The sequence below is a fragment of the Podarcis erhardii genome (assembly GCF_964252035.2).
Source record: "Podarcis erhardii genome assembly, chromosome: 15".
Lineage (NCBI taxonomy): Eukaryota > Metazoa > Chordata > Lepidosauria > Squamata > Lacertidae > Podarcis > Podarcis erhardii.
The window spans coordinates 5,415,723-5,522,810 of record NC_138505.1 but is presented as its reverse complement, the minus strand read 5'-3'; the positions used below and the strand labels follow the sequence as shown (position 1 = coordinate 5,522,810).

Genomic DNA, 107,088 nt, shown 5'->3' with positions numbered 1-107,088 from the left:
GCGACCAAGAGGGTCAAGCCTTATGAGGAACGGTTGAAGGAACTGGGTACCCTTAGCCTGGAAAAGAGGAGGCTGAGAGGATATATGATGGCCATCTTTAAATATCTTAAGGGCTGTTCTGTGGAACAGGGAGCCAGCTTGTTTTCTCCTGCTCTGGAAGGTAGGACTCAAACCAATGCCTTCAAGTTACAAGAAAGGGGATTCTGACTAAACAGAAGGAAGAACTTTCTGACAGTAAGAGCTGTTTGCCAGTGGAATGGACTCTGATGGAAGGTGGCAGATTCTCCTTCCTTGGAGGTTTTTAAGCAGAGGTTGGATGGTCATCTCTCATGGGTGCTTTAGCTGAGATTCCTGCATTGCAGGGGGTTGGACTGTATTCTGCTCTGCTCAGACCTCACCTGGAGTACTGTGTCCAGTTCTGGGCACCACACTTCAAGAAGGACACTGACAAACTGGAACGTGTCCAGAGGAGGGCAACCCAAATGGTCAACGGCCTGGAAACGATGCCTTATGAGGAACGGCTAAGGGAGCTGGGCATGTTTAGCCTGGAGAAGAGGAGGTTAAGGGGTGATATGATAGCCATGTTCAAATATATAAAAGGATGTCACATAGAGGAGGGAGAAAGGTTGTTTTCTGCTGCTCCAGAGAAGCGGACACGGAGCAATGGCTCCAAACTACAAGAAAGAAGATTCCACCTAAACATTAGGAGGAACTTCCTGACAGTAAGAGCTGTTCGACAGTGGAATTTGCTGCCCAGGAGTGTGGTGGAGTCTCCTTCTTTGGAGGTCTTTAAGCAGAGGCTTGACCACCATATGTCAGGAGTGCTCTGATGGTGTTTCCTGCTTGGCAGGGGGTTGGACTCGATGGCCCTTGAGGTCTCTTCCAACTCTATGATTCTATGATTCTAAGAACTAGATGATCCTCCGGATCCCTTCCAACTCTACATTTCTATGATTCTACAAACCCATTGTTCCATACAAGGGATGGTTAAGAGAATGGGGTACGTTCTGCCTGATGGCTGTTTGTTCCACCCTGTGTCTGTCCAAAGTAGCACTGTTTCCCTTTCACTGCAGCTCACCTTCTGCGAAAACATCCTATGCGTTTTCCTGTTCGCTGTGGCAAAACCGCGTGACTTAATTTCCCCTGTGGGGAAAGGCTGCAGCATTTGTGTCTTCTTAATTTAGAGGAAAGTCGAGGAAGAGGTGACGTGATTGGAGGTTATAAATAGGTGCCCGGCATGCAGAAATAATAATAATAAATTTTATTTATACCCCACCCTCCCCGGCCAGAGCCAGGCTCAGGGAGGCTAACACCAATAAAATCACAGTAAAAAGCATAATGGGGGAAAACCAATTTAAAATACAGGTTAAAATGCAATTTAAAATGCAGCCTAATTTTAAAAGTAGCCGATAAATCAAGACCATAAGAAAGTGGATAAACATTTTTTTCCTCCCTCTCTCATTACACTAGAACACTTGGGCATCCAATGAATGTTGGAAGATTCAAGACAGATAAAAGAAACCCCTTATTCACACGGTGAGTAGTGGAACTCACTGCTGCAGGAGACAGTGACGGCCACTAATCTAGATGGCTTTAAAAGAGGACTGGATAAATTCATGGAGGAGGAAAGGGCTTTTTGTTGTTGTTGTTTAGTCGTTTAGTCGTGTCCAACTCTTCATGGCCCCCTGGACCAGAGCACACCAGGCACTCCTGTCTTCCACTGCCTCCCGCAGTTTGGTCAAACTCATGCTGGTAGCTTCGAGAACACTGTCCAACCATCTCCTCCTCTGTCGTCCCCTTCTCCTTGTGCCCTCCATCTTTCCCAACATCAGGCTCTTTTCCAGGGAGTCTTCTCTTCTCATGAGGTGGCCAAAGTATTGGAGCCTCAGCTTCAGGATCTGTCCTTCCAGTGAGCACTCAGGGCTGATTTCCTTCAGAATGGAGAGGTTTGATCTTCTTGCAGTCCATGGGACTCTCAAGAGTCTCCTCCAGCACCAGAATTCAAAAGCATCCATTCTTCGGCAATCAGCCTTCTTTATGGTCCAGCTCTCACTTCCATACAGGGCTATTGGTGGCTATTAGCCAGAAAGGCAATGTTCTGCACCCCACAGCTGAAGGCTAGAAACCACAGAATGGGAGAGTGGTCTTTTGCTAAGGTCCTGTTTACGGGTTTCCAGTTGAGGCCCCTGGTTGGCTAGTGTGAGAACAGGTGGTTGGATGAGATAGACTGTTCCAGCAGCCTCTTCTTTTATTCTTAAAATAAAAGAAACTCTTCACCCCTGTTCTCATTTTGGCATTTACACCTAACCACGAAATTTGGAAGATCCCATCACCACCAGAGGTTTAAGGTTTCTCCCTTTAATTTTATTTTTTAATCCTCGTATTCCGTCTGCCTCTCAACATGCAAACATCCATTTCTGAAAACAGCAGGGTCTTAGCAACATCCTTCTGCCTGGCTGTGAAATTAACGTGCGAGGCAAACGGATGTAAATTGCAGCCCTTCGTTGTACTGTCAGCAACAGCTCATTTCGTGGAGGGTGTTTTTTTTTTCCCCTTTCTTCTTGCGTTACTCAGAGTTCTCAGAACAGAGAACACCACGCAACGCACTCAGATGCTGGAGATGTGTGTGTGTGTGTGTGTGGAGAGGCTAGCTTTTTCAATGGCACCGCAGTCGCTGGAGCAGAGCAGAGGGAAAGCAGATCTGAAAATTGCAGGCTAAGGAAACAGATACAATGGGGAACTTACAAGGCAGTGCTCACGGTGGGATGGAGAACGGCTGGCTAGGGGGAAGAGAGACCCTATCAGCTCAGGTATACAACCAAAGGTCTGAATGACCAATCCCTGGTGTGTGGTCAGAATGCAATCAAGGATGGGCGGAGTGTAGCTCAGTGGCAGTGCCTGTTTTTTGGGGAAGGGGTTTCCCAAAAAAAATATTGGTTTTCCAAATTTATAGCAAACATAAAAGTAAAACATTACAATATAAAAGAAAACAAACAAACAAACATTTACCCTAACTATTATAATCCCACTTTTGATTTCATTGTTAGACGACTTCCTCAAATCCCCCAGCTGAATTTCCATATAACTCATCGTAGCAGTTTTCCAATACTATTTTCAAATAAGATTAACTTAGTCAATTAACATCTTTCTTTCTTTTCACTTTCACTTCTATCCATAGTGTTATGCAATTTAACATATTTAACTCCTAAGCCAATTTGGTACTTACAAATCGTTCTACTTCATTATCTTAGAGTATTTAACTAAACACTGCTTACATTTCTTCCATTCTTCTTGGTACTCCTCTTTCTCTTCGCAGATTCTTCCGGTCAGGTCGACCAGCTCCAAAAAGTCCATCATCTTCATCTGCCATTCCTCCACTGTTGGTATTTCTTGTGATTTTCAATTTTTGGCTAACAAAATTCTTGCTGCAGTTGTGGCATACAAAAACAATCTAACATCTTTCCTGGGCACTTTCAAACCTGTTATTCCAAGTAGAAAGGCTTCTGGGGTTTTTTTTTAATAAAAGTCTATTTCAACATCTTTTTCAATTCATTGTAAATCTTTTCCCAGAAGTCTTTAACATTGGGACATGTCCACTACATATGAAAAAAGGTACCCTCCTTTTCTTTACACTTCCAACATAAATTATCACCCGTGTGGTAGATCTTAGTGGCAGTGCCTGTTTGAATGCAGAAGGCGATGGAACCTCCAGGCCCAGTGGCAGTCTATCTAGATTTCAAGGTTCTTAGGGGCATTTGGACTCTGTGAGAACAGGATAATGGACTGTGATGGCCCAGTATCCAGCCGGGCTCTTCAGATGTGGAAATTGCCAGCTGGCAGGCTGTTGTGATGAATGAAAGACAACACCTGCTGTATGCACTCGTTCAATAGGGCTTGAGTGACTCCCTTATCAAAGGACAGCAGCGATCGCCTCGCTGTGTGTTGAACCTGGCGGAGCCCTGCCAATACACCTCCATACCGTTGGACCGGCCAGTTGTCGTCCAAGGACTGAAGGAAATAAGGATAACCTGCAAGACCTGGCCATCCTATCCCCGAGTCCAGCATCCTATTCTCACAGGGGCCAACTGCCCTAAGAACATAGGAATCTGTGTCTGGACCTGGAGATTCTAGAGGTGAAACTCAAAAAATTAGAATATTGTGGGAAAGTTCATTTATTTCAGTAATTCAACTTAAAAGGTGAAACTAATATAGGAGATAGACTGCCCACACTGCCAAAAGTACCAAAAGCTGGTTCAATGCCCATGGGATTACTGTGCTTAATTGGCCACCAAACTCGCCTGACCTGAACCCCATAGAGAATCTATGGGGCACTGCCAAGAGAAAGATGAGAGACATGAGACCGAGCAATGCAGAAGAGCTGAAGCATCCTGGTCTTCCATAACACTTCAGCAGTGCCACAGGCTGATAGCTTCCATGCCACACTGCATTGAGGCAGTAATTGATGCAAAAGGGGCCCAAACCAAGTACTGAGTACATATGCATGCTTCTACTTCTCAGAGGTCCAATGTTGCTCTATTTGCAATCCTTGTTTTGATGATTTCATTTAATATTCTAATTTTATGAGATTGTTAATTTGGGGTTTTCATTAGCTGTACGCCATGATCATCACAATTATAACAAATAAAGCCTTGACATATCTTTGCATGCCATGAATCTATCTCATATATTAGTTTCACCTTTTAAGTTTAATTATTGAAATAAATGAACTTCTCCACGATATTCTAATTTCTCGAGTTTCACTTGTATAAGGACATCAGGAGAGCCTGGCTGCAGGATGAGGCCAGAGGGCTCACTCAGTCCAGCGTCCTGATTGGCCCAAAGAGAAGGAACCGCATAGCAACCTCGTAGCAAAGTGCAGGAACCTCATAGCAAGCAAGGGCACTCTCTGCTCCTGCAATTTCCTGTAACTAATATTCAGAATCAGCTGTCGAGGCTGAGCATAGCTCTCTCCTAATCCATGGATCTGCCCAATCCTTTTTAAAAAGGAATCTAAATTGTTGGCCATCACCAACTGCTGCGGAAGTGAGTTCCACAGTTTAACGACGGACCACGTGAAAAAGTCCTTCTGTCCCGATTCCTCCATCATTCGGCTTCCTGTGGTGCTGCTCCAAGCAAGCTGGAGTTCTTTCAGATGAGCTGCCTATATCAGGCTTCCTCAACCTCGGCCCTCCAGATGTTTTGAGACTACAACTCCCATCATCCCTGACCACTGGTCCTGCTAGCTAGGGATCATGGGAGCTGTAGGCCAAAAACATCTGGAGGGCCGAGGTTGAGGAAGCCTGGCTTATATAGACTGCTCCTCCTGCATCTGTTTGCAGGGAGGCTAGATGACACCAGCTAATTACTTAGCTAATTTCACACCGCTTTAATTGCAAGGCTAGATTATATGTTGCAGCAAGGCAACATACATACCCACACACACCCGCTGTGCAACTCCCCATCACTTTTCTTATCGCAAAAGCTCAGGTCTTTGGATGGGGGAAATGGGTTTGTTGTGCAAGACTCTGCAACAACTGCACCACCGGCGCATGACTGACTCCCACCCCAGAATAGCGTCAGTCAGGAAACGTCCCCTGGGAATGCACGTGAAAGGAATCCAGAAGAGTTCTCAAAAGTTTGGTTCTTTGAGCTGCGACCTCTAGTGGAAGGAAGCTGCGGCGCAGTCCTTCGTGTTTAGGGGTGTATATCATCGCAATTTGGTTCACAGGTGACCCATTTGGGATAAGGCAAAGGTAAAGGGACCCCTGACCATTAGGTCCAGTTGTGACTGACTCTGGGGTTGCGGCGCTCATCTCACTTTACTGGCCGAGGGAGCCGGTGTACAGCTTCCGGGTCATGTGGCCAGCATGACTAAGCCGCTTCTGGCGAACCAGAGCACGGAAACGCCGTTTAGAATCATAGAATCATAGAGTTGGAAGAGACCACAAGGGCCATCGAGTCCAACCCCCTGCCAAGCAGGAAACACCATCAGAGCACTCCTGACATATGGTTGTCAAGCCTCTGCTTAAAGACCTCCAAAGAAGGAGACTCCACCACACTCCTTTACCTTCCCGCCGGAGCGGGAAGTATTTATCTACTTGCACTTTGACGTGCTTTCAAACTGCTAGGTGGGCAGGAGCAGGGACCGAGCAGAGGGAGCTCACCTCGTCGTGGGGATTCGAACCGCCGACCTTCTGATCAGCAAGTCCTAGGCTCTGTGGTTTAACCCACAGCACAGGTGACCCATTTGGGATAGTTGAGGCCCAATCTTCCTGCTTCCAGCTTTAAAAACGTAAGAGGAGCCAGTTGAATCAGGCCAGTGGCCCATCTAGTCTAGCATCTTAGAATCATAGAATCATAGAATCCTAGAGTTGGAAGAGACCACAAGGGCCATTGGGTCCAACCCCCTGCCAAGCAGGAAACACCATCAGAGCACTCCTGACATATGGTTGTCAAGCCTCTGCTTAAAGACCTCCAAAGAAGGAGACTCCACCACACTCCTTGGCAGCAAATGCCACTGTCGAACAGCTCTCACTGTCAGGAAGTTTCTCCTAATGTTTAAGTAGAATCTTTTTTCTTGTAGTTTGGAACCATTGCTCCGTGTCCGCTTCTCTGGAGCAGCAGAAAACAACCTTTCTCCCTCCTCTATGTGACATCCTTTTATATATTTGAACATGGCTATCATACCACCCCTTAACCTCCTCTTCTCCAGGCTAAACATGCCCAGCTCCCTTAGCCGTTCCTCATAAGGCATCGTTTACAGGCCTTTGACCATTTTGGTTGCCCTCCTCTGGACACGTTCCAGTTTGTCAGTGTCCTTCTTGAACTGTGGTGCCCAGAACTGGACACAGTACTCCAGGTGAGGTCTGACCAGAGCAGAATACAGTGGCACTATTACTTCCCTTGATCTAGATGCTATACTCCTATTGATGCAGCCCAGAATTGCATTGGCTTTTTTAGCTGCCGCGTCACACTGTTGGCTCATGTCAAGTTTGTGGTCAACCAAGACTCCTAGATCCTTTTCACATGTACTGCTCTCAAGCCAGGTGTCACCCATCTTGTATTTGTGCCTCTCATTTTTTTTGCCCAAGTGCAATACTTTACATTTCTCCCTGTTAAAATTCATTTTGTTTGTTTTGACCCAGTTCTCTAATCTGTCAAGGTCGTTTTGAAGTGTGATCCTGTCCTCTGGGGTGTTAGCCACCCCTCCCAGTTTGGTGTCATCTGCAAATTTGATCAGGATGCCCTTGAGTCCATCATCCAAGTCGTTGATAAAGATGTTGAATAAGACCGGGCCCAAGACAGAACCCTGTGGCACCCCACTAGTCACTCTTCTCTAGGATGAAGAGGAACCATTGATGAGCACCCTTTGGGTTCGGTCAGTCAGCCAGTTACAAATCCACTGAGTGGTAGCATAGTCAAGTCCGCATTTTACCAGATTCTTTACAAGAATATCATGGGGCACCTTGTCAAATGCCATGCTGAAATCAAGGTAGACTACATCCACTGCGTTCCCTTCATCTACCAGGCTTGTAATTCTGTCAAAAAACGAGATCAGGTTAGTCTGACATGACTTATTTTTCAGAAATCCATGCTGACTATTGGTGATCACAGCATTCCTTTCTAGGTGCTCACAGACTGTATGCTTAATGATCTGCTCCAGAATCTTCCCTGGTATTGATGTCAGACTGACTGGGCGGTAATTATTTGGGTACTCTCTTTTCCCCTTTTTGAAAATAGGGACAACATTTGCCCTCCTCCAGTCTGCCGGGACTTCGCCTGTTCTCCAGGAATTCTCAAAGATGAGTGCCAGTGGTTCTGAGATCACATCTGCCAGTTCTTTTAATACTCTTGGATGCAGTTCATCTGGCCCTGGAGACTTGAATACATCTAAACTAGCCAAGTATTCTTGTACTATCTCCTTAGTTATTCTGGGCTGTGTTTCCTCTGCTGAATCATTTGCTCCAAATTCTTCAGGTCGGTCATTGTTTTCTTTATCGGAGAAGACTGAGGCAAAGAAGGCATTGAGGAGTTCGGCCCTTTCTGTATCCCCTGTTTGCATTTCACCATCTTCTCCTCTGAGTGACCCCACTGTTTCTTTGTTCTTCCTTTTGCTACGAACATACCCATAAAAGCCTTTTTTGTTGCTTTTAACCTCTCTAGCAAGCCTGAGTTCATTCTGTGCTTTAGCTTTTCTGACTTTGTGTCTACACGTGTTGGCTATTTGTTTGAATTCCTCTTTGGTGGTTTCCCCCCTTTTCCATTTTTTGTACACATCCTTTTTTAATCTTAACTCAGTTAAAAGTTCTTTAGATAGCCACCCTGGCTTCTTTAGGCACCTTCCATGTTTCCGTCTCATTGGTATTGCCTGAAGTTGTGCTTTTACTATTTCCCTCTTAACAAACTCCCAGCCATCATGAACTCCCTTTCCTTTTAGTATTACTGTCCATGGGATCTCACCCAGCACTTCCCTAAGTTTTATGAAGTCGGCTTTCTTAAAGTCAAGAAATTGTGTCCTAGTATGCTTGGCTGCTCCTTTCTGCTGTATAGTAAACTTCAGAAGAGCATGATCACTCGCGCCTAATGATCCTTCCACTTCTACCCCACTAACCAGGTCATCAACATTGGTTAGGACCAAATCTAAAATGGCTGTTCCTCTTGTTGCTTCTCCCACTTTCTGGACAATGAAATTGTCTGCAAGGCCAGTGAGGAATCTGTTTGATTCCTTATGCTCTTGGCTGAGTTTGACATCCAGCAAATATCCGGGTAATTGAAGTCCACCATTACTACTATCTCCCTTCCTTTTGCATGCTTGGCCATCTGTTCCAGGAAGGCATCATCTATGTCCTCCGTTTGGCTTGGGGATCTATAGTAAACTCCCACAATGAGGTCCCTGTTATTCTTCTCTCCCTTAATTTTGACCCAAATGCTCTCACTTTGGCTTTGAGGTTCTAAATGTTGGATCTCTTCACAGGTATACACATCCCTGACATATAACGCCACTCCTCCTCCTTTCTTGTCTGGTCTGTTTCTCTGAAATAGATTGTATTCCTCCATTATTACATTCCAGTCGTGGGACTTATCCCACCAGGTTTCAGTGATGCCTATTATGTCATATTTAGTTTGCTGTACCAAGAGCTCAAGCTCATCTTGTTTATTACCCATGCTTTGCGCATTAGTGTACAGACATTGAAGTCCATTAATCTTGTTCTCACAGCGGCCACCCAGATGTCCGAGGGAAACCCACAGGCTGGGCCCAAGCACAAGAGCAAATCTCCCTTCCTTTTCTTTCCCACAACTGGCATTGAGAAGCATTGCTGTCTCCAGCTGTGGACAGTCATGGACAGTAGTCTTTGATAGCCCTCTCCTCCATTAATTTGTCCAGTCCTACAGGGCTATCACTGTCCCATGGGAGCTAGTTTCATAGTTTAACCACGTGCTGCATTAAGGACTTTCTCACCCCTTAAATGTCAGGCAACCTGGTAGCCACAAGAAATTTTGTGCAATTCCCCCAAGCGAGGACTGGTGGGAGTTCCGGTCCAAAACAGCTGGGGAACTCCTGGGGTGCGTGAAAATGATCTGTTTTAAGGCAACAACTTCTGAAATCGAAACTTCGGTGGCAGAGACCCTTTGCATGATGTTAAATTTGAACCCTCTCAGGCTGCCAAGGAAGGTGTCAAGTTCTCCATGCACTGATTCTTCTTCTTTTAATTAAATTGCTGGCTTAATTATCAGTTTCCCTCCCTGTGATCGCACCGAGTGAGTTGTTCCGGAAACTTGTCAATCACGTTCTGCTCCGCACATTAACTAGCATAGTGTTTCCACCCTACTTTTCTCGCACAAACTTCAAAAGAGGGGAGCGTTACCCTTCAAAACTGACCCTGGGAAGGCAGAGAGCAATTTCCTCCCAAGACCTGGCATGGCTGGCATGTTCTCATCCTTGTTAGGTTGCAACATCTGCACCAAACGGCTTAAGAGCAAAAGTCAAGTGGCCTATCCTGCAAGTTCCCCATGCGAACTGATTGCATTTTAAGCCATAGCTCAGTGGCAGAGAATCTGCCCTGCCCCAGGTTCAATCCCTCAATGGCATCTCTGAGTAGCGCTGGGCAACAACTCTGCCTGAAACCCCTGGGAAGCAGCTGCCAGTTAGTGCAGACAATCCTTAGGTACATGGACCAATGATCGGACTCTGTGTAAGGCAGCTTCCCACGCCAGCTAGTCTGTGAGCCTTTTTTGGCAGGGTGAGTAATAATAATAATAATAATAATAATAATAATAATAATAATAATAATATATTTATACCCCACCCATCTGGCTGAGTTTCCCCAGCCACTCTGGGCGGCCCCCATCGAGTGTTAAAAACAATACAGCATTAAATATTAAAAACTTCCATCAACAGGGCTGCCTTCAGATGTCTTTTAAAAATAAGATAGCTGCTTATTTCCTTGACATCTGATGGGAGGGCATTCCACAGGGTGGGCGCCACTACCGAGAAGGCCCTCTGTCTGGTTCCCTGTAACCTCACTTCTTGCAATGAGGGAACCGCCAGAAGGCTCTCGGCGATGGATCTCTGTGTCTGGGCTGAACGATGGGGGTGGAGATGCTCCTTCAGGTACACTGGGCTGAGGCCGTTTAGGGCCTCATTGAATTGTGCTTGGAAACGTACTGGGAGCCAATGCAGATCTTTCAGGACCGGTGTTATGTGGTCTTGGTGGCCGCTCCCAGTCACCAGTCTAGCTGCCGCATTCTGGATTAACTGCAGTTTCCAGGTCACCTTCAAAGGTAGCCCCACGTAGAGCGCATTGCAGTAGTCCAAGCGGGAGATAAATAGAGCATGCACCACTCTGGCGAGACATTCCACGGGCAGGGAGGGTCTCAGCCTGCATACCAGATGGAGCTGGTAGACAGCCACCCCAGACACAGCATTAACCTGCGCCCAATGGACAGCTGTGAGACCAAAATTACTCCCAGGCTGTGCATCTGGTCCTTCAGGGGCACAGTTGCTCCATTCAGGACCAGGGAATCCTCCACACCCGCCTGCCTCCTGTCCCCCCAAAACAGTACTTCTGTCTTGTCAGGATTCAACCTCAATCTGTTAGCAGCTATCCATCCTCCAACCGCCTCCAGGCACTCACACAGGACATTCACCGTCTCCACTGGTTCTGATTTAAAAGAGAGGTAGGATGAATAAACGTCCCACCCACCCCCCCAAAAAATACTCACACCCCTAAGCTGCAGGTTTTGGAGGTGAAGCAATTTTTCACTGAACACACCCAGAATAAAATCAGCATTAAGGATTAGGGTGCCAAAATGCTGAACTCCACAGCCAACCACCTATGACAGACTGCACATAGCCCCAAAGGCATTCATAGACAGTGCCTGGCACCCTGTTGGACCTTTGTAGGTGTGGTGGGAATTATAGTATATCTTTCATAAGACAGCCTACATGTGAAGAGATGGGGGGGAGAGTATGAAAGGGTATTGGTAAGAGAATCTGCTTACTCAGACTGTCTTTAAAGTGTGTCACGCAAATTTGCACAGGAAAAAGAGCCTTTGAGAGCAGACATCCTGTTTGTCTTGCTGAATCAGGCACCCAAATCAGACAATACCCGCTTTTCCTCTGAGAATGTGACTTAATTTCTATACATGTGTAAATGTAAGGTGGCGGAATGCCTCTCTGTAAGCCTGTGTGATGCATAGGCCTCTAGACTCCACTTCTGTGGCTTCCCCAAGCAGCTGTTGTTGTTTTTTACCAGGTAAAGCTTAGAGATCACAACTGGTGTGGTTAATTAAGAAAAAATCCACCACAGAAGCTTAAAAATAACCAGCCGGAGCCCTAAGGATGGGTGGGTGCTGGTAAAAGGAACTCTTGTTATTTTTTTTCTTTTTTTAAAAAAATAATAATATTAGGAGCATCTTCCCAGACTTTTATTTGCAAATCACATGGCTAAGTTGGGTGTCACAAAGAGGAATTGTAACAACGGTAATAAAAAAATAATGTTAAAACCCTGTTCCGTCTTCCAGGAGGCGATGCAGCTAAAAAAAAAATATTAATAACATGAAGGATAAGCAAAGACCCGCAACACTGCCAAGTTGGTGTTGGGCAGCCTCTTTTCACGCAGGGAAAGCAAAAACACGAAACGCTGGAATGTTTGTCCGGAGAGAAAAGAAAGAAAGTGATAAATCTGAGGAATCCGTGGAAGGAAGGAAGGAAGCTCCTTTTCTTACGCTGGCCTGCGGTCCGGCTGTCTTGCCTAGGGGGGCATGGGCCCCCGCATGGGCCCCCGGGGCGGCACCATGGGTCTCTGGGTGGGCCGAGGGGGGAGAGGGATGCGCTGGTAGCCGTAGGGCGGAGGCCGAGGGGGGCCGTTGTATCCGTGGGGAGGCATCAAGGGAGGCGGCCCACGCATCCCGTGTGGGGGCATGGGGCCGGGATGACCTGGTGGAGGAAGAAGAGGAGGTATCTGGATTAGACGACAGCCCGGGAGAAACAATGGACAGCACAGAATGAGCAAGTGCCCCCGCCAAAAGCAGCAGCACGTGGGGAAAGGTTTAACACACACACACACACACACACACACACACACACGTCTGGATTTGAGATCTGTAGTTCCACTTCATGCAAATGAAAGAACAGGGCATAAGGAAGAAACCAGCTGAAAAGATTCACCTCCCAAAGGAGTTTCTGTACTAAACAAAAAGAGAAACTTGGAAGGATGCTAACCGCCCCAAGGCTTGTTGGCACTTACCCATCGGCGATCCAAAGTGAGGGCCCCGGGGCGGCATGCCCATGGGCGGGGGTCCAGGGTGGGGCATGCCTGGGGGAGGGCGGGGGGGCGGCTGGCCTCCTGCCCCCGGCGGTCCTGGGTGATGAGGGCCCATCCCGGGCATCCCGTGATGTACCTGCATCTGTGGCATTCCTGCAAACGCAGGTGCGGAAGTTAGTAGGAGTATTCGCAGCAGCATTATTGGTTATCTGCCCTCCGCCTGAAGATGCCAGGGCAGGTGCAACATCAAAACACAGCGTTAAGTTTGAAACTACAGTGGACGCTCGGATTGCGAACGTGATCTGTGCAGGAGGCATGTTCGCAACCCACAGTGCTGCGTCTGCGCATGCGCGGGTCGCAATTCGGCACTTCTGCGCACGCGCGAAAGTGTGATTTAGCGCTTATGTGCTTGCACCAAAACCTGGAAGTAACCCGTGCCGGTACTTCCGGGTTCAGCGCGGTGCGCAACCCGAAAACACATAACCTGAAGCGTCTGTAACCCGAGGTATGACTGTACTTGCAATTGTAAAAATAAGATGGGTCCTGAAAACTCAAGCGGCAAGAACCAGGGTGAAGAGGTAAGTCTTCAGCATTCGCGAGAAGGTGTGCAGTGAAGGTTCCAGACACACCTCTGCGCATCTTACAAGACCCTTAACTATTTAGCTCCAGGGTGCCTCAGGGACTGCCCAATCCCTCATATCCCTGCTCAATCGCTAAGGTTTTCGGGGAAGTCGCTATTAGTGGTTCCCCATGACCCAGGTGCTGTGCTGCAGTCAATATCAAGGGCCCAGTTCCACAAAATAAAAAGGAAATAAAATAAGGAAATAAAAAGCCCCTGCTGGGCACCAGAAGTTCAGCAGGTAAAGGGCCTGTTCGAACTCAGCTAGAAGTGAGTTCCATAGGTCAAACAAGCCTGCGCCCTCCTGACATTCCAGTGCCCAGTGAAGATTTTACTCCAGCAAGCAATTTTAACTGAAGTCTGGTTCTATGATTTTAATCAGATTGTATTCTGTATACAGTCGTACAGTGGTACCTCTGGTTACATATTTAATTCATTCCGGAGGTCCATTCTTAACCTGAAACTGTTCTTAACCTGAAGCACCACTTTAGCTAATGGGGCCTCCTGCTGTCGCTGCGCCATCGGAGCACGATTTCTGTTCTCATCCGGAAGCAAAATTCTTAACCCGAAGTACTATTTCTGGGATAGTGGAGTCTGTAACCTGAAGCTTATGTAACCCGAGGTACCACTGTACCTTGGAAGTCGAATGGAATCCGTTACAGAAGTCCGTTCGACTTCCAAAACGTTCAAAAACCAAACTGCAGCTTCTGATTGGCTGCAGGAAGTTCCTGCAGCCAATCAGAAGCCCCGCCAGACATTCGGCTTCCAAAAATAGTTCACAAACCAGAACAGTCACTTCCGGTTTTGCAACATTCGGGAGCCAAAACGTTCGGGAACTAAGCTGTTCGAAAACCAAGGTACAGCTGTATTGTACATTGTTAAATTGCATAGAGACTACAGTAAGGAGCATAAAAATTGTTTAGTTAAAATGAAAACAGTAAGTGCCCTAAGAGGAAGGCAGAGGTCCACTGCAACTAAGGGTGTTGTGGTTATTTTGCAGAGAGAGGGAGGAAGAGTTGCCCCCAAAGGCAAAACGTACCTGGATGCATCCCACCTGGGGGGAAAGGATGCGGGTGGGGAGGGTGTGCCCCTCCAGGAGCACCTCCGGAAGGAGGTCCTGGGGCACCGGCGCCAGGCGGCATGGGTGGGGGTGGCATGGCTGGCGGCATCCCCGGGGGCATGGCTCCTGGTGGCGGCACTGGCGGAGGGAACGATCCAGGTGGTGGGATGCCTGTGGAGGGCGGAAAGGAGAACTGTAAGAGACACTGAAGGAAGAGAAACCCTGAAATTCTGTACAACAAAGATGTGTTAAAAGGAAAGGCATGTTCATAAGCAAAGTTGGCTGGATCAGGCCAATGGCCCATCTAGTCCAGCACCCTGTTTTCACAGCATAGGAGCCAACTCCTAGGCCCCTACAATAAAATATTTGTGGGGCTGGGCCCCCACAAAGTTGATGGACATTCGCATTCAGATGGGTGTGTGATCGATTATACAGCAGTATTTTACCTAGGCCCAGCAGTATTTTATTTAAGTTCTCACCCCTGTTTCACAGTCACCAAGCAGATGCCCATTTTGAGAAACCCAGAAGGACCTGAGCAGAAGACAACTCTCTTCTCTCCTGTGGTCTCCAGTGACTGGCGTTCAGAAGCTGGAAACCACAGGAGCAGGGGAGACAGAGCAGAGTCCTCGTGCTAGAAGCCATTGATAGCCTTCTCCTGCTCCATGAATTTGTGCGATCCTCTTTTAAAGCCATTCGTGTTGGTGGCCATCACTGCCTCCTGTGGACACGAGTTCCACAGTTTAATCCTGTGCTGTGTGAAGAAGTCCTTCCTTCCATCTGCCCAGCATCTTCCAGGCGCACAGCTACAACAGCAAACCACCAGAACAACAGAAAACTGGTGTGCCCTTGAGCCTCGGCCTTGCCAGTTAAAACGAAGCCTACCACCCAACCGATCAACTGAAGCTTGACCTCAAGGGAGAGGGACATCAACTTCCATTACCTTGCATCTAGACAATACGACCAATAGCTGAGATTATGTGAGTTGGCTTCCAGGTGTCTCCCACTCCCACAAATCCCTGTTTTAACAGATTACTCTACCGATCAAACCTTGTAGCCGTTTAAGGTAAACCATGTCAGAGAAGTAGGAGCATTCATCTTTCGTGCAGTAACACGGTTTTGGGGTAACTATAAGAACATCGTAAGATGACCTGCTGGATCAGGCCTGGGGGGGGGGGGGCTCTTGTCCACCAGCATCCCGTTCTCGCAGTGGCCTATTGCCCCCTAAGAACCTAGAAATCTCAACAGGCTGCTCTGCTCCTAGATTCCATAATCATATTATTATTTATACCCTGCCCATCTGGCTGGGTTGCTAGATCAGGTCAAGGGCCCATCTAGCCTAACATCCAGTTCCCACAGTGGCCAAACAGATGCCCCCAAAGGGAAACTCATGCAACACGCTGGCGATTAATATACACAGAATTATTATTATACATTCTTTATCAACCTTCTGAGAAAAATACAAAACATTAAACAAAGCCACAGAGACTTGTGAACTACCCAACCCAAGATGAACTTATAATGTGTGGTTTCAATAGATTTTTCAAATGCTTAACTCAGTCTTTTAGATAAGTTCATGAAGATACCAACAAAAGGTAAGTTCGGTGATATTCTCAATACCCCCGATGAGATGTTCAACTCCCAAGATAATACTGTATCCCTTGGGGGGGTGCTACCTGCAAGCCCCAGTAAAAACTTGGACTGCCAGGGTGAAACAGGTACAAAACGCCGACACCCTTCATCTACAACTTCATTAACATCTATCTACAATTCCACTAGCATCTCTCGGTATTGAGAATAACACTGAACTTAACCTTTTGTTGGTATCTTCATGAGCTTATTTAAAAGACTGAGTTAAGCATTTGAAAAATCTATTGAAACCACACATTATAAGTTCATTATAAGAGAGCCAGTGTGGTGTAGTGGTTAAGAGCAGTGGACTCATAATCTGGGGAACCGGGTTCGCGTCTCCGCTCCTCCACATGCAGCTGCTGGGTGACCTTGGGCCAGTCACACTTCTCTGAAGTCTCTCAGCCCCACTCACCTCACAGAGTGTTTGTTGTGGGGGAGGAAGGAAAAGGAGAACGTTAGCCGCTTTGAGACTCCTTCGGGTAGTGATAAAGCGGGATATCAAATCCAAACTCTTCTTCTTCATCTTAGGCTGGGTAGTTTGCAAGTCTCTGTGGCTTTGTTTAATGTTTTGTATTTTTCTCAGAAGGTTGATAAAGAATGTATAATTATTATTCTGTGTATATTTATCACCAATGTGTTGTGTGAGTCGCACTACTTCTATCAGGAGCACAGGTTGCATTTTTCTAGCCCAAAGGGAAACAGGCAAGCAGGACTGAATCACAACAGCACTCTTCCCTCTTCCAGTTTCCAGCAACCAGCCACTGATAGCATTACCCTCCGTGACTTTACCCTCCGTGACTTTCTTTAATTCGGTAAGTACAGCCTGGCTGCTGGATCAGGTGAGTAGTCCATTTAGTTCAGCCTCCTGTTCTCCCAGGGTCCAAATACCCCTAAGGAGTCTAGACTGCCTGTGGGTCTGGAGGCTCCATAAGAACATCAAAAGAGCCTGGTTGCTGGAGCAGGCCTGCATCCCATTCTGGCAGTGGACGACCACAATGGGAAGCCCACAAGCAGGAACTGAGCTGAAGAGCGTTCTCCCCCTGTGGTTTCCAGCTCTTCTGAAGCACTACTGCCTGTAGAGGCAGAGCACTGCCATTGTGGCTACCAGCCAACTCTCAACATTCTCAAAACCCATGAGACAGAGACACAGGGAGAGGGACTGGGGAGAGAGAGACCTAAATTGAAAAACACCAGCCAGTTTAGAAATATCGAAAGGAAAATAAGGGCTGCATACCTGGCGGGGTGACGCCTGGCCCCAAGGTGGTGACAACCGGGGTGGGCACTGAGGGCGGAGGAGGGGCGTCGGCGAAGAGCTGGTGGGGCCGGTCGGCCTGCGAGAGGGGGTTCTGGGCGGCCAGGAGGCGCTCGGCCGCCGAGCCGTGCCTCTCGCCCTTGGAGTCCTTCTTGAAGGCGTAGGAGACGGTAATGGGGCGGTTGCACAGGTACTGTCCGTTCATGGCCTCGATGGCGGCGTCGGAGGCATCGAAGCTGGCAAAGTTGATGAAGGCGTACCCCTTGGAGTTGCCCGTGTCCGGGTCGCGCATGATCTTGGGGGTCTGGAGGATGACCCCGAAGGCGCTGAACGTGTCGTAGAGGAGCTTCTCGTCAATCTCCGGGTCCAGGTTGCCGATGAAGATGTTGGCGCCCACGTCCAGGTTCTTGTTGTGGGCCGAGGCCTTGTTCACCCGGATCGGCTTCCCGTACAGCTTGATCATGTTCATGATCTTGATGGCGTAGTCGGCATCCTCCTCGCTAAGGAACTCCACAAACCCATAGCCTGGAAGGAGACAGGATGAGAAAGACACTTAAAATAGGGTTGCCATGAAATCAAGTCTAAGCATCTGCTCAGTCATTTTATCGGAACCAAGTGAAGATGGCAGCTGGCAGCAGCGAAAAGTCCTTTGGATTGATTCGGCAGAAACACCAGTGTGTGAGGAGATGCTGTGAGTTTATAGAGGGGAATCATAGACATAAAATCCACACAGAAACACATTATTGTTTGTTTGTTTGTTTTAACTCGGGAGGTGCTAGAGGTATAAATCATTTAAGAAGCTGGTACTACTGGATCAAGTTCATCAGTTTTGCTGAATTATTATTATTATTACTACTGAATCAAGTTCATCAGTTTTGCTGAATAATAATAATAATAATAATAATAATAATAATAATTATTGCTGATGATGATGATGATGTTATATTTATACTCGTGTCTTTTTTCCTGATGGGAATCAAGGTGGTTTACAGATAAAAAACCAAGGATTGCTAAAAGCATTGGGGAAATGGGACCACATTTAAAAAACAGTTAAGCATTGATAGAATTCAAACTATATACATATATAAAATTTGTTTAAAACATACAAATAATTACAATAAAAGCAGCCCAGCACCAGCCCTTTCATTAAAAGAAGTCAATTCCCCAAAGCCTGTTGGAACGGGTTCTTCATCTCTCTCAGAAAGGACAAGGAGAAAGGGAGGCCCAAAGTCTGGGAGCGGCCACCACCAAGAAGGCCCTTTTGCATGTCCCCACCTGTCAGGGTGGCAGTATTCAGAGAAGGGTCTCCCCCAAAGACCTCAAAACCCAGGCAGGTTCACATGAGGAATTATGGTCTTTCAGAGACCTAGGACATGCAGGGCTTTATAGGTCATACGCAGCACTTTGAATTGTGTCCAGAAACAGGCCAGTGGATCTGTTCTAGCAAGAGAGTCGTATGTTCCTTATAACCAGTCCCGGTCAGTTTTAACTGGGTTTTCAGTAAGTGTGCAATTAATCGTAAATGCTCTGATTTTATTGTGTTATTATCTTCATCGGTGTGACATGCAAACCGCTATTCTGAATAATGCTTTTTATAAGGTAGGGGGCACCCGGGATAAGTTTACGGAACCGGGGGGGGGGGGGGTCCCAAAAGATTCAGGAGACACTGCTTTGCTGGGTGGGGGAGAGGGGTTATTTGCTTGTTTCAGTTTGCACTGTAAGCGACCTGGGATAAATATCATGGAAGGAAGGCATGTGAATGCTTTAAATATAGAAATTGTCCCCGTCTGCATTTGTACTGCAACCATTTTTACATTGTAATTGTTTTTAAACGTGCATATTGTTTTTGTATATTTAGAATTATTTTTGTCCTTTTCTTGTTTTGAGGTTGCAACTGTTTCATTTGTTTTATAATTAATTATTTTGTTGCTGCAGCCCGCAGGGGCCTTTTTAAAGGGTGTGTTAAGAAAAGCTAATTAAATACGCAAACCTACAGGGTAGGCACTCTGCCATAGCCTAGTGGAGGAGCACCTGCTCTGCATGCAGAACGTCCCGGGTTCAACTCCCAGTGGCATCTCATGGTAGGGTTGGGAGAGAACCTCTGCCTGAAATGCTGGAGAGCTACTGCCAGTCAGTGTAGACAACACTGAACTAGATGGGCAAATGGGTCTGACTCAGGAAAAGGTGCACCTTATATGCACGGAAATTACTGACTATTCACCCCCCAAGGAGACAATTCTTATGCACGTGAGTGAACTGGATTTTACTGCAAGATAGGTGGGACCGTCGCTCGCTCATGAGCAAAGCCTAAGGAAGATTTATGGCTCAGGTAGGCCATCCTGGCTGACAACAGATGGGAGCTGGAGTCCAACAACATGGAGGGTGCCATGTTACATCTGCTGACAAACATGCTCCCTCCAAAACAACATGCTCTTGGCATCGCTTACCTTGATGCTGGCCAGTGACTCTGTCTTTGGGCATGTGGGTATTGACGACCGGACCTGCCTGGAGGAACAGCTCCCAAAGGAGAGGTTCGCTGACCTTTTCGTCCAGGCCTCCAACATACACAGTGGCATCTGGAGCAGAGAGGAAAGGAGACACACACATCAGTTGCATGGACAGAGAGAGCAGGCTCTTCAGAGATCTCTCCACCAACTCATCCAAACGAATGCACTACGGGCGGGTTGGACTAGATGACCGTTGGATCCCTTCCAACTGGCCTATGCAATTAATGGACATATAAGCTAGAGACATATACATTGATTTTCACTTCAAGTATGCCTGAAGTTAGTTGCAACTTAATAACATTTCAGTAGACACCTGCACTCGCAAAAGCCGAATTATTAACAATAAATTAGCATCCATTACTGCAAATAAAAATAGCAGCTTAAACTTAATAATATAAACAAAAGTAGCTTTTATATAATAATAATAATAATAATGGTGCCTTTAATGTCGCCCACGCCGTACAAAAAGGGGAAGCGACCCCAATGTAGACTGGCCTGACAGTAAGGGTGATGATAAATATAGCCACACGCACTTGTGAAATCTTTATTATTAATTGTAATTAGCCTCTGTTGCTATTAACAAGATCAGCTTCAACTTCACCCACCCACTTCCAAAACGGGAAGCTCCCCCTATATAGAGACTGTTCTGTTGGAAATAATAATTAGCAGCTGCTACCACTACTGATTATTATTATTATTATTACTATTATTATTATTACTAATACTACTACAGCATTAATCCCTCCCTATGCAAAGCCAATGGTCCTGCCACGCCAAGAGGGGAGGGGAGGGGTTTTTTGGGGGGGCTACAACCCATAATATTACTCCACTTCAACGGCCTCCGCCCTGAAGAAGGGGGAGCTGCCCCCCAGCCCCAGCCCTCACCTTGGTTCCTCTCGGAGATGGGCCCAGCCGCCATCTTGGCGCCACTTTCCAACCACCTCGCGACCCCAACGCCTCAAGCACGACGGCCTCCCAGGAGCCACTGCCGACACCGCCCCGCCCACCGGAAGCGGCGCGTACTACCGGCGACCCAGAGGCGCTGTCGGCCATCTTAGGAGCGGGCAGTTAAAGAGGGCGGGAAACCGGACGTGACGTTGTGAAAAAAAAGCAGTTCGGCCCTCGTCAGGTTTAAACGGAGGAGGTGAAATGCCCGGTCCGGCCGTGTTCATTTGAAAGCGGCGGCGCCATTTTGAAAGAGGGCGGGCGGAAGTTGCGGTACGTAAGAAGGTTCTAACGGAATAAACACACTATGAGGTAATTCTAATATCGTGTCGTAATAAGATGTATATTTTATACACATATATTTTATATAATATACACACACACACACATATATATATATATTTGTGTGTGTGAATGTCATTTGTTTTTTCACCTCAGGGTTTTCTCCTCAGAAATTGTTAGTTTTGCGACTGTGACTATATTCCATATACAGTACTGTATTTGGAGTATAGTACGCAGTATCGTACGTTAATTGTACGCAACAGGAAGCGATAAGGTCGAAATGGCGGTTGGTTGGGGACGTCACTTCCGGTACCATCCCGAGCGTGGCGTGTCCATTCCCTCCCAATACAAAACACACGGCGAGGGAGAGAAAGCGGCGCTCCCGGCGCGCAAGAGAAAATAGGCCCAAAACGCGGGCAAATCAGCGTCGGCGTAGCTCCACCTCGTCCCTCCCCTCCCTCCTGATTGGGTGACTTGCTCTCCAGCATTTGAAAAAGACAGGACTCTGTTTCCCCCAGATTTAGCAGGAGGGTGAATTTGGGATACAGTATATGCACAGATACCTTTTAATGAGGGTGAAAGAGGAGAGCGCAAAATATGGTCTGAAGCTCAACATCAAAAAAGCTAAGATCATGGCGACTGGGCCCATCACCTCCTGGCAGATAGAAAGGGAAGAAATGGAGGCAGTCAGAGATTTTACTTTCTTGGGCTCCATGATCACTGCAGATGGTGACAGCAGCCACGAAATTAAAAGACGCCTGCTTCTTGGGAGAAAAGCAATGACAAACCTAGACAGCATCTTAAAAAGCAGAGACATCACCTTGCCGACAAAGGTCCGTATAGTCAAAGCCGTGGTTTTCCCAGTAGTGATGTATGGAAGTGAGAGCTGGACCATAAAGAAGGCTGATCACCAAAGAATGGATGCTTTTGAATTCTGGTGCTGGAGGAGACCCTTGAGAGTCCCATGGTCTGCAAGAAGATCAAACCGATCCATTCTGAAGGAAATCAGCCCTGAGTGCTCAGTGGAAGGACAGATCCTGAAGCTAAGGCTCCAATACTTTGGCCACCTCACGAGAAGAGAAGACTCCCTGGAAAAGACCCTGATGTTGGGAAAGATGGAGGGCACAAGGAGAAGGGGACGACGGAGGACGAGATGATGGGACAGTGTTCTTGAAGCTACCAGCATGAGTTTGACCAAACTGCGGGAGGCAGTGGAAGACACTGGCGTGCTCTGGTCCATAGGGTCATGAAGAGTCGGACACGACTAAACAACAATATGCACATATGCAGTGGCTCAAACAATTGGGCTGCTCGCACACCATACATTTAAAGCATGTATTTCCCTCCACCCCAAACCTTGGGAAGTTGAGTTTACCCCTTGCAGAGCTACAATTCCCAGCACCCTTTACAAACTACAGTTCCCAAGATACCTTTTGGGGAGCTATGCATAGCTGTCAACATTTCCCTTTTTTAAAGGGAAATTCCCTTATTCCAAATAGGATTCCTCGCAAGAAAAGGGAAAAGTTGACAGCTATGGGACGCGGGTGGCGCTGTGGGTTAAACCACTGAGCCTAGGACTTGCTGATCATAAGGTTAGCGGTTCGAATCCCCGCAACGGGGTGAGCTCCCGTTGCTTTGTCCCTGCTCCTGCCAACCTAGCAGTTCGAAAGCACGTCAAAGTGCAAGTAGATAAATAGGAACCGCTCCGGCAGGAAGGTAAACGGCATTTCCGTGCGCTGCTCTGGTTCACCAGAAGTGGCTTAGTCAAGCTGGCCACATGACCCGGAAGCTGTCTGCAGACAAACGCCGGCTCCCTCGGCCCATAGAGCGAGATGAGCGCCGCGACCCCAGAGTAGGTCACGACTGGACCTAATGGTCAGGGGTACCTTTACCTTTACCTTTATGGAGCTATGGGCTTTAAAATGTTTGCCATGTTGCAGTCCCATTGAAAAACAGCAAGATTCTAGTCCTCATGGTGAGTTTTACCTTTTGTGCAGAAGGCTAGTCTCAAAACACACTCCCACATCCATTTTCTTCTTCGCGTTTTTACCCCACCTTTTTCTCCAAGGAGCTCATGGTGAAGTGCCCAGTTCTCCCTATCTTCTCCTTTCATCCCCAAACCAGAGAGACATCACCCAGATTACACAGCTAACGATCAATATATTTCCCCACTTGGCTTGGGTGAGCAGCATAACATGAAGAGAGAACATAAAATGGGCAGCATCGGCATAGCAGTAGTTCCCCAAAGCCCATTGTAAGTTGGGCTTCCACAAATGGGACACATTTGGGCCTGAGGCAGAGATGTCCAAACTTTTTTCAAAGAGGGCCGGATGTGATCAAGTGAAGGGCCGTGAGGGCCGACTAAATTTGTTGACCTTTTTTTTACGATTGAAATTGTTGAGCTTTCTTTATGATTTTACCCCAATGTTATTGAGCTTTTTAGGATTGAAGTCGTTGAGGTTTTTTTAGGATTTTATCCCAGGAAATAAACTGCCACAGATTGAACCGACCGGCGGGCCAGATTAGGCCCCCAAAACGGACTTTGGACATGCCTGGCCTAAGGTGAGTCACACCTGTAGCACCATTTTCCTTTGCATGGCAGGGGGGGGGGGCGTGTTCCTGATTCTAGGGACATACGACAGATGGAAAAATAGGAGTGAGGATCTTCCATATGACATATTTACTAAGAATTCATCCTGGCTTCTTTGCAGGGAGATTAGACATTGGCTATTTATAGAAGATTCATTCCAATGTTTTTGCAGGGAGGTTAGATGATGTGTTGAAGCAGATGTCATCCCACAATTTTGCAGTGTATTTCCCATCTCTTTCATTTCCCTCAAAAGTTCGCTCTTTTAGGGAGGCAAGCTTGTTACTTCAGAGCTCATCATCATCCCCTAACTGTGCAATCTGGATTTGAAAATATGTGATTGATTCCCGCCAACAAACAGTCTGGAAGCACCCAGACACACACATTTTATCCGCCATATCGGAATGATCCTTCCAGTTTACCTTTCTGGGCGGTAGTAGCAATTACAGAACTGAATTACATGAAGCTGAAGACGAATTTAAGAGCAGCCATGAGGCTGTCTCAGAGCGGTCGGGAGCAGAAGGCTCGTCCCATCAGCTTAGCAGAAAGACGAGCTCCACTAGGCACCTGTGAACTGTTTATTTGCCAGTTGGCCTGATTTTCGTTTTTCCTCTTCCCTCCGTGGCCTTTTACCCTTGTATGTCGTAGCTATGTTTTGTTTTTTGTTTTAAAAAGATTATGAGCCTGTGGGCACCAGGGACTCTTGTTTCAATTGATAGTGCATAAACCACTCTTGGGAGACTTTGGGGCTGAAAATCCCAGTGGCAAATGCTGTAAATAAATAACTGATTCAACAAACAAATATGTTTTCCCCAGCAGCAGAAAACCAGGTGCTTCTGGGAAGTCCACAAACGGGGCTTGTGAATGCAACAGTCCAGTGTTGTTTTTTCCTCAGCATCTGGGATATATAAAGGGGGTTCTTTTCTTTCTTTTAATCTCGTGTCTGTTTAAGGAGAGAAGGTTGCAGTGTCACAAGCCCTGACCGTATATTATCCCCTTAAACAGCTGTAGGACAGTTTGTAGCCAGCCAAAGGATGGGGAGGGAGACCCTTTTCCTCCAACTTACAAATGTCCCTGGGAGCAAATTCATTTACAATTACCTGCAGAATTGTATTCACAAGGTATTTATTTATTTATTTATTTATTTATTTGAAATTGTTCTTTAGCTTAAAACTGCTTGTTTCCCCATTAGCTCTAAAAGGCTTCTGGACCAAAGCTTATAAAATGGAAATGGAAACATTTAACAGCAAATATGTAACAGCAGCATTTTAACCCCCTTTGCTTGGGTGCAAAAGGAAAAACAAACAAACACATATCTTAAATGGAAATACTTTCCCACTATGGATTTTCTCCTGTTAGCGAGGGGGGAAAAACACGACAACAAGACAGTGCAAACATAATATACAGAAATGGATGGAGACGTATTAAGTTCCTAAGTACCAGCATCGCATTTCGGCGTTCCCAGGCAACGGCGTACCGAAGGACTCCGCTTTGATGTTTTATAGATACCAGACATATGAAGCAACATTGAATGATGCCTGACGAACACTGTTAATGAATTTCCAGGTAACCTGTTATAGGGTGGGGGGCCTCCTGTTTTTTAACAAGCCTTGAGGAAACCTATTCTTGAGTATAGAGAGGCAGCAGCAGCAGCTGTTCTACAGTGGAACAGACTCCCTCAGAAGGTGGCAAACTCTCCTTCCTTGGAGGTTTTTAAGCAGAGGTTGGGTGGCCACCTGTCATAGATGCTTTAGTTGAGATTCCTGCAATGCAGAGAATTGGACTAGAATGGTCCTTGGAGTCTTTTCCTACTCTCTGATTCTGTGATTCTAGGATAAAGTCCTCTAGAGGACTCTCCAACACATGCACACAGCTGTACCGTGTTCTTTCATTTCTGAACAGTACACACAGCAGAAAATTCCACCACTTCTGCCTAGGGGCCAATAATTTGTTGGAGCAGACCAGCTCTTTTTTAATTCATTGTCCTGTTTGCAACCAGGGTGGTCCCTTTATTTAACCACAGGGCAGTATCTCAGGCCAGTAAGCAGGCTAGAGGCAGGGGATGGGATTTCTCTCACATACTTAACATGCCATTTCTCAATAAGTGCTATATTTTTTAAAAAAAACTGCTCTGAACATCTGTTTTGGCACCTCTTATCTTCCACACCAAACTTTTCTTTTTTAAAAAAGTGACTGCGGAAATGACCACTGAAAGTGCTAAAGAAGAACAGGGGTGTGTACGTACCCCAGAACTGGCCAGAATATCTGGTTTACCGATTGCGAAAGCATGATTTCCCAGTTTAATAATAATAATAATAAAGCTTCCCGTCAGTTCTGTCCAGAGCTTTGAGGCCGTTGGATTTATTGCTCAGCTTGGCAGGAAAGAAAAATCTGCTGTCGGGAGAATCCTTGGAGAATCCTCCTGAACATTTCATTTTCCAAAGTTTGTTCAAACTTATTTGCAAGCCCCTGTTGCAGCCTTATGGATGCAGATCTAATGAGGTTGGGGCCCGCTCAGCACTGGATCCCAAAGCATCAAAATATTGATTACTCAGCAACAGTTGAAAAGGAAAAGTCACCCCAACATCTCTGATAGAGGAGGGACAACAGGGAAGTCATTTCGCTTCTATTCCCCTACAAAAAAGAGCAAGATTCTAATACTCCAGGGTTGATGTTTGGTTTTTTACAGACTGCAAAGGAAAGCTCATGCCTAACACTGCAGTCTAGGGACTGAAGGAGGTGCCGGTCCACTAGCCAATTTCTTGTGGACTGCCTGACGCTTGCAAATATGCCTGGACGAAGGAGATATTCTGTGCAAGAAGAGTCTTCTGGATGAGGCCAAGGGGACTCAACTAGTTCAGAATCCTGTTCTCATAACCAGATGCCTCCAATGAACCCGCAAGCCCGATTTAAGCACAATAGCACTGCGCCCTCCTGCGGTCTCCAAGCAGCTGGGGTTCAGAGGCATTTCTTCCTCCAACTACAGAGGCAGAGCATAGCCATCCTGGCTAGTAAAGGAAAAGGTAAAGGGATCCCTGACCATTAGGTCCAGTTGTGGCCGACTCGGGGGTTGCGGCGCTCATCTCGCTTTATTGGCTGAGGGAGCCAGCGTACAGCATGTGGCCAGCATGACTAAGCCACTTCTGGCGAACCAGAGCAGTGCACAGAAACGCTGTTTACCTTCCTGCCAGAGTGGTACCTAATTATCTACTTGCACTTTGACATGCTTTCAAACTGCTAGGTTGGCAGGAGCTGGAACCGAGCAACGGGAGCTCATCCAGTCGCAGGGATTCGAACCGCCAACCTTCTGATCGGCAATTTCTAGGCTCTGTGGTTTAACCCACAGTGCCACCCGTGTCCCTATATCCTGGCTAGTAGCCCTCGATAACTCTCTCCTCCATGAGCGTGTCTAATCCTCTTTTAAAGTTATCTGGGCTGGGGGCCATCGCTGCCTCCTGTGGTGCTCTCAAGATAATAATAATAATAATCAGTGGTTAGGCACGACAGCGTGAGCCAAAGCCCTCCAACATCTGGAGGGAACTGTATTGGCTACCCCACATTTTAAGTGTTACGAGAAATGGACATTTTGGGAACATATAGGTTAATACCCCTTAGTGGGTTCTAGGAGTCAGAGAGAGTGAAGCAGACTACACAGAGCTGGTCAGCCCACTCTGGGCTACCAGGCGCTTCCAGGCACTTCCAGGCAGGTGTTTATTATGGGATGGTTGCTGCTCGAGCATTCAGGCCTTTTGGGGAGGGCATCGGTGACAGCAACATCAGAATGCCAGCAGCCCATGTTATTCCCCGCTGCCCCCCACCCACCAAATTTAATCTGGATCAATGACATGTCACACATTTAAGGCACATGACTTCTCCCAAAGAATCCTGGGAACCGTAGTTGGTGATCTTTAGCGCACCTGACAAACTACATTTCCCAAGATTCTTTGGGGGGAGCCACATAAATGTATGCGGCTTTAATAAGTTTTTTAATTTTTTAAAAAAAGACAAAGCAAACACCTGATGGCAGGCACCCAATATCGCAGCGATATTAAGCCCCACGTCGCTTTGCAATCAAAACAGAACATTTGGGGCGGATATAAATTCAGGACAGAACTGCAGGTGGGTCAATAAGATCTGTTTGCTGAGCCAGGCAACTTCAGAACAGACACGTCCGATGATTCGGGGCACGGTTGTCCAGCCACAAACATCAATCCCATAGCCTGAGTGCATCAGTTTTCTCCCAACACGGTAAGATTTCCAAATGGAGCTCTGTGAAAATTGCAGGGGGTTGGACTGGATGACCCTCGGAGTCCCTTCCAACTCGACGATTCTAGGAATCTCTGAAATGTGCATATTGCAGCATATTGCAACTGTTGTCTCTTCTTGGAAAGCGGGATGCACCAGGTCTGCGTTGGATACGCCGAGGACCCGCTCCTGTTCTTGATGGGGTGGCAGGAGGGAGCTCCAGGCAGTCTGCGTGGGCTCTGCGTGGAACGCTTCGGCCTTCTCGAGCATCGTGCCGCTAGCTTCCTCTGGCTTGCCAGTAGTTCAGCCGCTCTTGGAGCAGGTCCAGTTCCTCAGTGAGGCCCACAATGCTGGGAGCAAAGAGACCAGCCTGAAAAGAAAGGCAAGACTGCTGTTTCTACAAAAGCAATGCCTAAACCACATTGTAACAGCAGCAGACATGACTTCCTAACTGTGGAATTAAGAATAAGAATAGTAATAAATTTTATTTTTCCCCTCCCCTCCCCTCCCCAGCCAAGACCGGGCTCAGGGCGGCTAACACTAGGTAAAAACAAACGATTAAAATACAACTTAAAAGCAAGATTGAGTACAACGTTAAAATGCAGCCTCCTTTCAGTAGAAACTATCCAAACTGGCCCTACGTGGGCCAGAAAAAAGCCAGGGAAGTCCCCAAATAAGAGTTTCATCACAGAAGGAGAAAGGAAAAAAGAAGAGGGGGAGGGAATCAAATTGATTCCAAGCCAAAGGCCAGGCAGAACAACTCTGTCTTACAGGTCCTGCGGAAAGAAATCAGATCCTGCAGGGCCCTGGTCTCACGAGACAGAGCGTTCCACCAGGCCGGAGGCAGTGTTGAAAAGGCCCTGTCTTTGGTTGAGGCTAATCTGACTTCCTTAGGGCCAGGGACCTCTAGGGTGTTGCTGTTTATGGACCTTAAGGTCCTCCGCAGGGCACACCAGGAGAGGCGGTCCCTCCCTACAGGACGGGACTGGACGAGATGACCCTTGCAGGTACATTCCAGGGCCGTCTTAAGCATCTCTGGTGCTGTGGTGCAAAGATTCCTCCGCCCACCTACCCCCCACCCTGTTTCGCAGAGTTGCTGATCTTTTTTAGGGAGGACGGCGCTGCCGGCGATGCACCCAGCTTTGCAGGGCTGGAGGAGGCGGGCAACAGCTGGAGGGCAGCTCCTCTGGCAGGGAAGAGGCGGAGGCTGAACGCAGCAGCTCCTGGCTCAGCTGGCCACTTCATGCCATGGTAGCCATGGCATGGCAGAGGCGGGCGAGGGCAGCGATGTTGGGACGCACCACGTCCAGCCTCTGCCTCTTTCCTGGCACCCTCCAGAACTTGGCGCCCTGGCACCACGCGCCACTAGCCTCTATGGGCAAGACGCCCCTGGTCCCTCCCCACTCTACAATTCTCTGAAACAGCAATGTTTACATCTGTAACCCCGCCCATTTTTTGCCTACCACAGACACGTGACCTTTGCAAGTCACAGAATCATAGGGTTGAATGTGATCCTAAGGATCATCTGGTCCAATCCCCCGCAATGCAGGAACATGCAGCTGTTCCTTACGGGGATCAAACCTGCAACCTCATCAGCACCACACTCTAACCAACCGAGCTATCCCACCTTGAAGACTGGCAAGAAGAGGAGGCAGCCCCTCGAGCTGAGAGAAAGGTTCTCCATCTCTGCGCTAAGTGGAAAGAGACTTGACGTCACCAGCAAGGACCACCGCTGGCTTTGGGGGAGAGGCTTTTCATACCCTCCTTTTAAATTGGCTCACTTGTATAGGAATAGATCAGAGCCCTGCTTGGATCAAGCCAAAGGAGGCCTATCTAGTTCAGCCTGCTGTTCTCACAGTGGCCAACCAGGTGTCCTGTTCGGAAGACCACAAGCAGGACCTGAAGGCAACATCAGCAAACTCCCTTCCTGCAGTTTCCAGCAACTAAGATTCAGAGGCATATATTGCCTCTGATCATGGCTGGTAGCCACTGATAGCCTTTTCCTCCATGAATTAGTCCAGTCCTCTTCCAAAGCTATCCCTGCCTCCTGGGGGAGCGAGTTCCATAGCTGGACTCTGCACTATGTGAAGAAGTCCTCTTTTTAATCTTTCCTGAATCTTCCAACATTCAACTTCAAGTCCTGACGTTAGGAGAGACGCAGAAAGACTTTTCTGCATCAACTTTCTCAATGCCAGGCCTAATTTTCTAAGCGTCTAGCATCCCTTGTTCCTATTTCCACCCACAGGACTTTTGCTTCAGAACTCGTTTCCAAATCCCTGTTCTTTATTTCCTCTTTTAATGAACTGGCGCAGGATACAGTGGCTGCCTAATAGACGTGGCGCACGCTGGCCTCCGGAGACCTAGCTGTGAAGAATCTGTTTCTAATCATGAGCTGCTAAAGGCAGCTATCAACATCAGGAAGTCATCCTCACTTCATCTTTTGGTTTCCTCCTCACTGCTTCCACAACTGACGGTAGATGTGAGGATCACTGTTTGCAAAACGGTGGGTCTAGCTGCTGCCGAGTCCTTAACTCAGAAGCAAGGTCTGCAACTTCAGCACAGCTGAAGATCAGCTGATTGAAACTGTGCAAATTACATCCAAGCAAAAAGCTCTTATTTGCATAGGCGCCGACTCCATGGGGCCTGAGGGGGCCCGAGCCCCCTCAAAAATTCGTTTGGGGGGGCTCTGCCCCCCCAATAATTTAAGAAAATTATTAGTTATATTATGCTTTGTAAAATCACAAAATTATGTTGGTATTTTTTATTTTCCTTGTTTGACGATAGTTACCTTTTAAAATACATTCAGTAATGAGTTAAAACAAAGCCACTCCCGATCTAGAGAGGGGGTGGGGTTGCGGGCTCTCCACCCATCAACAATCTCGCGGGGCTGGCGTCAGCCCCGCGAGAAGCGGGGATTCCCCCTAGCTCATTAATATTCACCGTCCACGGCGGCAGCCAATCGGCTGCCGCAAAGGGCGGGCCCTCACAGGTTCACTTAAGGTCGGGGCAGCCCGGGGCTCGCCCCTTTCGTTCCCCCAGCAGCAGCGGTTTGGAGGTCTTGGCCCCCCCCCAATATTTTTTATAAGTCGGTATGGGCCCCCGCCCCCCCAATATTTTTTATAAGTCGGTATGGGCCCCCGCCCCCCCAATATTTTTTATAAGTCGGCGCCCCTGCTTATTTGTCCATGTCTCCTGGGGTTTCCTGGCGCGGAAAGAGCTTTTAAGCTCTCTGCTTTGCTTGCTGGGCAAGACCCTTCAGCACGTGAGCTCTGGAAGTGCTGGGGGTTCTCTCCCGCAGCGCCAAGGGTTTTGGTATACGAGATTTTCATGTAAATATGGAAACCCATGCAACCGAAATCCCCCCTTCCCACATAATATGTGCTTATAATGAGGGGGGAAACCCTTTTATAAAAGAATCCAAAAGTAGTTTGGACGCTAGATGGCACCACACAGCTACAAACCTCTCCCTCTTGGGATTCCTACCCGTTAGCCCCTCTGTATACATTCTCCTCCCCACACCATGAAATTATCTTTAATTTTTATTATTTTCATCACCACCACCATTGGTTTATTAATCGCCTTCTAAACTTCAACCTCGAGGCGTTTTGTGCATAAGGTAAATGAAACCAAAAACACATTTAACGAATTGGGTTGTCGTTCAACATATCCTCCTGCCTCATTTCTGTCCGTGTTCTCAGAAGTTGGAGTTCTTTATGACATTTTATTTAGTTAGTTAGTTTTTTAGATTTGAACTGCTGCTAGGAGGCCAGTTGTGGTGGGATTACAAACTGTAAAAGTTTTAGAACGAACATACCATACTTTTCCGTGTATAAGACAAGGTTTTTTCCTGAGAAAATCATGTCAAAAATGGGAGGTTGTCTTATACATGGATAGTGCAGAGTGGGGACAAAAATCCACCCCCCCAAAATCGCAACAACTCTGGGCAATCTCCCCCCTTTTTCTTAATTTTGAGTCCCCCAAAATAGGGGGCATCTTATACACAGGGGCGTGTTATACACAGAAAAATACGGTATAAATAAATCACATCCCTCTGCTTGTGGAACAGCTTCTATTAATGGCGGGACTTTTTGAACCCAAGAAAGATGAGGAAGTGGTTTTTTGCAGAACGCAGGTTGGGTTCTCTAATGACTACCTCCCAACCTGCCCGCGATTCTGTTATTTTGTGCTACGCCTCTGCTGTTTCGTACCTGGGTTTCCGGGCTCCCGCGAAGGTAGCACCTTCTCCACAAGCGGATGGAGGGCCCTGCATATGATGGCAGAAGGAGCAGCCCGTCGTGATGGAGGAGGAAGCTTCGCGTTTTGCACCTCCGCGACCTGTCCTGCTCCCTGGGGGCCTCCGACCCCTGAGACCGGCGGGAACCTTTCTTGGCGAGGGAACCGTTTTTCCAGGGGAAGAAGTGGGCTTGCAGAGAGAGGGAGCCCTTGGAGAACAAGTACAGGGTCCTTTTCCCAGGAGGAGCGTTTTCCATCTGGAGGAAGGAAGGGGGAAAGCTCAGAACATCGGAAGAGCGAAGGAACCAGGTCTTGGATCTGATCCTGGCAGCTCAAACAGTAATTGCAACTCCCTGGAAAACAGTCCCAAATCTTACACAGGGCGCTCGGTGTGCCGCTCACTCTGGAATATAGCTTTAAGGGAGAAAATTGCACATAATTTGAGATTTTGACGAGGGCTAGAACCTCCAGACACTTTTTATATGATTTGGCATTCCCTTAGTACATACTGTACGTATGCGGCGGAGCAGTCTCAAGACAACTCTGATCTCAAGCCTGGAAAATATGGAATTAGACTTGATAACAAGATGGCGCTGATATTCTTTTTTGTTTGTTTCTTTTGCCTATTTAATGCAGAAACAAAACACACACACATATTCTTTTATTGGACCTGGTTATATTAAACCATGTGCAACTGTGTGCATTCTATGTGCCTGTTTTATAGTTTTGTTTTTCATCATCTAATTTCTATCTGTTGTTATTATAGAATCATAGAACTGTAAGGGTAGAAGGGACCCACAAGGGCCATCTAGTCCAGCCCCCTGCTGCGTAGGAATCTTCTGCCCAGCACATGCGTTTCAAATGCATGGGTCAGACTAGAAACAGGGATGATGAAAGTCGAAGCTCATATTAGTCTAACATCAATAGGTAGGTGGCTAACTCTGAAACTGCTCCCCCGAGGAATAGCCCCATTGATTCTGAGCAACCAGTTTCAGTCTGGCTGGCAGACAGCTATCTTAAACACTCTTCAGAAACTGGGCCTTGCCCCCCAAACCCTCATAACTATGGGCCTGGGCCAAGCTAGATCCGTGGTTAGGCAAAGAATCGTGAACATAGAGAGACAACAGGACTGTACAAGGGTCCCCGATTATAAAATCATAGAAAACAGGAGATACGCAGCCGCTCCAGCAACATATCTATTTCCTCACATCCAGAAATGCAATAAGGGCTTTCACTCTTGCTAGAAGCTCAGCCTTGCCCTTAGCGGTTCTGGAAGGCTCCTATAGAAGGGTCCCATACGCACAGAGACTTTGCGCCTGCCCATTAGGGGAAATAGGAAGCCTCGAACATATATATATTTTAGATGTCCTTTTTATGTTGCTATCCATTGAGACACCATTGATCCTTTGCTGAAGAGGCTCGCTGATCTTTCAGACAAGTCTAAACTTAATTCTCTCCTCTTAAGCAAAGATCACAAGACGACCTGGCTGGTAGCCGGATTCTGCACCCAGATTTGTAGGCACAGATCATCCTCTAGAATGAAATAGCTTACTAGGGAAATGCTTAAGTCACCCTTTGGGGCACCTCAGGGTCAATTTTTTATGGTAGCCCAAATCTCAGTTGTACGGGTGTATGTATATATCTCAATTTTAACTCATGAGCTATTGCTGCAATCTGCTCTGATTGTATATTTTATCTTTATGAATGCCGCTTTTATTGTGTTGTGCGAGCTGGCCTTTGACCGTAATAAATTATCTAGATTATCTATCTATTTGCCAAGCACAGGGCTTGGAGCCATGACCCTAAGATTAAGAGGCCCACGCTCTACCCTCTGAGCTAGCCCAGGTTGGCATCCTGAGCTAGGATCCTGTTCTCACAGTGGCCAAATTCTCCTAAGAACCTAGAAGTCCAGATAGACTGTCTCTAGACATGGAGGTTCTATAAGAGCAGTATAGTTTCAAATTGGATGGGAGACCGCGTGCTGAGATTCCTGCATTGCAGGGGGTTGGACTAGATGACCCTCGGGACCCCTTCCAATTCTGTGATTCCTTCATAAGAGCCCTGCTGGATCACACCAATGGCCCATCAGCTCCAGCATCATCTTCCCACAGTGGCCACCCAGATGCCTGTTGAAAACCCACAGGCGGGATCTCAACACGAGAGCAAACTCTTAAAAACAAGATTCCAGATTCAAACAGGGGGAAACCGAGTGGTGCTGGCAAAAAGGCTTCTTATCTGAGAACCTGGAGAGCCACTGCCAGACAATAGTGAGCTAGACGGGCCCCCAATCGCTTGATCAGCATAAGATATAAGCTTCCTGCTTTCTTAAGTCAACCCTTTTTTTTTGGAACCATGAGGACTGGAACCTTGTAAAGGCAGCTTCCTGCATTCCTGTGGGTCGCACAGTTAGATCCAAACAGGGAAAGGTGCTGCTGGAGCCTGGTGCCCTACCAAACTGGGTGATGCCAAAGATTTCTACACGTCCTCTGGCTCTGAATCCACCAGCCCAAGTTGTGGAAACGACCTCCATGCCTTCCCAAACAAGCACAAACCTTGCCAATGTTTTGGGGAAGGAAGTTCCCGTTCAGAGCCCCGCCGTTGCTGCCGCCATTCCCGCTGCGCCTGTAGCAGGGGTTCCGGAAGCGCGCCATGTGCCGGGGGCTGTATCTCAAGGACCAGTCCCAGATGGTGGGAAAGGAGGCCCCCGTGGCTTCCTTAACCGGGTAGCCGTCTTTCTCCAGAATCTCCAGGCAGAGGGGTTCTCGCCAGCCATTGATGGGAGTGTAGAGCTGGGTGAGGAAACGGTTCTGTGGGGAGAGAGAGGGGTGGCAGTGGATAAACTGACCCTTCCCAAAAATGCATTTCGTTTCCATTTGTATGGATTTTATTGGCCAAAGAAATGTTGCAACAATAGTGGCCTGCTCTCTACAGCAGGGGCCAGCAAACTTTTTCAGCAGGAGGCCAGTCCACCGTCCCTCAGACCTTGTGGGGGGCCGGACTATATTTTGGGGAAAAAATAATGACCAAATTCCTATGCCCCACGAGTAACTCAGAGATGCATTTTAAATAAAAGGACACATTCTCCACCTCCATCGTTCTGCCCAGACACTGAGGTCCAGCGCCAAGGGCCTTCTGGTGGTTCCCTCGCTGTGAGAAGCCAAGTTACAGGGTACCAGGCAGAGGGCCTTCTTGGTGGTGGCACCCACCCTGTGGAACGCCCTCCCACCAGATGTCAAAGAGAAAAATAGCTAGCAAACTTTTAGGAGGCATCTGAAGGCAGCCCTGTTTAGGGAAGCTTTTAATGTTTAATAGGTTATTGTAGTTTAGTGTTTTGTTGGAAGCCGCCCAGAGTGGCTGGGGAAACACAGCCAGATGGGCGGGGTATAAATAATAAATGATTTTTATTATTTATTATTATTCTACTCGTGTAAAAACACACTGATTCCTGGACCGTCCGCGGGCTGGATTTAAAAGGCAATTGGGCTGTATCCAGCCCCTGGGCCTTAGTTTGCCTACCCATGATCTACAGGGCTATTGTGAGGATTTCCCCCATCCTTCAAGAGGAGGAGCTGATTCCTAGAGAGGAGAGGCAGGCGACAGAGAAGAGAATGGATTCAGCAGCCTTCCCCAACCTAGCGCCTTCCAGAGGTTGCAGGACACCACCTTCCAATGGGTCATCACAGCCCATGTCCCGGGGATGGTGGGAGTTGTAGTCCCAAACAGCTGGAGGGCCACAGGACCGCCATCTTTAAAGAGGAGGAGTTGGTTCCTAGAGTGGAGAGGCAGGCCACAGAGGAGAGAACGGCTAGAGCAGCCATCCCCTCCAGATTCTGTTGGGCTCCAGCGACTGGCACAGTGTCAACACTTGGGGATGATGGTGATGGGAAATGGCAACATCCTGAGAGTACCATTTTGGCTATCCCTGGTCGATCAGCTCAAGTCGTCTTGCCTCTCCTTCCCACCCAGCATCGGAACAGAGCTCAAGAGACCCAGCAAATTTGGCCCCACCCTTGTCCCTTTTCAAAGCCAAGCAGTGCTTTTCCTCGTTTTCCCTTTTTTATTGTTATCGATTCATAAGCAAAAGAAAAGAAGTGCAGACATAACGAAGAGGAAGAAGGCGAATAATCAAATATTGAAGTCCCGAGCCATCACAGCCTTGAGGACCAGCAATCTGAATTATTAAGATTAAAGGTTTTCCAGGGTTTGGCAATACAGCCCCTAGGCTGCTTTCAAGAGGTGAGAGAGGAGTGCTTTACTTTCCAAAAATCCCATTCTGTTTCTGTGCAATGGCACAGAAATACAATAAGGTAAAGGTAAAGGTACCCCTGCCCATATGGGCCAGTCGTGACCGACTCTGGGGTTGCGCGCCCATCTCGCTTAAGAGGCCGGGGGCCAGCGCTGTCCAGAGACACTTCCGGGTCACGTGGCCAGTGTGACGAAGCTGCTCTAGCGAGCCTGCACCAGCACAGCACACGGAAACGCCGTTTACCTTCCCGCTATAAAGCGGTACCTATTTATCTAGTTGCACTTAAGAGTGCTTTCGAACTGCTAGGTGGGCAGGAGCTGGGACCGAACGACGGGAGCTCACCCCGCCGCAGGGATTCGAACCACCGACCATACGATTGGCAAGTCCTAGGCGCTGAGGTTTTACCCACAGTGCCACCCGCGTCCCTCAGAAATACAATAGGTAAAGGTACCCCTGCCCGTACGGGCCAGTCTTGACAGACTCTAGGGTTGTGCGCTCATCTCACTCTAGAGGCCAGGAGCCAGCGCTGTCCACAGACACTTCCAGGTAGGTCACGTGGCCAGCGTGACGAAGCTGCTCTGGCGAACCGGCACCAGACCAGCACACGGAAACGCCAGAAATACAATAAATCAGCTCAAATACACAGGTTCGCAAGTGCCAGAACAGGCTGGGTGTCCGTCCCCCGTCCCCCAAGCGCAACTCACCTGGTTCCTCCGCCCTCTCTCCCACTGGCAGTTGAAGAGGAAGGTGCTGGAGAATGGGACATAGCTGCTTTCGTGCAGAGCCACCAGGTAGGCCTCGGTGAACTGGAAGGACCCAGGAAACTGCTGCAGTAGCTGCCAGGTGCAGTCCAGGAACAGCAGGAAGACCGGCGACTGCAAAAAAGGGGCGAGTGGGGGAAAGAGATGCTCCCATTTCTTTTCCCTGAGCACATTCTCTCTCCTCCTCCTCTACAGAGAAAGGTTTCAGGTCAGGGATGAAGCATCTGATGCTTTCTGTGTTCTTCTTTCCATGGGAACCTTACTCAGAACAATGAGGACCAGAACCTTACTTTGATTTTAGGGCAAAGTCTGCAGCACAGCACTAAAGCATCACTCAGCCACTTTGATTGGTGGGACACCCTTACAGGGGCCACATAATACCCGTTCCGCATTTTGTAAGAATTTGATCTTTCAAATTCAGTATCCGTGAAGGAGTGTCTCCATTCCCATCATCCAGCCCAGATGCTGAGGTCCAGCTCCAAGGGCCTTCTGATGGCTCCCTCACTGTGAGAAATGAGGTTACAGGGAACCAGGCAGAGGGCCTCCTCGGTGGTGGCGCCCGCCCTGTGGAACGCCCTCCCACAGTATGTCAAGGAAATAAACCAACTACCTGACTTTTAGAAGACATCTGAAGGCAGCCCTGTTCAGGGAAGTTTTTAATGCTTGATGTTTTATCGTGTTTTTAACTCTGGGAAACCCAGCCAGATGGGTGGTGAAGGAAGGAAGGAAGGAAGGAAGGAAGGAAGGAAGGAGAGAGAGAGAGAGAGAGAGAGAGAAAGTGTGGCAGCACCTACACTTTGGAACTCCCTGCCTATGGACACCATGCTCTTGTTTAGACAAGCCTACCCAGCTGTTTAGAAAGTGTCGATCTGTTTTTAGGCTATTGTTATTCTAACTATGAAAGTTTCAGATCATTGTTGCTGGACCAGGTGAGGGTAGCGGATGGGACTCAAACCCTCGGGTGAGTTGACTTGCCCTTGCACGCAAAGGGATTGAGTGGATGAGACCAGAAGTGGGTCCAACGGTCAAGACGGCGGTTTCTGCATGTTCTGTGGAGGGAAGTGAGGGGCAGATGGGGGTCGTCCAAATGGGAAGGTGGCCCATCCAGGAGAAGCAAAACTCTCATCCTAAACCTCAGCAAGCCCGAGAGGGGGGTCTTGTTATCTGGGCATCGCCAGGCACATTGCCCATGTTTATACATGGTCACTGGTGCTGCTAACACAGCAGTCACTGGTGCTGCTAACACAGCAGTTTGACTTCATCCATGGAGATGCACTCCATCGTCTCACCGGACAAACAGATGCCAACAACATATCTTACTGATAATTTTATTGTTTTATGTTTTTGGTGCTGGAGGAAACTCTTGAGAGTCCCATGGACTGCAAGAAGATCAAATCTCTCCATTCTGAAGGAAATCAGCCCTGAGTGCTCACTGGAAGGACAGATCCTGAAGCTGAGGCTCCAGTACTTTGGCCACCTCATGAGAAGAGAAAACTCCCTGGAAAAGACCCTGATGCTGGGAAAGATGGAGGGCGCAAGGAGAAGGGGACGACAGAGGACGAGATGGTGGGACAGTGTTCTGGAAGCTACCAGCATGAGTTTGACCAAAGTGCGGGAGGCAGTGGAAGACAGGAGTGCCTGGCGTGCTTTGGTCCAGGGGGCCACGAAGAGGCGGACACGACTAAACGACAACAACAATGTTTTTGGTAAGCTGCTTTTAGGTTTGTTGAGGTTCAATCCCCAATGGTATCTCCAGGTAGGACTGGAGAGAGACTCCCTGGTCTGAAATCCTGGAGATTCGATGGCCCTCAGTGTAGACAATACTGAACTAGATGGACCCGGTGCTCTGACTCAGTACGAAATAGCTTCTGATATCCCTCAGCGATAAATTGTAGGGTAGGAAGGAACCCCCAGGGTCAGCAATTCCACACACACACACCCTTGCAATGCCAGAATCACCGTTAAATGCAGGGGTCATCCCATTTTAAGGGGTCCAACTCACCTCATCCCGGTCGTTTTTCTGGAGGAGGTTCAAGCGCTGCAGGAACGGGTGCCCGGCTGCCACCCACTCTTTCTGGACCAGGCTCTGGAAGCCGGAGATGGTTCTGGCGTGTGGGTCTGAAATGACTTGCACCAAGGAGGCCAACAAGCAATTCAAGTCCCTGTCATCTGATTCTGGGAGGGGGAAATGAATGGAGAGTGAGAAAGAGGAGCTTCAGGGTGATGGAAACTCCAAGGTGACCAGGAGTCACTGAGGCAGGGGGTGGGCAGACCAGGGTTGGTCCATCTCACTGTCACTGGAAGAATGTCCCATTGGGGACACCGTACATCTTGCAGTGGATCCCCTCTGCAGAAGAAACACAGAGCAAAGAAAGCCTCTCTTTACCTTGGAGGAGGACAGAGCGGCTTCTCTCAGCCAGCAGCACAGCCACTTCACTGGCCTTCTTCAAGCACACCCTAGAAAGGAGGAGGAAGCAATAAAGGAGCCTGCAGGATCAGCCAAAGGAGGGCCATCTTGTTCCCCCTCCTGTTCCCCCAGGGGCCAACCAGATGCCCCAATGATAAGCCCACAAACAGGACCCAAAAGCAACAGCGATTCTCCGCCCTGCGGTGCCCAGCAGCCAGCATTCAGAAAAAGCATTTCTGACTCCAACCTGAGGAGCATGGCCATCACAGCAAGCAGCCTTCAGTCGCCTTCCACCACTACAAATTTGCCCGAGCCTCTTCAGGCAGAGAGAAGGGGAGACAGAGATGGGAGCCTGTGCTCACTTTAGCCAGAGGGACTGGCTGGGGGGCGGGTGGGAAGAGACGCAGCTCACCTCACGTGATCCAGCCACCGTGTCCCTTCGAGGCTCGAGAGCCACTTCTCATCGGAGGACGAGACGAAGGAATCTAGAAGGGGAATCAAGAGCACACAGGAAAGGGCTCCGTGTTGTGCAAAAACAGAGCACAGACTTTTATCAGTGTGCCTTGGAATCACCAGAAGAGCTTGGCTGCTGGATGAGGCCAAGGGGGACACGTCAAGCCCAGCATCCTGTTCTTACAGTGGCCAACCAAAGGGAAACATTCAAGCAGACACTTGACGCAAGAGCTATTCTCCTCTCCACCAGGAAGACCAAGCAGGACCTCAGAGCTACAGCGAACCCCCCAGCAGTGACTGCCAGTAAAATTCAGAGGCATTTGCAGTTGTAGCTAGGAAGCCAAACAGAATCCGTTCCGGAAGTCCGTTCAACTTCCAAGGTGCAGCTTCTTGCAGCCAATTGGAAGCTGCAGAAGAAGAAGAAGAAGAAGAAGAAGAAGAAGAAGAAGAAGAAGAAGAAGAAGTTGTTATTATTTATACCCTGCCCATCTGGCTGGGCTTCCCCAGCCACTCTAGGCGGCTTCCAACAAAATATTAAAATACAGTAATGCATCAAACATTAAAAGCTTCCCTAAACAGGGCTGCCTTCAGATGTCTTCTAGAAGTCTGGTAGTTGTTCTTCTCTTTGAAGCCCTGCCAGACATTCAGCTTCCCAAAGAAAGTTCTCAGACTGGAACACTCACTTCCGGGTTTGCGGCGTTTGGGAGCCAAAATGTTTGACTGCTAAGGCGTTCGTCAACCAAGGTACGACTGTACTGCCTCCAACAATAGGGGCAAGACGTAGCCATCACAGCTAGCAGCCACTGAATTTGCCTTATCCTCTTTAGAACTACCCCGGTCGATGGCCACCCCTTCCTCTCGTGTGAGCGAATTCCGCCTTTTTAATTATTATTTTGTCTTTTGGGCAACCTAATCCGAAGGGCTAAGAATAGGGCGCCAGGCTTCGAAATCCCTAGGAAACCAGCTGCGCCGTTCCTCCAAAAATAGGATCCCCAGCGGAGGTCTGGAAGAGTCAGCCGCCAGTTTCGAGGCAGCTGTGCAAAAATAAAAAAGAAAGATCTTGTGTTATTTTTATTCCGATTCCTCATTTGTGGCCTCTGGAGGGCAGGAAGATTCCTCTCCACCCTGTGAGTCACGCAGCATTCTGGAGAAGCATCAGGAACGTCCACAGAGGGATTAACACGTAGCCCAGTAGAATATCTCTGGGAAAGAATTAGGGCTGGTTAGTATAGAGGTACTAACCAGTATAGTTAAAGCCATGGTTTTCCCAGTAGTGATGTATGGAAGTGAGAGCTGGACCATGAAGAAGGCTGATCGCCGAAGAATGGATGCTTTTGAATTCTGGTGCTGGAGGAGACTCTTGAGAGTCCCATGGACTGCAAGAAGATCCAACCTCTCCATTCTGAAGGAAATCAGCCCTGAGTGCTCACTGGAAGGACAGATCCTGAAGCTGAGGCTCCAAGACTTTGGCCACCTCATGAGAAGAGAAGACTCCCTGGAAAAGACCCTGATGCTGGGAAAGATGGAGGGCACAAGGAGAAGGGGACGACAGAGGACGAGATGGTGGGACAGTGTTCTCGAAGCTACCAGCATGAGTTTGACCAAACTCTGGGAGGCAGTGGAAGACAGGAGTGCCTGGCGTGCTCTGGTCCATGGGGTCACGAAGAGTCGGACATGACTAAACGACTAAACAACAACAAAATATGGAGGTGTTTATCATCTCAACACCTCTGCTGGTACTATCTAAAACTGGTGGCCGGCAGTGGGGAGGGAGACTCCTTATGATCCCCTCTCCTTGGCTCAGTTGGTACGCTTTGTGTGGTTGGACCCAGGTTTGAGGCTCAGATCAATGTCTTGGACGATTTTTCTGCCACCTCTGCAGCTCAGAGAAGGTAACCCTTCTGCTGAGTGCTGCATCTAGCTTAGTATTGTCTACACTGACTGGCAGAGGCTCTCTGGGCTTTCAGACCAAGAATCCTTTTTAGCCCTGCTTGGAAATGTCTTCAGGCATCAGACCCCCCGGGTCAAATTTCTGCAGTACCCTGTGCAGTGCAAAAAATTTGGTGCCTCACCACCACCTCTCATGCTCCATGCTAATAGTTGCGGCATCCCCTGCAGCACCCCCCAGGACTCATGCGCACGGGTTGTGCTCCCCTAAATCCACCTCTCCTGGGCCGTTCCAGTCTATCTTGGAAGCCAAGTTACAGGGAACCAGGCAGAGGGCCTTCGCGGTAGTGGCACCCGCCTTGTGGAACGGCCTCCCACCAGATGTCAGAGAGAAAAACAACTACCAGACTTTTAGAAGACACCTGAAGGCAGCCCTGTTTAGGGAAGCTTTTAATGTTTAATAGGTTATTGTATTTTAATATTCTGTTGGAAGCCGCCGAGAGTGCACCATGTGGATAAACTACGGAACTCACTGCCACAGGAGCTAGTGCTGGCTTTGAAACTTGGGCGAGTTAAAAGAGGATTGGACTAACCAGCCACAGTGGCTTGCTCTGCCTCCATGGCCACATAACAACAACAACAACAACAACAACAACAACAACAACAACAACAACAACAACAACAATAATTTATTTATACCCCGCCCATCTGAGTTTCCCCAGCCACTCTGGGCGGCTTCCAACAAAACACTAAAATACAATAACCTATTAAAGATTAAAAGCTTCCCTAAACAGGGCTGCCTTTAGATGTCTTCTAAAAGTTTGGTAGTTATTTTTCTCTTTGACATCTGGTGGGAGGGCGTTCTACAGGGTGGGTGCCACCACAGATAAGGCCCTCTGCCTGGTTCCCTGTAACTTGGCTTCTTGCAGTGAGGGAACTGCCAGAAGGCCCTCGGAGCTGGACCTCAGTGTCCGGGCAGAACAATGGGGCTGGAGACGCTCCTTCAGGTATACTGGACCGAGGCCGTTTACGGCTTTAAAGGTCAGCATCAACACTTTGAATTGTGCTCGGAAACGGCGATGATGCTTCTGAAGAAGGGGGGAATTGCTCTTGCACTTGGGGGTCCTGCTTGTGGGTTTCCCTCTAGGGCACATGGCTGACTGCTGTGGGCAAAGGCTGTTGGGCAAGGTGGGCCATTGGCCTGATTTAGCTGCAGGCATCTTCCTATGTTCAAAGCCGGGTGCTCTTCCAGAGCTCCAGCCCTTCCCCTAGCTCAAGAGCAACCCCTGTCAAGAGGGCGGCCCCACGGCTATTTCCTCTTCTCACCGGCAAGGCAGAGGCTCAAGTTCCAAAGTTTGGAGTAGGACTGCTGGATCTCCGGGGGGCTGGGGAGGTCCGCCGTCACCTCGACGATCACACACTGGGGGTGGCCAGCGAGCATCAGAGTTTCCACTGACCTGCAGAAAGAGAGAGATGAGGGAGGCAAAGCTGAGCGTCCAGCAAACTGATACAAGTTTGAATCTCACCTTTAAGAAATATATGCTTTAGTGGCTTAGGGTTAGCTGTGGTTCCGGCATTGCAGGGGGTTGGACTAGATGACCCTTGGTGTCCCGACTCCCACAATTCTACCATTCTATGAGAGATGGGAAGCTGAGCTCCGTCTGTCCCTCTGCTGTGGCAGACCAGCAACGCCAGAGGCCTCCTCTCCCTCGACTGCCAGCTTTCTATCAAGGAACTACTTTCTAAGAACCAAGGCCTGAGCTTGAGTTTTTCCTCTTCCCTCCCTGTCCCTTTCCCCTTGTATACAGAACAGGCGTCAGCAACCTTTTTCAACAGGGGGCCGGTCCACTGTCCCTCAGACCTTGTGGTGGCCTAGACTATATTGGGGGCAGGAATGAACGAATTCCTATGCCCCACAAATAACCCAGAGATGCATTTTAAATAAAAGCACACATTCTACTCATGTAAAAACACACTGATTCCTGGACCACCCACAGGCTGGATTTAGAAGGCAACTGGGCCGGATCCGGCCCCCGGGCCTTAGTTTGCCTACCCATGGTCTTAAGCATATATTGCCTTGGACCCAGGCTACCTGGAAGATTGCATCTTCCTATACGAACCTGCCCAAATATTCTCGGATGAGTCTCTCCCCTTGGTCCCATCACCATCAGAGTCACGGTCGGTGGTGACCCAAGGGACAGAGCCTTTTCTGTGGCTGCCCCAGATTATAGGATTGCCTCCCAAACCAGGTTAGACTGACTCCCTTCCGCTGGCAGGCTAAAATATCCTGTTGGAGGAGGCACTGTGACTATGTATCAATTCCTACTGACACCAACCAAGGAGCTTCCTTGTTCTGTTTTCTTCCTTCCCCGCAACCAGAAAGCTAAGGTGGTGCAGTGGTTAGAGTGTAGGACTTGGATCCAGGAGAGACCAGGGTTCAAATCTCCACTTGGCCATGAAGCACACCCTGGGTAAAAACACCAGGCAGGCCCCACAAATAACCCAGAGATGCATTTTTAAAATAAAAGGGCATGTTCTGCTCATGTAAAAACACGCTGATTCCCAGACCGTCTGTGGGCCAGATTTAGAAGGCGATTGGGCTGGATCCGGCCCCTGGGCCTTAGGTTGCCTACCCCTGATATAGAGTCATAGATTTGTAGAGTTGGAAGGCCCCCCCCCCCGAGATGACAGTTAAATAATCTATCAGAGGTGGAGTCGGAAACCTTCTGAGGTGGTGTTTAAAATGGCAAGCCTGTGGGCAGGTGTAATAAACCTGGGTAGGTGTAATAAAAAAATAAAAGTGGCCTGGAAATTCCCCAAGGCTGGAAGCGCTTTTGAGGGCAGGGACCCCCATCTCTCCCACAACCCCCCTTCTCTTCACCCCCAGCAACTTACCTCATGTCTTCCTTCTCTGGGTCTGAATCGGGGTGGAAGCTGGCCGCTCGAAGGAGATCGCTGCCTCCAGGGTGATGCCAGCACAGCCTCTGGGGGACGGAAGAGGGAAGGAGCTGAATGGGATTCCTCGTGGTGGATTTGCTGGATTTGGGGATTGGGAGTCATGTACAGTGGTGCCTCGCAAGACGAAATTAATCCGTTCCGTGAGGCTCTTCGTCTAGCGGTTTTTTTGTCTTGCGAAGCAAGCCCATTGACAGCTTAGCGGATTAGCGCTATTAGCGGTTTAGCGGCTTTTAGCAGATCAGCTGATAAGCGGCTTAGGGCTTAGGAAAAGGGGGGGAAAGGGAAAAAACCCCGCAAGATCTCGCAAGACATTTTCGTCTTGCAAAGCAAGCCCATAGGGAAATTCGTTTTGCGAAGCGCCTCCAAAACGGAAAACCCTTTCGTCTAGCGGGTTTTCCATCTTGCGAGGCGTTCGTCTTGCGGGGCACCACTGTACGCTGTTTAAGACACACACCCCCAACCAACCAAGCCAAGCATACTCACCGGGATGCGTCTTTCGTTGAAATGGACAAAGGCCCTCTTCAGCTCATTGTCCAGAAACCAACTGGGCACCCACAAGTATTTGGGGAGGCTGCAGAGAGAGGAAGCAGATAGTTGACAAGGGAAAGAGGAGGGAGCCTTTTACAGAGCCAAACCATTTGAGTTCCTCATGTTCAGTCATATCTAGACTGATGGGCAGCAGTCATTCCCAGCCATACCTGGAAATGTCGTTGGGGCCATTCTTCATGCGAAGCTGATGTTCTTTCACGGAGCTGTGACCCTTGTCCTATGCATAAATTAAGATTCTAGTTCTTGTGGGAATGTTGTGGGTAGTAGGGGAGGATATATTGATTAAATATTCCTCACTCACGCTAGCGAGCTAGTAGCAGAGTACATTCCCCTGTACGTTGCAGGAGGCTAGTTGGTAGATTCGTCTGAATCTCTTGAGTTAAGCAATCCAGTCTGGCTTGTCCAGATTGGATTTGTTCCTGGTAAATTCCCCTTTAAAAAGGTAAAGGGACCCTTGACCATTAGGTCCAGTCGTGGCCGACTCTGGGGTTGCAGCGCTCATCTCGCTTTATTGGCTGAGGGAGCCGGCGTACAGCTTCCGGGTCATGTGGCCAGCATGACTGAGCTGCTTCTGGCGAACCAGAGCAGTGCATGGAAACGCTGTTTACCTTCCCGCCAGAGCAGTACCTATTTATCTACTTGCACTTTGAGGTGCTTTCGAACTGCTAGGTTGGCAGGAGCAGGGACCGAGCAACGGGAGCTCATCCCGTCGCGGGGATTTGAACCGCCGACCTTCTGATCGGCAAGCCCCGGGCTCAGTGGTTTAACTCACAGCGCCACCCACGTCCCGAAGAAGTCCTCTGAAGAAAGCACCCATTTTTGGGACACAGGGAGCTGCCTTAAAACAGAGTCACACCCCCATTGTGACACCTGGCTCAGTACTATTTAGAGTCCCTCCCCGCCACCTCCCTCTCCCCAGAAAACCAACCCCATAGGCCATATATTACACCTGGTGGACATGTCAAAGCGCTCATTTACAGGGCTGACCCGCCAGCCCGCGGCCCCGATTCTCTGCAGCTCCTTCTCCCAGTCCCGGAGGGTCTGGAACAAGAGGGTTGGGGACCCGTCCTCCTTCTTCTCCTCTTCCTCCTCCAGCACCTCCTCCTCCTGATTCGGCCGGCAGTTCCCTGCAGTGGCGAAAGAGGCATAAGGATCGATCGACCCTCAAGGCAGCCAGCGTCTCCCTCCCCCTCGGCCAGCTGGACTCACCCAAGTTCTTCAGGGCGGCATCTTCGTAGGAGCCATCCCTGGTGCTGCTCTCGTGAGCCTGAGCGATAGCCATCGAGACCTGGAACAGCATGGCAGGGAGAGGGTTAAGCCCAGCAGAGGGCCACGTTTCCCTTGCCGTAATTAACAGGATAAACTGCATTGTCCACCCTCTTCATTTCAGTGCAGAGGAAGCACAATACAAACATGCAGTCGTGCCTCGGAAGTCAAATGCCTTGCGAGTTGAACATTTTGGCTCCCGGACGCCGCAAACCTGGAAGTGAGTGTTCCAGTTTGCGAACGTTCCTTGGAACCCGAATGTCCAACGCAACTTCTGCGACTTCCAATTGGCTGCAGGAGTTTCCTACAGCCAATCAGAAGCCGCGCATTGGCTTCCAAATGTTTTGGACTTCCGGAACGGATTCTGTTTGACTTCTGAGGTACTCTGTAATTGACACTGTATTTGTCTGCAGTCTGAAAACCACAGCGATTGCCAACTGTGTCTCTGGAATGCCTTCTGTTCCAGACATGTGGGCAGTGGCAATTTCTGTTTCCTGTTTCGGTTCTCCAACATCTCTCCATTTTTTTCTCTCTCTCCGCTGCTGAATTCTGTGTCTCCCCCCTTCCCACAACTTACCCGGAAGGCCTGAGGCTCCAAGCCGCTGTCGTGGAACCGGAACCGCAGCACCCGGAAATCCCGGCAGCAGATGATCAGCTCCTCTGGGATGAACTTCAGGGTCGAGGTACTAGTGAGCACTTTAGCCTTGGTGAAGCTGTTGACTTGTGGGGTAAGAAAAGCAGAAGCCATGTGTTAACTACAGGGGAAAGGAGTTACAGGGGTTACAGCAAGATCAGAGGTCTCTGCCCCGAGGGGCTTACAATCAAGGACGGAAGGAGATGATTTAAGGCAGCCCTCTTAACCTTACCGGCGAGCAGTCTCCCGATGCAAGGGAGGGCAACGTCGTAGTCGCTGTGCATGAAAGTTTGGCAGGAACAGTCCTGGAGAAAAAGAAAGGAATTGCTCTCAGCCGGGTTTACGGCGCCTAACACGCCTTCATTTTGGGAAGGGAGCATTCCCCTTGCAAGCAGAAGGTCCCGGGTTCAGTCATCCCTGGCATCTCCAAATTGGGCTAGGGGTGAAACCCTGCCTCAAACCCCAGAGAGTTGCTGCCAGCCAGTGTGGGCAATATCTAGTGGTCTGACTCAGGCTATGGCATTTTACTCCAGAATCAGTGGAAACTGTTTAAGGGAAAGAGCTGTAGCCTGGTGGTGGGACAGCTGCCTTGCAAGCAGAAGGTTCAGTCCCTGAAGGGGTCTCTAGGTGAAGATGTCTGCCCAAAATCCCGGAAAGCCGCTGCTGCCAGTCAGTGTAGACGGTACTGGGCTAGATGGACCAGAGGGGTCTGACTCAGTAGAAGGCAGCTTCCTAAGTCAGCCCTTGGTTCAGAACCATGAGGACTAGAATCTTAGCATTATTTTAAACTTAGTGGCATTTCCATGAAGGGCTGGGGAAATCTCTTGCCTGAAACCAGGGGCAGCTGCTGCCAGCCAGTGCAGGCAGTCCTGAACTAGATGCACCGATTGTCAGTATAATGCCGTTCCATTTTAAATCAAGTCCCCCCCCCAAAAAAAAACCTTGAGGTCTGGAATCTTGCCTTGTTTTTAAGGGAAGGGTTCTATGATAAGATCAATGGTCTGACTTGCTTTGAAGAAGGTACCCACTTCTTTTCTGGACAAGGCAGCGTTGCAGAAACCCACTGGTCAACTCACCTCTGTGTTTGGAGACGGGTCTGGTAAGAAAGCCACTCTCAGGTTGGTGCAGTAGAGGGTGCCTGGGATGTAGGTCGCTTCTCCATCTTGGGAAGGGATGCTTTTCCGCACATGAGCTGCCTCTTCTCGGATATATTCGCCTGCAAGAAAGAATTAATTCACAGTGAAGGGGACTTGGGGGAAACACCTTGCAATGGGAGCTTGCAGAGGAAGATCTCAGAAACTCCTGGAGAAGAGAAAAGGAGAGAGAAGCTCTTATTTCTTCCCAGCTTCCCCCACCTGTGTGTGTGTACCTAGACCTTTTGGTCTGGGGGAAGGGGAAATCTAAGAGAGTTGTCACTGGCATCTGGAAATACAGCCATACCTCGGGTTACAGACACTTAAGGTTGTGTTCTTCCGGGTTACGAAGCGCTGAAACCCGGAAGTACCGGAATGGGTTACTTCTGGGTTTCGGCGGTCGCGTATGCGCAGAAGCACTAAAGCGCGCTTTGCACATGCACAGAAGCACTGAATCTCAACCCGCACGTGTGCATACGCGCTGCTGCAGGTTGCGAACGCTGCAGGTTGTGAACGTGCATCCCACATGGATTACGTTTGCAACCTGAGCGTCCGCTGTACCCATTTCACAGAAGAAAAACTGGTGATGCTCAGAATGTCACCCCCAAAAGGCAAAACTCCTACTTATACAGTGGTACCTCGGGTTAAGGCTAAGGGAGCTGGGCATGTTTAGCCTGGAGAAGAGGAGGTTAAGGGGTGATATGATAGCCATGTTCAAATATATAAAAGGATGTCACATAGAGGAGGGAGAAAGGTTGTTTTCTGCTGCTCCAGAGAAGCGGACACGGAGCAATGGTTCCAAACTGCAAGAAAAAAGATTCCACCTAAACATTAGGAAGAACTTCCTGACAGTAAGAGCTGTTCGACAGTGGAATTTGCTGCCAAGGAGTGTGGTGGAGTCTCCTTCTTTGGAGGTCTTTAAGCAGAGGCTTGACAACCATATGTCAGGAGTGCTCTGATGGTGTTTCCTGCTTGGCAGGGGGTTGGACTCGATGGCCCTTGTGGTCTCTTCCAACTCTATGATTCTATGATTCTATGATTCTATGTTACATATGCTTCAGGTTACATACGCTTCAGGTTACAGACTCTGCTAACCCAGAAATAGTACCACGGTTTAAGAACTTTGCTTCAGGATGAGAACAGAAATCGTGCTCCGGGAGGCCCCATTAGCTAAAGTGGTGCTTCAGGTTAAGAACAGTTTCAGGTTAAGAACGGACCTCCGGAATTAATTAAGTTCTTAACCTGAGGTACCACTGTACACGAATGCATAGTTAAGCTATGGAACGCCCTGCCCTGTTGGCCACCAAAAGAGATGGCTTTAAAAAAGGACTGGCCAAATTCACGGACCAGATGCTCGTGGTCCTTTCTAACTCAACTAATAGCCGCAGTGGCTTTTCTCTGCTTCTGAATCCAAGTTGCCAGAAACCTCAGGAGAGGAAAGTGATCATCTTGCAGGTTCCTCACAGGCATCATGATCCAGAAGACTGTTCATATGTCCACACACTCCAAATAAAACGCAGACCGAGGAAAAAAAAAAACCAAGCAGGCAGCATTTCCCCCAAAGTAGGCAATCTATCCAACTAAACAGCAAGGCAAAAATAAAAGATTCACATTCTTTATTTTTTTAAAAAAATCAGGAGGTGCTGGGAGCACCCGTGGGGGATTTCTGGGGGTGACAAAGTGGTCCATGTGTATCCTGTTCTGGAAGTTCCCCCTCTCGCCTTGCTCCTCCTTCCTGTTCACCTTGCCAGGTTCCCAGTCGCCATGCAAAGCCTTTGCCAAGCAGGAAAGCACCCAGTGTTTGCCCTCTAGGGCTGCTACAACCCCCAGGCAGGACTCCCTCACTGAGAGCAAAGCCCCGACTGCTTCAGAGACGCCAGGCTGGCTGCCCTTTTTCTACTAAGGTCCCACTCTAGTTAATCATTTGCCATGCAAACACTTCCCTCTCCCCCCCCCTTTCCAAACACACCTCTCTTGCCTCTAGAAAGGTGCACGGGGAAGACAAAACGAGTTTCTCCTTCCCCGCTAGTTAAATTTTTGTGTGTGACTTCAACAGTGCAAATCTGCCTTTCCAGAACACGCTCAACTTCCTCCCACAAAATACTGACATTCGGGTCCCCCTTCCACAAACACACCTGCAGACATCCATTCCTAGTGATTAATACAGGGGTCAGCAAACTTTTTCAGCAGAGGGCCGGTCCACTGTCCCTCAGACCTTATGGGGGGACTATATTGGGGGGGGGGGGATGAACAAATTCCTATGCCCCACAAATAATCCAGAGATGCATTTTAAATAAAAGGACACATTCTACTCATGTAAAAACACGCTGATTCCTGGACCGTCCACGGGCCAGATTTAGAAGGTGATTGGGCCAGATCCGGCCCCCAGGCCTTAGTTCGCCTACCCATGGGTTAATGTGTTCAACTCGGACCTTGGAGAGACCAGGGTTCGAATCCCCCCAACTAGGCCCCTCAGCCTAACCAACCTCATAGGGCTGTTGTGGGGATTAAATAATAGTGGGGAGAGCAATGTCTGTCACCCTGAGCTGCTTAGAGGATGTGATAAATGTGATAAATAAATAAGTCATGGGTGCCATAAGCAAACCTCCCTCTGCAAAGAAAGAATGAAACAAAATATCTTCTACTGCAAAGAGGTGCCTGCCCACCTTTTTCCCCTGGGTGTCTCCTCGCCTAACCTCTAGGGCTTTTGGAACAAAATTTAAAAATTCCTTCCAGTAGCACCTTAGAGACCAACTAAGTTTGTTATTGGTATGAGCTTCCGTGTGCATGCACGCTTCTTCAGATACACACTCTAGGGCAGTGTTTCCCAACCTTGGGCCTCCAGCTGTTTTTGGACTACAACTCCCATCATCCCTAGCTAGAAAGACCAGTGGTCAGGGATGATGGGAATTGTAGTTCAAAAACAGCTGGAGGCCCAAGGTTGAGAAAAGCTGCTCTAGGGCAGGCATAGGCAAACTCCGGCCCTCCAGATGTTTTGGAACTACAATTCCCATCATCCCTAGCTAACAGGACCAGTGGTCAGGGATGATGGGAGTTGTACTCTCAAAACATCTGGAGGGCCGGAGTTTGCCTATGCCTGCTCTAGGGCTTTTATCACTGCCTTATGGCGAGTTCAGTGGACCACTTTCTACCTACCGTATTTTTCGCTCTATAAGACGCACCAGACCACAAGACGCACCTAGTTTTTGGAGGAGGAAAACAAGAAAAAAAATATTCTGAATCTCAGAAGCCAGAACAGCAAGAGGGATCGCTGCGCAGTGAAAGCAGTGATCCCTCTTGCTGTTCTGGCTTCTGGGATAGCTGCGCAGCCTGCATTCGCTCCGTAAGACGCACACACATTTCCCCTTACTTTTTAGGAGGGAAAAAGTGAGTCTTATAGAGCAAAAAATATGGTAATTCGCTCCTCAGCATCAGAAGCGATAATAACAAACTCTCTCCAGCCCCGCGAGGCATCTTCTAACACGGCCACTCTTTTAAAAACACACACAAATGATATCCAAATAGCTCCCGTCTTGTGCTAATACAAGTTTCAGCTTGTTTTGCATACCGAAACGCATTTGGAAACCAAAAGCACTTCCCACCCCCTTATGAAGGAAGACTCATCGAGCTGGAAGAATCGCAACAGCTCCCAGCTATTCCCAGAAAGACAAAGTGCACTTAAACATACAAACTGGAATCCAGTAATATAAAACATTGTCTCCCACTGCCCACCCCACAAAGGAATCAGCCATCGCCTGTCAGAACTCGAAATAGACTATGGCTTGAAACGTGTTTTACTGACGCTCTCGAGTATTGCTATTTTTGTACACAGCTGAAAGCTCATTTTGGCACGATGCAAATACTCGGCTGGATTGTCTATTCATTATTATTTATCTGTTCCGTTTAAACCCCACATTTTCTTCCAAGGAGCTCAGGATGGTTCTGCCCCCACCCCAACCTCATTTAATCCTCACAACAACCCTGAGAGGTAGGTTAGGTTGAGAGAAGCAGTGTCTGGCCTGAAGTCACGCCCAGCATACTTCATGACTGGGTGAGGATTTGAAACCTGGCCTCTCCCAGCTCCTGGTTCGACACTCTAACCATTACACCACACTGCCTCTCATCTTTACACAGTCTGAGGGACAGTGGACCGGCCCCCTGCTGAAAAAGTTTGCTGACCCCTGTTTAAGAACATGGGTAGGCAACCTAAGGCCCAGGGGCCCGATGCGGGCCAATCACCTTCCCAATCCGACCCACGGATGGTCCGGGAATCAGCATGTTTTTACATGAATAGAATGTGTGCTTTAATTTCTGGGGCACAGGAATTCGTTCTTTTTATTTCTCCAAAATATAGTCCGACCCCGACAAGGTCTGAGGGACGGTGGACCGGCCCACGGCTGAAAAAGGTTGCTGACCCCTGCCTTAACCCTTTGTGGCTCCCTCATGGGGGGTCGCCCCAAGCTTGTATTCAAATAAAAGACCCAACAAAGCATATTTCTCTTTCTCAGGAAAAAAAACCCCACCAAAGCGGGGTGGGTGGGGGCTAACCCTCGCTGCAACATACAAACACAGGGCAAATTCCTCCATACATACCCATGGTGAAAGTTCTACCTCTCCATGGGATCATAGCCAAAGAACGGTGTGTGTTTCTTTAAGGAAAATAATTAAAAATAATAAGGAGAGCCTGTTGGATCAGGCCAGAATCCTGTTTCCAGACTGGCCCACCAGATGCCTCTGAGGAGCCAGTGTGGTGTAGTGGTTAAGAGTGGTAGACTCGTAATCTAGTGAACCAGGTTCGCGTCTCCGCTCCTCCACATGCAGCTGCTGGGTGACCTTGGGCTAGTCACACTTCTTTGGAGTCTCTCAGCCCCACTAAACTCACAGAGTGTTTGTTGTGGGGGAGGAAGAGAAAGGAGAATGTTAGCTACTTTGAGACTCCTTTGGGTAGTGATAAAGCAGGATATCAAATCCAAACTCTTCTTCTTCTTCTTCGGAGGGGAACTTGCAATTCAGGATTCGAACACAAGAGCACAGCTGTGGAGGCACAGCACAGCCACCAGGGTTACTAACCGCCAATAGTCCTCTCAATGAATATTTTTAACCCTCTTTTAAAGCAATCCTGAGGCAGTGAGTTCCATAGTTCAACGCTGCTCTGTGTGAAGAACAACTTCCTTTAATCTGTCCTGAATCTTCCAGCATTCCTTGGATGTCCAGCAAGGGAAAAAAATTCTCTGCTTGCTCTCTCCGAGCCACATATCGTTTTGGACGCCTCTTGTCGTCCAAACGTTCCTCTCCTCTTTCTCTAAAGTCCCCCAAACGGCGCCGTTTCCTCGAGGGGAGTCACTCCCTCCCCTCGATCCCTTTCGTTGGTTTTCTGAACCTTTTCCCAGCTCTGCAATATCCTTTTTCGGAGGGCCTGAGGTGACCACATCTCTATACAGTGGTACCTCGGGTTAGATACGCTTCAGGTTACATACGCTTCAGATTACAGACTCCGCTAACCCAGAATTAGTGCTTCAGGTTACGAACTTTGCTTCAGGATAAGAACAGAAATCGGGCTCTGACGGCGCAGCGGCATTGGGAGGCCCCATTAGCTAAAGTGGTGCTTCAGGTTAAGAACAGTTTCAGGTTAAGAACGGACCTCCAGAACGAATTAAGTACTTAACCCAAGGTACCACTGTATAGCACACCGTCGTCCTCCATTCCCCCCGTCTCCCAATATCAACCCGTTCCTCAGGACCTGGTGTTTTACACAACACAGAGTAGCATTTAAACAAGGCGTCGTGCTTTAACGTTTGGGATCGCACGGAAGAGGGTCGAGAAAGAAAGCAAAATCGGAATACCTGGGATGCATTGGAGAGCGTGGCAGAATTCGTTTCTCTTGTCACTCATGTCGGGGGACTTTGGACCCCGCGTCTGCAAAGAGAGAAGAGAGGGGGGTGAGCAGAGCTGCCACAGTGACTGGCCGGCTTGGACCTTTGATCTGTCAGGAAAATACAGTGTCATTCTGATGCTCTTAAGCTGCAGGGCAAGGAAAGAGCCTAGCTATGGATTTTGCAAAGTGCACGGTTATTTCCTTCCTCTCCCCTCTGGGTCTCTGGGATCTTTTTTTTAGCAGGAGTCCCCGGCTGTTTACAAGACTTTCTGTCCCTCTGATTTTGCCAAGGGGATGTGGCTCTATGGTAGGGCACCTGCTTGGCATGTAGAAGGTCCCAGGTCCTGCTAGCATCTCCAGGTATTTTTTATTTTTTTAATTTATTATTATTATTATTATTATTATTATTATTATTATTATTATTACAGTCATACCTCGGGTTACAGACACTTCAGGTTTTTTTCAGGTTATGGACCACTGGAACCCAGAAATACCGGAACGGGTTACTTCCGGGTTCCAGCGGTCGCACATGCGCAGAAGCACTAAATCACAACCTGCACATGCACAGACGCACAGCTGCGGGTTGCGAACGCTGCGGGTTGCGAACGTGCATCCCGCACGGATCACATTCACAACCCAAGCGTCCACTGTATTATTATTATTTTTTATTATTATTATTATTATTATTATTATTATTATTATTATTATTATTTATTGAGTTTATATACCGCCCTATACCTGGGGGTCTCAGGGCAGTTCACAGAACAAAATCAAGATATAAAATCACAAAATACACAAGAAAAATAAAAACTACAACCCAATAGCCCCACCACCACACAAAAAAAACACTACATTTTAAAAGGGTGTAATCAGATCAACCAAAGGCCTGGTTAAAAAGGAACGTTTTTGCCTGTTGCCTAAAGGTGTATAATGAAGGCGCCAGGCGAACTTCCCTGGGGAGAGCATTCCACAGGCAGGGAGCCACTGCAGAGAAGGCCCCGTTCTCGTGTTGCCAGCCTCCGGACCTCTTAAGGAGGAGGCACACAAAGAAGGGCCTCAGAAGATGATCTCAGGGTCTGGGTAGGTTCTTTGGAAAGAGGTGGCCCTTGAGGTATTGCGGTCCTAAGCCATTAGCGCTGGGAATGCCCCCCGCCTGACACTATTGGCAGTTCCCCTTTTGTAGGATTCCATCCCTGGCAAGGCGCACCTGTGCCCTTCAAGACTGACCTTCAGAAGGGATGGTGAAACATCTCCGTTTTCCCTGGTGGCTGAAAAGCACCTGCTACTGGCAACCCTGAGGTCCCGATTTTTAGAATTTTCCAACGTTGCTTTGTTATTGACATGTTTGCCTGCCTGGTGCCTTTCAGGAGGGAAAAGGTGGCTGAAGATTGTGAGCTGCTGAATCGTGAGGGAAGAGGACACCTCACCCCACACCGCTCAGTGGTGGAGGGGTCTCCACTTTGCATAGGGAGGCCACTGGTTTAATCCTTACGCACTCCAGTGAATTATAGGCTCCCAGGTAGCAGGTGGAAGGAGATCACCTGCCTGTCCACTGTCATTGTACACCTCAGGCGAGAGCTTTGTGCAGAGCAAAACACTCGTTCCTCCTTTCCGACAAGAGGCTGCCTTATACTTTGAATGCTCCCAGGTGAGAGAAAGGAGGGTGCATCCTTCTCTGTGGGATAAAAGTTTGGCTACATCCGTGAGAGGGGACTCTGTATTCTTCTATCTCTTTTCTTCATTCAGCCTGGACACTGAGGTCCAGCTCCAAGGGGCTTCTGGCGGTTCCCTCACTGCGAGAAGTGAGGTTACAGGTAACCAGACAGAGGGCCTTCTCGGTGGTGGCACCCGCCCTGTGGAACGCCCTACCATCAGATGTCAAGGGGATAAACAACTATCTGACTTTTAGAAGGCATCTGAAGGCAGCCCTGTTTAGGGAAGCTTTTAATATTTAATAGCTTATTGTATTTTAATATTCTGTTGGAAGCCGCCCAGAGTGGCTGAGGAAACCCAGCCAGATGGTTGGGGTATTATTATTATTATTATTATTATTATTATTATTATTATTATTGGACAGGCAACATTCGCAGGGCTACCTGGAGAAGCCTTCTGAGATCATGCAGGTGTTCTGTCCCACTGAGCTCCAGGCTCCCTTCGGCTGGGATCAGCAAACCAAGCGACTTGGCTCCCTCTCCGCATTCTTTTCTTTTCTTTCTCAATTCGAAAAACATTGTTTGATGACTATGCAAAGAATGCAGAAGGGCAGAGGGAGCCAGATCACGGAGGCCAGGAAGAAACTCAGACCTAACTTAGAAATGCATTCCATCTGAAGGAAGGATTGTATAGGCATAAATCACTTTTTATTTTTATTTTAAAAAACCAAGGCGGTGCCCCCTTTCGTCAAGGCTCACAGCCACTGTCTCCAACCTGTTTTCACTTTTTTTCCTGGCCTCGTGTTCCCGGCAAGATCCCGCCGCTACTCTGGAGTAAGCGATTTTTGAAGCTTGCAGCTAGCTAGGTCGTTGCTGGAGCAATGGAATGAGGCGTTCAAGCCAAGCCCGGGTTTCCTAGCTACCAACTGGAGAGCCAGGACAGAGGCACAGAGGGAGAGGAGGTTTGTTTTTGTTTAAAGAAAGAAGAAACTTTGAAAAGAGGGGGGGAGTTTGTGAATCATTAATGGGAAAGTTGCCCTCAGCGGCCAAGGACACTATGTACGGCGAAAAAAAACACCCACTTCTAAAATTATCGCTGGTTTTTGTTTTTGTTTTTTGTTTTTTGTTTTTAAAAAAGGGAAAGCAGGGAGAAAGAAGGCTGTGTTTGGAAACAGACGTAGAAGTCTGGGCTCCAGGGCGGGGGAATCCCCTCGGCAAAGTTGTGCTCAAAATCTTATATAAACGCAAGTCAATGCAGCGTGCGTGCGTGTCTTTGAATGCAAGCGATGCTTCTTTAAGGCTGTCAAAAGAAAAGGTGCCACGAGCAATTGGGTGTGTGTGGTTTATTTTATTTTTTTCTAAAAAAAAATTCCGGTTTTGAGGAGGTGAAGTCAGTGTGTTGAAAGGCCGGTTTTGCATTTGCATTCATCAATGGTTAATTTGCAGGGGGTGGGGGCAGGGATTTCTTTTCCTGCGCAAGGATAAGGACATCAGAAAAAAATCCTGCCGGATCAGGCCAGGGGCCCATCTAGTCCAGCAGTGACTAAATGCCCCTAAGAACATAGGATAGACTGCCACTGGAGCTGGAAGTTCCACAAAACATCAGAAGAGCCCAGCTCCTGGCTCTGGCCCATGGCCCATCTAGTCCAGTGTTCTGATAGTGGACAACTAGCCTGTGGGAAACCCCAAGCAGGATCAGGTCCTGAGCACAAGAGCTTCCTTCTCCCTTCCTGGAGTTTCTAGCAACTGGTATTCGCAGGCATTACAGCCTCCAAAAAGTGGCTCGTTTGGAAGATGCTTCGATGAGACAGCCTCTGCCAAATCCAGATGTTTGGGGCTACAGCTTCCATCAGCCCCAACCAGAGCCGGGTGCTGGGAACTGTAGTTCCTGGAATTCTTATTGTGTGTTTTGAATGTGCTTTAAAGGTAGGGCATGCACACAATGCGCAGAAGGGCTGTGCCCCGAAGCAAAAGCAAATCTGCAAAGTTTAATTCAGAAAACTAAGAGAGATGCCCTAGATATCTAGTTGACATAAGTCCATTATTCACGGCCAGCATTTCCCAACCTCTTGGAACATTTAGAAGAATCTTTTAGAATAATTGTCTATGGGAAATGGCCAGCATCCAATATCATTTCCTATGGTTCCAGCGCGGGGAGACCCAGCCTCAAACCCCACCGCTCAACACACACGCCCCCGCCCCCATTCACCCCGCCAGGGGAACCCCCTTCCTCCAACCCCTTTCAGCGTCGCAACGCCAGAAAAGTCGACTTACCCCTGGGTCCTGGTGTTGCTTAATTTTAAAAGACGTCTTGGACATAGACAGCATTGCGACGTCGCTTTGTGACCCATAAAAAAATAAAATCGGTGCGTGCGTGGAGTGTTGATCTTTCAAGGGAGGGAGGGGGCGTGCAAGAGCCGGCGAAGGGGTGTTGGTGTGTGGATGTGCCTTCAGAGTCAAAGCGCCAAGAGGGAGAGGAAAACCCCTCTCCAATTCCCAGGGAACCCGGTGCGCAAAAAGATGCGCAAAAAGAGGGCGCAAGGTCCTCTCCGCCCAGGTTGTCTCCAGAAGCCCCGCCCCTCTCCAAAATGAAAAAAAGGCGTCTTGTGTTCCTTAGTTTGGCTGCAGGGTGGCAGTGAAGGGCCCTCCTTTTTGGCATGGGGGGGCGGGCGGCTTGGCAAACAGCCTCTCCTGTCTCTTGTGGGGAGGAAAGAAGCGCAGAGGCGATCGGGCTGGTGGAGGGCGCGCGCGTAGTGGGGGCTCCTCTTTCGCCCCCCGCTGCTGCAATGCGCTTGGCTGGGCTTCGTCCCCCTCCCGGGTCTGTCTGTCTTCCTTCCTTCCTTCTCCTTCCTTCCTTCTCTCTCCCCCCGCTGCTGCTCTGCGGGTCCCCCTTGCTAGCCGATGCGGATGGAGATGCGCGAATGGTCCTTGGCGAATCCGACACCCTCCTCTTTCTTCCCCGGCGAGCCTGGGCGGGTGAAACTGACACGGCGCCAGCTCCTCCTCGGCGCGGGGAAAGCAGGGCAGGCTCATAACCAGCAGCGGGCCCACGTGGCTGCTTTAAAGGAGAAGCGCTACCCTTGGCAAGGCTGGCCCGGCAGCAGCGGCGGCGGCCCAGGGGAAAACCCCCTCCCATCTTTCGCGGGAAGAGGCAGGGAAACCCCCCTATCCTTCCTGGGAAAGGGCGCAAGGGGGAGCTGGTCAGCGGCACAGACGGCAAGGGGCGGCCCCTGCAAGCCAGGGAGGAGTTAGTCAAGCCAGTCGGAGGCAGGGATGCTCAGCTCAGATTCCTGCCTCGCAGTGGGTTAGGCTAGATGACTCTTGAGAGTTCCCAACTCTGCAATGCTATGAGTCAATGAATTTAGTCCAGCGACCAGACAACCAGTTGCCTGTGGGGAACCAGCAAACAGGATCCAAGCCCAGGAGCTCACGTCCCTCGGGTGGTATCCTGCAACTGGGATTCAGAAGCACTTTTCCCTCCCAGCTGTGGAGGTAAAGCACAGCCACGGTGTCTAGTAGCCGGCAATAGCTTTCTTGTCCCCCCTGAATCTGTCCGATCCTCTTTTGAAGCCATCCAAGTTGGTGGCCATTGCTGCCTCCCAAGGGAGCGAGTGCCATAGTTCCATGAGCCTTGATGCCTGGTGCCTACTAGCTGATGAACACACTCTGGCCTTCTTTGGGGGCTGTGGCTGAGTGGGGGGGGGCAGCCTTCTGGAGGTGGGGAGCTGGCCAAGGAAGTGAAATTCTGGGGCTTTGTGGGAAAGGGGCATGTTCATAGAATCATAGAATCATAGAGTTGGAAGAGACCACAAGGGCCATCGAATCCAACCCCCTGCCAAGCAGGAAACACCATCAGAGCACTCCTGACATATGGTTGTCAAGCCTCTGCTTAAAGACCTCCAAAGAAGGAGACTCCAACACACTCCTTGGCAGCAAATTCCACTGTCAAACAGCTCTTACTGTCAGGAAGTTCTTCCTAATGTTTAGGTGGAATCTTCTTTCTTGTAGTTTGGAACCATTGCTCCGTGTCGGCTTCTCTGGAGCAGCAGAAAACAACCTTTCTCCCTCCTCTATGTGACATCCTTTTATATATTTGAACATGGCTATCATATCACCCCTTAACCTCCTCTTCTCCAGGCTAAACATGTTGGTGGGGGCCATGTGAAGAAAGGCCCCCGTTTGGGGCTGGCAGTTCCCTCATTGGGAGAAGCAAAGCTACAGGGAGCCAGGCAGAGGGCCTTCTCGGTAGTGGCACCCACCCTGTGGAACGCCCTCCCACCAGATGTCAAAGAGATAAACAACTACAGTGGTACCTTGGGTTACATACGCTTCAGGTTACAGACTCCGCTAACCCAGAAATAGTGCTTCAGGTTAAGAACTTTGCTTCAGGATGAGAACAGAAATCATGCTCCGGCGGCTCAGCAGCAGCAGGAGGCCCCATTAGCTAAAGTGGTGCTTCAGGTTAAGAACAGTTTCAGGTTAAGAACGGACCTCCGGAACAAATTAAGTACTTAACCCAAGGTACCACTGTACCTGACATTTAGAAGACATCTGAAGGCAGCCCTGTTCAGGGAAGTTTTTAATGTGTCACATTTTGATGTATTTTTAATCCTTGTTGGAAACCGCCCAGAGTAGCTGGGGAAACCCAGCCAGATGGGCGGGGTACAAATAATAAATTGTTGTTGTTGTTGTTGTTGTTGTTGTTGTTTGCCTTACCATTTCTCGAAGGCGGTCTGTCACCTCTCAGATGCAGAACAGTGTTTCAGGTGCCTGCCCAGGAGACCTGACCGATTTGGCCGGCTGACTTGGGATCTCATTACCCCACTGCCAGGCCCCCTGTCCATCTGAGCTGCAAGAGTAAGTGGAAGAGCAGCAACTCCCGGAGAGTAAGGCCCGCTGGCAGCACCGCAGGGCTGTTGTGTTGCAGCTGCACGAGGAAGAGGGAGGGAGAAAGACATGCTTCTCTTGGGCGCCCTTCCTTCGCCGCAGGGTCTCATGCTGTTTATTTGGGTGGCGCTGAGGACGACCTAAGGCCAGCCCCCGCCTACCTGTTCGCTCAAGGCTGCGAAGGAGGCCCCATGACAAGTGAGATTCTTTCCTCCTCACACACAGAAGCGAAAGGCTCTCGCTCTGAAGCTGCCACTCCCAGGCTGGAGGATTTCATGATATCAAGGAAAGTGGCAGGGATTAAGCGGGGGAAGAGAGAGAGAGAGAGGAATGCATGATGAAATGTGGACCGGCAGCTTGCCTCTTAAACCTGCAACCACTTTTACGGCTTTGGCGGAGTCCCAGGATGGAGTCAAATATCAGAACATGCAGCAAAGTGGTTCTTTCCATTGACTGGAGAGAGAGAGAGAAGCCTTTGGGTAGCCTTTGGGGCCACCTTTGAAGGTGACCCGGAAACTACAACTAATCCAGAACGCAGCAGCCAGACTGGTGACTGGGAGTGGCCGCCAAGACCACATAACACCGGTCTTGAAAGACCTACATTGGCTCCCAGTACATTTCCGAGCACAATTCAAAGTATTGGTGCTGACCTTTAAAGCCCTAAACGGCCTCGGTCCAGTATATCTGAAGGAGCATCTCCACCCCCATCATTCAGCCCAGACACTGAGGTCCAGCTCCGAGGGCCTTCTGGCGGTTCCCTCCCTGCCAGAAGCCAAGTTACAGGGAACCAGGCAGAGGGCCTTCTCGGTGGTGGCACCCGCCCTGTGGAACGCCCTCCCACCAGATGTCAAAGAGAACAACAACTACCAGACTTTTAGAAGACATCTGAAGGCAGCCCTCTTTAGGGAAGCTTTTAATGTTTGATGTATTACAGTATTTTAATATTTTTTGGGGGAAGCCGCTCAGAGTGGCTGGGGAAGCCCAGCCAGATGGGCAGGGCATAAATTTATTATTATTATTATTATTATTATTATTATTATTATTATTATTATTACTTCATTGAATTCTAGAGTTGGAAGAAAGTTCTGCAATGCAGGAATACGCAGCTGTTCCCTATGGGGATCAAACTTGCAATGTTGCTGTTATCAGCAACATACACTAACCTACTGAGCTATCCAGTCTCCCAATGCCAGTTGATCTTCATGAGAACTGCTTTTTTCCTCCTCTGCCCTCCACATGCTCTTTCCTCTTGTGTGTCATTGTCTTTTTAGATTATAGGGTTGCAGGCGGAGACTGTCTTGCTTGGATGGATTGTTTATACGGCAGTTTGGGGCATCTTTTGGCCGAGGAGCCTGGTACAAATTCTCTAAATAAACAAAGCAAAAAGCTACATGTTCCTGATATCGCCTATCCACCCATCATCTCATATAAATAAAGGCAGAAATCAGGAGTGTGGATGGAAACACAGCCAACTTTTGAAACGCGGACGTTTCTTCAGTTTGCAATGCCGTTCTCCAGCAAAAACGCAAACACCAGGGGGTGTGTGAGTGTCTGTGCAAAAGAAAAATAGGATATGATACGCAGTTTACCTGGGTGAAAATGGATTTGCAAAAATGTGTACTTTAGGAGAAACTCGCCCTAAAATGTGGGTGAAATATCATGAGGACATTTTGCAGGGATTGCAAGCAGATTGCAACTCATAGAGTTGGAAGAGACCCTGAGGATAATCTATTCCAACCAAATATGCAGCTGTCCTGTATCAGGATTGAACCTGCAACGCTGGCATTCTCAACATCATGCTCTAACCAGCTGAGCTATCCAGGCTGACAGGAGAACTTGCGGAAATCTGGAGAACTTGTTTTTAAAAAGAAAAGAAACAGAGAGAATCTAAAATTTGCCCATCATGTTTGCTCAATGCCCCTATGAACCTAAGAATCTAAATAGACTGCCTTTGGAGCTGGAGGTTCCACAGGAGCAGAAGAAGAACCTGCTATATCAGGCCAGGCGGGGCTCATCCTGTCCTCTCAGTGGCCCAATGGGAAACACTTGAGCAGGATCCAAGCACACAACCCCTCTCTTTTACACCTTTGCCCGAGAGAAAGAGAATGAAATGTCCTTCCGAACTTCTTGTTTCCAGATTGCCTGACAGACCCTCATAAAAAGAAGAAAGCACCGTCTGGGTGAATCACCAGCTTCCCTTGCGGAAATTTGCTCTTTCTCCCCACCCTCTTAAAAGACAAATTTAGCTCCAAACCAGGGGAGAAAAAGACTGTGCTTTCTGTTTGTATTATTTATTGCTTCTCCCGTCTCGGGGCCTCAGGGCACCTTCTGTCAAGCAGAAGACATTATCATAGGGCACATGAGGTGTGCCGTAAAAGTGGGTGAGAGAAAGCACTCCCTGCGTGGGGTTTTTTTTAATGGCTGGGGCAGGAATGAGGCGTTTCGGGAAGGAAAATAGCTGGCTGCGGGTTCGAGTGCAACGAGGAGGAACAAAAGGGGGGGGGGACCTTTCTACCAGAGCGTTAGCAACTTAGGAACACAGCGGCATGAAAATGACACCTTTAACTGAGCCAGAGCAGTGGCCCACCGAGCTAAGTACTGGCTACACTGACTGGCAGCAGCTCTCTCAGCAAGGCCACTGAGCTGCAGGCCTTCAAAAGGAAGTGAGATTCTAGTCCTCATGGTTCTGAATAAAAGGCATAGCTGTCAACTTACAGATTTGAAAATAAGGGACCAGCAGCCTCAAAAATAAGGGATCAGCAGCCAAAATAAGGGATTTTCAGGGCACAGGTATGTTCAACTTCTGAGCCCCTCCGAGCCAAAGGCAGAAAGCCCAGCCAGCAGCCAAGCGAAGCCTCAAGCGGTGGTTCCCACAGCGCAGCAACCCGGCAAAGGGGATGCAGCAAGGAAAACCACCGTCACCTCTCCGCTGGGAAGCGCTGAGCAAAGGCGAGTCCCCAGGCAATGCAGCCGATTTGATTGGCACAAGGCATGCAAGCTCCACCCCCCAGTCGTTCTTAGACTCCTTACTGGGTGAGCAACGCAGCCAAGCAACACAGTTGAAGCCTCCCTCCTCCCTGGCTGGCAGGGAGGGAGGGAGGGAGAGGAGCTGCTTCCTTTGAAAGCCGGGAAATTTAAGGGACATCATCAATAAGGGACAGCAGCGGGACACGGCGCTGGGATAAGGGACTTCCCCGCCAAATAAAGGACAGTTGACAGCTATGATAAAAGGGATGGTTTAAACATGGACCTGCATTGTACCGAGTCATAACACCTTTTTTCTTCTTCTTCTTTGGCGATCCCTCATAGCCGAGTAAGATTGTCTTCCATAAACACAGTTTTAAGAGTGAGTCCGTAAGTGACTGTGGAGGCCAGTTCTGGACCCACACGTCCTTCCACAGTGGGGACGTAGGTTTCCGGGCGGGAGTTGATCATGGTGAGGGTTTGCCAAGCGTGCCTTCCTCTTAGCATGTTTCTCCCTTGTGTCCTGAGTTCGAGTGTCTTCAAAACCCATGACACCTTTGGTAAAGGCTGTTCTCCAATTGGAGCGCTCGCAGGCCAGTGTTTCTCATTTGTCGGTGTTTATTCTGCATTTTTTAAAGATTCGCCAGACCACCCCAGTACTCGCCGAGCCCTAAAACTGGCCATGGCAAATGGATTGTAAGGAGAGCCCATAGGATCAGAGCGAAGGCCCATCGCCGCCCAAGTCCTGTTTTCCACCACAGCCAATCAGGTGGCTCTAGGAAGTCTTCAGGTATGGTGTCGACGCCAGCTGCCCACCCTAGAGGACTGCAATGCCAGCAGCAAGTCCTGCTTTGCCCCCTGACCTGGCTGTGAGATTTCCAGGCTCAGAGGCTGGTTCAGTGGGAGAAACTGGATCTCAGCGTTCCTCAGCAACCAGAACAACTGGTTGATTCAGTCCTTCAGCCGAGAGGCAGAGAAGAGAAATGCAGAGCTTGGCTCCTATAAAGCATTGAGATGTCATCTGTTCGAAGAGGCAGGAAACATGGGGACAGAAAGTGCTGGAGGCTGGGGGGGGGGGTGGCCCCAGCCCTCAGAAAAGCCGCTTGCCCAAAGCCAGAGGCTAGAAAACCTTAGAGGTTTAAAGAGATTTTTTTTCAGATGGGAAGGAATTTCTTGCCCTCAAAGGGAGAACAGCCCTTGTGTACATTTGGATAGGAGACAAATATATTTGGGGCAGGAGGGAGGAAGCTAAACATGTGGCTCCAGTCAATGGCGAAATGTGGGTTGCCCCAAAATTAGCCACACGGGGAGCTGGAACAAAAGAGGCATCACTCATCCAGCTCCATTGATGGGTGACAAACGTTTATAGAATGATGCAGAGTGGATAGAGAAAAACTTTGCCCCGTCTCTTCTAACGTTAAGAACTCCTTGACATTGGTTTCTGTGTACAGTGGTACCTCGGGTTACGTACTTAATTTGTTCCGGAGGTCAGTTCTTAACCTGAAACTGTTCTTAACCTGAAGCACCACTTTAGCTAATGGGGCCTCCCGCTGCTGCCACGCTGCCAGAGCACAATTTCTGTTCTCATCCTGAAGCAAAGTTCTTAACCCGAGGTACTGTTTCTGGGTTAGCGGAGTCTGTGACCTGAAGCGTATGTAATAACTGTATTGTTATTTTTTGATATTATTTGTGCTGTTGTTGTGGTGTGGAAAATACTAATAACATTTATATTTTTTTAAAAAAACAACTCATTGACGCCCTACGAAGCTGAACGTTGAAAAGATTCAGGACGGGTTAAAGAAAGGACTTCTTTACACAGAAGTAAAGGCGGCTTTGAAAGAGGGTTGGAAGTATTCGTGGAGGAGGGCGATCAATGGGTATCAGCCAGGATGCCTCTGCTCTGCCCTCCCCAGTCAGAGGCACAAATGCTTCTGAATCGCAGCTGCTGCAAACTGCAGGACGGGAAAAGTTGATCTTGTGCTCAGATCCTGCCTGTGGGATTCCCACAATAGGCATCTGTTTGGCCGCTGTGAGAACAGGATGCTGGACTAGATGGGCCACTGGCCTGATCCAGAAGGCTCGTTTGATGTTCTTCTACTAAAAAAGGTAAAGGGATCCCTGACCGTTAGGTCCAGTCGTTACCGACTCTGGGGTTGCGGCGCTCATCTCGCTTTATTGGCCGAGGGAGCCGGCATACAGCTTCCGGGTCATGTGGCCAGCAGGACTAAGCCGCATCTGGCGAACCAGAGCAGCGCACGGAAACGCCGTTTACCTTCCCGCCGGAGCGGTACCTATTTATCTACTTGCACTTTGACGTGCTTTCAAACTGCTAGGTTGGCAGGAGCAGGGACCGAGCAACGGGAGCTCACCCTGTTGCGAGGATTCGAACCGCCAACCTTCTGATCGGCAAGCTCTAGGCTCTGTGGTTTAACCCACAGCGCCACCCGCATCCCAACGTTCTTCTACTACTCCAAGTTAAATGCAGCCAGGTGAAACCCACATTGGCGAAGTGGAGCCTCTCCACTCAGAAGCAGTCTACTGTCAAAGGCAGGGGACAGGCAGCAGGGGAGTGCGCCAGTGCCTTCTCTCCATGTTGGGGGCCCCACCCCACCCCACCCCACCAAAGGGATCTAGCTGACCACTGCTGGAAACAGGAGGTGGGGGAGAAGCCCATGTCTCACCTAGAAGCCAGGGCAGTTCTTATATGTTCTGATACATTTCCTAACTCGTGATTTCCTCCAAGAATTATCCAGGGCTGTTGCATGTATATTTTATGGGTTGTTTTTGTTTTGTTTAGTTTTTTTAAAAAAACCCTCTTAAGAGTTTCTATTTAGTTAGGCAGTAGATAAATAAATTTTTGAAAAACGTATTCTAATGAAACCTGGGATTCATTTGACAAGGGATTGTGGAAAATTCTCCTTAAATAAAACAGCACAACATCAAACATAGCAAGTACTTCAAAAAGGTTGTGGACTCTTCTTCTTTGGAGGTTTTAAAACACAGGTTGGGTGGCCATCTGCCAGGGATTCTTCAGCTGTGATTCCTCAATTACAGGGGCTGGACTAGATGACCACTGGCATGCCTCCAAACCCTACAATTCTATGATTATCTACCCTGTATTTTGTAAAGTTGTTTATCCACTATGCATTTGAGTACCGCTTTAAGATGTCAACACCCAATTTTGCACGATGGAGCCTGAAATTAAGGAACAGGTTCTCAGCTTTATATATATATATATATATATATATATATATATATATATATATATATAGATGCCATTTCGAATCAAGATGGCGGACTGAGCCTTTCAGAGCCTTTCAGAGCTGCAGGTTTGTTTGGGTTTCTTAGAATTTACGATCCACACAGAGTACGAGACAAGGCTGCTAGGAATCATCAGAGTCTTCCATCACCTTCTCTCTCCATCACAGGAATTAAAAAGACAAGCACACAGCCTAGATCTTGACCGAAAGGGCGACCTGTCATGAGAAATCACAGAGACTTTATGGGATTAAGGCCACATAATTGGCTTGAAGCGGCCAAACGGTGTTAGCTTCATGTCTTCTGCGAGAGGGAGAAAGCCGATTGGGCAAACATCGCTGTTTGTGATGGGAAGTTAAAAGAGGAAGCCAGTGGTGTGTCTGTGTGTGAAATTGTTTATTGTGTTGTTTAGTCGTTTAGTTGTGTCCGACTCTTCGTGACCCCCTGGACCAGAGCACACCAGGCACTCCTGTCTTCCACTGCCTCCCGCAGTTTGGTCAAACTCATGCTGGTAGCTTCAAGAACACTGTCCAACCATCTCATCCTCTGTCGTCCCCTTCTCCTTGTGCCCTCCATCTTTCCCAGCATCAGGGTCTTTTCCAGGGAGTCTTCTCTTCTCATGAGGTGGCCAAAGTCTTGGAGCCTCAGCTTCAGGATCTGTCCTTCTAGTGAGCACTCAGGGCTGATTTCCTTCAGAATGGAGAGGTTTGATCTTCTTGCAGTCCATGGGACTCTCAAAGAGTCTCCTCCAGCACCATAATTCAAAAGCATCCATTCTTTGGAGATCAGCCTTCTTTATGGTCCAGCTCTCACTTCCATACATCACTACTGGGAAAACCATAGCTTGAACTATAGCGACCTTTGTCGGCAAGGTGATGTCTCTGTTTTTTAAGATGCTGTCTAGGTTTTTCATCTCTTTTCTCCCTAGAAGCAGGCGTCTTTTAATTTCGTGACTGCTGTCACCATCTGCAGTGATCACAGAGCCCAAGAAAGTAAAATGTCTCATTGCTTCCATTTCTTCCCCTTCTATTTGCCAGGAGGTGATGGGACCAGTGTGTGAAATAGCAAACCGTATCTGTAAAGAGGCACCCTAATTTCGATCCAGAGACCCATCTCTGCTTGGGGAAGGGCGCTACACTTGCACATGGGGGTAATAGAGGAAAAGTCAACCCTTTAAAATGTTCCCGTCCTCCTTCGGTTCCATCACAGAATTGTAGGTTGGAAGGGACCCCAGGGTCATCTAGCCCAACCCGCTACAACGAAGGAATCACAGCTCGAACCCCCAGAGAGACACTGCCAGTTAGTGAGAACGGTATTGAGCTGGATGAGGCCAGGGCAAGTAGGAAGACACCCCAATATTTGTGTGTGTGTCTAATTTGGAGAACACCAGGAACGGGACGGACGACAAAAAGCCAAGGGTGTTTTCTTACTCTTGGTGTGGGGTGAGGCCTCCCTGAAGAGGGGCACCATCTCATGTGAGAGGCCTCTGCAATATGAACACAACAAAATGTTCCTTCCCGTGTAACCAGAGCCCAGGGAAAAGCAAGCAACAGAAGACCTGGGCCTCCTGCAGACGCGTTTCAAGTCCCAGGCAGGTAACCAAAGATTGCATTTGTCTCTTGGTGTGGAAAAGCAGGGGATGAGATACAGGAAAAAACCAGTGTGTGTGTTCAAATCAAAGGTGGGGAACTTGTGGCCTTCTAGACCTCTCCTCACTGGTCCCCCTTTGCACCCAGAGCAGTTTTTGCCTGGCTGGGAAAGTGTTCTGGAAGTCAGAAGATCCTTCTCCAGACACAGAGAGAGGGGTATGTGTGTGTAGGAATCAGCTGAAAGTACAAGGGTAAAGTTTTATTAATTGCTCTATTTTTGTACGTGGCCCTTAGAAAGTTGTGTAGAAGGAAATGTGGTCCCCGACTGCGAGATCTTGGGAAGGCAGTATGTAAATCAAATAATAATAGGTTAATAAAATAGTAATAAAAAGGTTCCTCTCTTCTGCTTCAAACGACTCAAATGGCTTGAAATTCCTGCCCTCTTTCTGTTTGGACCAATTGTGTTATCTATGCAGGTCCAGCTCTGAAGCAGCAATCTCTTGCCAAACCCGAGAGCAGCTTTTCTCAACCTTGGGCCCCCAGCTGTTATTGGACTACAACACCCATCATCCATAGCTAGCAGGACCAGTGGTCATGGATGATGGGAGTTGTACTCCCAAAACATCTGGGGACCCAAGGCCAAGAAACACTGCCCTAGAGGATTTGAGCTGAGGGTTTGAAAAACACCAGTCTAATTCTTGCAGTGATGGGATTCCAAGATTCCTCTTGCTTTTAAGATGATTCAGATGTTCCGGCATTCGTCTCTGACCTTTAAAACACGTCCCAGGACTGGGCTTGGGCTTCCACCACGCCCATCTAGATCCAAAAAGTCGTTTCCCAGCCCTCAAAAGCAGAAAGTGGAAAATAAGCAGCCGCAGATGAGCAGATTGGATCGCTTTAATCTCGGACCATTTTAAAGCCCGTTCCATTTCTTCTTCTAAGTTCGGAGGGCCCTGACCCATCTAAAGGGAGTTGCAGCAAAGCCCTGCTGCAAACAAGGACCGCAGCTGGGTGGGTAGGACACCTGCTTGGCATGTAGAAGGTCTCGGGTTCAATGCCCAGCCCCTCCAGGTCAGGATTGGGAAGATGAATTTCTGAAACCCTGAGAGCAGCTACTACTCAGTGTAGAGGACCCTGAGATACGGGGCCCCTGTGCTAACTTAGTTTAAGGTCCTGATCCGATGACCGGGCACCTGCTGTTTCTATGAATGAAGGCCCTACCATTGGGCAGAATGAGCAGCTGTAAGCTTAGCAGGGGACACAGTACCAAGGATGCCTCTGAGCTGCCTACTGCCCTCTAGTGGAGGGGAAGACCCATCGCAGTGTTCAGTCACCAGCCTGGCCAAGCAGCTTTCATACATTGAATTGGGTGTGTGTGCCCAATTGGCCTCTGGTGTGCTCAATTGATTTCTGGCCTCTGGTGGGAAAATATAGGTCAAAAGGTAAAGGTAAAGGACCCCTGGACGGTTAAGTCCAGTCAAAGGCGACAATGGAGTTGCGGCACTCATCTCGCTTTCAGGCCGAGGGAGCCGGTGTTTGTCCACGGACAGCTTTCTGGGTCATGTGGCCAGCATGACTAAACCGCTACTGGCGCACGGAACACCGTGACGGAAACCAGAGTGCACGGAAACACCATTTACCTTCCCGCAGCAGTGGTACCTATTTATCTACTTGCACTGGTGTGCTTTCGAACTGCTAGGTAGGCAGGAGCTGGGACAGACTGCGGATTCGAACTGCCAACCTTCTGATCGGCAAGCCCAAGAGGCTCAGTGGTTTAGATCACAATGCCACCCGTATCCCTTGTTTGACTATAACCCCAATTTGAAAAAGCAGAACCCACAAAACCCACTGGATGGTGGGCCAGCATGACTAAGCCGCTTCTGGCGAACCAGAGCAGCGCACGGAAATGCCGTTTAGCTTCCCGCCGGAGCGGTACCTATTTATCTCCTTGCACTTTGACGTGCTTTCGAACTGCTAGGTTGGCAGGAGCAGGGACTGAGCATCGGGAGCTCACCCCATCGCGGGGATTCGAACCGCTGACTTTCTGATCGGCAAGCCCTAGGCTCTGTGGTTTAACCCACAGCGCCACCCGCATCCCTTTGGGAAAATATATTAGGGGACTGTCACAGGGCAGGCTCATTAAGAGGCTCCCCGCCATCTGCAAACCCGAAGGGCTGATTTGTGCGTTGAGTGCTTGAATGCAATGCAGGGGGCTAGACTAGATGACTCTAATGGGCCCTTCCAACTCTATGATTCTTTCTGTGCCCCGGAGGCTCCTCTGCGGCACACCAGCATCCCTCCCTATGAGTCACAGGGCTGATTCACAACATATTAAAAACAAGCCAACCAGAAATTATACACTGTTTTAAGTGAGATCGGACAGCAGCGACCCCTAGCATTCAGTAGAGGTACTGCAGGAGCAAAGTAAATAAAAAGTTGCCCACACTGATATATGTTTAAATAAAGTTGCGGTTTCTTTAAAAATAGTTTTTTTTTTATTGTCAACAACAACGGGAGAATTAATTCAGGTCACTTCTCGGACAACTAGCAGGAGAAAAAATAAAACCCATAAAAGAGAAACCTTTCTATGGAGACTCTACAAGCTGGTTAAAGTTATACCCTGGACTTTTTTTAATTAATCCCTTGGAACAACAACAAAAAACGAACAAACCCCACAGTCATTCTATCTCCCCCTCCCCTCCAGGAAAAAAAAAGCAAATTGAAAGAAACTGAGACAGAACCTTAAGAGTTAATGAGCTCGCATAGAATAAACGAAACTAAAAACCGTTGTCCAATGAGGCTCTTTTTTTTTGCTGTGCAAAATGTATTGTTGTGCATATTTCTATATATATATATATGTATATATTTATATATTTTTTTCAAACGTTTATGCCTCTAGAGCAATGACAGTACTTGGGTTCATTCCAACCGCTTTAACCTATTTGGGGAGGGGGGGCGGAAAGGGAGGGACAGTCCAGAGGATGTCCTAGCATAAGAAATGTCAAAAGCCACAGCTTGGGGTTCACCCCATTTCCTTCCATTGCACAAGAAAGCGTGCAAAACTGTGTTTTTGTTTTAATTTCCAACCCCAATCCTCCCCCCCCCCAAAAACCCAGTAGGAAACATGTGGCCGAGGTGTGGCAGAACCACTCCTGACCACCAGAGGGGGCTGGACCACAATCAAACATACCATTCTTCTCGCACCCCTTACAAACACACACAGACAAACACAAACCCCTAACCTCACCAAAATGTATGTTTCTGAAATGAAAAGGTGCTTGGAAATTCAGACTGCTTAACTCTCCCTCTTGCAACCTAGCCTTTTCTACAAAGGAAAAAGGGGGGTGGAGTGTACCATAAAACATTTTCATTGTAGTTTTCAGCTGCCTAGGGAATGGGTTTTTAGGAGGGGGGGACAGAAGGGGTTTGTATCAGTTCAATAAATAAGACGTCTTTTTTAAAATATTCCCTTTTAAGGAATGAAGAATGAGCTTGGGGTGGGAAGAGATGTTTGCCATAAAGGAAACAAGGTGGAATATTAGAAAAATTTGATTTATTTATTTTTAAACTAAAGCCAGTCAGACACAGCTACACTGATTCAGAGTCCCTCCCCACCCCCCACCCCGAGTATATGAAAGTTAATTAATTAGAATTCATCGTGGCGTCATTAAGGCGGGAAGGCTTTGGAATCTGGGCGTTAGTTTGCACTCTGGTGTTCGCAGAAGAAAAATACTTTTTTTTTTTTTTTTTAGAAAAAGCAAACTCAAAAATGCTTCAAGTTCATTTCTCCCCTTGATTTTTTAAAAAGTACTACAACCTAATTTCAGAAATAATAATATTACTAATGAAATAAGACCAGACACAAGAGACCAGTGGCTAACCATTGAGGCGAGATGCGAAGAAATTATAATTTGTGAGTTGGGGGGAGGGCTGTAAGTCACTTGTTAGCCCTACGCAGGGTAGACGGGTAGACCCCTAGAAATTCATCCGTGTTGACTAGTTTAGGTCCATTAATTTCAAAAGGGTCTAAGCAAGGACTTGGGTAGGTGCCAACCATGCTGTCCTAACACAAAGAGGAAATGAATGGACATTACCCTAACTTTGGCCTTAAGATACTCTAGCAGATGGGAAACATGGGTTACTATTAAAAGGAAAAAATGACTTTTGGGGGGGGGGGTGTTTTCCCAAATGACTGCAAAACCTTCCACGAGCCAATCTTCCAACCTTGCCATTCCCCTTTTCCAGACTACATACATACATACATGTATCCACCTTTAATGGCCTGATTCATTCAGAAGGATTTTTGTTTTAAATACAGATCAAACTTTGCAAAAAACAACAACCACAACCCTCAGTGAATGCTCCCGCTGGCCAACCCCAAAGCACTCAAAAGTGGGCAGAAAGATGACAACAGATGCAACCGTTTCATCCAAAAGCCCCAGGAAAATATACTTGGGCAGGCATAGGCAAACTCAGCCCTCCAGACGTTTTGGGACTACAACTCCCATCATCCGTAGCTATCAGGACCAGTGGTCAGGAATGATGGGAGTAGCTATCAGGACCAGTGGTCAGGAATGATGGGAGGGCCAAGTTTGCCTATGCCTGTACTTGGGAGATATTTTAGGGGGTGGAAAAGAACATGTACACACACACACACACACAGCCCACACGTGTGACGAGCAAAGAAAATTTGGCTACTTCCCAGCTAGGCAGCGATGCCTTTCATTTTAACTATGTGCGTTATGGAGCTGTGAGCTCAAGGCGGCCTTCCTTCAAAGGGTTTCTTGTCATTTAGCAAAGGATGCTTCAGGCATCGAAAATTACCTGGGGTGTTCTCTCTCTCTCCAGGTGTTTCCACTGAAGAGGCCCAAGTTGCTTGGCTTGCCACCCACGCCCTAGGCAGGCTAAACCCCCCAGGAACAAGCACCCAAATTGTTTACCCCCTGAAATAAAGGGACGAAGAATGTCTGCGGCCCTCGACTCCCATCAGCTGGCACAACCGAGGGCCAGAGGGTTATGCTGGCTGGAGGGATGAAGGCTCTCCATCCTTCTCCTGACCCTGGAGTGATATCTTTTGGCCTCGCAGGTGCCGCTGAAATACGACTCCCATCCCCGCCCCTGATGGGAGTTGTAGTTCGGCCACATCCGAAAAGCCAAAGGCTCCTTGTTTTTGCACAGGCCTTTGCCTCTTCCATCGGAGTGGAGAACTGCACACAGGGAGTCCCGCGCCCCAATAATTCATCTGCTATTGCCCCCCACTCTAGTCTTCTGCTAGCTCCACGCAGCCACCCCTGACCGGGGCAAAATACCCCATCCACTCTGAAATCCGTGAAGATTTGAAATTGCCGGTGGACACCACCGTAGCGAAGGGGACAGGTAGGGCAGAGCCCCCGTCCCACATGGGGTGGGAAGAGGACCCTCCCTGCAAAATCCCACTTCCCTTTCATACGAGGCAGCCGAGCCCTCGACAGGCTGAGCCCGGCAGTCTGTATGGGCACCCTCGTTCTTTTCGCCCCATCCTCTAAACGAAGCTATGAAGACAACCCCCCCTTTCTCCACCCCGTCCCCATTAAGGCAGCGCAAAGGAGCTAAGAAAACTAGCCGAGTTTTGTTTCGTCTTTTGCCCAGTCGTTTCAATCTTTTTAAGTACACTTGCATTATCCCTCTTGGTCCTACCCTGGCAGCTTTGGAGTGGAAAAAGAATTGCATAGTTTCGGAGACTCGTCAGCGAGTCAGATGTACCTCCCCACCGGACCCTGGCTCTCGCCCACTTTACGGCCCCCCGTTCTTCGCTTTCCGCGGGCTCCCGCTCAAACCCATGTCAGGCGGAGGTTTCCAAGGCCATTCCCTACCCTGGGGAAATAAACATTCACATTGCAGCAGTGACGGTAGGTGCACTGGGGGGGGAAGGAATTTTCTAAAAACGCCATAGATTTCCAAGGGCTTGGGGGGGATTTGTGGGGAAATGGGGGGTCATTTCCCTCCCCCACCCCCCAAAACGAGAAAAATATAGTGTATAGAGTGTATAGTTAGTTTTCTGTTTTTTACATCCCTCCCGCCCGCTACCCGCCCCTCCCCTCTAACACAAATGTAGAGCCCTGTTAAAAATATATATCTATAATTCTTTAGTATTTTTACTCGTCATTCCCACAGTCAAAGTATTGGCTCGGCAAAAGAGAGCCAGATTATTTCTACTCAGCAGAACAGAGGTAGTCTAGGAGAAAAACAAAACGAAAGAAAACAAAACAGCTCGTGCGGGAAGGGAGTGATTCTCTGCAGGTAAGAGAATTTGTACACACACGTGTGTAACCGGCGTTGCAGAGGGGCCGTGGCAATCGAACCACAGTGATGCCCAGATAACTCTCTTTTGTCTCTCCCGGTTTTCAAGTTGTTTGCAGAGGTTTATTGCTCTTAACAAAGTCCCCACCAATTCAAGTTCTGGTTTCTATTCCCACCCCCACCCAACCCCCAAAGTAGGTATGACCATCTAAAGAACAGGCTTGGGTTTTGTTTTTTTGCTTTTTTGCACAGTAAAAAACTCTCTCTCAATCACACGCACACACACACTCAGTATTGCGACTTGATGGTTCCCTCCCTCCGCCCACCCCACCCGCAGCTCCCCACAAGAGAGGGTCTTTTTTTTTTGTTTGTTTTAATAAAAAATATATCTTTTTAAAAAGAATATCTCAAGCCCAACTCATCTAAAAAGGCTTCGAAGCTAGCTGCGACAGACCAGAGAGGATTGCGGGAAGGAGAGGGGCAGAATCTGGACAAGGCGGAGGTTAACAGGAGTGTTGAGACTCAAGAGAAAGGGGGAAAGGTCCTTTTTCCGACTTTTAAAAAAAAAGCCATGTTTTAAGGGGTGGGAGAAAAACCTAAAAATAATTTTTTTAAAAAAATCAAAAAAGCTGGTTAATATTACTTAATAAAAAGAGGAAAAAAAGATTTCAAACTTGGGGGGAAATGTAGGGATGGTGGGTTTAATCCCTTTGAAATGAAAAAAGGAAAATCACGTTGGGGGCAGATAGAGAGAAAGCCCCCCCCCCCTCAACACCATGTATGTTTTACCCTTGGAATTCAAAGCTTTGGTCTAGAAGTTCTGCTCGGTTTGACGGCTTCCGACCTGCAAAACTCAAACCTTCCCAATTCCTCCAACCCTTTGCCAATCCCTTCTGCTCTCCAACAGTGTTTTGCTGCCTTCTCTCCATGCTCCCTCCCTCCCCGGAAGCGAGGGGGGTCTCGCCTTCCGCCCCACGCCCCCCACCAGCAGCTTGCCGCCCCCTCTGACACCGGCCAGCCCTTCTCCTCGACAAGGCGGGGAAGGAGGGGCGAGGGGAAGGGAGGACGCGTTATTGCATTGCCCACGGATCGCGTGGGTCCGGGGGGCCAGGAAGTCTGGTGCCTGGCCCTTCAGAACCTGTGTATCAAGGCCTCCCTCTCCCTTTCCTTGCGCTTCAGCTCCTCCTTGTAGCAGCAGGAGCAGTAGTTCCCGGTCTCCGGATGCCCGTAAAAGCTGCAGTTCGGCTGTTTGCATTTCGTCTGCTGGAGGTTGTAGAGCAGCCGGGCTTTGCTGCGCTCGCCGCCTTTGGGAGAGCAGCCACCTGCCTCCGTGTACTCCCGGAAGCCGTTGGTGGGCAGGCCCGGGCAGGGAGAGGGGTCGCAGTCTGCCCCCACGTAGCCGGGGGGTGTGTCCGTCTCGGTGGGAGAGAAGCGCCCGCCCAGGTGGGAAGGGCTGGTCTGGTACGGGTGAGGGCGGCCCGGCGGGCAGTGCCTGGGCAAGGTGGCATAGGGCGGCAGGGGGCTGCAGGGTCCGCCGGCAAGCTGCCTCCGGCTCTCTTGGTAGCTGGGCGGGTGGGAGCCCTCCACGCCGCCCGTCATGGAGGGGCGAGGGATGGTGAAGACCCCTGAGTAGCTGGAGGGGAAGCTGGCCATCTTAGCCCCCACGGCGGCTAGGTCGGGGCTCTGGAGCCCGTACGGCGGGAGCCCCGGAGGGTACGCCGTGCCCAGCAAGCCCTCCTCGCCTTTGAGGGGGTTGCCGTCCGAGTCCGGCCTCTTGGCCACCACCCCGCCGCTGCCCAGCGCCGCAGCCGCCTTCCTCTCCGCCTCCTTCTGCTTCTGCTCCGCCGAAAAGCGCTCCTCGGCATCCGAGAGGTACCGCTGGATCATCTCCTCCTGGAACGGGTGCCGGTGGCTGGTCTTGAGCTGCCCGGCGAAGATGAACTTCCGCTCCCCTTGCATGGCGGCCCGCAGGATGCTCAAACTCAGCCGGACGTCGCTGCTGTACTTGCAGCCGTCCGGCGGCTTCTCGGCAGCTGCCTTGCCCGCGCAGGGCTTCTCGGGCGGAGTGGCCGAGTCGCTGGACAGCGCCTCGTCCTTGCTGCCTTTCCTCACCTTGACAGAGCCCTTCTTCTTCTTCTTCTCCAGGGTCTCGCCCCCTTGCCCGTTGCTGACGCCCCCCTTGACCGTCCGGCTGTGCATCAGGCCCCCCATGTTCTTCTTCAGCTTGCTGCCCAGCGTCTTGCCAAAGCTGCCGAGCTTGTTGGCCACAGAGTCGGCCCGCTTCTTCTCCTTCTCCTTTTCCCGCTCCTTCTTGGTCTTCTCCTTCTCCTTGTCCTTGCTGCTGCTGCTCTTGCTGCCTCCGCTGTTGCTGGCCGAGCTGCTGCACACGGACTCCTTGTCCGAGTCGCCCGAGTCGGCCGCCGACCGGGCATCGTCCCCCGCGGAAGCGGTCGGCGACTCGGGCTGCGCGAGAGGCGCCTGGGGAAAGTGGGGCAGGAGAGAGAGAGAGAGAGAGAGAGAGAGAGAGAGAGAGAGAGAAAGGTAAGCAGAGTTAGCAAGGGTCTGCTTCGCCGTCTTTTTTTGGGGGGGGGTCTTCTGTTAGCACCTGGCGTTCCCCCCACGCCAGAGCAGAACAGGAAGGTGGAAACTGGAAGGTGGTTTCCCTTACCTGCATTTCACAAGGCAACGTGATCCACTTTACATTCATGTAGCTGTGCAGTAGGTGCAGCTTGGCTTCCAGCGAGAGCGTCACACTAAACGAAAACAACGGGGGGAAGACGCAAGGCAGAGTCAAAGGTCAGAGCTGGAAGACTCCCTGTAGGATCTCTTAAACACTTCCAAGTACCTTTCTCCCACAAGTTGAAAACATGGCGCTCAGAAACCATTAAACAGGAGACGTTCCAGGCCGGAGGTAAATTCCAGATTCCAAGATAGCCGTCTCTCCTTCCTCAAAAAGGCAGCCACTCTCCACGCCTGCCACCGCCCTCCCCTCCACCGATCAATCCTCCTCCTCATCCCACCCAGCAGAAGCTCACTCCTTAAGAACGTAGGCCCTGCTGGATGAGACCCTGGATGAGACCACGCCTTCCCCAGACTGTGTTGTCTGAGTCCTTCAGACCTCCTGAGCGGCTCCCCTTTGTTGTCCCCAAGCCGACCCCTTCCCACTCACCTAGCCAGCCGGACATTGTCGTTGTCGTCCTTACCCCACTCCCAGTCTTTCCCGGGGTCCACAGCAAAGTGCACTGGGAGCAGCTTGTGCTCGGAGTCGGTGAGCGGGATCACAGCTGTGGTGGAAAAAAGGAACAGCTCTTTCAGAGGCCGGGAAAGGCAAGAGCCGGGATGCTGCCGGAAAGCAAAGGGGAGAGGCAGCCAGGCAAACGCTGAGCTCGCCCCTTTCAGAAGCAGACCCAGCACCATCCAGCTCGAGGGAGACTCGGGTTCAGAAGGAGGTTGACAGGGGCTGGGATGGAGTTACTGACTCGGTTGAGGTTAAGGTTGTGCTTTTGGGACTGTGTGGGTCCCCAGATGTTGTTGGGCTACAACTCCCATCATTCCTAGCCAGCATGACCAGTGGTCAGGGATGATGGGAGTTGTAGTCCAACAACATCTGGGGACCCACAGGTTGAGAACCACTGGTTTAGAGGAAAGGAAGGTAGGAGGAAACATGATAGGAGTTGCTAAAATAACTTGCTGGAGAAGTGATTTCCTATCACTCTTATCAAACTTGAGTCTTGATGGCAAATGGTGGCCATCTTCCTGTGGCAGTGAGTTCCACAGCTTAACTCTGTGCTGCATGGGAAAATCCTTTCTTATCTGTCCTGAATCTCCCAACATTCAGCTTCACTGGATGTCCACGGCTTCCACTGTCGTGCAAGAGGGAGGGAGACTTTTATCCTTCCACCTTCTCAGCCGGGCATAAGCAGAACTTAGAAGCGCTGCCCCTCTGCACGTACCTTGTTCCTTGGGAGGTTCTTTCTGCTCCATGGAAACCAGGGCAGAGAAGTGGGCCTGGTCGTAGGCTAGGACCAGGGGAGAGCGGTGGCACTTGTTGGCGGGGACCTCCAAGGGCAGATAAATGCCGCCAAAGGGGATGGGAGCGAATGCTAAGAGAGAGAGAGAGAAGTGAGAAGGAACTGAGCACCCTGCTGATGATACAGAAATACCCCTCAGTTGTGGGCTGCAAGAGTTAACTTTCAGTCCGCTGCAACGCTGACGGGAACTCAAAGCAACCCTTGGCAGCAGCGTCTGCCCGATGCTCCTCTGCACGAGTGCCTGCTCTGGGTCTTGCCTCCTTCCAAGAAGTCCTCCACTGGGGATTGGGGGTCCCTCTATGTACGGGACACGACTGGAGCCGTCCCCTCATTCCTGATCTAGTTTGACCCCCACGCCCATGGAAGAAGTTGCCCGCCGCCCAGCCTCCCTCTTCAGTGAAGCAAGGAGATGTCTGCCTTCTGGGTTTGCTCCACAGTCACTGCTCCTACCTTCCCCTCCAGAGTCTCGCAGCATGGTGTCCGCCACCACCACGATGGGCCTCTTGAGCACGTGGGCCAAGACGAAGACGTGGAACTCCTCCAGGCTCTCGTACACAGGCTCCTCGGAGCCTTCCACACTGCGGGGTGGCGGGGGAGAAAGGGGAGCGCTGTCAGACGTTTTGACTCGGAAGTGGTTGGCGCCACGCAAAAATGCAAACAGCTTCAGCTGGGGGGAATGGGGGGAGAAGACCAGAAAGGGGGCAGGCCGGATTGGAGAGCCTCAGCCACTGGCATGGCCAATGGCCAGGGGAAATGATGAGAGTTGGACCACAGGGACGTCTAAGAGAGGCCACAGGCACCCTCAACCTCTACCCTAAACTAGCAGCCTCCGAAGTGCTGTTCTGCTCATTAACTTATTTACCGTATTTTTTACTCTATAAGACGCACCAGACCATAAGACGCACCTAGTTTTTGGAGGAGGAAAACAAGAAAAAATATATTCTGAATCTCATAAGCCAGAACAGCAAGAGGGATTGCTGCGCAGTGAAAGCAGTGATCCCTCTTCCTGTTCTGGCTTCTGTGATAGCTGCGCAACCTGCATTCGCTCCATAAGACGCACACACATTTCCCCTTACTTTTTAGGAGGGAAAAAGTGAGTCTTATAGAGCAAAAAATATGGTATGTAAAAAAATTTACACAGCGCTTGATTGTAACAGCCCTCAAAGTGGTTTACAAAAAAGGAATAAAGCAAAATGATTGCTAAGAACAATTAAAAACAACAATTTAAGTCTTTTGAAAAGTTGAAATTGTTATTGCAGAGCAGATGAAGACTCACATCCGTTTTCTGAACACCTGAGTAGGCTTGTCTAAAAAAAAATGTTCTTGGCAGATGCTGAAAAGTATACAGTGAAGAAACCTGCCTGATATCAACAGGCAGGGGGTTCCAAAGTGTAGACGATCTGATCAGATTTTAGACTAAGCCGCTTCTGGCAAACCAGAGCAGCGCACGGAAACGCCGTTTACCTTCCCGCCGGAGCGGTACCTATTTATCTACTTGCACTTTGACGTGCTTTCTAACTGCTAGGTTGGCAGGAGCAGGGACCGAGCAACGGGAGCTCACCCCGTCGCGAGGATTCGAACCGCCGACCTTCTGATTGGCAAGTCCTAGGCTCTGTTGTTTAACCCACAGCGCCACCTGCTTATGTGATGCCAATAAAGGTTACTTGACTTGACATTCCTGCTCCTGCATTATGTACCACCTGAAGTTTCTGGGGAGCCTTCAAGGGCAGAGCCCAGTGTAACAATCTTGGGAAAGGGAAATACCACTCACCCTCCGCAGCTCCCTCCATTTGTGCCGTAGTGCATGCGTGGCTCGCTGGAGGCCAGTTTGATCAGCTCATTCCACTCCTTTTGCCATTCCTCTTCTGTGTAAACCAGGCCAGACTATAAGGTGGTTGGAAGACGAACGGGAAGAGAGGGAAAGAGAGGGAAAACAGATATGTAAATTGAGGCTTCTCTCCACAATGCGAGGCTACTTTCAAGAAGTTTGCAGGGCATGGAACGCTCCTGGAGGTTAACCGTCCCGGGCTTCATGATTGCTCAGAGAGGATCCGGTGCTAAAACTAGCCTGGTGTGGACATGACCGGCGCTTGGAAAACGAGATGCAACTTAGGTTAGCCTTTATCGGCGAGGGTACAGTCGTGTACGCTTGCCCACAAAACTGGTAAGAGCCAGTTAAGGGGGAATGTTAAGAGTTAAAAACCAGGTGAGGTACAAGGAGGGCTCTGCACATCCAGTAAAAAATAATAATACAGTGGTAACTCAGGTTACATACGCTTCAGGTGACAGACTCCGCTAACCCAGAAATAGTGCTTCAGGTTAAGAACTTTGCTTCAGGATGAGAACAGAAATCGGGCTCCGGCAGCGTGGCAGCAGCAGCAGGAGGCCCCATTAGCTAAAGTGGTGCTTCAGGTTTAGAACAGTTTCAGGTTAAGTACGGACCTCTGCAATGAATTAAGTACTTAACCTGAGGTACCACTGTAATGGGTTGTTTCAAGAGTCCCATGGACTGCAAGAAGATCAAACCTCTCCATTCTGAAGGAAATCAGCCCTGAGTGCTCACTGGAAGGACAGATCCTGAAGCTGAGGCTCCAATACTTTGGCCACCTCATGAGAAGAGAAGACTCCCTGGAAAAGACCCTGATGTTGGGAAAGATGGGGGGCACAAGGAGAAGGGGATGACAGAGGACGAGATGGTGGGACAGTGTTCTCAAAGCTACCAGCATGAGTTTGACCAAACTGCGGGAGGCAGTGGAAGCTAGAAGTGCCTGGCGTGCTCTGGTCCATGGGGTCACGAAGAGTCGGACATGACTAAACGACTCAACAACAACAAAGTGCTTCAAAGTACTGTGTTTGGGTGAGATATGTTGGGGTGACAGGGTGGCAAGTGGTGGTTGGGGGGAGAGAAAGCAGCTCAGATGATGTGCATTTTGCCAGTGTAGCGTGTGTTATAATGGAAATACAGTCGTACCTTGTATCCCAAACACTGCAAACCCAGAAGTGAGAGTTCCGGTTTGTGAACGTTCTTTGGAGCCCAAATGGCCAATGTGGCATCTGATTGGCTACAGGTGCTTCCTGTAGCCAATCGGAAGCTACGCCTTGGTTTCCGAACGTTCTGGAAGTCGAACGGACTTCCGGAACGGATTCCGTTCGGCTTCCGAGGTACAACTGTACTCTTGCAGAGTCTGGACTCTGCCCTGTAATGTGTTGCTGAATAGAGTCTGGCCGACTGGGGATTCAATGCAAACCTCTGTCCTGAACTACCCCCACCCCCAGGGAACTTTCTCCCACAATAAGGAAGACATAAAGAACCGCTTGGGATTTGTGGACATCCCTATGTTCCAAGACATAGGAACAGGATCCTGGGCTGAGCCTCAGCCCCAAGGAAGTGCCGGGTGCCAGTGGAGGCTGGTCGTAAGGACCCCACAAGGGCCCTGCAGGATCAGGCCTCACCTCTTTGTTCTGCTGCGTCTGCTGCCACCTCCACCGCCGCTTGAGAGCCTCCCTTTCCATCCCTTTGTCCATGAGGGCGTAGAGGGCTTTGCGGAGCATCAGATCCCGGTCGTGAAAACCCCACATGCCTACAGGGAGGAAAGAGAGATTTTTTAAAAACCAAAAAAGTGGTATTTAAGCTTTCTATTCGTTAATTCCACCCACCCCTTGCCTTCCATGAGGATAAATATCCCCCCCCCCAAAAAAAAACATTAAGGAACAATAATGCTGGAAATGTTTAATGCAACTATTCTTTACTTGGATTTTAAATATTTTAACCCACGTGCAACTGCACTCATTCCACCTGCCAATTTCATAGTTTTGTTTGCCATCTTTTATAATTTTCATCTGTTGCTGTAATTGTTCTCTCCGTTTCATATGCCTTATAAGATGAGGGGGGAAATCTTTTACCCTCCAAAATTGTGGAAAATGTTAACTGTCAATCCTAATGCTCTCTTTTGAAAATATGTAGGTTTATATTTATTCGTTGTCTCCCCCCCACAAAAAAAATGATGTCACAAGACTTGTAAATTCATAAAATACAAATAGGTGGACAAATGTAACACTACATTATTTCCCCAAAGCATTAAGCACGAACAATACTGGGTGGAATCTACACACATATAAAAAACACTGTGAAAATGCTTTTTTAAAAAAAGTTTTGAAAAATGCAATGAATTTTGCTGAGCTCACTTCCGCCATCTAGTGTCACATTTGTATACTGCACTTTACAACACATGTAAAATACTTTATTTGCAGCTGTATAGCTGAGTTCCTGGAAAACGTTGATTTTCTCTATTATGATGGCAAACGTCTCTCAGAAACATTATGGCAATACTGGAAATGTTGATTGTCAGTTGTATACTATGCCCTGGTATATAGGTATGATATAGGGCAGGCATCCCCAAATTCGGCCCTCCAGCTGTTTTGGGACTACAACTCATCCCTAGCTAATAGGACCAGTGGTCAGGGATGATGGGAATTGTAATCCCAAAACATATGGAGGGATGAGTTTGGGGATGCCTGATATAGAGCCTACCTAGACATATACAGCATGTAATGTAAATAAATATTTGCATATACACACACATGCACACACATTCTTATTTGTCCATATAAACGTTTACAGATATGCTAACACACACAGTTAAGCTGTGTATTAGGAGATCTGAAGTGGCCTCTTGATACCTCATTCTATGCCAGGAGTCAGCGACCTTTGGAATTTTGAGGAAGGCGCCGTGGGCGCCGGGCACAAAATGGCTGACGAGAAGGCGTGGCATCGCACAAATGGCTGCTGTGTGGCGTGTGCAAGCGCGGCTCAGCCTGGGCAGACGAGATCTAAGCAGGAAGAGCCTTGTGTGCGTCGTGGATTGCTTTGCAGGGGATATTTACTGAAATATTTTGTGGGCTCTGTGGAAGGCTCAGGGACGCTGTGTGGGCGACCCATCGCACTGGCTTTTAAAATGCACCCGTTGGTGGCAGGGAGGTCTTACCTAGCGATGCAGCGTGGAGCAGGCAGTTCCCGTCGCCCGTGGTGGCTAAGGGGAGCAACCGCTGGCAGCTGGGATCGACATTGGCCCACCAGTTCAGACGACCTGGTCAAAAAGGTGAACAAACAAGGAAGCGGTTATTTCATGCTTTTCAAGGTTCCGGGCATTTTCAAGCCCAGCCTCTCTCTCTACAAGCCTCACGCCAACATTGGCCACAGTTTACCAGACATTTGACGCACCAGGAGACCAGTTTTTTGCTTTGTTAGTTTCATAAAATGTACACGCCACTAAAAAAAACCTCAAAGCAATTTACAAGAGATAAGGCAGTAAAATCAAGAAAAGTAAATGTCTGAGGAGCACCTAACCCCATCGCTGGATGGAAGAGGACCCCAAAACAGCAGAAGAGATGAAACCACATCTGAGGGGAAGCCGGAACAGTTCCAGAGATTGTGCCCCCTTTTCTTGCCACCCAGAAGGAAAAATGTCTGCACAGTATTTGGAGGCGGGGAGTTGGAGCAGGCTGACATCCCTGCCTTCCCGAGGAATAACAGCAGGTTATGTCAGAGGACGGCACACCTTGCGGAAATATTCTGCCTTGCAGGGCCTCTCAAAGGTCCCCAGGGGAGAAGGAACGAGGGAGCCACCTGAACGCGTCTCCAGGCTGGTCAGGGCCTGGCTTGGCTGAAGATCGGTTTTTCCTGATATACCTCTTAAAACGACAACAACCTACAATTAAACCTGAAAGGAGGGGTGTCAGTGGATGCTAATGGGGCGAACAAAAGGAAAATGCAACCCGAGAGCCACAGGAGCTGTGACAAAGTAGGTTTTGTGGTCCAATTTCCCAACATCCACCCCCCGCCCCCCAAATTCAAAGCAGCAGCTATCTGCAAGGAGGGATCGGGACAATATATTTATTTATAACAATGGACTGTTCTTCCCTTCAATCCAGATAAGACTCTCCGGCTGCAATTCTGCGATATATGATAGGATATAAATATATATATGAATTAAGAGCCAGTGTGGCATCAGACTAGGATATGGGAGATCAAATCCCCACCCAGCCATGAAGCTCATGGGGTGTGATCTTGGGGGCTGGTCACCACCTCTCAGCCTACTTCACATGACGGTTGTGGGGATAAAGTGAGGAGCAGGAGGAGAACCAGCCACACCACACTGGGAGGAAAAAGTGCTATATAAATGTAATCAATAAATAATAAAAGGTAAAGGTGAAGGACCCCTGGGTGGATAAGTCCAGTCAAAGGCGACTATGGGATTGTGGCGCTCATCTTGCTTTCAGGCCAAGGGAGCTTGCGTTTGTCCACAGACAGATTCCCGGGTCATGTGGCCACCATGTCTAAACCGCTACTGGCGAACAGAGGACCGTGACAGGTGCCAGAGTGCACGGAAATGCCGTTTACCTTCCTGCCACAGTGGTACCTATTTATCTACTTGCACTGGTGTGCTTTCGAACTGCTAGGTTGGCAGGAGCTGGGACAGAGCAATGGGAGCTCCCTCCGTTGCGGGGATTCGAACTGCCGACCTTCTGATCAGCAAGCCCAAGAAGCTCAGTGGTTTAGACCACAGTGCCACCCGGTATTGGATTTGTGACCATTATGCTTATTTGCCTTCAGTAGCAGTAAATCTCTGCTGTATGAAATCCAATTGCCTCCGGTCTATTTATTGGGAATCCTGCAACGTGTTGAAGTTTTTACTCTGCTAACTATATGCTGGAGTTCTGCTCTGGATCAATATTGAGTAGAATTCCAATGACAGGCATCACCTGATCGCTTCTGCGGCCAGGCCAGGCGGGCAATCCTTCCCCATGCTCTAGCGCTGGGCCTGGTCTTTAGAGGGGAAAGGGCATCCAGGGAAGTTTACGTCCTGGGCAACCACCACCCAAGAAAACAGCCGTGGTGCGGCATTGACGTCACGGGCGCTTACCAGCCTGCTCCAGCGCCACCAGCATCGACTGCTCGATGAGATCGCGCTCGATGAAGCACCGGAACTCCTCGTTGTAGACGGTCAGGTCGGGAAGCTGGAAGGTACAGATGGGCATCTCTGGGAGGTGCTCTCCACTGCCGCCGATTCCCCCGGCGCTGCCCCCGCCCCCGTTGCTGGAGACGTGAGAGCGAGCCATGGAGACGATGGTGGAGCTGGCATGAGAGATGCCGCGAGACAGGCGCTTCTCTGAAAAGAGAAAGGGGAGCCATTATTTCGTCGGCGCAGGCTTTCCGAATGCAACATATTCCCAGGAAACCGTTCGCTAGGTCGAGTGTTCACATGGAGAGCCGGCGGTCTCCATTATCCCCTGTGGGACCATTTCTAATTGGGGATTTGCTCGATCTCTGCCCTGCCCTGCTCCCTCCATGGTTTCTTCCCAAAATGGCTGCAGCCAACCAGCAAAACGAGAAACAAAGCAAAAACTGATTTGTCCGATCTCTCTCCCTCCTTGCGTGGTTCATGCTTGAAAATGGCTGCCACCAACCAGCCAACTCCAAGGAAGGAAGGAAGGAAGGAAGGAAGGAAGGAAGGAAGGAAGGAAGGAAGGGGGCTAGCTTTGGCCGTTTGGCTATTTGAATCTGTGTTGTGCATAGAGAGGTTTGTGTTTGGATAAGTGGATTTTCATACAGCGAGGGCTTGGAATGCGGGACCTGCATGTATTATGATGTATTGAATTTGTTCCCCATCCTCCATGGGGGCGGAAGAATTTACAGCAGTTTAAAATTAAATATTAGAAAGAGTTTAAGACAGTCATGGGAATAGGGCTGGGTTCTGAAAACATACATATCTCATATTACGGGTCTATTGCTCTTAACCACTACACCACACTGGCTCTCCACAACAAGAGAGAGGGCTCTTTTGCTCAAATCCTGCTTGCAGGTTCCCCCCCAGGCTGGCCACTGTGGGAAGAGGATGCTAGACCACACTTCTAGTTTTTTTCAGCACCGCAAAGCCACATACAGCTGGCTTATTCGCAAGTGGAGTCACGGCTGGAGCTGGACTCTTGGGTCCATCAAGCTCAGGACTGTCAACTCTGACTGGCAGTCACTGAGGACTGAATTGGGAATTCTTCAACCGTGCTGACACTCTCTACACACTGAACTGCAGCTTTTCATCAGAGCAGAGGAGGAGGGGCTTAAGAAGACAGGGGCCATGCCTCCCCTGTGCAGCAAACACCCACGATTGAGGCCGCCCCCTCCTACCTTGCACAATGTCATCCTGGCGCTGGAGTGGGGGCCGCGGGGGCCACGCCACGTCCTTTTCCACGTGCTTGAAGGCCCGGCCTTCATTGAAGGAATGGGGAAGGTTCCCGGCGTGCACCTGCCGGAGCTGCTCAAAGTCACTCAGGGCGGCGCTCAGGTCCCAGTTTTTCCCTGCGCCAGAGGAAAGAGAAGAGAGAGGGTTAGGAGAATGAAAGCCACCAAACTAACCCCAAGCAGAGGTCCCCTCACCTCTCTGAGTCACAGATCCTAGAATCACAGAACTGCAGAGGCGGAAGATGCCCCCCCCCAGGTCATCTAGTCCAACCCCCTGCAATGTAGGAATCAGCGTTCAAGAATCCCCAACAGATGGCCATCGAACCTCTGTTGAAAACCTCCAATGAGGGAGAGTTCTCCACCTAATAATAATAATAATAATAATAATAATAATAATTTATTTATACCCCACCAATTGGGCTGGGTTTCCCCAGCCACTCTGGGCGGCTTCCAACAGAATATTAAAATACAATAGTCTTTTAAACATTAAAAGCTTCCCTAAACAGGGCTGCCTTCAGAGGGAAATATTGAAAGAGCACCTGCTCTCAGAAAGTTCTTCCTTCCTAATGTTCAGCTGGAATCTCCTTTCTTACAATTTGAATCCATTGGTTTGGGTCGTCCCCTCTGGAGCAGCAGGAAATGAGCTTACTCCACCTTCTACGATGACGGCCCTTCAGATGTCTGAAGGTGGCCATCCCATCACCTCCACGATGCTTGTCAAATCCCCCTCTTCTTCTATCAAGAAGCAGCACCCAACATATCTCATCGCCGCCACCCCACTCAAAATTGTATCCCCTAATATCTAGGAAAGCCCCACCCCACAAATGTCCTTCTTAAGGAGAGACTTCCTGGTGCCAACAGAGAAATGAGAACTCTTGTGTTTACTTCCTTGACACATGGTTCTGGCCAAACACAGAGAGCTGTCACTCTTTCTAAGATGCGAGTCTCTTTGCAAAACGTGTCCTGAAAACTAAGTAGAATTTCAGAAATTGAAAGAGAGGGGAGGCATCACCTTCAAGAAGATCCCTTGCCAATCCTGGCTCTGCCCCTGTTGAGCGTACAAAATCCGATAGGACGACGTCCATATCCAGGGTCATGTGATCATGAATTCCTTGCGGGTGGGTGGGAACGGGTGGGACATCGATCCGGGCTTCCGCTTCAGTCTGGAGGAGGGAAGAGGCAAGGAAGGGCCAGATTTACAGGTTGCCTGAAAAATTTGGGTGGGCAACTAGAAATCTCTTTATTGGTCATTTTAAGGCATTGGTAAAATACCCGGAAGGTGCCTAAACAGGTCAGAGCCGCGTGGAGGGAAACTATGCTTTGCATTCACAGAATCACAGAATTGTGGAGCTGGAAGGGACCCAAAGGGTCATCCAGACTAACCCCCTGCAACACACTCAGGAAAGGAAAAGGACGCCCCACACAACATAAAAATGTGTCCAAATGAAATGAGGAAGTGCAACAGGTCAGTGATGGAAACAAATGACTAAATGGGTTGTTGAAAGCATATAGATGTCACCTTTAGCAAAACCCTAGCCAACAGCTATGACACAGAATCCTAGAATTGGAAGGGACCCCAGGGGTCTACTAGACCAGTGTTTCCCAACCTTGGGCCTCCAGATGTTTTTGGCCTACAACTCCCATCATCCCTAGCTAGCAAGACCAGTGGTCAGAGATGATGGGAATTGTAGTTCAAAAACAGCTGGAGGCCCAAGGTTGGGAAACACTGTACTAGACCAAGCATCCCTGACAGATGGACCATCCAAACTGTTTAAAAACCTCCCATGCAGGAGAGTCCACCATCTTCCGAGGCGTCATCCATTCCACTGGCCCACAGCTCTTCCCCGCACAAAGCTCTCCCTGACACCTCATCAGAATCTTCATTCTTGTAATGGGCTACAATGAATCCTTGGCCGCCACACTGCTCAAAATGAAGGGCAGGGTCTCCAGCGGGCAGCCAGGCCCCCACCCCAAATGCAGCCAAAGGTCCATTGGCAAGGCTTTCGTCCGCCCTCTGCACGAGCCTCCCCCCCACCCCACCCCCACAGAAAGTGAAGGCAGAATGGGCTCTCCCGCTACCAAAGGGGTCTTGGGTCGCAGCACATGCCCCATCTGGGAGAAGGAGGGGGTTTAGACCCGGAGCTCCCTAAGTGGGAAGTACCTCGCCTTGGGGGATGGTGGGATTCCCAGAGGGAGCATTAAGCATCAAGGGGGCGGCAGGGCAGCATAAATGACCACCCAACTATCGGCAAAGCTGGAATCCCTGGCTCAATTTCATCAGTTTTGTGGAACTAATTAAACTAAATAGTTTTAACTGGATTTTGAATGCAATTTCTAGTTCTGAATTTCATCGCGTTACAGTGGTACCTCAGGTTACGAACTTAATTCATTCCAGAGGTCCATTCTTAACCCGAAACCGTTCTTAACCTGAGGCGCACTTTCGCTAATGGGGCCTCCCGCTGCTGACGTGCTGTTGACGCCGATTTCTGTTCTCATCCTAGGGCAAAGTTCTCAACCCAAGGTACAGTACTACTTACGGGTTAGCGAAGTTTGTAACCCAAAGTGTTTGTAACCTGAGGTACCACTGTACAGTGGTACCTCAGGTTAAGTACTAAATTCGTTCCGGAGGTCCGTTCTTAACCTGAAACTGTTCTTAACCTGAAGCACCACTTTAGCTAATGGGGCCTCCTGCTGCCGCCGCGCCACTGGAGCACGATTTCTGTTCTCATCCTGAAGCAAAGTTCTTAACCTGAGGCACTATTTCTGGGTTAGCGGAGTCTGTAACCTGAAGCGTATGTAACCTGAAGCTTATGTAACCCGAGGTACCACTGTATTCTTTTTCTTAGCGGGTCCTGCAAACCACTCTTCTGGATAATGCTTTTTACACAGGATAAGTTGATGGAACCAAGAGGACAGTGGTCCCTCCCAAAAAAGTTTGGGTACCACTTATGCAAAGGGTGACAAGCAATGTGGGGTGGTAATGGCAACCTTCTGGTCGGCTGGAGCCAGCCTCGCCACCCCTAATACTGTTGGGCTTCAGGCTCCTGCCAGCCAACATGCTGGCTGGCTAGTTAAGGACGACAGAGCGGGGGCAGGAGAGTCCAGCAACATCTGGAAAACCGCAGGTTCCCCACAGCAGTCGCAAAAGCAGAGGTCTTCAGGCAGCTGCTGCAAAACAGCAGTTGCAAATTAGCACTCTTGTCTGTTTGTTTGCTTGTTTGTTTGTCTGTTTGGCAGAAACAGAGGCTGGGCAGCCTTGAACTCTGGTTTCCCCCGTGTGTGGAGAAGGCGGTCAGGATTATCTGAAGGCTCTCCAGAAAACCAGCTCCAGGAGAAGCCAATTCAAACAAGGGAGAGGGAGCGCTCCAGACACACCCAGGGAGGACGGGTGCTGCATCGCCACTCTTGTTTTCCCAGAAAAGCAAAACTATAAATTATGTGGCAAAAATGGTCTGCGAAGCCTGCAGATGGCAGCTCCCCAAGTGTTTCCACAGCTGCCGCTGCTCAGAGATTTCCAGCAAACGCCTTTGGGGACGGGGGTTGCAAGGCAGGAAAGGCGGGCCATGGAATCGTAAACTTGTAGAGTTGGAAGGAACCACGAGGGCCATGCAGTCCCACCCCAGGCAATGCAGGAATCTCATATTCAGGCTTCTCTATGGCGGCCTGCAAGAAGATCCAACCTCTCCATTCTGAAGGAAACCAGCCCGGAGTGCTCACTGGAAGGACAGATCCTGAAGCTGAGGCTCCAAGACTTTGGCCTCCTCATGAGAAGAGAAGACTCCCTGGAAAAGACCCTGATGTTGGGAAAGACGGAGGGCACAAGGAGAAGGGGACGACAGAGGACGAGATGGTTGGACAGTGTTCTCCAAGCTACCAGCATGCGTTTGACCAAACTGCGGGAGGCAGTGGAAGACAGGAGTGTCTGGCCTGCTCTGGTCCAGGGGGTCGCGAAGAGTTGGACACGAGTAAACAACTCAACAACAACAACATGGCGGCCCCTAAATTGTGGGACTCCCTCCCCAGAGAAGTGCGTCTGGCCCTTTCTTTATACAGCTTTCGGCAAATGGGGAAGACGGACCTCCTCTTCCCTTCTTGGTAAACTTTTTCTTCTTTTTTAAAATTTCATTTTATAACGTACCGAGAACAGAGATGTCGGGTGAAAATGAAAAGACGAAAAACAAAATTATCAAATGGGCAGGTAGAATGCGTACAGTTGCACAGGGGTTAAAATAACAAAGAAAAGGGGAGATTAAAACAAAAGATCAGAATCTGTTTATGTATGCCACAGCTGCCGCAAGAACCCTACCGGCCCCAAAATGGAAAACACAAGATATACCAACCATCCAGGAGATGAAGATGACAGAATTTGCGGAACTTGCCAAATTGACAGGGCGGATCCGGGACCAAGAGGACCAGAGATACAAGAACAATTGGAGTAAATATATTGAATTCTTAAAGGAGAACTGTAAAAACTTAAAGACACTAGCAAGACTGGAATAATACCTTCAATGTAAAATAGTAGAGATATAAGAATAATATACGTGATAAGAATGTGATAAATATACTGTAGGGAGGGAGGGAAGTCAAGACTCAGCAGAGTCAAAGGGAATATATTGTGATAATAAGAATTGTTGGGAAAAGAATATTTAAAATAAATAATAAAAATTTACTTGGGGGAAAAAATAACAAAGAAAAGAATACCAGCGTTCTCGGATTATGAAGTCTAGTTCCAGATTTGCCAAGTTCATGTCATGACAAAGGTCGTCTTGAAAATGATAGCTTTGCTTTATTTGTAATAAAAAAATGCCAAATCCGTCGTTGTTATTATTATTATTATTATTATTATTATTGCTGCATTTAATTGTACTCCACCATTTTCCCTGATGGGACTCAAGGAGGCTTACAGATAAAAACAAGAATATAGAAAAATTGACCATTAAAATACAAGTAAACACTGACAGAATTAAAACTATATAAACTCTGCTTAATCCATACAAATAATTATGAGCCTTCTGGGTTTACCTCGGCAAGAAGGAACGGAGCCACTGTAAAAGAGTGCCTCCAAGTCCCATCCCAGCCAGGCGGCCCAGAAGGATACCACGGTTGATGGTATCGAAATCCGCCAAGAGGTCCAGCAGAACAGAGACACCTTCCTCCTGTCCAGTTCCCAACATAAGTCACCCACCAAGGGGACCAAAGCCATTTCTGTCCCACAGCCAGGCCTGAAGCCGGATGGACATGGGTCTCGAGAATCTTTCTCCTCCATAAAGCACTGGAGCTGAGATGCCACCACACACTTTAATTCCTTCCCTCAAAAGGGATGTTGGAAACTATCCAATACGGTGAGATTCAGGAAGGGCTTTTTCAACAGAAGTTTTTTAACTGCCTCCTTTAGGTGCCCTGGAATCCTTTCTTGTTCTAAGGAGGCACCTTCGCCCCCTCTGCCAGCCCTCCGCTCACCCTTTGCTTTTTGCTTTTTTTAACATAATTTATAATTTATTTAACATAATTATTACAAAATATAAGCAAAATATTGCAAATATATATATGCATACATATTTCAGATAAGCACACATATAAAAAAAGAACAAAAGAGAAAAAAGCAAGAAAAGAAAAAAGAAAAAATAAAGAGAAAAAGAAGAAGAAAAGTTGGAAGAATTTCTTCCAAATTTATTCTACAAATATCTCAACAATAAAATTCATTGACCGACTTCCATCGCTTACACTGTACTTCCTAAATACATTTTAAGCAAGATTGTATCTGTTATTCCGTATTTTCCCCATACAATCTCACACAAATATTCCAATCAATAAGTTTTCTAAATCTTTCATAAATCTATTCTAAACACAACCAATACCTTACATTTAATCTTTGTCTACATAAAGAATCATTTGAACATTTCCATTGCTTCTGGATTATATTTTTTGGCCTTCACTCGCCCTTTGGATGAGCCAGTAAGAGAAAGGATCAAGCGCACATGTGGCGGCTCTCACATTTCCCAAGGATCCTGCCCACATCCTCGGGCGGCAAAAATTGGAAAGCATCCATTAACACAGGACAAGCAAGAGGCCAAAGTTACACCCACCGGACCTGTATCAACTGTGGCGTCCAAGTCAGAGCAATTTTGTCAACCAAATGTCTGGAGGTTCTAGCCTTTATCAAAATCCCAAATGATGTGTCATTTTCTCCATTATACCTCTTTTCCAGAGGGAATCGTACTCAGTAAGATCGCAGAATCATTGGGTTGGATCTCCTGGTCCAACCCCCTGCAACGCAGGAATACACAGCAGTCCCAACCTTGGCGTTATCAACACTACGCTCTCACCAACTGAGCAATCCAATAATTTGAACTTCACTTTCAACGTTAATTCAGGGTGGATTTGATCTAAATCAAATCTATTTAAATCACGATTTAAATCACTAGTAAGACTTGGTTTAAATCTTTTTTATTATTATTTTACAGAAAGACTCATTCTCGCTGGTAGGTATAATCTTAATATTTACAACCGAGGCATGACGATACTGAGCCAGTTGGACCTCAATGGTCTGACTTCGAATATGGAACCTTTTTATGCTAATGAATACTGTAATTTTTAAATAATCCTATTAATTCAGCACTTTATTCAGAAACATGAGGACTAGAACCTTGACTTTACTTTTAGGGGTAGCTCAGAGAAGACGCTTCTGCTTTGCATGCAGAAAGCCCCAGTTTCAATCCCTGACAGAATCTCTAAGCAAGGTCTCTAAGCAAGGTCTTGAATGTGCCCTGCCTGAATTCCTGGAGAGCCGCGGCTGCCAGTCAGTGTAGGCAATATTGCACTAGATGGACTGAGGGTCTGTCTCACTAGGAGGCAGCTTCTTGTGTCACAACATGACTTGGCCGAAATGGTTTCAGCCAAGGTTCTCCCGCTTATGCCCCAGGAGGAATCTGCTTGCCTTGAGCAGCCAAGGCAACATGACAGCATCGTTGGTAAAGATAGCCCTGTCACTCACAATCAGCGGGATACAAACAAAGCTCTCCCAGTGACTCAGCAGGGCACAAGGAGGGTGCAAACCACAAGCTCGATGCCAGCAAGCACAGCCCGGAAGCAAAGAAAATCCACTCGGACACGCACATTGCTCGGCCATGTCCTAGCTGCAGGTCTCTTGTCTGAATGAGCGGTGAGCTACCAGTGCAGGCTTTTATTGAGCCATGCTAACAGGCTGGTAGGTATTTTTGCAAGATGCTATATACACCTGTGGTTCCCAAACCTTTTCAAGCCATCACTCCCTTGCAGAGCATTTTGCACCTAGATGGGCGCCAGGATAGTGGCGGACGTCTCCACCATCTGGAGACGCATGCTTAGAGATCCTTGGATCTTGACTGTTTTTGCACATCAGCAACACATCCTGTAGAATTCAGTCCGCTATATTTTATCTTGAGAGTCCCATGGACTGCAAGAAGATCAAACCTCTCCATTCTGAAGGAAATCAGCCCTGAGTGCTCACTGGAAGGACAGATCCTGAAGCTGAGGCTCCAAGACTTTGGCCCCCCATGAGAAGAGAAGACTCCCTGGAAAGGACCCTGATGTTGGGAAAGATGGAGGGCACAAGGAGAAGGGGGCGACGGTGGACAAGATGGTGGGACAGTGTTCTCGAAGCTACCAGCATGAGTTTTACCAAAATGCGGGAGGCAGTGGAAGACAGGAGTGCCTGGCGTACTCTGGTCCGTGGGGTCACGAAGAGTCGGACACAACTAAACAACAACAATATTTTATCTGCACAATCAGAATGAATTTCAGGAACCAAAAAGCTGCATTGAAAAATACGACTTTCGAGCCATTTGGCCCCCAAATGGCAACTAGGCCTTCCGTTTTGGCGACGGTAACCCTGGTTTAAGGAGCCATTTGGCCCCTGGCTTATATATCTGAGTTTCTAACACTGCACCCTTGGTTCCATAAACTCGCCCCCAATGCCCACTACCCTGTGAAAAGCATTATTCAGAATACGACCCACCAAGGAAGTTAGTAACACAATAAAATTCAAAGTAGTAATGATCAATTGCACATGTATTCAATATCCAATTAAAAATATTAAACTAATTGAAGAAAATGGACGAGCTTCCTAGAGAATCACACACAAACACCAAAGAGAGTAGTGCCACACACTTTGGGAATTCTTGCTATAAGTATATACTATATGCCTTGGGTCCCAAACTGTCTGATGGACCGGATCTCCCTACACAAGCCTGCCTGGGCTTTGAGCAATTCTGCTTCAGAAGGTGCTTCCTGCTCTGTGTTTCTGGCTGAGTCTGTGTTCTGAGCACTTCTGCACAGAACTTCTGAGCACGCCGCCTCTTCAGAAAGGAGTCTCTGTGTGAAAGAGGGACTCCTCCAGAGACCCAACGAGTAGACGGAAAAGCCTACAGCACGGGGAACGACCGGATCAATCATGTCCGAGCAAGGGGACATGATCCGAGTCAGCCGATCGAGCAAATGGCATGTAGTGAGCCTATTTAATACCTAGCTGATGCGTTTGAAAGCTGGCGCACCTTGATATTACGTCGGACCTTGAAAAGCATGTGTCAATTCCCTCCCCCCCCTCTGCATCCACACACATAGAGCCAGTGTGGCATAGTGGTTAGAGCAGGCATAGGCAAACCCCGGCCCTCCAGATGTTTGGGACTACAATTCCCACCATCCCTGACCACTGGTCCTATTAGCTAGGAGTGATGGGAATTGTAGTCCCAAACATCTGGAGGGCCAGAGTTTGCCTATGCCTGGGTTAGAGTGCTGGACTAGGGTCTGGGAGGTCAGGTTCGAATCTCCACTCAGCCATGGAGCTCAATCGTGTCCTGGCCTACCTTACAGGGTAGTTGTGAGGCTATAATTGGGGGGGGGGAGAGAACTATGTATGCCTCCTTGAGCTGCTTAGAGGAAAGAATTTGGGAAATAAATGCAGAAAACACACACAAAGCTGAAGTCACCGGGAGCCGAGAGGGTGGTCTCACAATTCAAATTCAACCCTGACTGAAGTTGGGTTGGTAAGTCTTCTTCCTCTGGGCATCAGTGCCAAACTCTTGCCCCTGTTTCCTCGCCAGTTCATCCAAGCATCCTACAGGAAACCTGTTCTGCTCTCTCTTCTCAAGAGTATAGAATCAAACTGTGGCCCTCCCTGTTGCTGCATCTTAGGAGTACACACCAAGCTGTGGCTGCAGCGTCCTTTAAGGGGTGGGTGGATAAACCGATCCTGTAACCAGAAGACATATAATCCTGGGACTCTCCACCCACAATTTCCTCTCAATAGCCACAAGGGCTCGCAATCGTCTCTTTAAAAAAACGAAATCCTCAGCAATACTTCAGCTGCTTCCTCCAAAAGCCACATTCTGAAGTTTCTCCCTCGCTCACACACAATTCCCATCTGTACACACAATGAACCTTCAGCCTATCTCCTCCAAATCCATTATTTTAAACTCAACCATATGGCGGCCCAAGGACTTCAACCTTTCGAAGTAATCTGCTCCAGACGACACTGCAGGCTTTCGAAAATGAGCACTGCGGCACATACCATAGGAAACTCAAGTTCAAGTCAAGATAGGTAGCCTCCGATGACACCGGAGGGGGGAGAACTGGAGAGAGAATTCAGGAAGCCAGCCTTCTGGAAGACTGGCCTCAAATCAATGGAAGGGTTGAGCCTGGCCTCTGAGAAAAGGACCCAACAAATCCGCTTTATTTAGGATGATCAAAGGCAGGGAGAAAAAGCGCAAATAGGCACCAGTAATATTTTCCTTGACATGTGCTTGACTACTTCCTCGAAAAACCACAGCGTCATCTTGGGCTGACAAGACACAATCAGACATCAGTTAACTGTTGTGGAAAGATGTGCTCTTAATCGCCTACGAAGATCTGGGAGAATTAGAAAGTTTTCTGCAGGCATTGAGAAGTTGGCACAGAAGGCGACTGCTAAATATCTAGTGGCTGAGCGTTCCACAGGATTGGGCCAATAGTGGCAAAGGCTCGGATTCTTGTTGTTGCCAAATGTGCCTCACCAACTCAGGGAACGAGGGTCCAGGAAGTCACCAAGCTGGACTAAATTGTTCGGGCCTTGCAAATTAATACAAGGACCTTGAACCTTGTACAACGGTAATTTCAAAAATTAGAAATTATGCAATGCTTTCAAAGCACCTCCTATAGCTTCCTTACATTCCTTAGCATCATCCTTACATCATCCTTGAAAGGTAGGCCAGAATTATCATCCCCAGGGCTCAATGCCAAGACCAAGACCAAGAGACTGTGTAGCCTGCCAAGGTTGACCTGACCAGTTTATGGCAGAAATGAGATTCGATTCAAGGTTGTAGTTTTAGCTTCCTTTTGGACCTGAAAATGACAGCCAGGTAGAACTGCCTCCACCAAGTCTTCATTATTACACCCCACATTTCCCCTCCTCTCCTCTGTTCAAATTACAGTGGTGCCTCAGGTTAAGAACTTAATTTGTTCTGGAGGTCCGTTCTTAACCTGAAACTGTTCTTAACCTTAGGTACCACTTTAGCTAATGGGACCTCCCGCTGCTGCCACATGATTTCTGTTCTCATCCTGAAGCAAAGTTCTTAACCCGAGGTACTATTTCTGGGTTAGCGGAGTCTATAACCTGAAGCGTCTGTAACCCGAGGTACCACTGTAGAGCCAAACAAACCAGGGATTCTTTAGCTACCATTTCTGCATTGCAGGGGATTGGACTAGATCATGGGTCGGCAACCTAAGGTCCGCGGGCCAGATCAGGCCCAACTGCCTTCTAGATTTGGCCTGTGGACTGGCCGGGAATTGCCATGTGGATCGCCAGCACGCGTTCTTTCCCTCTCCCTCACATGGCGGCGCTTTTCTCCTCAGAGACGGAGCAATCTTGTCCCACGCCGGGCCCCGTCGATGGCGGGAGTTGGCTTGCCCGCCTCAGCAGGGCGGCGCTGTGAAGGGGGGCGCACGACACCGGCTACTGCTGCGTTTTCCTCCTGTTCCTCCTCCCTCTCCCTCCATCTGCCAACCCTTCCTTCCTTCTCTGTGCCGCCTCCTCACACGCTTTCTTCGTTGCCGCCTCCCTCCCTCCTTTATTCCTCCCATGGCGTTCAGGCGGGTCCTTGTGGTGGCTGCGGCCACTGCTTGCAGGTTGGCGCGAGGCTCTGTCTTCTTCTCTGAGGTGCCTCTCAGGAAGCAGTAGCAGTAGGTAGTGGGTAAAAGCTCTGGCGACGCCCCGGTTCCCCTACCTCTACCCACGGATCCTCCGCTAGGGCTGCTGCTTCTGTCTTCACCAGCTGACACAGCCTCCTACCCCGCCATGGCATCTGGCTGGCTGGAGAAGTCCAAACGGCCTCGGTCCAGTATACCTGAAGGAGCGTCTCCACCCCCCATCATTCTGCCCGGACGCTGAGGTCCAGCGCCGAGGGCCTTCTGGCGGTTCCCTCATTGCGAGAAGTAAAGCTACAGGGAACCAGGCAGAGGGCCTTCTCGGTAGTGGCGCCCGCCCTGTGGAACGCCCTTCCAGCAGATGTCAAAGCGATAAACAACTACCTGACATTCAGAAGACATCTTAAGGCAGCCCTGTTCAGGGAAGTTTTTAACATGTGATATTTTATTGTATTTTTGCTTTCTATGGAAGCCGCCCAGAGTGGCTGGGGAGGCCCAGCCAGATGGGCGGGGTATAAATAATAAATTATTATTATTATTATTAACTGCAGCTATTGGGACAACTGAGACAGGTAAAGCAAAGCATCTTCAGGCCTCTTTGCGGGTGGGCGAAAATCGTTCATTATTTTTTTTCCTTCAAAATATAGTCCGGCCCCCCACAAGGTCTGAGGGACAGTGGACCAGCCCCCTGCTGAAAAAGTTTGCCGACCCCTGGACTAGATGACCCTCGGGGTCCCTTGCAACTCTACAATTCTGGGTTTTCTGGGTTTTCCCAGCCACTCTGGGTGGCTTCCAACAGAATATTAAAATACAGTAGTCTGTTAAACATTAAAAGCTTCCCTAAAGAGGGCTGCCTTCAGATGTCTTCTAAAAGTCTGGTAGTTCTTCTTCTCTTTGACATCTGGTGGGAGGGCATTCCACAGGGTGGGTGCCACCACCGAGAAGACCCTCTGCCTGGTTCCCTGTAACGTGGCTTCTCGCAGCGGGAGAGCCTCCAGAAGGTCCTCGGCTGTAACAAGTCAGAGGTGTCACGCGGTGCAGTCCGCTGGGGCTGTACCATGCCAGGATACAAAAGGGGAGAGGTCACCTGCTCTGGCTTAATAGCTACAGGGTTTTCACTCTCCCAAACAGCCCCTTCTGCCAGCCCCCGTGGCACATCACCGAAGCAAATACGGCTCCAAGGCTGAATGCAGCAAGGCCCTCCCGCGTTCAGGCTCAGGAACTCACAGGCGCTCCAATTCACAGGTTGCAGACACCCTGCTTATAAATAGCTCAATTTAGTCAGGTCTTCAAGGTGCTTTGTCATATGGCGAGGGCGGGAGAAGCTGAATCCCTAGCTCACGGGGCCATCGTGTTTTGTCAAATACCTCATCAGGGCTAATTACACCAAGTCTCCTGGATTAACGAGGAATCAGCGAGGGTGTCCTGCGTCCATTTCTCTTTTTTAAGAGACAGGGACACTGAGGCAGCAAGTGACGAGTCATTCCTCAGGCATGAGGCAGGGCCAAGCAAGTATGACTTAATGCAGCAGAGGCTGGAAAAAATATTTCTAGGATTACACGTAGATGATTGTTAACCTTCTGCAGGGGAAGGGCGGAAAGCTCAGTGGCTGAGCATGTGCTTTGAATACAGGAGGTCCCAAGTTCAATGCGCGGCGGCTGCAGGTGGGGCTGGGACTGTTCCCCGACCGAAAATCTAGAGAGCCAATCAGCGCAGAAAATACTGAGCTAAATGGATCAAGGGTGTGACATGGAATAAGGCAGGGACCTCTGTTCCTGTTTAAACCGGCCCTTTCTTCAGAACCATGAGGACTAGAATCTTAGTTCGTTTTTTAAAAAAGGGAGCAGCTATATTTCAGTGGCAGAGCATGTGCTTTGCTCGAAGACGGTCCTGGGTTCAGTTCCCAAGCAGCTCCAGGCAGGGCTGAGAGTTGTGCCCCTGCCCGAAAACCAGGAGAGCTGCTGCCAGTCAGTGTAGGCCATACCGAGGTAGATAAGAGTGGTGATCTGACTCAGTGTAAGGCAACTTCCTGTGTTCTTAAAGGGAAGGGCTGTGGCTCATTGGCAGCGGGTCCGCTTTGCAGGCAGAAAGTTCAGTCCCTATTGCCTCCAGAGGGGGCTACGAACGCCCCACCTGTCAGCATTGATGATAATGGGCCTGACAGATGGGAGGGTCTGACTCTGTATAAGGAGACCTGCTGCGTCAAATGCCCACATTCACTTTACAAATGCTGCAGAGGGGGCTTCTGTCTGTACCTCACCCATTCCAGTTCTGATTAAACCATTTACTGAAGAACTAACATTACACCCCACTTTTTTGGTGGGGTGGGGTCCTAAGAGGCATGGGGGCAGCAGCGAGGCACTGGAGGTGCAAATTATTGTTGTTGATATTCTTTATTATTATTATCAGACTTTGAAAAGCAGGCATCACTGGAACCATTTATCCATTTTTGCTGAAGTACCGTATTTTTTCGTGTATAAGATGCCCCCTATTTTTAGGGACTCCAATTTAGGAAAATAGGGGGGAGATTGCCCCATGTATAAGACGACCCACAGTTTTTCACATAATTTTTAAGTTAAAGAAACCTAGTCTTATACAAGGAAAAGTACGGTAATTAAATTAAATGTTTTAATTGGATTTTGAATAAACGCGCAATTAAGCGTTACTGTTTCGAATTTTGTTGTGTTGTTATCTTCCATCGTGGGTCATGCAAATTGCTACTCAGAAAAATGCTTTTTAGGGTGTGGGTGGCCCTGAAAAAGTTTAGGGACCTCTGGCCTCCACCGCCAGCATTCCTTGCAGGGGCAAGCTAGAAAGGGGTGCTGTGGTCATCCACTGCAATAAAGAAATACCGTATTTTTTGCTCTATAAGACTCACTTTTTCCCTCCTAAAAAGTAAGGGGAAATGTGTGTGCGTCTTATGGAGCGAATGCAGGCTGCGCAGCTATCCCAGAAGCCAGAACAGCAAGAGGGATCACTGCTTTCGCTGCACAGCGATCCCTTTTGTTGTTCTGGCTTCTGGGATTCAGAATATATTTTTTTCTTTTTTTCCTCCTCCAAAAACTAGGTGCGTCTTATGGTCTGGTGCGTCTTATAGAGCGAAAAATACGGTACATGCAGTTTCTCATCAGCAACCCTGCAGGTTTCACACACATGCAAAGAGATTTTTAAAGCACAAGGATTTCTTTCCATCAAGTAAGATTTTCCAGGGTGCAAAGAGGCATATATGCAGAATTCCAGCTGCCTTAAACTCAGCACCAAAATAAATAAAAAAGCAGTTACGCTGATACAATTCCATATAAATCTGCCTGTTGCTACGATTCATAAGTCACGTTTCATGACACCATACAGGGCGGAGGAGGCAGCAAGAGCAGAGTGTATTCCCCCCCCCCTCCATGGCCCTCCCCCACCTCCAAATCACTACTCAATGACACTTATTATCTGTGTCAGACTTAGAACAAGTGACGCATATAGCCAAGAGTCGGGGGCTTGTGTGCGTGTCCAAAATAGCCCAAACTATGTATCACAAAAAGGAAGAAGGGAGAAGTTGGTCATCTTACAACTGCAAAATAGAAATTCAAGGTGGCATTATTGACGGTAAACCCAAAAAGGGGAAAGAACTTGCAGGCATAAAATAAAATAGTAATAGCAATAATGATAATGATAACAATAATAATTTCTTTTTTAAATAATAATAATAATAATAATTTCCCACCCTTTGCCCCAAGGTCCAGGGCAGCTTACAACCATTAAAAGATTGAAAACAGCTTAAAGTACGTTTACAATCACAGAAATAAGGTGGGACTTAAAACTACGCACCTCAAATGTCAAAAGCCAGGGCAAAGAGGTGAGTCTGTCTTCAGCAGTCAACCTTCTTCATATGATGAAGGTGCCAGACTCACCTCTGCGGAGTGAGGGAGGAGGTCTTACAAAAAGTATCCTTTCTGGATCAAGCCAAAGTTTAGCACCCTGTGTCCCGCAGAAGCCAAACAGATGCCTATTATGGGAAGTCTTAAAACATCAATTTGCCATTGTGGAAGGACATGCTCTTAACTGCCTGCACAAGCCTGGCAGAAAAGCTTTCAGCAGGAGTTTAAAATGTTGACGCAGAAGGCATCTGCCGAATGTCTAGTGGCAGAGCGTTCCACAGGACAGGGCCAAAGACACCGAAGGCTCAGTTTCTCGCTGCTGTCAAGCAAGTCTCGCCAACTGAGGGAATGACCGAATGCTCCTGCTGATGATCTCAGGCAGGGATGTCCAACAGGTCGACCGCGATCTACTAGTAGATCCTCAGGAAGTTTTCATAGATCGCGGTCGATCGTTGGCTCCCTTTCCTTAGCAGTGAGCGACTTTCCCACTTTCTCCCTAAAAAAGCCTCAACAACTTTGACCTGAAACCCTCCCCCCAAAAAGGGGTAGATCACGGCTAGTTTTTTATTCTGTGAGTAGATCGCAGTCTCTTAGGAGTTGGCCGTCCCTGATCTCAGAGGTCAAGCTGGGATAGAAGGGCTCAGGCCTTGGACCTTAGCTGGTAAAGGTTTGGAAATTAATACAGTGGTACCTTGGTTCTCAAACTTAATCCGTTCCGGAAGTCCGTTCCAAAACCAAAGCGTTCCAAAACCAAGGCGCGCTTTCCCAAAGAAAGTAATGTAAAATGGATTAAACCGTTCCAGACTTTTAAAAACAACCCCTAAAAGAGCAATTTAACATGAATTTTACTATCTAACGAGACCATTGCTCCATAAAATGAAAGCAATAAACATTGTACTTCAGTCACACAATCATCAATCAATCAATCAATCAATCAGTAACTGGACTGGGTTCCATACAGTAACAAAAACAAAAAAGAGCCGCAAAAACAAAAAAGCAAAATAGCAAAAATAGACAGACCTCAGTGTAACACTCAAAACAGAAGTGTGGCACTCAAATCGGAAGCATAACAGTCAAAATGAAGCACGTTCAAGCATCCAAAAAAAGTTCACGAACCGGAGCACTTACTTCCAGGTTTGCAGTGTTTGGGTTCCAAGTTGTTTGAGTACCATGGCGTTTGAGAACCAAGGTACCACTGTACAAAGACCCTGAACCCAGCTCAGTATTGCGGTAACACATCTAATTGTTTTTATATATACAATGTAATTTTATTGAATTTCCAAATTATTACAAACGGGCTTCAAATAGTCACATTGTTTCGTGACTTCCCACGCAAACCTCTGCAGTGTTTTCGTTCTTAGGAAACATATTTAGGAAGCAAAGCTAAGAACCTTTTGAAATTGCCAACCTGCATATTTATTTGCAATAGACATTAGCACAGATTCACTGTTGCTTTTGTGGAAGCTTTCCTGTAGGAAAACAAAGCGCTGGGAAAGTTCGCTGCCCCCACCCCTGTTTATGAGACTTCGGGAGGACCAACAACTCCTTGTGGGCTTAGGTGCAAAGCTGCATGTTTTCCCTGCCCCAGTTTGCTTCACCACAGTTCAAGAAGGACACTGACAAACTGGAACGTGTCCAGAGGAGGGCAACCAAAATGGTCAAAGGCCTGGAAACGATGCCTTATGAGGAACGGATAAGGGAGCTGGGCATGTTTAGCCTGGAGAAGAGGAGGTTAAGGGGTGATATGATAGCCATGTTCAAATATATAAAAGGATGTCACATAGAGGAGGGAGAAAGGTTGTTTTCTCCTGCTCCAGAGAAGCGGACGCGGAGCAATGGATCCAAACTACAAGAAGATTCCAGCTAAACATTAGGAAGAACTTCCTGACAGTAAGAGCTGTTCGACAGTGGAATTTGCTGCCAAGGAGTGTGGTGGAGTCTCCTTCTTTGGAGGTCTTTAAGCAGAGGCTTGGCAACCATATGTCAGGAGTGCTCTGATGGTGTTTCCTGCTTGGCAGGGGGTTGGACTCAATGGCCCTTGTGGTCTCTTCCAACTCTATGATTCTATGATTCTATGATTCTTCTCAGCATCTTCTTGGCATGGGGAAGGAGGTCGCCTGACGCACCCTTTCCCACATTCCTGAGCACAGAGGAGGCCGCTCCCATAAGGCAACCATTTCTCCAGCTCAGGAGGACTACGAGTCTCCGCTCTCTCCTTTACAATCACATGCACAGAATTCCCCCAAAAAACTCCCTGCCAGATCACAGCAGATGGGGGGGGGGGAATTCTGCTGATCAAGCTCACTGATCAAGAAGCAGCACTCACAATTCACCAGGCGCATTTTGCACTGGGCTACCAGCCACTTGGGAAGTGGGTTAAACCACAGAGCCTAGGACTTGCCGATCAGAAGGTTGGCAGTTCGAATCCCCACGACGGGGTGAGCTCCCGTTGCTCGGTCCCTGCTCCTGCCCACCTACAGTTCGGAAGCACATCAAAGTGCTAGTAGATAAATAGGTACCGCTCCGGCGGGAAGGTAAACGGCGTTTCCATGCGCTGCTCTGGTTCGCCAGAAGTGGCTTAGTCATGCTGGCCACATGACCCGGAAGCTGTACGCCGGCTCCCTCAGCCAATAAAGCGAGATGAGCGCCTCAACCCGAGTCGGGCACGATTGGACCTAATGGTCAGGGGTCCCTTTACCTTTACCGGCCACTTGTGACCAAGTGAAGATGCCCAATGGCCAGGATACCACCTGGCGTCTCCACCATCTGGAGGTGCATACCTGGGGACCGTTGGATCTGGACTGTATTCACACATGAGCAACACATCCTGTAGAATTCTATACATTATCTTTTACCTGCACAGTTAGAATAAGGTTACCAGACATCCCCGTTTCCCGGGGACAGTCCCCGGATTTACAAACCAGTCCCCTGACAAAATCCTATCATTCCTACTGAAGTTGAAAAGTGTCACCGGATTCATTGGAAAAAAATCTGGTAACCTTAAGTTAGAATGAATTTCAGGAAACCAAAAAGCCGCACTGAAAAAATACGACTTCCGAGCCGTCTGGCCCAAAATGGCAACTAGGCATTCCGTTTTGGCGACTGCAACCCTGATTTAAGGAGCCATTTGGCGCCTACCTTATATATCTGAGTTTCTAACACTGCCAAGAAGGGAGAACTAGGACTCAGGTAGCTGATGCAGGGCCTTGCATATGTTCTGGACTCCCAGCAGCCCCGGGAACTAGCGTGGCCAAGGATCCAGGGGTGGTGTAGTGGTTTGAGTGCCGGACTAGGACCTGGGAGACTAGGGTTTTAAATCCCCACTCTGCCATGAAGCCCACTGGGCACGACCTAGGGCCAGCCACTGTCTTTTCTCAGCCTAACCTACCTCACAGGGTTGTTGTGGAGATTAAATGAGGCAATGGGGGAGAACCATGATAGCTGCCTTGAGCTCCATGGACAAAAAGGTGGGATATTAATACAATCAATCAATCCTCAGGGATGGCAAGGGAAGATGCAGTCTAGGAAGATCTAGATGGCATCTGGAAGATACCTATAGCTGTAGCTGCTTTCAGGGAGAAAGGAGCGGGTGGTATTCTGGGCTCATTCCTCTCCAGGTTTGTGGCAACCCTCACCTTCCACAGCATAGCAAAAGAAAAGGGGATTGGAGGAGCTGGGTCTCATTTCTCCAAGTCACCAGAGACAGTCTCTTCTTAGGGAAGGTCCGCAGCTCAGCTTCCAATGTCCCTACAAAATCAGCCTTTAATTCACGAGGAGTAGAATCCGGCTTCATTTTTAGGTAAAGAGCCACAGCTCAGTGGCAGACCATCTGCTTCGCATGAGGAGGTGGCACTCACATTCAGTCCCTGCTGGCTTGGACACCTGCTTGAAATCCTGGAGAGCAGCTGCCTGCTCGTGTAGGCAACACTGAGCTAGACATACCCATGGGTCCGAGTCAGCAGAAAGAAACTCTCTACGCTCCTTTCAATCAGCTTTTTTACTCAGAACCACGAGAACCGAGATCTTAAGGCGTGTTCCTGGACTTTCTGGTCCCTGTCAGGGACTCAAGGTCTCAAGTAACCCCAGTGAAAGCTGTAAACTCAGGGCCAGAGGACCTACCTTCAACGAAATGGGTCGCAGGCTCAATCCCCACGGACATCGCCAGGTAGTAGTGGGGGCGGCACCCTGCCCCAAACCTTGGAGAGCCACCTCAGAAAACGTGGAGTTAGACAGGCCGACGATCCAACCCGGTGGGAAAGCAGCTTCGTATGTTCTCATCTTCCCACTACCAGAAAATTAATATTGCGGCTCGAGGCTCACGGAAACCAAATACAGCAGGAGCTTGAAATGCGAATACGGTGAGACAGAACGCCAAACTGAAGGCAGCTACCAACATCCTGGCATGGAAGTCTTAGAGGGTTTTTTTTTAAAAAAAACCCAGCTCAGGTGTTGCCAGGAGGAGGACAGAAGCTTGGCAGCTCAACCCTATATAGCCTGTTGCGGCAAGAGGAAGGTCTGTTGGGTTCAATGGGGCTTCCTCCCTCAGCGCCAGAATCACATGGAAGGCAGCGTGGAGAGATTGCAAGAGTTTTGCTTCGAAAAGGAGGGGGGGAGAGAGAGACAGGATGACGACATTCAAGGAAGTACCGTATGTTCCAAACAACACATTCAACAGACAGACAGCCACGTGTTTCAGCCATTTGTAAACACCAGTTCATTCATGCTTATTTGCTCACCTCCGCATGGAGGTTCTTCACGGAATGAATTTAATCTGCTCCATGCAAACTCTTTTACACACACCCCTCTTTGAGTTACCGAAAGTCTTCTCTGTTCATAGCCCCTCTTCTTTGCACCCTTGAAGGTTAGGA

At 48.8% G+C, this 107,088-nt stretch overlaps 3 protein-coding genes across 3 annotated transcripts; all 3 read right to left on the bottom strand.

The window, feature by feature from the left end:
- Positions 1-11,913: 11,913 nt before the first annotated feature.
- Positions 11,914-20,877, bottom strand: SF3B4 (splicing factor 3b subunit 4). Its single transcript, XM_081841150.1, has 6 exons — positions 20,720-20,877; positions 19,775-19,903; positions 17,310-17,852; positions 14,426-14,617; positions 12,750-12,920; positions 11,914-12,439 (listed from the first exon to the last, which is right to left on the bottom strand). The coding sequence occupies exons 1-6, from the start codon at positions 20,751-20,753 to the stop codon at positions 12,255-12,257; spliced, it is 1,254 nt and encodes a 417-aa protein (XP_081697276.1). The 5' UTR covers positions 20,754-20,877; the 3' UTR covers positions 11,914-12,254.
- A 6,738-nt stretch (positions 20,878-27,615) lies between these two features.
- MTMR11 (myotubularin related protein 11) lies at positions 27,616-58,983 on the bottom strand. Its single transcript, XM_081840967.1, has 17 exons — positions 58,222-58,983; positions 54,264-54,336; positions 48,364-48,503; positions 47,520-47,592; positions 47,231-47,373; positions 46,597-46,675; positions 46,337-46,514; positions 45,322-45,409; positions 44,776-44,864; positions 43,207-43,337; positions 39,953-40,025; positions 39,520-39,590; positions 39,136-39,308; positions 37,077-37,247; positions 34,679-34,933; positions 32,102-32,383; positions 27,616-28,263 (listed from the first exon to the last, which is right to left on the bottom strand). The coding sequence occupies exons 1-17, from the start codon at positions 58,273-58,275 to the stop codon at positions 28,171-28,173; spliced, it is 2,166 nt and encodes a 721-aa protein (XP_081697093.1). The 5' UTR covers positions 58,276-58,983; the 3' UTR covers positions 27,616-28,170.
- Positions 58,984-75,099: 16,116 nt separating this feature from the next.
- On the bottom strand, positions 75,100-106,547 carry OTUD7B (OTU deubiquitinase 7B). The gene is made up of 12 exons (XM_081840902.1): positions 106,340-106,547; positions 88,207-88,357; positions 87,141-87,311; positions 85,879-86,124; positions 83,941-84,042; positions 82,409-82,536; positions 80,727-80,839; positions 79,406-79,533; positions 78,878-79,027; positions 78,094-78,208; positions 77,593-77,677; positions 75,100-77,402 (listed from the first exon to the last, which is right to left on the bottom strand). The coding sequence occupies exons 1-12, from the start codon at positions 106,496-106,498 to the stop codon at positions 76,056-76,058; spliced, it is 2,895 nt and encodes a 964-aa protein (XP_081697028.1). The 5' UTR covers positions 106,499-106,547; the 3' UTR covers positions 75,100-76,055.
- Between the last annotated feature and the right edge of the window lie 541 nt (positions 106,548-107,088).

Coding starts and splice junctions, on each gene's coding strand:
- SF3B4 (XM_081841150.1), bottom strand. CDS start 20,753: ATGGCGGCTGGGCCCATCTCCGAGAGGAACCAAG. Junction 17,853..19,774: donor AGTCACTGGCCAGCATCAAG/GTAAGCGATGCC, acceptor GTCTCCTTCCAG/GCTATGGGTTTGTGGAGTTC. Junction 12,921..14,425: donor CCCAGGTGGGATGCATCCAG/GTACGTTTTGCC, acceptor CTGCGTTTGCAG/GAATGCCACAGATGCAGGTA.
- MTMR11 (XM_081840967.1), bottom strand. CDS start 58,275: ATGCTGTCTATGTCCAAGACGTCTTTTAAAATTAAGCAACACCAGGAC. Junction 40,026..43,206: donor CTTGAGCCTCTGCCTTGCCG/GTGAGAAGAGGA, acceptor TTCCCCTTCTAG/ATTCCTTCGTCTCGTCCTCC. Junction 28,264..32,101: donor GCGGGAGCCCGGAAACCCAG/GTACGAAACAGC, acceptor CTTTCTTTTCAG/GCTGGTCTCTTTGCTCCCAG.
- OTUD7B (XM_081840902.1), bottom strand. CDS start 106,498: ATGAGAACATACGAAGCTGCTTTCCCACCGGGTTGGATCGTCGGCCTG. Junction 79,534..80,726: donor AATGGAGGGAGCTGCGGAGG/GTGAGTGGTATT, acceptor GCCACCCCGCAG/TGTGGAAGGCTCCGAGGAGC. Junction 77,403..77,592: donor CGTTGCCTTGTGAAATGCAG/GTAAGGGAAACC, acceptor CACTTTCCCCAG/GCGCCTCTCGCGCAGCCCGA.